The 113855-nt window shown below is 41.0% G+C and overlaps 3 protein-coding genes across 6 annotated transcripts; 1 reads left to right on the forward strand and 2 right to left on the reverse strand.

The window, feature by feature from the left end:
* Positions 1–19868: 19868 nt before the first annotated feature.
* tmc2a (transmembrane channel-like 2a) lies at positions 19869–45029 on the reverse strand. The gene is made up of 20 exons (XM_067439984.1): positions 44921–45029; positions 44743–44781; positions 43924–44293; positions 42799–42948; positions 37162–37252; positions 35752–35833; positions 35416–35522; positions 34671–34769; positions 34054–34196; positions 27765–27912; positions 27327–27515; positions 26498–26677; positions 26248–26406; positions 25956–26084; positions 25799–25866; positions 24597–24836; positions 23788–23913; positions 23620–23698; positions 23391–23508; positions 19869–20109 (listed from the first exon to the last, which is right to left on the reverse strand). Exons 1-20 carry the CDS (start codon positions 44958–44960, stop codon positions 19901–19903), a joined length of 2766 nt encoding a protein of 921 aa, XP_067296085.1. The 5' UTR covers positions 44961–45029; the 3' UTR covers positions 19869–19900.
* Positions 45030–61194: 16165 nt separating this feature from the next.
* Positions 61195–105291, forward strand: srek1 (splicing regulatory glutamine/lysine-rich protein 1). Of its 4 annotated transcripts, XM_067437896.1 has the most exons (13): positions 83304–83437; positions 87240–87638; positions 89300–89430; positions 89767–89882; positions 90327–90500; positions 90891–91069; positions 91184–91314; positions 91406–91517; positions 96266–96376; positions 96485–96616; positions 97611–97685; positions 97769–97877; positions 102815–105291. In XM_067437896.1, exons 3-13 carry the CDS (start codon positions 89400–89402, stop codon positions 102968–102970), a joined length of 1326 nt encoding a protein of 441 aa, XP_067293997.1. In that variant the 5' UTR covers positions 83304–83437; positions 87240–87638; positions 89300–89399; the 3' UTR covers positions 102971–105291. The 4 variants fall into 4 exon arrangements, with proteins under 4 accessions (XP_067293993.1, XP_067293994.1, XP_067293995.1 ...); XM_067437892.1 differs by lacking the exons at positions 87240–87638; positions 89300–89430 and adding an exon at positions 61195–61468; XM_067437893.1 differs by lacking the exons at positions 87240–87638; positions 89300–89430; positions 102815–105291 and adding exons at positions 61195–61468; positions 98023–98135.
* On the reverse strand, positions 65409–79069 carry LOC137072157 (uncharacterized). Its single transcript, XM_067440374.1, has 6 exons — positions 78971–79069; positions 73958–74050; positions 73786–73842; positions 70370–71206; positions 65793–66119; positions 65409–65414 (listed from the first exon to the last, which is right to left on the reverse strand). Exons 1-6 carry the CDS (start codon positions 79067–79069, stop codon positions 65409–65411), a joined length of 1419 nt encoding a protein of 472 aa, XP_067296475.1.
* Positions 105292–113855: the final 8564 nt, after the last annotated feature.

Below are 113855 nucleotides of genomic sequence, written 5' to 3' on the forward strand. Positions count from 1 at the left end.
TAGATTTTTCAAATCCTGTCCCCAGTTGTTTTGGGTGTTCATATACCAAGTCAAAGTCACCAAGTTTCGGACCATTCCGATGAAGCTTCGATTTGTAACTTTTTAAACTTTTTTTTAATTGTTTTAAACGCTTTGGGTCATTTTTGACCCGAAGTACCCCAGAGGGGTATATACGTGTTTATACTAAAAATGTTTAAGTGTAACAATAAAGTACACAACTAAGTTTCTTATTTGTATTGCACCTGTTCTACAACCATTTAAACATATAACTATACTATTTTAATACAAGTAGTACATTATTTTATGAAAGTACACTTTGAAGTGTACTCTCAGTAAAATACAAGTTTATACTGCAAGTATTCTTGTAAGATTTCTTTAAGTGAACATAAGATTATATTTAACGTTTGCTATTTATATATTAGCACTTTCAGTGTACTTGCTACTAATGTAGATATATATTTTTTATACTTTAAATATTCAATATTAACAATCATTCAATCAATCAACTTTGCAGTATTTATATAGCGCTTTTACAATGACGATTGTTTCAAAGCAGCTTCACAGTGTTAAACAGGACAATATTGCAAGAAAATTTGATTTGTCTGTACAGTCGTTCTGGAGAATTTATCATATAGCGACAATGTTGGCAGATGCGTTTTATAGTTTATAGAATTACATTATTTGTATATTTAGTTGAGTAAATTAGATCATAATTTTAGTGACCCCAACTGAACAAGCCAAGACAAAGGCGGCAGTGGCAAGGAACCAAAACTCCATCAGGGCATGATGGAGAAAAATAAACCTTGAGGATGGCGTGTCAGTTACACAAGAATATGAATATTTGAAAAGGGTAGTGCTGGAAACGGGTATATTGAGAATAACGTGCCGTTGAGACAAATTCAGAGGAGACACTAATTGACACGGGCTCAGCAAACACTCCAAGGATGCGCTGGTCATGTCCAGGCGCAGGTCCACCATCCGATCCGGAACCGGCTGACTGCAGTAAACCTCAGAATAAACAGAGAGACTAATATAAGCGTAGATGGCATTATTCTTTTGATGTAACGAGTACATCAGGTGTTATGGAAAGTGTTCCCGGTTCTGGCTGACCTAGTTAATGCAGCCTAACAATCAGTCAATTGATTTGAATAATGTAAATTAAAATGTTCTATGTGTGTGCCATAGTAAAGAGAAGCATTTTTAGTCTATATTTAAACTGACAGAGTGTGTCTGCTTTCCGAACAATGCTAGGACGACTGTTCCCAAGTTTAGGTACTAAATAGGAAAAGGATCGACCACCTGCGGTTGATTTTGATATTCTAGGTATTATCAACTGGCCAGAGTTTTGAGACTGCAATAGACGTGATGGAGTATAATGTGTTAAGAGCTCGCTGTCACAGACACGCCAGGCTCCCACATCACAGACACCCCACGATCACTCACAGAATACTAATCACGCACACCTGCAACCCATCATCACTCACAGTATAAGAAACACGCACACACACACAGTTGTCCGGTCTCGTTTGCACAAGGTACTAACCTGCTCTGCTTACCTTAAGGACTCCCTCGAAGTGTATCACCTGTCTCCAAGTCTGCTTCCTAGTCTCCAGCGATCTCCTGCGTCCAGCGTGTGTGTTCCGTGTTCTCCATCGTTCCCTCCTGAGTCTACCCAAGCCTATCCTTCATTCACTCAGTCACTGTTTCACTCTACTGGTGTCCAAAAATAAAACCCGCTAACCATCTCTTGTCTCCGTCTGTCTGTACCCGTAACAGAAGACCGGACCAGTACAGCGGGCACCAGTATCCACCAGAGTCACCCGGATCCCTTCTAAGAACTGGTGGATGCCGTGCGCCGTGAACTCACCTTCGACTCACCATCACCGGCACCGGCAGGCACTTCCGCATCCACCAGCACCACTTCCACGTCCCCTGTTTTCGCCAGTCCCATGGCCAAACCGGCGCCCTTCTCTGGATCGGCGGAGGACTGCAACGGATTCCTCCTGCAGTGCTCACTGGTCCTGGAGATGCAACCGCACTTATATCCAACGGATCGTGCCCGCGTGGCATTAATAATCTCCCAACTGAGCGGTAAGGCCCTGCGCTGGGCAGAAACATTGTATTCTCAAGATAATACCATCGTACAATCATTGAAGTTTCCTCTCTCACTTCAAAGATGTATTCGGAAAACCTGCCTGGGACACTTCTGTGGGTGAGAAGCTATATAATTTGACACAAAACGGCATGTCTGTTAATGAGTATGCTTTGCAGTTCTGAACCTTGGCCACCGCCAGCGGGTGGAACGAACAGGCGCTTCTTACCACCTATCGCCAAGGATTGGATCCACAGCGGACCCCAGCGGAACGGAGGAGACGGATCGGGCAGGGGCTATGTTTATATTGTGCATCATCTGATAACTTCATCACCAAATGTCCCACGCGTCCTCCTCGGCCTTTGGTGAGTGTGATCTACCCTTCCTCTTACAAGAGTCAACCATTAACCATAGTTGTGAACCTTATTACTGCCGATGTCTCCCTGCCAGTCTATGTCCTCCTCGACTCCGGTTCCGCTGGGAACTTCATCTCCAGCGCCCTCTGCCGTCAGCTCCACCTCCAGAGGACTCACACTCCGTCCACCTACCAGGTTGAATCCATAACCGGCAAACCACTCAGTCGACGGAAAGTCGATCTCCTCGCCGGGCCCCTACAGCTCCAAACGGGCATTCTTCATGTGGAAGAGATACATCTACTGGTTCTGGAGGATTCCACCGCTGACGTGATCTTAGGGCACCCATGGCTGGAACAGCATAACCCTGTAATCTCCTGGAAATCCGGTGAGATCCTAAAGTGGGGCGATCAATGCTTCTCCAGCTGTCTGTCTGCACTGCCTGTCCCTTCCATGTCTTCTTCCGGGAAGATTCCCGTCTGTGCTACTTCCGTCGAGAGCCCCATCGAGCAGCGATCAGTCAAGATTCCACCCTGCTACGCCCCCTGTAGTGACGTGTTCTGCCCTCACCGGGCTTCCAAGCTGCCTCCCAATCGGCCATGGGACTGCGCCATCGATCTGCTTCCAGATGAGCCAGTGCCCAAGGGGAAAATCTATCCCCTATCCCTGCCGGAGGAGAAGGCCATGGAAGACTACATCCGGGAGGCACTCGACCAGGGCTATATCCGACCATCGATGTCTCCTGCTGCATCTAGCTTCTTCTTTGTGGCCAAGAAGGACGGAGGCTTTCGGCCCTGCATAGACTACCGGGCACTCAATAAAATCACTGTTAAATTCCGTTATCCCCTTCCTCTCGTCCCAACAGCGCTGGAACATCTCCGTGGTGCCACTGTGTTCACCAAGTTGGACCTCCGCAGCGCTTATAACCTCATCCGGATACAGGAGGGGGATGAGTGGAAGACTGGGGACAGTGGCCCCTACTGGCCACTACGAGTACCTCGTCATGCCCTATGGACTCGCCAACGCCCACTCCGTATTCCAGGATTTCATCCACGAGGTGCTCCGGGAGTTCCTCCACAAGTCGGTTTTGGTTTATATTGATGACATCCTGATCTACTCCTGGAGCCTGGCCAACCATCGCCACCACGTTGCGGAGGTCCTGCAATGCCTGAGGGAATTCCATCTCTTCCTGAAAGCCGAGAAGTGTTCCTTCCACCAGCCCTCAGTGCAGTTCCTTGGCTATAACATCGACCGCAGTGGCATCAGGATGGACGAGGGGAAGGTGGAAGCCATCAGAACCTGGCCACTCCCCTCCACAATCAAGGAACTCCAACGCTTCCTGGGCTTTGTAAATTTCTATCGCTGTTTCATTCAGAACTACAGCATCATCTCCAGTCCACTTACCCACCTCCTGCGCAGCAAGCCCAAGTCTCTGTCCTGGACCCCTGCGGCCACACAAGCCCTTGAAGACCTCATGAATGCCTTCTGTACCGCTCCCCTCCTGGTGCATCCTGATCCCAATCTGCCCTTCGTCGTGGAAGTTGACGCCTCCACCACAGGAGCGGGAGCGGTCCTCTCCCAACAGCAGGGGACGCCCAGTCGCTTCCATCCATGTGCCTTCTTCTCCCAGAAGTTCAACCCGGCGGAGGTTAACTATGATATCGGCAACCGAGAATTGCTCGCTATCAAGCTCGCCCTGGAAGAGTGGAGGCATTGGTTGGAGGGAGCCAAACACACGTTCCTGGTTCTCACCGACCACAAAAACCTTGAGTACCTGAGAGAAGCCAAGAGATTAAACCCGCGCCAGGCCAGGTGGGCCCTCTTCTTCACGAGGTTCAACTTTCAGATCTCCTACCGCCCCGGGTCCAAAAATGTGAAGGCCGACGCCCTCTCCAGCCTTCATGCCCCTGAAGAGTCCCCTGAGAAATCTGAGCCAGTCCTATCAGACAAGATCTTCGTAAACCCCATCTCCTGGTCTAAAGAGACCCTTCCCTCCTCCAATGCCTCCGCCGCCGCTCCGCCGTGTTGCCCATCCGGTCATCAGTACATCCCACGGGCACAGCGCACACCCCTTATCCACTCCGCTTACTCATCACTGGGCACTGGCCACCAAGGGATCAATGAAACTCTCTCGCTGCTATGAGACCGCTTCTGGTGGCCCAACTTGGCAGAATATGTCAGAAGGTATGTGAGAGGGTGCCGGGAGTGTGCCATCAGTAAAACTCCCCGGCGTCTCCCTGCTGGTAAGCTACTTCCTCTGCCCATTCCCAATCGGCCATGGTCACTCCTAGGAGTAGATTTTGTCACGGATCTGCCTGCGTCTGACGGCTTCCCTTGCATCCTGGTGGTAGTGGATAGATTCTCCAAGTCCTGTTAGCTCATCCCCCTGAAGGGTCTGCCCACGGCCCTAGAAACGGCAGAGATAATGTTTAATGTGATTTTCAGATACTATGGGATACGAGAGGATATCGTATCAGACCGAGGACCACAGTTCATTTCCCGGGTATGGAAAGCATTCCTGTCACTCCTAGGTGTGACCGTAAGTCTCTCGTCTGGATACCACCCGCAGACGAACGGGCAGACGGAACGGAAGATCCAGGAGATTGGAAGATTCCTCCGTACCTTCTGTCACATCCACCAGAACTCCTGGAACCAGTTCCTAGGATGGGTTGAGTACGCCCAGAACTCCTTTCGTCAACCCACCACTGGACTCACGTCCTTTCAATGCATGCTGGGATACCAGCCCCCCTTGTTCCCATGGTCGGGGGAACCATTGGAGGTCCCAGCGGTCGACTACTGGTTCCGGGAGAGCGAGTGGGTCTGGGACTCCGCACATCACCATCTCCAACAAGCTCTCCGCAGACGTAAGATGACAGCGGACCTTCGCCAAGCAACCACTCCGATCTTCCAGCCGGGACAGAAGATCTGGCTGTCCACACGAGACATCCGCTTACGTCTGCCCTGCCAAAAGCTCAGTCCCAGGTTCATTGGTCCCTATTTCATTGTGAAGCAGATCAACCCTGTCACTTACCAGCTCCAGCTTCCACCCGAGTTCCGCATCCACCCCACATTCCACGTCTCTCTCATGAAACCTCACTACCCCTCTGTTTCTCCCTCCACAGAGCCTGGCGTTGCCGAAGAGACCCCCCTCCCACTCATCGTGGAGGAAGGAGCCACAAATGTGGTGAAGGACATCTTGGACTCCCGACGTCGTGGTGGCCACTAAGAGTACCTAGTGGACTGGGAGGGGTACGTCAACTGCCTGAGGGACATAAAACTCTGGCTGGACAGTAACCTTCTTAAACTCAATAAAGACAAAACAGAACTCTTAGTGTTTGCTCCACAGTCACTTCTTAAGAAAGTTGATGACTTCAGACTTGATGTGGATGGCTGTTCAATATCAGCATCTCCTCGAGTACGCAACCTAGGCGTCATCATGGATTCCACTCTGTCCTTCCAGCAACGCATTAAGCACACTACTAAAACAGCATTTTACCATCTCAAGAACATCTCTAGACTCCGGCAATGTCGGGTAATGTCACAGACACGCCAGGCTCCCACGTCACAGACACCCCACGATCACTCTCACCAGAATACTAATCATTCACACCTGCAAACCATCATCACCCCATCACTCACAGTATAAGAGTCACGCACACACACACACATTGTCCGGTCTCGTTTGCACAAGGTACTAACCTGCTCTGCTTACCTTAAGGACTCACTCGAAGTGTATCACCTGTCTCCAAGTCTGCTTCCTAGTCTCCAGCGATCTCCTGTGTCCAGCGTGTGTGTGTGTTCCGTGTTCTCCATCGTTCCCTCCTGAGTCTACCCAAGCGTATCCGAAGTTCACCTGAGAAGCCCAGTCACCGTCACTTCATTCACTCAGTCACTGTTTCACTCTATTGGTGTCCAAAAATAAAACCCGCTAACCATCTCTTGTCTCCGTCTGTCTGTACCCGTAACACTCGCTTAAGTACTGTGTGTTGACACAACTGAGCTAATATGATCATACTGGTTTTAGCAAAAACTCGAGCTGCTGCGTTTTGGACCATTTGGAGTTTGTTTATTAAGCGAGCAGGGCAACCACCCAGTAGAGCATTACAATAATATAGTCTTGAGCTCATGAACGCATGTACTAACTGTTCTGCATTTTGCATTGAAAGCAAGTGCAATAATTTAGATATATTTTTAAGATGTACAATGCATTTTCACAGATGCTAACAAACAGAAGCGTTATTTTACATTTGCGTGAGCAATCTTGTGTCACTTGTTTCAACTTCTTCCTCTTCTGTATTTTGATCCAGAGATTCCCTAGCATATAACAGTCAGTCAGTCAGTCACCTTCATTTATAAAGCACTTTTTACAATGCCAATTGTTTCAAAGCAGCTTCACAGTGTTAAACAGGAAAATAATGCAACAGAATTTGATTCAGCAGTACAGCCACTCTGGAGAAACCGGTGATGTTATCCAGCTAATTTCAATCATCATATAGTGTCCATTTGGGCAGATCAGTAATATAGCTGAAATTTAAGGTGTCCCCAATTCAACAAGCCAAAAGCGATAATGACAAGGAACAAAAACTCCTTTAGGGCCAGATGGAGAAAAAAACCTTGGGAGAAGCCAGGCTCAGTCAAGGTGCCAGTTAACCTCTGGTCGGCAAACAAATAGTGTATGATTATGATTCTGGCAACATTCCAGGTCAGAAGTCACATTAAATCAATAGATATTCAGTTATTAATATCTATTGATTATTATTATCAATTATTATTCAATTATTATTATTAAGATATATATTAGTGATGGGCCGTTACCGTGTTAACGTGTTAACGTGCTGCATTAACGTGAGACTCATTTCGGGCGGGAAAAAAAAATAACGCTGTTAATCTATTCTCAAAGTTGGGTTGGGAGCTGGGTCTATACCACCATTCTGATGTGAGCAGGGGTGCTGGCACGCAATTGCACCGCGGTTCTTCTCACATCTGATGACACATCTTTAATGGGTTGTAACTTGAAAATAATGCTTTATGTAGGCTATGTTTCTGTCGATGGATACACATGCTGGCTCCTCAGTGATACATTACAACAGCAATGATAAAAGAAAAATGTAGGCAAAACGGTCTTTCTGTGTAAACTGTTCATGCATGCGAGTGCTGCCGTACAAATATGAGCAGTCATTTCTCCGTCATCAGTCAGGTGTGTGTAGAGCGAGGAGACGTGAACGAGAACAGAGCGCGCTGTGAGAAAATCTGTTCCCGTTCATGGGAACTCGAGTTGCGTCACCGCTCTGGGAACGCCTCTGCGTGATTGTATCGTGAAGCACATATGTAATCAGTCCAATAGAGAGATGGAACGTCATAGGCGGGTGACGTCATTGACCCGGAAACTATAAAGCCTGCCGGCAAACGAGATGGGCCCCACCCTTTCTCAGCCTTCAACGGTTAGATCCATGGCTGTTTCTCCGGGTTCGGGAGCCTGCTCTGCGGTTTCTCCCGCCCGGGGTGCGGCCGCGGTGCTGCAGTTATCTTCCTCCGAGGAGGTTGATGTCTGCAGTATCGATGCGGGGGTTGAAGATTCGCCACTTCAAACCCCCGTGAGTGAGAAGTTAATGGAGGTTTTGAGCAGGGCTATGGCTAAGTTAAATATTGAGTGGCCAAATGAACAGCAGGAGCGCACCTCAGTATAAAGCAGGCTTGATGAGCACTTTCTGCCAGCCCTCCACGGCGGAGCTTGTCATTTTTCACACCGAGGTGTTGAGATCGTGGAAGCGGCCAATTTCATCCAGAGTTTTCAACCCCCACAGCAGTATACAGTAACATCATGGGGTTGAAAAGGCATGGTTATGGTTCGATGCAGAGGGTGGAAGAGATGCTCGTGAGCCATCTCTCTCCCGATTCGGCATCGGCCATTAAAGCTCCCGCTTTACCCACTAAGCCCTTAAAAAACCACATCCGCTTGAGTGGGTAAAACATACTCAGCATCAGGTCAGGCCATCGCATGTCTGCATACAATGGCTATTATGCAGGCATACCAGGCTGACCTGCTGAAGGACCTGGGGGAAAGTGATAAGATCGGAGCTGATATAGTTCATGAGCTCCGATCCTTGGCAGATTTAGCCCTCCGTGCCACCAAGAAGACGGCCAGATGTATAGGCCATTCAATGGCAGCCCTGGCATCCCACCACTCTCCTTTGGGTGGGGTGTCTTTGGGGTGACACACGCTGGTACCCCGTTTACTCCGTGGGATGTTGAGGTTAAGACCTGCAGTGCGCACCAGGGTGCCAGCCTGGAACTTGGCTGTTGTCCTGCAAGGAGCCCCCTTTGAGCCCCTCGACTCTGAGCGGTTCCTTACCCAAAAACGATTTTTCTTCAGGCTATTTCCTCCTTGAAGAGAATAGAAGATCTGCAAGCCCTCTCTGTGGCACCCTCGTGCTTGGAATTTGCACCCGGTATGGCTAAGGCCTTCCTCCTTCCGAGGCCAGGTTATATTCCTAAGGTTCCATCTAATCCTATGAGACCTATCATGCTCCAGGCCGTTTATCCTCGTCCATTTGTGATGTCAGACCAGGAAACACTTAATTTGCTTTGCCCAGTTCGGGCTCTTGATAAATATGTCCACAGAGCTGCCCTGTGTAGGAAGTCCAAACAACTGTTTGTGTGCTACGGGCCATCCTCGAGGGGGGGTCCGGTGTCAAAGCAGAGGATGAGCAAGTGGGTGGTCGAGGCCATCTCACTCGCTTATGTGGCGATCAGACAGCCTTCTCCTTTGGCTGTGCGGACCCACTCATATGGTGTGGCGGCCTCTCAGGCTCTCTTGGCAGGGGTCTCCCTGCAAGATGTATGTAATGTGGCAGGGTGGTCTTCGCCTCATACTTTTGTCAGGTTCTATGAACTGGACATAAATTCTACTCCTGGGGCTTGGGTGCTCGCTCCTTAGACAATTCAACAGGCGGGCACCCGGCTCGCATGGGGACGTGGGTATTCTCATTCCCAGAGTGGTGACGCAGATCGAGTTCCCATGAACGGGAACGTCTCGGTTACGTCTGTAACCTTAGTTCTCAGAAAAGGGAACGAGATGTTGCGTCACCCAGCCATACTCCCTGCATGCCCTCTTGCAGCTTGTTTCAGGCCTTTTCAGAACCTGGGGGCATGTGTTTGCCGGCAGACTTTATAGTTTCCAGGTCGATGACGTCACCAGTCTATGATGTTCCATCTCTCTATTGGACTGATTACATACGTGCTTCACGACGCAATCACGCAGAGGCGTTCCCAGAGCGGTGATGCAGCGTCTCGTTCCCTGTTCCGGGAACTAAGGTTACAGACGTAACCAAGACGTCTCTGTGCACTCGTCCCAAAGTGTGCACGCGTCTCACAGCACTCAAATATTGAGTTCTCTTTGAAATCTTGCACTTGAACGGACAAACTCACACAAAAAGTATGTCAACATGTCCATCTTGATGAGTAACCAAGCAGACAGTCTGTATATGCATTAAGTGAACTTTATACAGTCGAGAAAGACGATGCATATCCCTGCATTAGGTCTTAAAGGGGCAGTAGCCTTTACTGCTGTCTGTTAAATGTCAAAGAAAAGATAAGGACAAGGTAAGGACTGCTCTTGATTTTGTATAAGTTTAATAAGGATTACTCTTTAATTTAAACAGTGAAATATGCAATTGTTTTACATTTTATTACTTATTCAATTTCTCTACCTAAAAACTAATGTTAGACCTACCTGAAAAACCTGAAAAGCATTATTTATTTTATTAGTATCTTTGCTCAATAGTATTTATTTGTGCTGCTGCTTTTATTTAAACGTGCAGTATGCAACTTTTGGCCACTAGGGGTCACTCATTCAAACTAATAACAACAGACGTACTTTGATGACGTCGGGAAAGTGCGTGGGCTCATGGGAGTTGTTGTCATTGTCACTGTCAACCAGCGAATCTGGCATCTCCAGCAGAAAACATGTTCACTGACAAGGTAATGTATTGTTATATTACATCTCTTTTATTGTTACGTTTAGTTATGGCTTTTCACTTTATGTAAAGTCGAAATTTAATGAAATAATGAAAGCGAGCTACCGTTACTTAACAAACTTATCAGTAACATTAGCTAATGTGTGAGACAGAATGTTGTGCGGGCGCTATGTCAACATACCTATAAGTTGGTAGGCTATGTTGACATATTAACCGCGCATCATAATTTGAGTTACTCAAATTATAGACATGTTGACATGGCATCCGCGCTTGTCGAACATTCTGTCTATCAACTGTTCAATAAGGAAATAAATTTCAATTTAGTTTATCATTACCAACATAATACATAGTAAATGAGAGAACCAGCAATGCGTTGTTCATTGGAACACGCGCTGTGTCGCTCCCCACGTTCATCAATAATTTTAATAAACATTTATTTTGGAACTCAGATATATATGAATTAGTAGATCTTTATTAAATCAATATTATATGTAGCTAGTATTAACATATGATACAAGTAACGGTCACCTTATATTAATTGACCAAGATAGTGGCATATTATCATATGAAGCTAACGTTACTTTCTCCAGCTACGGATAGAAATATACTTTTGAATCAGTTTTTAAAAAATAGCTGTTTCAGTCTCCAAAAACACAGGATCCACCTGTTTGGAACACCGATACAATACAAAATGTATACGTATTCAGCTAAACGCGTCTCAATGTGGTCAAGATCGCTATGCAATATGCAAACATACAGCATGTTATGATCATATGATTATTATGTTAGCTGTATGGTTACTTAAATTACCTGTTTATTAAAACGCAAGCAAGATCAGCATCTCTCTGCGGTCCGAGCTTGTCACAAAGATTTCGCCATCTTTCAAAGGCTTCTCCAATGTTTACACGTCTGCTTCTTCTACTGTCCCAAAATCTTCTCGGGTCATTTTTTTCACCCGTACGTTTGTGCTTTGTTGAGCTGGCAAAACGTACAGGCAAAGAGTAGTCATGATCCATTATCATACAGACTTTTTTATACGGGTGTTCCCCTTATACTGTCAGTGTTCCTCTTTGAGTTTGGCGGTTCCGCCGAGTTCCACAGGAAGACGCAAACGCGGACATGACGTGATAGACGGGCGACATAACGGAAATAAAGACATGGTCCGTGTCTTCGAATTAAAATATTAATTTAGAAGTTAATTGGAACTGTCGGGATAATGTAAACACACAACTTTAAAAAATATATAACATAGATATAGTGATCTTTTATATTTTTAATGCTGAAACATTACATATTGTGCCTTTAAATGATTTGTTCCTATTTTCTTTATTTTTATTTGACAGTTAGTCCTAGTAAATACAGAACCGTGAACCTAAAACCTTGATACAAAAAGAACCGTGAGCAATTTGTACCATTACACCCCAGCGTAACGTATGTGAGAGGGTAGCACACACATTCTGAAAGCCTTCGGCAGAATTCAGATGAGCCATTTTAATTTTAATATATATATATATATATATATATATATATATATATATATATATATATATATATATATATATATATATATATATATAAATTACTGTTATGTAAGATATTCCTAAAGCTATAGCTGGAAATTGCAAAAAGCCAGGGAAAGAGTATGTAGGTATATTGCATAGGATACCCAATCAAAATATCCAATCGAAATATTAAACATTAAAGAAAACATTCTTATTTTTAGTTTACAGAAAGTATACTAACAGAGCACTTGAAAAACAAATTTTTCATAAGGCAACTTATGTGGAAAGCAAATGGAAAATAGCACAGTGAATATTCTTTAAAAAAAAGTTGTTCTTTGTGTCCTTCATTGAGTAAATGATGACATAAGTTTCACTTTTGCATGAACTCTTTAACTCTTTGCTTGTACACTTTAAGATCAAGTTACAATCCTGACCTGAGTTCTGTCATAGAGGCATTTTAGGTGACAAAGAGTTCATGAGGTTTAAAAAAGTAAAGTTGTATAACTCTATCATTTGTTCATTGGAAGAAAGTTGTTCATTTATCTTAGTGATAGTTAACCAAATCTTCTTCAAGTTTAACTCTCACTAAAGTAAAGAAATTATTGAAAACTTCTCAGATCATATACAATGAAAACCAGAAAAATAAGTTGATTGAAGTTGAGTAAAATCGTTCCCTCAAATCAATTAAGAAATGGAGTCTCCCAAAACTTGTATATTTAAGTTCACTTAACTTGGTGCTCACGTTCACTGTACTTAAATTGTTAAGTTCACCAAACTGGGTACACCAGAAGTTCAGTATAGAATGCTGGGTACAACCAATCAAAACTTCAGCATGCATTGCAGCATGAATAAATTATACATCTGCATTGTAACACATTTTCTTTGACTTCTTTGATTATTTGAAAAACTATTTGCTTTTACTTATGCTCTTTTGTTCTGATGTTATTGTAGTAGTTTTGTAATAATAATAATTGTCACCATTGTAGAGATTCATACACAGATTCTTCATGTCTGTGCCTGTCTATCTAATGCTGTAGATTTAAACATTTTGTGCACAAAAAATACAATAATAAATTGTTCAGTTACCACAAGAGTAAAGAATCTCATGGAAATTTGAATTAATATTTCATTAGACTCTGCATGAGATTAGGGATTCTGCCAACACATGATGATGTCATTTGTGGGATTACAAATTTATAAATTGTTATATCAAGGTTCCAATGTAATAGTATACTAACAGTTTGTTATGTACATAATGCTTTACAGTTTGGAGGTTCAGGTTGACTACATTCTAAGGAGATCAAGCTAATCAGTCTTTTGTCTTTATGCACTTCCTGATCTATAAGCAACATTGTCAGTGATCACATTTGCATCTATTCATCTGATTGGTACTGTTATGCTGATAGGATTTGGATTGGTGGTCTGATTGGCACTGTTATGCTGATAGGATTAGGACTGGTGACATGGAAATGTATGAGGTGTGTCCCTTTTTTACCTAAACAACATGTGCATTCCTTTGTTTAGATTGTCTCCTCCTCTACTGTGTAAATCCCTCCCCCTGAAATGTGGATAAATTACAATGTATACTGTTTAGAATTAGACTTGGACGACTGCAGCAACAGTGTGTTTCTCAATAAAGAGGAACGCCTGCCCGAAAGATATACCCAAGCTCTCCTGGTCTTCACTTCTGAGTTTCCAACAGTTTTGGTGCCGTGACCCGGATAGAGATCCTCACCTGAATCCAGCTCAACAAAGATTCTGACCACATTCCAGACTGAATCCAGCTCAGCAAAGATTCTGACCACGTTCCAGACTGAATCCAGCTCAGCAAAGATTCTGACCACGTTCCAGACTGAATCCAGCTCAGCAAAGATTCTGACTTCGTTCCACCTGAATCCAGCTCAACAAAGATTCTGACTTTGTTCCACCTGAATCCAGCTCAACAAAGATTCTGACCACATTCCAGACTGAATCCAGCTCAACAAAGATTCTGACCACGTTCCAGACTGAATCCAGCTCAGCAAAGATTCTGACTTTGTTCCAGACTGAATCCAGCTCAACAAAGATTCTGACTTCGTTCCAGACTGAATCCAGCTGAATTGTTCTGTACAACCAGGGTTGGTGAGTCACTCTATCCAAAAGAACCATTAAGACCAGTACAAATTTGTTATCCTCTGCACAGCCAGAGAAGAGTTATCAGACAGCTGTAGGGTTTGATTAACTAAGTTATCCTCTAAAAAATGTGTTTTAGAGATGAAAGTTATCCTCTGTTTTCCAGGCAGGGAAGGTTAGCATCACAAGCTAATAGTTTGTAAGCCTCTGTTTCGGCAGGGAAGAATTGTTTATAAGCCTCTGTTTCAGGCAGGGAAGAATTGTTTATAAGCCTCTGTTTCAAGCAGGGAAGAATTGTTTATAAGCCTCTGTTTCAGGCAGGGAAGAATTGTTTATAAGCCTCTGTTTCAAGCAGGGAAGAATTGTTTTGCCTCTGTTTCTCAGGCAGGGAAGAATTGGTTTGCCTCTGTTCCAGACAGGGAAGAATTAGCATCACCAGCTAATAGTTGTTCAGCCTCTGTTTTTCAGCAGGGAAGATTAGCATTGCAGGCTAATATTTGTGTTGTCCTCTGTTTTACCAAGGAAGGTTAACAGTAGTTGATCTATGTTAACAAGTATACCCTCTGTTAACTAGAGTTTTAGTGTTTTGATTGTGTGGTTACAAAGAAACATGTTTAGAAAGAATGCTAGACTGTTCTCCACAATTGAAAAAGGTGGTCTTGCGACGCCTTTGTGGTCAGATAGTGAATTTAAGTCATTGTTAGGAGAGCACATGGACTCAATTGTGACTGAGTCAGTCAGATTGTATTTGACAAAGAAATATGAGATCCATCCAGACAAGACTTGGTCAATTGATGAACGTAAAAAAGTTTTAGGAGCATGTATTCGCAAGAACAATGTGAAAGGCATTATTTGTTGTCATAGAGAATTTGGTTTAGCGCTAGCTAGACAACAGTCTCAGCGTATCTCAGAGCTAGAGAAACAGAACAAAGAGTTCAGTGCTAGGGTAGCATCTTTGACAAAGAAATTGAACCGCAACAAAGCTGCAGAGAAAACTGATGTGAATGAAGTTAGTCAGACTGATAACACTTATCCTGACTTACAAACTTTGTTTGAAACAGATGTAGCTACCCAAACAGTAACTGATGTGCCTGTCGATTCAGTGAAGGTATGTGGTGCAAGGAAAAGATCTGGGATTGAAAGTGTTCCTCATAACTCTGTTGAACAAGTACAAACTGTAGCTAAAGGACTAGCACCTAAAGACATAGAAAGATTATCCCAGAGCTTACCCTCAGCACGCACACATTTTTCTGAATTTAGAAGGACATTGTTATGCAAAATGCGTCTCTACGACATGTCGTTAACAGAAGTCACACAGCTGATGTCACAAATTCTAACTGAATCTGAATTCAACAGTTTTGAGTCTGCTGTTACTTCTGAACTACAACATGTCAGTAAAGGCGATATGAGAGAAGGTGTTTTGAAAATTCTAAAGAATATTATGGGACCCAAAGTAGACTGGTCCAAAATCACTAACTGTGTGCAAAGGAAAGAAGAAACTGTCAGCGAATACACTGAAAGATTTTGTCAGTCAGCTGTAACTTACAGTGGAATTGTTGATGATTCTGAATGTGTTTTAGATGACCAGGGAGCTTTTGTTCGCGTCTGGTCAGATGGTCTTTTAGCCGAGTACAGAAAAGCATTGCCATTCCTAGATCTAACTTGGTCTAACAATAATCTCAGAAGTAACCTAGAAAGGTTAGCTACATGGGAAAGAGATGCTGATGTTAAGGCAAAAGTAAGAGTAGCAGCAGCTACGTTTAGCACAAGAAATAAAGACAACAGATGGCCTAAGAGAGAAGGCAAATGTAACTACTGTGAAAAATCAGGTCACTGGGAGAAAGAGTGTAGGAAGAAGTGGCAAGAGAGTAAAAGAAATGCTATGCATAATTCTGTTCCTTCTCAGCCAGCCTACAATCCTGAAGTAGTTCCGCCAGGGTACACTGAAACTTTAGGACAGCTTGCTCAGGCTCTTCTAAAAGCACAAAAAGAACAGGCAAAAAACTAATTGTTGGGGCTGTGAGTAGCTACCGTTCCCCTGTAATCCGTCACAATGACAATAACATTTTTGTGAACGGTAGCAAACAAGAGAAAGAGTTTGACTTTTTGCTTGATACAGGTGCAGAATTTACAGTAATCCCTACAAAATTGGCTGAAGGTTTAAACAATGATCCAGCCCTTCAGGCTTCATCAGGAATGGTGTTAGGACAGACTGTAAACGTAAGATGCCCTCATGCAGTGTCCGCACTATTGAATCAAGCAAAAGTCACCTCTGTCACCTCTTCTCAATGGGGAAATTGGTTAACAACCCTCACAGCCCCGAACATTGTTTTACAGCGAGCACCTGTCACAAACCCATCCTTATGTATGATGTCTGCAATGACTGAAGTTTTGTTAGAGGATGAAGGAGAAATGACTCACGATTGTGTTACGCTTACATACGCAGCTACAAGTGAAATAGCAGAAACTCCCATTGAGAATGCAGATTTGGAGTTGTTTGTTGATGGTTCAATCATTGATAACCCCACAAAGGCAGTACAGAGTGCCAGAGAGAGAGTTGAGTCGTGTTGGCAGACGCCACCAGAAGGTGGACACACGATCATCCCAGGTCAGTGGGTGATGATAAAGTCATTCAGAAACAAGCCCTTAGAGCCTAAGTGGCATGGACCACATCAAGTAATGTTGATTACAGCAGCTGCAGTGTTGTGTCAGGGAAGGAAAGCTTTGACGCATGTGTCACACTGTAAAGTTGATCCTCCACCGACAGGGATAGGTTAGGACACACGGACCAGTGAGGAGCCCAGGAAAGAACCGAATGCAACAGGCATCGGGGGCCAATCCTGCGGTGAAGATTCCCTCATAGGCCTTCCCCTACCCACTAGTCCATCCTTACCTCACTGTTCTTTAGGTGTCACATGAATTAAGAAATAGGGAAAGAAGGAACAACAATAGCAGAATAGCAGACTCAGATTGAACAAAGGAAACAACCCCAATGTTTGCAGTCTTTTAGAACAAATACTGCTCTGCTGTCTTTTGTTTTCTTTCTTACTCTGTGCAGATACCACTTGATGGCTGTCCCCAGATCTATACGCACCGACTTCCTCACCTGCGTATGAAGCCACAACCTCTAGAGGACAACTAGACCCACTACCGAGCCAATTGTCATTAAAAAAAAAATACACAACGCAGAGAATCACCTACGGGAACTTCAGTCATCTGTCAACATGATCAAGATTGCCTTGCTACTAATCATCATGGACATCGCACAAAGTGTAGACTCCAGAAACAACATATTCTTAGAGCTTATGAATATGTCAAGAAATGCCATGTTTGCTGGAAAGATCTCTGCATGCCACACCCACCTTCCGGAGAAGCAAGAATCCCATGGCTGGCATATGATGGGAGGAACTTCTGGTCTACAACATCCTACCCAGTCAATTCAACGGCAGGTTCACCCTGGTTTCTACATAATTCAGCTCCAACCACAAACCAAACGATGGCTGCATTCAAGGACTCGCTTATGCACAAACATGGTGGTCAAGTACTCTTGAACAAAATCCAACAAGACATTCTTGATCTTTCAGCAAAATTACATCAGATGACTGAAGATAATTCTTCATGGTTCGGAAACCTGTAAGGTCAACAAATGACTCACGAGGACTATTCCAATCACAAAAGAACATTACCCGTAAGAACTATACGGACCCAAGTGGCATGTTTGTTTCTGTGTCAGCATGTCATTCGTCACTACAGACAATCAACACAGAGCAAGTGATATGTGCCTGTAACTTTTTCAAGTTACATGAATAGAAGATGGGGCTTATGCAAACAAACATAAGCTATAGAATGGACTTATAAAGGTTTAAATTTGTATTATGTGAGAGTTATTAGAACTCTCAAAGGGGGGACTGTGGGATTACAAATTTATAAATTGTTATATCAAGGTTCCAATGTAATAGTATACTAACAGTTTGTTATGTACATAATGCTTTACAGTTTGGAGGTTCAGGTTGACTACATTCTAAGGAGATCAAGCTAATCAGTCTTTTGTCTTTATGCACTTCCTGATCTATAAGCAACATTGTCAGTGATCACATTTGCATCTATTCATCTGATTGGTACTGTTATGCTGATAGGATTTGGATTGGTGGTCTGATTGGCACTGTTATGCTGATAGGATTAGGACTGGTGACATGGAAATGTATGAGGTGTGTCCCTTTTTTACCTAAACAACATGTGCATTCCTTTGTTTAGATTGTCTCCTCCTCTACTGTGTAAATCCCTCCCCCTGAAATGTGGATAAATTACAATGTATACTGTTTAGAATTAGACTTGGACGACTGCAGCAACAGTGTGTTTCTCAATAAAGAGGAACGCCTGCCCGAAAGATATACCCAAGCTCTCCTGGTCTTCACTTCTGAGTTTCCAACACATTCTCATTTCTCTGGCTGTTTTGTGTTTGTGAGACACATTTGGGAAGGAACACAATACAAGAGAAAATATCGAGTGATGTTGTTTAATCATACAACATCACTTGATATTTTCTCTTGACTTTCTTCCCAAATGTGTCTCACAAACACAAAACAGCCAGATAAACATTATATTATACAGTCAAGGGTCAAGAGCCCAACTAAAGCAAACACTTATCTCCATGATGGTGACTTCCAACAAAACTATTATTTTATTTAAAACAGAAATAAAGTCAGTCTGGTTAGTTATAGTTAGTTCACATATTATTATTATTATGTTTAGTAACTTACGATTTTTTACTTACCGATTTTAAGATTGCACGCAATGAAAAAGTCTCCATCTTAATTTGAATCAGCAACAGAAAAGGACCACCTTTTGTAAATGTCCTCCAATCAGTGAATTAGTTCTTGTTGCCAGACAGAACTCCTTGAATGGCCAATCACATCAAAGCAAGACCAGAGTGAGCTATTTTAATTAATTATGATTTTGAGTTCATTCAACTTGAAATCTTAAGTTTATGTATTTTGTAGGTAAATAAGTTATACTAACTTATATTTTTGAGTTTTTGGACTAAACTAGTAATATTTAGTCAAGATTACTTGATTTGTTTAAGTAAAGACAACATTAGGGTTTACAGTGTATTTATTATAAAACACAAAACAGAATAGGCAACAAATGACAACATTGTACCTGTAACTTTAGTATATGCAGTGGTATAATTTACATGCATAACATTTCACATACAGCAGCCCTAAATAGTATTTACACACTTAAGACACAATTAAACATGTATGGATGTCAATATAGACAAACATCGAAGCAAGCTTTATTTTAAAAGATAAATGCTAGAACACACTTCACAAGCAAAACATTTCACAATTCTTTTTGATGATAAAACAACCAATATATTGTTTAAAATTAAGAAAACAAAGTATTTAGACACTTTTGGATGTCAAATGTTAGTGGAATATGATTATAGTTAATATGATGAATGACACCCAATAAACTGACTTTATCTCAACTCAGTTGGTTAATAATAACTGCAAAAAATAAAATAAAAATAAAAATAATTATGTTAATGCAGGGAAGAAGTTTATTTTAAGAAAAGTTCTGGCATCTATTAGAAGATGCTAATTGCTAATTGCATTCTAACATTTTTAGATGTGACTGAGTGTCCAAATTCCTTCAGGGCCACTGTATGTATATGATACATGCAATTTACAAGGATATTTATCATTACAAATTTCTGCAGGAGTGTCCAGCAGCAGCAGCAAAAAAAAAAAAAAAAAAAAAAAAAAAAAATTAAATATCCTTTCTCTGGAAAAACAACCAATGCTTACATTAATTTTAGAGTGTGTAGACTGCGAGGACACACAATAATGAATAGATCACACATTAGCGCCTAGGGGGTGGCCCTTGACCTCTGCCTGCCCCTGGTTGGCCAGGTAGCGGTCCAGGTCCCCTGGGGCCTGGTGCTCGAGTCACAGGCCCCCGAGCATTAGGATTGGCCGAAGCGAGTGACACATCTTTCTGCAGACGCACATCACTTCCAGCTGTGCCTGGTTTCACTTTTGGAGATTTTCCACCCTGGTCTTTTTTTTTTTCTAAGACAGAAAAAAACAAATGGATTGAAGGGTGACAATTTTACTTAAATGTGCCATATTTTTAGATAATTTCTTTATAATTCTGTTTAATACTACTCAGATACATATGACTTACAAAGAATTATATGGCCGTGCAAAAGTTTGGCGTTGTTATGAATTTAAATTGTTTTTAAAAGAAGTCTTGTATGCCTACCATAGCTATATATACAGTATATTGACAAAAGTGTTGGTACGCCTGCCTTTCTTGCACCCGAAATTTAATGACATACCATTCTAAATCAGTAGGGTTTAATATGGAGTTGGCCCACCCTTTGCAGCTATAACAGCTTCAACTCTTCTGGAAAGGCTTTCCACGAGGTTTAAGAGTGTGTTTATGGGACATTTTTACCATTTTTCTATAAGCGCATTTGTGAGGTCAGGCAATGATGTTGGACAAGAAGGCCTGGCTCACAATCTCCGCTCTAATTTATCCCAAAGGTGTTCTATTGGATTGAGGTCAGGACTCTGTGCAGGGCAGTCAAGTTCATCCACACCAAACTCACTTGTCCATGTCTTTATGGACCTTGCTTTGTGCACTGATGCGTAGTCATAATGGAACAGGAAGGGGCCATCCCCAAACTGTTCCTACAAAGTTGGGAGCTTGAAATTATACAAAATGTCCTGGTATGAGGAAGCATTAAGAGTTCCTTTTACTGGAACTAAGGGGCCAAGTCCAACCTCTGAAAAACAACCCCACACCATAATCCCCCCTCCACCAAACTGTTCACTTGGCACAATGCAGTCAGGCAAGTACCATTCTCCTGGCAACCACCAATCTAGACTCGTCCTCCTGCCAGAGAGAGAAGCGTGAGTCGTCACTCCAGATAGCACGTCTCCGCTGCTCTAAAGTCCAGTGGCAGTGTACTTTACACCACTGCATCAGATGCTTTGCATTGGACATGGTGATATAAGGCTTGGATGCAGCTGTTTGGCCATGGAAACCAATTCCATGAAGCTCTATACACACTATTCTTGAGCTAATCTGAAGTTCACATGAAGTTTAGAGGTTTGTAGTTATTGACTTAACTGTAGTTAAGTTGCCGACTTCTGCGTACTGTTCGCCTCAGCATGCGCTGACCCCACTCTGTGATTTTATGTGGCCTACCACTTTGTGGCTGAGTTGCTGTCTGCATGCCTAGGTACTTGATTTTTTATACATTTGGCAATGGAAGTGATTGGAACAACTGAATTCAATGATTTCCAGGGGTGTCCGGCAATATAGTGTATTTGAAAATGTAATTTTTTCAGTTTTTTTGCCATTACTCCAATCTTCAGTGTCACATGATTCTAAAATGCTTAAGTAACATTTCTATTATTGCAAAAACAGCTGTGTTACATAATAAATTATTTTTTGTAATGGGATGAAGAATAAAAAGTATTAAAACTATTAATTTATTTCAAAAGTTCTTTCAAACAGTAGTAAATGAAACAGCAAGTTTTATCTAATAAAATATAACACTCTGGCATTGATGGTTCCATGAAGAACCTTTAATTTTCATAGAACAAAAGTTGATAATGGTGTCAGGGTTCTTCCCTGTCATTCTTGTCTTTTTTCAATGTTTCTATGTTTATCTTGTGCTTGACCACATGGCTGTGTCTATGTTTATGTTGGCCATGTGCTCCCCTGGGCCTGCATCTTTGTTTCATGTTTCCACGCCCCCTTGTTTTGCTTCTGTTTACTTCTCTTTTACCTGATTGTGCTCAACTGTTCCAGAGACTTCCCTGGTACTTCACCAGGGAAGTACACTAAAGTTAAGTCAGATTTGTTTTTGAACTTTCCTCGCTAACTTTCCTTCATCTCATTCACTTGGACATGCATAATTTCTTACAATTGCTTTTTACGTTTGTGTTACACACATGATTCTAAAGGCTTGTATGTATTCTTGAGCTTATCAAAAATATAATATAAACAAACATTAAATAAAAACCTATTAAAGGACAACTCCGGTGAAAAATGAACCTAGGGGTATTTACAGATGGTTATTCAGTAGATCGTTCTCTGGGATGCCTTTTCTTGAAAATCGAATGTAAAGAGTTTTATCTCTAAAAACAGATTAGCTTTTAATGCTTGTCTATGTGGCAAAGAGTAAGTAAAATTAAATCGCTAGTTAATACCACTAACAAGGCTCAAAATAGCCTCACACTAACACGGTAACATAATGAGGGTCCCTACATGCAAACCGAAGCATTGAGAACTTTGTAAGTGCACAGTTTAATAAGAAGACACTTTATAAAGACAGTACATTACACGTATACAAACAGCAGCCATCTTGGAAAAAAGTCTCGACAAGTCGAGCCACGAGTCAAGTTGCATACGACGAGTCGAGTTACATACGTAACAAAATGGTTTCTCTGTTTTTTGTCAGTTTTTTTCTTGTTGATTTTGTTACTCTCTATTTACAGTATATCTAGAATTGACTAGTTTCTTCCAGTTTTATTTATATCCTCTTCTTTTTCTTTTGTTATTCTAGTCATATATATATATATATATATATATATATATATATATATATATATATATATATATATATATATATATATATATTATTATTATTATTATTATTATTTTTTTTTTTTTTTTTTTTTTTTTTTTGTTGTTGTTGCTCTTGACACATATTGCTTTCTCTCTTTGTGTTGTCTTTTGTTATGGTGTTGAGTGTTGTTTTTTTCCAGTCCTGCAACCTGTTTCCCTAGCTGCTGGTTTCTCTTCCTGCAAGACCGGTTTCTGTGAAATCTTCAAATATCAAACCTCTGGTTGATTGTGCCCTTGCCTGTTCTACACCACTACCATCCATCTAGTGCTGCAGTTCTTCAGCCTGTTGTCATGTGGGGCTGGTTTTAGCTGTCATCCTCAGCTTGTCAACCTGTCTACGTGTTTTGTGTCCTGGCCTGTTGTTTGATCGTTTTATATCACACATTTCTTGTGCCTGTCTGCTGTTTATTTATAATTTCCGTTACTGTTCATTCTTTGTTCAGTTCTTTAGGTTATTAAAATGTTCTTCACACTACTAAAAATAGATCTTTTAAGAATGTTCATTTAAAGGTTATTTTAGGAACCAGAATGTTTATATTTATATATATATATATATATATATATATATATATATATATATATATATATATATATATATATATATATAATGGCATCACTGTGAAAAAACATTTTGGAACCTTCATCTTAAAAAGTGTACTACATGGTAGTGCATGATCATCAGTAACATAACATTCTATGCAATACCCACCTGCATTATTCTGGGCATGATGCACAGGAGAGTTTTTGGGAAGTAGATCCTCCAGGTCCTTCATTACTTGATTAGTGCTGTCTTTGTTGTTCCGTCTGTTCTTCTCCTCATCTCTTGCCTAAAAACAAATGTTAGAAACACACACTATATAAAAATTTTAACAAACTTGTGCCATCTAACACATCTTAGCATGGATTGTTGTATATCCCTGAGCATAAACACTACTAACCATCTGCATTTTCTTTTTTAGCTCCATATTGGCGTTCTGGTAGGCCTGTGACACTGAATTCAGGTAGTAAATGGCCAGACTGTGAAAAAAAAAAATCAATAACACAAATGTAAGGAATTTTCCTTGTATTATGTGCTCATGAGTTTTAAATATTTATAATTTCCTTACACCATGAGAAGCACTGCTGCTATAATGAGTCCAGGGTTTGCTAGGTAGCCAAAGATCGTCCCCATAAAAGCAGGTAGATCCAGATCAATGGTCTCCATTACAATGTCAATCATTTTAGCCTTGCCACTGTGGTAACAGGAAATGTCACAACAAGCATGAGTAAATTTGATAGTAAAAATGTATTATAGCATGTATGTGCTTGTGTGCATAGGAGTTGTTTTTGTGTGTCTGTGTCCTGGTAAACCCTACTTTATGGGGACAAAATGTCCCCACAAAGACGGCAATATCCAAAGTCTGTGTGGGGAAATTGTATGGTCCCCATGAGGAAAACAGCTTATATATGATACAGAATTGTTTTTTCTTCCTGTTATTGGTTAGGTTTAGGAATAGGGGGGGGGGGGGGGATGTGTTTTTTTACAGTATAAAAATGATTTTCTTATGAAATGTCCCTGAAAAACATGGAAACACAATGTTTGTGTGTTTATATTACATTGTGGGGACCAAATGCCCCCATAAGGATAGTAAAACCTGAGATCACCTACATTACCAGCTTTCAAAAGGCTTATAAATCATACAGGATGATGTTTTCTGAAAATCAAAAATGCAGAATGGTTCCTTTAATGGGTACGCTTAGGGGTAGGGGCAGTTTAGTGGGATAGAATACAGTTTGTACGGTAAAAACCATTACGTCTATGGGGAGTCCCCACAAAGATTTAGTGAACCAAACGTGTGTGTGTGTGTGTGTGTGTGTGTGTGTGTGTGTGTGTGTGTGTGTGTGTGTGTGTGTGTGTGTGTGTGTGTGTGTGTACCTGAAGGGTCCACAGTCAAAGGAGGGAGGCAAAGACATGATGGTGTAAACCACAGGCAGGAGACTCAGAAAGAGGATGAGCAGTAACAGACCCATGTAGAAGTTATTGGATTTAGAAGCTTTAAAGACTCTCTCATGTGGGACGTTACAGGCCATTACAGCCCAGCACTGGTAGTACATAGAGCTCAGGAGCCGCAGAACATTGATGCCCACCAGACCAGGAGCATAGAATGCCCCCATCCTGACAAACACAGACAAACAAATTTATATCTACACTTACAAAAGAGTATGTGGCTAAATCTTGTTTTGTAATTATGTCCAATGTAGTGTTGATGTAATTAAAATGTCTAAATTGTCTCTCTAAGATGAAAAGCTTCAAAGCATTTGATGCAGTCTACATCAGGCGTGTTCAATCCTGCTCATGTTACCCCACTGTCCTGCAGAGCTCCTACTAGCCTCAAAACAACTGCCTGGAACTTTCTAGTATGCCTAGTAAGACCTTGACTGGCTGGTTCAGGTGTGTTTCATTGGAGTGTAAGCTGAACTCTGCAGGACAGTGCCACAGTGACCCTCCACGAGCAGGATTGGACACCCTTGGGTTACATGGAACCTTGTAAATATCAAAACCAAAAATTTCCACTTACAGCAACTCTCTTTATGTTTATATCTTAATTTGATACACGAATTTGCCACACAAATAGTGTTATGGAAAGCACAAGCTTTCAGTTGATTCCAACATTCTGATGCTAACATAGCTAAGCTAACCCCTGTGAAAAAGTAGCCTACACTTCAGCATACATTTTCCTGTTAAATTAAACCAACAGTTTGAACTTAAACCACTGCATGTGTGTATGGGAGGCTTTTCAATTTGGGTAGTCTAAATCCAGGCGGAAATGGTACCAGAGTAATTTAGTGTAAATACTTTACTTTGTCTAAAAGAAATGTCAAAGTGATGCATATCTCCAGAAAGTGGAGACTCTAAGCTTTCAAATGTTACCACATATGCCATCATAGCTCCTCCACTGAAGTTTAAAATGGAATGTATATACATGACGATGTCATTCCGGACCCTGTACAGGCTCCGTGGAGTTTAAGTGGTTTTAAATAGGACTTAAGTATATCTTTTATTATGTAATTTCATAATTATATTGTCTTTGAAATATGGCAAAAATGTACTGTTGAATGACAAGCATTCATTCGTACCAAATCATTCCTTGATTAAATACCAATCCAAGCACATTGCCGCTTATGTCAAATTCACCATAGGAAGGCTGAAAAAAGAAAGAAAGAAAAAAGGCTGTTATCAAAACATTACATGACAGTTTAGGTTGCTGGTTATGAACCTATAACTTTGACTCACCCAGCCAGCCTCCAGATCCCAGCACCAGCAGTAGTTCAGGAAACGTACAATCAGCGCTCTCAGGAAGTCACCGATGAGGATGGTCAGATAAGTCACCTGTATATCTGATATGGTCAGCTTCACAAACTCCTAATGGTGGGGTGGAAATGGTTTGAGGTAAATGCTTTGATTTCAATTACAGATATAAAGCCACAAGAAATATGCAAACAACTATTTATATTAGAATGTCTTATATACAATATACAGTATTTTGTATATGATTTCTGCTAGAGGAATTAGATGGACACTTTACTAATCCCACTGCAGTTTCCCAGCATGGACCTCTGATGACATCGGCAGGGTCCATAGGAGGTGGAGTGCCTGTGTAGTTTGGGTTGTTGGCCGTGAAGTTGGCATAATACTCCTTAATGTACCAAAGGCTGGCATTTTTTATAGAATCCTCTTCTTCAAGCTTGAAGCAAAAAAATTACTTAAAAATCATTGATGTCTTACTAGAAATATTGAAAGAACAGGAAATAAAGTGTTATCATCAGAATACTTACTTTCGAATTGACCTCATCGAACAGAGCAAGCAAAAATGTGTAGAGGTTGCCAAGGAAGAGTGCAAATATACGCCCCAGCTGCCACTTGAGAGCGATACGTGGGTGGTATTCTTCAAGCTCGGCAATAGTCTCAAAGAGCATCGGACCCACCAGACCCAGTAGAGACATGATAATCTCCATCTGAGATACAAATTATATTGTTATTACATCATCTAAGGGGTTGGACAAAGAAACTGAAACACAGTTTTACTCCACAATAATTTGTTGGTATCATGTAATCTAACGTCTAATACACGTCTAATATATAATTATATATAATAATTATGCAAATGGAATACGAGTGATCAAAAATTTGGCCGCCCAACCATGAATTTTGATTCAACGCTCCCAACTAAATGCAACAACAGTTTTGGTGCAAAAAGGAGAATAAAGGTGCACATTTCATTTCACAATTGGGCAGCTGTGGTTTTATGTTTTTTTGGAAACAATCCAGGTTAGTACTTCAACATCCCTTAAAGACAGCTTCCTCCTGCAGGTACTCCTGTTGGATTTGGTTCACCCTACGTGGTGGTAAGCTGCCATTACCCTGGACACCATATCTTTCGAGACATCACAAAGACTTGCTTGTCTTGGTCACGGATGAGCCAGCGAGACGTGCACCAACAATTTGTCCTCTTTTGAACTCTGATATGTCTCCCATTATGTTGTGGATTGCAATATATTATTTACAACTGTGCTATTGCTCTGTTTCAGTTTCATTGACCAATCCCTGTATCTTGTTAGTGTACTTAAGAAAAGATATTAAATGTGGCCCTATGCTTATATTTACCTCATTCTTCTCGTACCATGAGAGGTTGTCCATGTTTGCAAACTCCTGGGATCGTTTGACCACAAAGTAGATGAGATAGCCACTTCCACCCAGTGTACAGGTGATGAGAAAGTTGGCTAGGACACGTAAGAATCTCCTCAGATGAATGTTCTCATCCTTTTGGTTCTCCTGTTCATCTACAATGGACTCCTGCAGAACACATCAGAGGTTCCAAACTGAGAAAATCTCATGAATGACCATTTTGGAGCTACAGACATTTATAGTAGGGACATTTATATATCACTTAATATGGCCAGACTATTTGGTTTAACATGGAGAGTTGACCTACTCAGATCTTTGAATGGACAACCAAATAGTAAAATGAAAAATGCAGTGGTCAGTAAATCAACACCTACCAAAGCACTTCCACATATACACAATATACACAAAAGCACATACTTTGAAGCTGGTGGTGATGGAGGCGTATTTATTGTCGGCTGTCTCAGCGTTCCCAATAAGATAATCCCAGCTGGTGAACATCTTCCAGGCAAAGGTGAACTCACTGTCTTCTCCGTCCCCTCCCCCCACATCTGCGTTTTTAGCCATCCTAACAGCGAGAGTGGACTTTATTCAATACTTGTAGAGAATCCAATCTCGCCGGCAGGATAACAGAAGCGCAATTTCCAATTGAAGTCAAAACAACAACTATCGTGTTGGTAACACTCATACAATTATACCGTGTGGTAAACTTTCTGTTAGGCTAACTGGAGATAATGTTTTGTATTTAAAAATATTACAATACACCACAGGATCAATAAAAATGATACCGGTTCTTAAATTGAGTGGAACGAAGGGAAGATTTGCATTCATTTCAGGCAGTTCATAAAAAGCTACCATGACATGTTTCTCAATTGCACCTTTTTGAACATTTTGCTCATAATTGCACCCTTAATTTGTGCAGCTGAATTTATATCTCACAATTACACCTTTATTTCTCAAAATTGCTACTATTCATACTTGCAACATGCTTGTATATTTCGTTGACAAAACTCAAGCATCTCCCTTTTATAGTAACGCTATACAATTTAAGTCTTTGCATCTGCAGAATGTGTGTTAAAAATGTACTACATTTGTGTAAAATGCAAATGTAAAGCAGATTTTAAATATGCATATTCAGAACATTTTTAAATTACAATAATTCAATCAAAATTCAAATGTTGTTTTGCAGCCATTTTCTGTGAATTGCAAGGCTTCAGATTCATTACTGTTATGGGTAAATAACTAAGAATGCATCATGTGCTACAGAACGTCTCAGGTTACGTATGTAACCCTAGTTCCCTGAGGGAACGAGATGCTGCGTCGAAACGCTGTGAGAACGCCTCTGCGTTAATGCGTCGTGAAGCGCCTGTAGAACCATTCCATCGGAAAAAAGATCGATCGTCGGCGTGATGACGTCATCGACCGGAAGCTATAAAACGTCCGTGAAAACAAACAGGAACTAACTTCTGATAAAGCCTGAAGTAAGTGATCACGGACACGCCGGGAGTATGGCAGAGCGACGCAGCGTCTCGTTCCCTCAGGGAACTAGGGTTACATACGTAACCTGAGACGTTCCCTTTCGGGGAACTCGAGCTGCGTCGAAACGCTGTGAGAACGCTTATACCCACATCGCCATAGGACCAAGTGTCTCGTATGTGTGAAGCCGAAGCGCACACGGTTACGAGAGTACCTGTGCCCCTACTGTAGATGCCAAGTCTAGTTCGTAGAACCTGACGAAGGTAGAAGGAGACGACCATCCGGCCGCGTTGCAGATATCGTGGAGGGAAGCCCCCGACAAGAGTGCTTTAGAAGCAGCCATACCCCTGGTTGAGTGCGCCCGGACAGCCAGTGGAGATGGCTGCCCGGTAGCTTCATAAGCAAGTGAGATGGCCTCGACCACCCACTTGCTCATCCTCTGCTTGGATACTGGGGCCCCCTTCTTAGGGGGTCCAAAGCAAACAAACAATTGTTCCGATTTCCTCCACAGGGCAGCTCTGTGGACATAAGTATCCAGTGCCCTCACAGGACACAGCAGATTTAACCTTTCCTGGTCTGACGTCATAAACGGAGGAGGACAGAAGGCTTGTAGAGTGATGGGGCCCCGTGGGCTCGTAGGAACCTTGGGGACATAACCCGGCCTGGGATGCAGAATTGCTTTCACCATCCCTGGCGCAAACTCTAGACATGAGGGCCCTACTGACAGGGACTGAATATCTCCTATCCTTTTAAGAGATGAAATGGCCAAAAGGAAGATAGTTTTTAAGGTGAGGAACTTATCCGAAACCTCCTCCAGAGGTTCGAACGGAGGTCCGGACAAGCCCCTCAAAACAATGGCCAAGTCCCATGCTGGGACCCTCGAGTGCATAACTGGCCTCAACCTTAATGTGCCACGAAGGAAGCGTGTAATTAGAGGGTGTCTTCCCAAAGACACTCCACTGCAAGGGACGTGGAAGGCACCCAAGGCCGCCACGTACACCTTAAGTGTGGAGGGGGTCAACCCTGCCGAGAACCTTGCCTGCAGGAACTCCAGCACTGTACCAACCGGGCAGTTAACTGGGTCCCACTGGCGTTCTCTGCACCATGCTGAGAAAAGTCTCCATTTCAAAGCGTACAGCTTCCTTGTGGACGGAGCTCTGGAGTGTAGGATGGTCTCCACGACCTCGGCCGAGAGACCTTCCTCTATGAGCCTAGCCCCCTCAGAGGCCAGGCCCACAGTTTCCACATCTCCGGGCGTGGGTGCAGGAATCTCCCGCCCGCCTGAGAGAGTAGATACCTCCTGATCGGAATCTCCATCGGAGAGCCTTCCAGGAGAGATATCAGGTCCGAAAACCATACTCGGGTCGGCCAGTTCGGAGCCACTAGAAGTACCTGGGCCCCGTCCCGGCGTACCCTCTCCAGAACTCCTGGAAGCAAGACAATCGGGGGGAAGGCGTACAGAGGCAGCCTCGGCCACTCCTGTACCATGGCATCCAGCCCCAGCGGGGCCGGATGGGTCAGAGAAAACCACTGCGGGCAGTGAGAATTCTCCGCCGAAGCGAACAGGTCTATCTCCGCTTTCCCATAAACCTTCCAAAGGAGCTCCACCACCTCCGGGTGGAGTCTCCAGTCCCCGGGCCTCGGCCCCTGTCTCGACAGGCTGTCTGCTTCCTGATTCAGGGCCCCCGGGATATATACTGCCCTGATTGACAGCAATTTCCCTTGGGCCCACAGGAGGATCCGATGTGCCAATTTGTCCAACGGACGAGACCTCAGACCCCCCTGGTGATTTATATAGGCCACCACGGACGTGTTGTCTGTTCTGACTAGTACATGGTGGCCCCTGAGGTCGGGCAGGAACTGTTTCAATGCAAGAAACACTGCGAGCATCTCTAGCCGATTTATGTGCCAGTGCCGCTGATGTTCCTGCCATAGACCCTGGGATGAGCGACCACTCATGGTCGCCCCCCAGCCCGTGAGAGAGGCGTCTGTCGTTAGCGTTACGCGACGAACATGAGCCCCCAACACGGGACCCTGAGATAAAAACCCCGGGTTTTTCCACATGACCAGAGCACGTAGGCATCGCCGCAGGACTTTGATCGTGCGGAGCGGATTTCCCCTCGGGGAGAACCCTTTTGTTTTGAGCCACCACTGCAGTGGCCTCATGTACAGTAGGCCAAAAGGTATCACGTTGGACGCTGCTGCCATGAGACCTAACAGTTTCTGGAACCGTTTCACAGTGACGGCTCGGCCTAGCTTCTGTTCTTTGGCGGCTGCCAGGATCGATGCTATGCGTGTTGGCGATAATTGCGCCCGCATAATTACCGAGTCCCAGTTCACACCTAGAAAAGTGGTTCTCTGAGCCGGAGAAAGCACACTCTTCTTGGCGTTCAGCCTCAACCCCAGCTTCGACATATGGGCGAGAACAGCATCTCGATGCTGAACCGCCATCTGCTCTGTATTCGCTAGAATCAGCCAGTCGTCGATATAGTTCAGTATGCGGATGCCCTGTAGACGCAGCGGCGCCAGAGCTGCATCCACACACTTGGTGAACGTGCGGGGTGACAGTGCTAGACCGAAGGGAAGTACACGATATTGGTATGCCTCTCCCCCGAAGGCAAACCTCAGGAACTTCCTGTGATGTGGAAGGATGGAGACATGAAAATACGCATCTTTGAGGTCTATGGTGACAAACCAATCCTCCGATTTGACCTGCGCTACAATCTGTCTGAGTGTAAGCATCTTGAATTTGAGCTTGGCCACCGAGCGATTCAATAGCCGCAGATCTAATATCGGGCGTAAGCCCCCATCCTTCTTCGGCACGATGAAGTAACGGCTGTAAAAGCCAGACTCCCTGCTGGGAGGGGGAACCCTCTCTATAGCCCCTTTTTGCAGGAGTGTCTCTACTTCCTGTGCCATTACCAGAGCCTGCTCCGGGCCCACCTCTGTAGGTAGGACACCGCAGAAAGGAGGTGGCCGACTTTTGAATTGAATGGCGTACCCCCTTTCTACTATCTGCAGGACCCAACGAGATATATTTGATAGACGTTTCCATTCGTCTAGAAAATCTACTAAGGGAACCAGCCTCTCGAGGCTGGCCTCTGGTGTATTTTGAGCAACAAATGCAGTGCCCTGAAGCGGCGGACCGGCAGGGAACGACTGACTTGACTGCTCGGGGACCCCCCGGAGGGGGTGCGGACCACCCTCGGGTGGCCCGCGGAGACCGACTGCGCCCCGGCATTGCGGCGGGGTTGGCAGTGCGGCCCCCCGAGGGTGCCGTAGGGAAGCGGGTACCGTTGGCAGGGGTAAACACCGCTTCCCTACGGGGGGAACCACCCTCAGCGTCCTGACGCTTCTGGCGTCAGGAACGCTTCGACGAGGCCTTCTTGGCGATCAGGACTGTCCGCAGATCAGCCCTGCCCCTCGAAGGCCTCGCCTGAGAGCGCCGCCCCTCGTCCCCGCGCTGAGGGGGAGCTCGAGCGGCGACGCTCTGCTTTTGTTGCGCCCTGTGAGCGGAGCTCGTACTCGGCTTAGGCTGCCTGATGTCAGCGGCAGCCCCAGGGACCTGGACCCGGAGAGGGAGAAACTGCTTTAGCGCCGCAGCTTGTTTCTTTGACTCCTGGAACCTCTCGGTGACAGTGTGTACTGCGTCACCGAAGAGGCCACCAGGAGACAGCGGCGCGTCGAGCAGGAAGCTTTTCTCCCTCTCCTTGATTTCAGTGGGGTTGAGCCATAAATGCCTCTCCGTAGCCACCAATGCTGCCATAGAGCGGCCAACACATCTGGCCGTCTCTTTGGTGGCCCGGAGAGTAAGATCAGCTGCTGTTCTTAGCTCATTTATGACATCACCCCCCACTTCATCACGTCCATCTAAGTCCCTGAGCAGGTCAGCCTGATAAGCCTGCATTATAGCCATGGTATGCAGGCATGCAGCAGCCTGACCTGCTGCCGAGTACGCTTTGCCCACCAGTGCCGACGTTGTTTTTAATGGTCTGGTGGGCAAAGTCGGGGCCTTCAGGGACGATGCCGAGGAAGGCGAGAGATGGCTCGCGAGCGTCTCTTCTACCTTTGGCATCGCCCCATAACCGTAGTGCTTCAGCCCCATGATGTTGCTGTAGACCGAAGTCTGAGGGCTGAACACACGGTATGATGCCGGTCTCCTCCATGATGTTGCCACCTTGGTGTGCAAATCATGGAAGAATGGCAGGCCCCGCCGCTGAGGTTCTGAAGCGCGAGCGGGCAGGAATCTTTCATCTAATTTGCTAGATCTCTTTCTTCCTGCCTCAGATCTTTCTACGGGCCAGTCAATATTTAATCTGGCCACAGCTCGCGTTAGAACCTCAGCGCATGCACATGCGGTAGGAGCGCATGCTGCGCTCCCAAGCAGGCAACACAAAGAGAGTGTGTATCCCCACTCGTGATGTAGCGTGGGCAGGGATGTACACACCTCTTGAACTGACTGCTTTCACTCGCCATTTCTCTATCTATTTATTTTCTCTTTTTTGTAAATATAAGGAATATTTAACAAAGGGTGGAAAAACTCTTTCAATAGACAGACAAAAACACCAAATAGACAGACAGGTTCACACAGATCGCTTCCTGAAGGCTCAGAAGCTAGTTCCTGTTTGTTTTCACGGACGTTTTATAGCTTCCGGTCGATGACGTCATCACGCCGATGATCGATCTTTTTTCCGATGGAATGGTTCTACAGGCGCTTCACGACGCATTAACGCAGAGGCGTTCTCACAGCGTTTCGACGCAGCTCGAGTTCCCCGAAAGGGAACAGTGTGTTTATGAATACTAATATAAATATGATAAACTGAAGTTTGCAGTATCAAGCAGCAAAACAGACGACACTGGAAGCATCACTTGAGTGTTTTGGGAACTAATTAGTAGAAAAGATAGTAGGAGTGTTAAATTTACAAAAAGCTTTTTTATTAACAGTTCCACTAGTGCTAAAATGAAACACTGCACCTATAAATTGGAGGGTTAATTGTTTTTTCTGCATTAGTGTCTATTCTGCAACCAAAATATGTGTAACCATTTTAGATAATAGACAATACACTAGATTCTGTATAACCTTTTGTCATCCACGAAGAACTAAAAAAAATTTAACCTTTCAATTTTTTTTTTTTTTTTTTTGCATAGGCATACACATTCAGTCATATGTACTTCTCAAGAACATTTCATGTCATTGCTACAACATCTAGCAATGAATGAAAGAGGGACTCACGTTCGGATCACAACCATGAGGCTATACCCGAAGGTCCCAATGCCCACCATGAGGTAGGACAGAGGGAGACGAAACTTCAGGAAGCCAATGGTTCTCTGGTTATTATAGTAGCCATAGAAAAGTACAGAGTACTTGCAGTAACCCTGTCAAAGAGAAGGCATCAAAAAACATTATTGACAATCATACATTTATATTAAGGTAATGAGAAATGTGAAAAATGCATAATTCCATGACAGAAAATATCTACAGGGGGTCAAAATTCTGAGGGTTTAAATTCTAATTTAAACCTGTAAATAAACGTGAATAAAATAAGTACGTTTTGTGGTATTAATCATGTGAACGGATTGGTACAGATGTTTTTGCTTCCATTGTAAAGCACAAAATATTAATTTTCAAATCATACTGGAGAGCATGAACATAAGGTTTTACATGAACTTGTGGAGTTCATGCTGCTGCTGTCAAAATAGCTACATAAAATACTAAGAGGTTCTGAATTCAGATTTATTTTTCAATTCAACTTTCACTCAAATTGTTGGCTGAAAATTGCTAAATAGACATGTTTTCACTAGTGTTCTCAAAATTTCGGACCCCATTGTATACGTGAATCATGATCTTACATTGAAATCCGTGAGAACAGAATAGTCCATTGCAGTGTCTTGCTCTGCTCTCGGCACAGTTTTCCGAGGAATGGATCCATATGGAAGTCCCATGAGAACCTTGTGGATAATAAATCCTTTGTGAAGGGCAGAAGCCATTTTAAATATGCGTTATTGATATCTTAAGCCAAAATTAAACCAAAAGAGTACACTCTAAAAAAAACGGTGCTATATCAAAGTGGTTATTTGGCTTGTAATCTTAGGGGAACCACTTTAGGTGTTGTACAGCACATAATCTTGGTGATTCATGGGTTCTTCAGCGGTTATTCACCTGTTCTTTGGGATGACTGAGGTGCTATATAGCACCATTACCATATACAGAATCTGTTACGCCCCTGTATGGTTCTTCAAGGGTTTTTCAGTGGTTCTTTGGGTTGCTATATAGCACAACTGCCATACAAAGAACCTTTCAAGGCCCTTTAAAGGTTCTTTACACACCAAAGAACTACTGTTGGTGCTGTTTAGCACCATTATTGAGGAAGAAACACAATGTGATATAGCACCTCTTATGGGTTCTATATGGCACCATTTGACAAAGGTGCTGAAGAGCACCTTTAAAGATATGGTGCTATTTGGCACCAAAAGTGATTCCCTTATGATTACAAGCCAAGAACCACTTTTGGTGGCAAATAGCAAAAAATTTTTTAGAGTGTATCATTTTATTTCTTATGTAGGTAAAGCACAACATAATTGATAAAACACTGACCTCTGGTATCACAACCAGGCCAAAAGTCAAGCCAAAGAGGACCAAGTTCATGCCGTACATCCAACGGAGGAAAATAAAGTAGGAAGCAACTGAGGAGCCAAAGTGACCTGCAAGTGGATTAAAAAATCACCAAGGCTCAGAATTAGGAACTTTCAGTTGAGTACCTTTGTTTGTTTTTTTTACTTGGAAAAAAAACATTCAAATACATGAATATGGCTCTATAATTTCTAATTCTGTACAGGTCAAAGAAAAACATTTCTATCATCAGTAAGAGAGCTTAAATGTTATGCACCATTTCTGTATGTAACATAATATATGGGAATAATTAATACTTACTCTCAACTTCCTTTATTTTCCGCTCCCATGGGATGCACGACGTCCTAAAATTTTCAAAATCTCTTTGAAACTTTATCCATTTCTGTATGAGGCACAAAGCAAATAGAGAATGTTTGGGAGGCTGCATGTAACTTTTTTTATGTTTTCCAAAAAAAGGTTATCAGTGTTAAACTATTGCCATCATAAAGCAAAGGTTTTGTAGTATGGTTGCCAAGGTATTCAAGTAGTATTTCAACCCATTGCTATGTTGTTGATAGGGAGTTCTGGGTGTTTACTACAGTCCCTGACAAAAGTCTTGTCGCTTATCTATTTTCTAGAAATACCTGATATTAACCTGACTTTTAGATGATGGGCTGAAAATGGGCTGGCCTTGGATTTTCAAGCCAACAAACGGTCCTCTCGAGCAGTTGTCTTGCGGTGTCTGCCTGACCTAGGCTTGTCAAAAATGTCTCCAGTCTCTTCAAATCTTTTTTTTATCCTCTGTACTTGACGCTGAGACACATTGAAGGTGTCTGCCACATCAGCAGTGGATCTGGTCTTCAGCCTCTTGATAATCAAAACTTTAGTCTCTGGGTGAATCTTAGGCATGTTTGCAGAGGTCTAGTTGCAGTTGATGTGAAGGTCTAGCGTACTGGGGTTCTTTTTATACACACTTGAGACCTAATTGATCCATTATTAGTCACAGGTGAAGCTCATATGACAAGGTGACAACCTTTTGACTTAATGGGCTTTACCAAGCTGTGAATATTAGAATACTTTTTGAAAGTTTAGTTTTTCACTGAAACGTTATCACAAAAGCTGCACTGTAAAAAATTATTGTTGTTTTTTGTTGGTTTAACTTAAAAAAGTAAATAACCTGGTTGCCTTAAAATTTTGAGTTTATTGAAATAAAAAATTTGAGTTGATACAATGAAGGAAATTTGTTTAATAAATAAGAAACTCAAAATATTTTTGTATCTGAACCACATAACATTTTTGATAAATCACTTGTTTCACTGCGTCATCAGAAATAAAACACACAATTCCCCAATATGCTTACAAAATCTTTTAATAATATTTTAATAAAGGTTGTCGGATCTCAGAAAATATTCATTGTATTAACTCAAAATTTTAAGGCAACCAGGTAACTTTTTTTTTCTAAATAATTTTTTACAGTGTGGTGGGAGCCACACTGTAAAAATGAGCCATTTCTTGTAAAAAAAAATCTTGATTAGAAATATATTTCAGCGGCACTTTAGGTCAATTTGTACACAAGCGACAAGACTTTTGTCAGGGACTGTAGGGCATTGCTAGGTGGTTGCTTAAAAAGTGTACACCAAAGTCTCTATAAAACATTCTAATCTGATCTCTCTTAAAATAGGAATGTTTAATTTTCAGTGATGCATAACGTGAAGATTTTCATATTCCTACCTTCATCATCATCACTTTGTAGGCATATAGTTTCCTGCCTTTCCCTTTGCCCAAAGCACCTTCAAATTTATCCACAAACTGCTGAGCCTCTCTACAGACACAAGGAGAAAAGGGTAGGTGGAGATTACAAACTTTACTTATTACTGAAAATGGCCACAGTAAGACTTAATGTTGGTTATCAGAAATCACACAACGAAAGAGTTCCACAGATAGGCTAAAGTCTTTAATTAGAATATCAAACACTCAGGAGATATGTAGGAGATTTATACACAGGATTAACAAGGGAACACAGAAATCAGTAATCAAGGCAACAAACAAGGCGTGTGTCTGAAATCGCCCCCTACACCATTAAATAGAACACTATTTGAGGAGACAGCCATTTGGTATCTGAAACCAATGTGGATTGTTATTAAGTGTACTCATGTAATCCCATAATGTCTGCAGTAATGAGTGCACTCAACGTCCAAAGAATACCCATAATGTACTGTCATAATGTGACAGTCGTACCAAATGAATTCCCGGAGAACTTCGGGGGCACTCTGTGTCTGAAGTCAGGGTATAGGGGCCGCTCTCGGACACAGATAAGGATAACTTAATAACTAATATTGCAGAGAAAACACAGAAACATAAAAAAAACCATAATGAAACACATAACTCTTAACTGGATTAATCAATCAGCTTCAAGAACTAGAACTATCTTTTTTCAGTTAGTGTATGCGTTCATGAGCTCAAGGCTAGATTATTGTAATGCTCTACTGGGTGGTTGCCCTGCTCGCTTAATAAACAAACTCTACCTGGTCCGAAGCAGCACCTTGAGTTCTTACTAGAACCAGGAAGTATGTTCATATTAGTCCAGTTCTGTCAACACTGCACTGGCTCCCTATTAAACATTGCATACCTTTTAAAATCTTGCTTATTACTTACCAACCACTAAATGGTTTAGCTCCCCAGCGAGCGCTTAACACATTATACTCCATCACGTCTATTGCGGTCACAAAATTCAGTTGATAATATCTAAAATATCAGAATCAACTGCAGGCAGTTGATCCTTTTCCTATTTAGCACCTAAAATCTGGAACAGTCTTCCTAGCATTGTTTGGGAAAAAGCACTATATAAATAAAGGTGACTTGATTAGACTTTTAAAGGTCCAATTCTTCGCGTGTTTTCGAAGCTTTGATTATGTTTACAGTGTGCAATATAATATGACTTTATGTTTCGCGTGTAAAAAAACACAGTATTTTTCACACAATTTACTTATCTGTATACCGGTGTTTCCTCTGTCCTAAAAATGGCCTGATGATTTCCTTGTTCTATGAAGTCCCTCCTTCAAAAATACGTAAAAAGTTCTGATTAGGCCAGCGCTTCCCGCGCTGTGATTGGACAGCAGCTTAGCGCACGTACCAAAAAGGTCCCGCCTCTTATCATAACGGGTAGATACGCGCGCTCAATGTTATTGCAAAAATGTCTGTATTGCCTTATCAATTTGAGCCAGAATCAGACCCGGAGAATATCGAAGAGGATCGATTACAACCTGCTCAGGAAAAACTTTTGCTGGATGTTTCAGAATGGTAAGCTGTCTATTCAGTAGTTTAAACTGATCATTACAAACACCAAGAATCAATGGTGTCTGAATGAATTACTACACTTTTATATGCTAAGTTTTTCGGATTAGTTTCAATTACCATCTAACATTAGTTAACAAAGCTAAACAGGTGTTACATGCACATGGGGCACCTGGCCGGACACGAGTGTCTGGGCTAAGGGCAGACTTACTGGCGTCGGCGTCATCAGTGCTGGAGGAGCTCAGGGCTCTCGGGGAGCTCACCTGAGAAGAATATCGCACGTATCCAGTCCGTGGAGTGGAATGGCGAGCAAGTGAAGACACCTGAGCCAATCCATTACCGGCCACTTGTAGAGGCGAGTACATAGTCGGATACAGGCTCCACTCGGAGATTGTAGAATCTGGCGAATGTGTTTGGTGTCACCCAGCCTGCAGCTCTGCAGATGTCTGTCAGCGGAGCGCCATGTGCTAAAGCCCAAGAGGAGGCCACACTCCGAGTGGAGTGTGCCCTGACCCCAAGGGGGCATGGGCACCCCTGCTGCTGAGAAGCCAAAACAATGGTGTCCACTATCCAGTAAGACAACCTTTGCTTTGAGAGAGCCTTCCCTTCCAGCTTCCCACCATACCAGACAAAGAGCTGGTCTGAGGTCCTGAAACACTGCATCCTGTCTACGTAAGCGTGGAGGGCGCGTACTGGACAGAGCAGTGCCTGGGTCTGCCTCCTCCAAAGGAAGCGCTTGCAGGTTCACCACCTGGTCTCTGAATGAAGTGGTGGGAACCTTGAGCACAAATCCAGGCCGGGGTCTCAGGATCACGTGAGAGTCAACCGGCCCGAATTCCAGGCACGCTTTGTCAACCGAAAATGCCTGCAGGTCCCCTACCCTCTTAATGGAGGCCAATGCGGTCAGGAGCGCTGTCTTCATAGACAAGAACTTAACATCTACAGACCACAAAGGCTCAAATGGGGCCCTCTGCAGAGCACTTAGAACTACTGAGAGGTCCCAAGAGGGTACGAGAAGAGCGCGAGGAGGATGTAGTCTCCTCGCACCTCTTAGGAACTTGATGACCAGGTCGTGCTTACTTACCGGTTTACCGTCCCAGAGGTCATGATAGACATATAAATCTTCAGGGTGGACGGAGATAGCCTTCGATCCAACCCTTCTTGGAGAAATGAGAGCACAGACTCGATCAGCATTTCCAGGGGTCTTCTTGGCGGGAAGAACACCAACTGACGAAGAGGTTCCACTTCAACGCATAGGCCTGTCTCGTGGACTCACCTACCCACTGTAGGTGGTAGGGTACTCAAACCTCCCGTGTCCCTCCCAGGAGCCACACGTGGAGGTTCCAAAGATCAGGAGGAGATTTCCTGTGGGTGAGGAGGGTGCCCCGTCTCTGAGAGAGGAGATCCTGTCTCAGAGGAATCAGCCAGGGAGGGGCTGTCGCAAGGAGTACTAGTTCTGGGAACCAGGTCCGGCCGTGCCAGTACGGGGAGACCAAAAGGACCTGCTTCTTGTCCACCCTGACCTTGCACAAAACACGTGCAAGAAGGCTCACTGGGGGAAACGCATACTTGCGTAGGCCCTGCGGCCAGCTGTGTGCCAGAGCATCCGTGCCGAGCGAGCCCTCAGTCAGGGAATAGTATAGGCTGCAATGGGAGTCGTGGGAGGCAAACAGATCTACCTGTGCGTCCCCGAACTGATCCCAGATCAGCTGGACCGACTGGGGATGGAGTCTCCACTCCCCAGGGATTGGCTGAATCCGTGAGAGCTCGTCGGCTGCATGGTTCAGGATCCCCGGGATATGGACAGCACGAAGGGACCTCAGGCGCTTCTGACTCCATAATACGAGATGGCGGGCGAGTTGGGACATGCGGCGGGAGCGTAGACCGCCCTGGTGGTTGATGTACGCTACAACGGCCTTGTTGTCCGACCTGACTAGAACGTGTTGTCCCTTCAGCAACGCTAGGAAGCGGTGCAGGGCGAACCGTACTGCCAGCAACTCGAGGCAATTGATATGCAGCCGGCGCTGGCTCTCTGACCAGAAGCCGCAGTTACATGTCCATTGCACATGGCACCCCAACCCATGGTGGACGCATCTGTTGATACAACAACATGCCTGGAAACTCGTTCTAAGGGCACACCTGCCCGTAGAAAGCTAAGGTTCGACCACTGGGTGAGCGTCTGTCTGCAGGCCCGTTTCACTGGGACCCGGAGCGTGCCAGACTGCCATGCCCATCTCGGGACTCGATCGCGAAACCAGTGCTGAAACGGTCTCATATGAAGCAATCCGAGCGGCGTCACCACGGCTGCAGATGCCATATGCCCCAGGAGCCTCTGAAACAGTTTCAGTGGAACCGCACTCTTGCTCTCTAACTGACGGAGGCAAGTCAGCAGTGACTGCGTGCGCTCGCCGGTAAGCTGCGCACATGGCGACCGAGTCAATCTCCATACTGAGAAAAGAGATCCTCTGTACGGGGCAGAGTTTGCTCTTCTCCCAGTTGACCCGAAGGCCCATACGAGCTAAGTGGTGGAGAACCAGGTCTCTGTGTTCGCACATCCGGTCCCGAGAGTGGCCCAGTATGAGCCGAGATAAGATAGGATATCTTAAGATAAGATAAGATATCGTCAAGATAGTTCAGGATGCGAACCCCTTGCTGCCTGAGTGGCCTGAGGGCTGCCTCGACAATCTTCGTGAAGACGTGAGGGGACAGAGCTAGCCCGAATAGGAGTACGGCATACTGATATGCCCGCCCTTCGAATGCAAACCGTAGGAACGGTCTGTGTTGCGGAAGGATGGACACATGGAAGTACGCGTCCTTCAGGTCGATCGCTGCAAACCAATCACATGGACGAACGCATTCGAAAAGGTGTTTCGCAGTCAACATCCTGAACGTAACCCTGTCAAGGGATCGGTTTAGGACGCGAAGGTCCAGGATTGGCCGAAACCCACCGGATTTCTTTGGTACAATGAAGTAGGGGCTGTAGAAGCCGGACTTCATCTCGGCTGGAGGGACGAGCTCGATCGCGCCCTTCGCCAGTAGGGTAGCGATCTCCGCACGCATGACAGGGGCATTGGGCCCCACCATGGTGAACCGGACACCCCGGAAGCGGGGAGGAGCTCGCGCAAACTGAAATCGCATAGCCGAGCCTGATGGGCCACGCGACCCAGCGGGACAGTCCCGGCAGCTGTATCCACGCTCCCAGGGAGTGTACCAACGGGGTCATACGGAGCACCGGCGTACCCTCGGTGGAGCAGCGAGGCAGTGTTACCGGCCGGTTAGTAATAATTATAAAATATTCTTATAATTTTTCTTAAGTTAGATAATAATAATTCTATTCTTAAGAATGTTTTGTGAATTAGGCCCCAGGTCAGCCATTTTTTACCAAAAAATATTAAGTTTTGGATTTTTTCCTTTATCTGAATGGAACGAAACTGAGTAAAGGTTTTGGTATTTGCTATGTAAACACACAAAAATCATGTATATGATTTTAAAACGTTAAATGGTCCTGAAAAAACACTTATTACGAGGAGTACTCCTCATTGTCAAAAATAATTGGAAATGAATGGGAGATGAATTTCATCTAGTGGAAATGTTTGGTACTGCACCCCCAACAAAATTGTACTAATTTCTTGAGATATCAACCTCAAATTTGGAGCACAGCTTGTTTAAATTTATGGCTTTGATTTTCTCATAGTTTTAATTTTAGAGTGGCATGTTTTGGAAAAAAATATTTTTCAGGTCTATTCTCAAAAAGTGGTCAACGGGTAATACATGGATCATAAGTGTTCCATAAATATAATTTAGTATCATAAAATCCACTGAAAATACAAAATATTTAATTATCAAATTGTATAAAAATATAATAAATTAATTTCGTTAAAATAAAAAAATCAGCAAGCAGCACCTGAGGGTAATCTCCTTAATACTTTTATTTTATATTAATTGTTTTATTAAAAATAATAATGCACATAAGTCCTTGCTGTACTTTGAATTTAGTCATGGCCTAATGGGGTGTCTTGAAGCTTATTGATTCATTTTAACATTTTTTGCATTACATTTAAGATTTCTCAGTACTTGAGGACTTTAAGTCGTCTTTTCATTCGCCAGGGCTTGTTTCTGATGTTTGCTATCAGTTTCTTCTTCTCCTCCACCTCCTCCATCAGTTTGGCCATTTCTCCTTCAGACATGGACTCCTCCTCTTCGTCTGATTTGGAATCATCACCACTAAGACATAGAGAACATACATAACAATTATGTTTTCAACACTGGTCGTTTGTTGTGCTGAAAGTCTGGAAGTGTGGGATTCAGTTGTTTAGTGTATGATGCAGTTTTTCCATCTGTAGTCAGCAAATGTGTGATGCCTAGTGTTTATAAAGGTTGTGTAGTGTATTTAAAGGTTGTGTAGACAGGAAAACCTTTTATTTATGTTTTTTTTTTTTTACAATAATAATAATAACATAGAATGATGTTTAAGTACAAGCAATTAACACTAAACCAACCCCTAAGCTTAAAGTAATACTGACAGTACATGTAATTACTATAGAAATAACATTAAATTATGCATAATTACATGCAACCAACCCTAAACCAAACCCTTACCCTAATTATATAGTAAGTACATTATTACTGCATACTTAATTGTATAATTATACAACAAGCTCAAATTAAAATAAAGTGTAACCATAAGGACATTTTTAAGTACTTATTTGTATAATTACACTGTTAAGGACACATTAAACTAAAGTTTTGCTTAATTTTGTACCCATAAGACTAATATCAAGCATATATAGATAGAATTTCCAAGCTTTTAAAATGGAGATTAATGCATGAGCTCTAACCAGTACAAGTGTGTGTCTAGAGCGTATGGGGAGACATAGTATTAAAAATGCAATGGCTTTAAATAGTTAAAATGATACTGTCACTGTTATAGGGAGAGGCTCTGATAGCTGACCATATATTTTCTAACAAAACTAACCACTTACGATAATATGGCATGTTATTACACCTTAAAAACGTTTCAATAAATATTTGGGGATGGACTGTAAAATAGAGAGAGAAAAAAAACATAGTTAGCTTATTTATTTACAGTTCCAGGAGAGCTGTGTCTTATATTCAGTGTTCTCTTGCTATAGGTGTCGTGAGCAGTTAATTAATTATCACTTCATTATCCAGTTCTCGTTACCACTTTTGTCTGCATACCTACTGTTCTTTTTCTTCTTTTCATCTTTGTCGCTGTCTTTGTCGTTGTCCTTGTCTTTCCCTTTCCCCTTAGCATCTTTCTGTTTTTTGTTCCCACCTCTTTTGCTTTTTCTGCCGGACTTCTCATTCCCTCCATCTCCCCCGCTCTCTCGCACTTTTCCTCTTCTCCTGTTCCCGGCACATCTCCTCTGAGGAATATCATCATCGCTGTCTTCCTCAGCCTGTGCAGCTTTCTTTTTATTGGCCGCTCGACGACTTCTGGGGGGTTCATCGTCCTCATCTTCATCCTCACCATCCTCACTGGCGGCTGCTTTGCCCCGTTTGCCTGCTGCGGATTTTTTAGCACCCTTGCCTTTTGCTCTTTTGTCCTCTGAGAAAAACAGAGCACAATTGTATTGTTATGGAAATGCATAAAAACAAGACACTCTCGCTCAGTAAGAAAGATAAACTTTTTTCAGTAAGAAAGAGGAAAAAAGGGTGAGGTTTCATTTTCAAAAACATGCTGTCACTATGTAGATATTTAGTTTCTAGTTTCTAGGTTATAAGCATCAGAAATAGGTAACACTTTATTTTAACGTGTCCCTTTTACACCTTACATGTATTTACTATAGTAATAACTATAAATTAGGCATAATCCTAACCCAAACCCTAATCCCATCCTAACCTGTGAGTACATGTAATTAATTAATATCACTCTATGTTTAATTACACTATAACAGGGACACATTAAAAAGTGTAACCCAGAAATACTGATGTTTTCCTTCTACACCACCACTAATAATAAAAAAGAAACCAATTCAGTGTAATCTTTTTTCTTACCTTCTGCACTCTCCACTTCTCCATCAATGTCTATTCCCACTACCAAAATGGGAAAAATTGCATGAGTAGCTCCCTAAGCACTAAATATCAAAGGATGACACCTTATAACTAAAATAATGGTTTTTAGGTTAATGCAACTATTAAAATATGCTACATTTAAACAATAAGTACAACTCACCATCTTCCAGTTGTCTCGCTGAGTCACTTTTCTTTGGCATTTTGATGCCCCTCTGATCCTCTATTGGTCTCTGAATTATTTCCCTTGCATCTGTGGTCTAACAAATTACTGCACAGGTGTGCAGCTGCTCTCGAGTAACTGACTCCCTATTGCCATAGCAACGCCACATGACCTCACCTGTGCGATTGATGTTAAATGAGATGGAAAAATTGTCTGGTTGATTTGAATTCGGTTTAAATCTTTTAGAGAGAGAAAAAAAATCTATTTAAGACAAAGGAAATACACAAAGCACAAAACAGCTCAAAGAAAATTAAGATGATCTGAGAACTAACATGAAGTCAAACAAATCTAGCCTCTCAGAAGAGCAGATTTAAATTCCATCAATGTTTAAAAGAACAATCAAAAAGCATTCCGGAATGACCCGCCGGACGGTACGCCACATCCATTTAAAGTGTTTGATGCACTCTCACTCATTGGGACACATGACACCTAACGCTGCTGTCACAAGAAGAGCCTCCTTAAAGATTTAATGAAGGTTTAGGTTTTCCTTCAAAGACAATTAAACGCATTTCACACTTTATTAAGCTTTGCACTTTCATTTAACATCCACTTTTTTCAAAATTGCTATGGTTGTGGGAGAATCTGCAACAAGAATGATTCCAAATGATCATTTGCTGTATATAACTGTCAGCAGTTTTCACAGTATAGAGGAATTCTTACTAATGCCATTTTAAATTATAGCCTGCAAAGATTTTGATAGCAGAAGGTTTCTTGACCAGTGTATGGTATGGTATGGTAAACATATTTAAATATACAGACACTCAAGCACACAGTGAAACTCTAAGCAGACAAACAGATGTATGTGATCTCCTGTCTCGTCTGCACCATGACACCTGGTAGATGACACTGCTTCTCAGTTTTCACGTGCAAGTCATTACATGTTCATTAGTGTGAAACTGCAAAAACATACAATGTGTGCACATATGCGTAGCATATTCCTGCGCATCTGTGTGTATACTCTATTAATTTTATTCCTCAATGACAACAATTCCTTTTTCATTTACATTTATAAAGTTTATAGTTTGGATATAAACATTGATACGGGAATAGCTGACAAAATAGAGTAGCTAAAACCTTTTGAAAGTCGCATTTGGCTTCAACAACTGTATCGATTGCCACCGGATATTTCAACTGTTAAAAAAATCTAGGGCTGTTTGTCATTGAATCATTAATTCAAGAGAATTGTAAAAAAAAAAAAAAAAAAAAAAAAAAAAACACCTCTTTCATCCAGCAATGAAACAAGTAAAGTATTTATGAGAGAAACATTAAAGCATTCATTGAAACATTTTGTTGTTGTTGTTGTTTTTGTTGTTTTTTAAAATGTTAAACATTTTAAATGTACATTTTCACCTGTGCTACAATCATTTATTTGGAATTCCAAGAAAGAAACAAAGTCAGTTCTAAATGATGGCACCCTAAAAAAAAAAAAGGTTGATGTTCATCCATCCATCCATCCATCATCTTCCGCTTATCCGGGGCCGGGTCGCGGGGGCAACAGTCTAAGCAGAGACGCCCAGACTTCCTTCTCTCTGGCCACTTCCTCCAGCTCCTCCGGGGGTACCCCGAGGCGTTCCCAGGCCAGCCTGGAGACATAATCCCTCCAGCGTGTCCTGGGTCTTCCCCGGGGCCTCCTCCCGGTGGGATGTGCCCGGAACACCTCCCTGGGAAGGCGTCCAGGAGGCATCCGAAATAGATGCCCGAGCCACCTCAGCTGGCTCCTCTCGATGTGAAGGGGCAACGGCTATACTCTGAGCTCCTCCCGAGTGACCGAGCTTCTCACCCTATCTCTAAGGGAGCGCCCAGCCACCCTGCGGAGAAAGCTCATTTCAGCCCCCTGTATCCGGGATCTTGTCCTTTCGGTCATGACCCACAGCTCATGACCATAGGTGAGAGTAGGAACGTAGATTGACCGGTAAATCGAGAGCTTTGCCTTACGGCTCAGCTCCTTCTTCACCACAACAGACCGGTACATCGCCCGCATTACTGCAGATGATGCACCGATCCGTCTGTCAGTCTCCCGTTCCATCCTTCATTCACTCGTGAACAAGACCCCAAGATACTTAAACTACTCCACTTGAGGCAAGAACTCTCCACCAACCTGACACTTCAGGTTGGTGGAGAGTTCTTGCCTCAAGTGGAGTAGCTAGGAGTAGCAAGCAAGGGTAGCTTGCTCAAGTGGAGCAAGCTACCCTTTTCCGACTATATGTACATTCCGTTCAGATGTAGGGAAAAAAAAATCTGGAAATGTATTTATTTTAAAATATGTTTACTTTTTCTAGCTGTGATTTCATAATTAATCCAATAGAGCATTTAATAGGCCACTATTTGAGAGGACATCATTTGTAGAGGTGTCCGAGAACATAGTGGACATTATTGAATGTGTTCACTCAATTACATAAAGAGTGTACAGCTTTTTACGATTTTAATTGTCTCAAATTCAAGAGCACATCTGAAGATACACAAAACTCACAAAGAGGATCATGAGCAGAAATATAAACATAGAAGAAGTGGAAAGAGCAGCGAAAGGTAACATTGGTTGGGTGACAGTGTCGAATGATGGAGGCAGAACCAGTGTGAGTGGAGGAACCGATGGACCAGTGTGACTCCGATGGCTAGAAGTCTAGGCCGTAGGGGTGGATGGTGTAGGCACCGCCGGAATCCCAGAAGTCTGTGGCAGAAGCTGGGCATCATGAGTCTTAGGGCAGACAGTCCACAGAAGCTAAGAGGGAGCAGTGAATCAAGGCGAGGTAGTAAGTAAGTAAGGCAAGTTTATTTATATAGCACCTTTCATAGACATGGACGGGTCACAAAGTGCTTTAAAATTAAAATTAAATTAAAACAAATAAAATAAAATAAAATAAAATAACTACAAACCCGTTTCCAAAAATGTTGAGACATTGTACAAATTGTGAATAAAAGAAGAATGTAATAAGTTACAAATCTCATAAACTTATATTTTATTCACAATAGAATATAGATAACATATCAAATGTTGAAAGTGAAACATTTTGAAATGCCATGCCAAATATTGGTTCATTTTGGATTTCAAGAGAGCTACACATAAAAAAAAAAAAAAAACAGGCAGCAATAAGAGGCAGGAAAAGTACCCGGATCATTATTCTACGCAGCCATGATGTTGTAATTGATGCTGAAAGGTATTTCCAAGTTCTAGAACAACATATGATCCCATCCCGATGTCATCTCTTTCAGTGAAGACCTTGCATTTTCCAACATGATTCCAACAATGGCAGACATACAGCATCAATTACAACATCATGGCTACGTAGAAGAAGGATCCGGGTACTGAAATGGCCAGCCTTCAGTCCAGATCTTTCACCCATAGAAAAAATTTGGTGCATCATAAAGAGGAAGATGTGACAAAGAAGACAAGACAACTAGAGCAACTAGAAGCCTGTATTAGACAAGAATGGGACAACATTCCTATTCCTAAACTTTGGCAACTTGTCTCCTCAGTCCCCAGATGTTTGCAGACTGTTATAAAAAGAAGAGGGGATGCCACACAGTGGTAAACAGGGCCTTGTCCCAACCTTTTTTTAGATGTGCTGATGCCATTAAATTTAAAATCAACTTATTTTTCTCTTAAAATTATACATTTTCTCAGTTTAAACATTTGATGTGTCATCTATGTTTTATTCTGAATAAAATATTGAAATTTGAAACTTATACAACATTGCATTCTGTAATCACATTTAATCACAATTTGTACAGTTTCCAACTTTTTGGGAATCTGGTTTGTATATAAATAACAACAGATACCATACAAAAGCGAGTGTGTTGTGGCCATGAGATCTTCTGAGGGGAACGACATCTTTTTGTTCACGTCTATGAGCTTAAAGCGATGGTTAACCCAAAAATTAATATTCTGTTATTTACTCGCCCTCATGTTGTTCCTAAGGATTTATTGAATGGGTGTTATATATATGTTTTTTTTTTGTTTTTTTTTGGAGCAAAAAAATAATTAATAAATCAATAAATTCAAATCTTAACCTGGCTAGTGATGCATTACATTGATTTAAAAAAAAAAAAAAAGTGACAATAAATGATGACCGAATTATATTTTTGGTTGAACTACCCCTTTAGTTTAACATTTATTTTAATCATAATTAAGCAGACCTAGTTTCCAGGATGTATTGCTGTTAACATTATTTAACTTTTTATTGCAGGTGCAGTCGGTTGAAACAACGTGAGTCCCAGCAACACACTTCCAACACTACCAACATTGTGAAGTGTCACAATTCATCAGTGTGAGTGCCCGTGCTCACCACCAGTGGGCACTCCAATCCGGACTGTCATTCTGTCATAAACTACATTACCCATTATCCTTTGCCCGGACTCATTAGCACTCACTGTTTACACCTGTGTCTTATTATTCTGTTTTCTTCACCCTGGTTATCTCTGTCATTCACTGCAATGTCTTGTTTTGTGTACACTGCATTTCTGAGCATTTTCCTCGGTTTCATGTCTCTTGGTTTGTTGGATTTCTTGCCTGTTTCCTGGATTACCCGTTTGCCTGTCTCTCCTGTCTTGTTTGCCTTTTTGGACTGTTTGCTTGTGTATGACATTTTGCCTGTTTTTGACTACGATTGTGGATTACCCTCTTAATAAATACTGCATTTAGATCTCCTACCTTCTGTCTCAGAGTGGTTCTTTACAATTAGAGACTTTATTTACTTGTGAAGTTATTTGTTATCTTTAGCAAGTTACTGTTATTCCCTCCTCCCTTCTACTTTAACTCTCATTGCTAGTTGAGCATAATACACACTTAAAAATTGGGGTAAAATTAAGTCTAGACTCTATATTAATATAAATGGTTTCTGAGTGACTGTAAACATTTCTCAAAAGTAAATTATTGAATACATTTTTGTTGTTGAGTGTTTTATTTACCATGGAGTTAAGACTTTTACATAATGCTCAAAGTTGCATGTGGGCCACATAAGGGCCATTAGATTTGAACAAAACTCAGCCATACTAAAATTCCATATAAGGGCCACATAAAATTGTATTGTTTGGCTCACGTTTGGTGGAGTTATGGCACTGCTTTGGCTGTGCTGTGGTAAAGAAGAAGTGGGCCAGATCTGGGCCGGCAAACACAAACTAATCTGGGCCACATCTAAGCTGTTTATCTGGGCCAGATCTGGGCCAAAGGAAATTTGCTGACTGGTACCCCTTTTCCACCAGAATGAACCGGGTGCTAGTTCGGAGCCAGTGCTAGTGTCAGTTCTAAGTTGGTTCGACTTGAGAGCCTTCTAAGAACCGTTTGCTTTTCCACATGCTAAGAGCCACAACAGAGCCAGGTCTTACGTCATACCAGAGTCCTGCACGGGTCCATCCCAGACCCGTTAATATTTGCACGTTACCCGATCCGTGCCCGCAATAAATCACACACACTAAAATCATTCCAATTAAAATGCTTTATTTTTTTTATATTGCACTTCTCTCAACATCAACAGCATCATGAATGGGCTAAAGAAACAGGCTAAAGTGCCTTTATACACTCGTTGTCAACAATTTTATATACTTCACTCACCAACTTTACTTTTACTTCATCCATTGCTAATCCTGCAACGCTCGCTCCATCTGGGCTACGAGTGGCATCAACAAAAGTCACAGTGGTGGTGACATGATGGATCAAATGGCATATCGTTGTTGCGTGTATGTGTAATGGTAAATTGGACATAGAAATTGTAATACAGTATGTTTGGGGGGGAAGAAGGACGACCGGATCGCTTTGATCGTTTTTGAGAACCGGCGAACATTTAAAAGACTTAACCAAACAAAGCGAAAGTAACGCGGCCCCTCACGGACATCTGCCACGCACACACATAATAAAACAAGCACAACTCAACGTAAAATCCAGGTCTGGTGATCTCTCGTCCTTATATGGCGCCGAGCTCCCTCGTGAGAGGATTTGAGACCGGTGTGGCTCACAGGTGACACTCATTCGCCATCACGCCCCGGTCTCGCTCGCTCCTCCGCCTCGCCACAGCACAGAAAAATATTGCACATATTTTTCATCCGCGCTTCTACCCGCTCGCACGGAATTAATTATCCGCCCGCACCCCGCCCGTGTATTTTATAATTTATGTCACAATCCACCTGTTTAAGCCACTTTTATGCCCGCGGGTACCCGACCCGTTGCAGGACTCTACTGCTAGCGAGGCAGTGGGAAACACACACACACACACACACAATTTCCAGGCGTGTTCTATCTAATGCATTGACGCTGCGCAGACCAACCCACATATGATCCAAATACTGCGCGAGCGATTCAAAAGCATAAGGAGTCGTTGGCGCTCGCTGTACTTTGATGTCATACGCAATCAGTCTGCACAGCGCGCGCCAATGCATCTCGAACAAGCCTTCCCTCAGTGGCTCATGGCTTTATGATCCTACATCAGCATTAAAACGCCGCAAATCCAACGCATTTGTGCAGCTCTCCATGATTTGTATAGACGGAGATTACAATCCAGCAGCTGTTAGCTTGATTAGCTGCTATTGAAAAAATGGCGGTCACAGGTTTGTGTTCATCTTGTTGATCACGGTAACGCCGCCCCCAGCCGGTGACGCAAGCGGTTCTTACTTCTAGCCCAGCAATGTTTTGGTGTTACTTAAGAACCACTTTTCCTGGCTCAGAGCTGGTGCTTTGGCTGTGGAAACACAAAGAACCGATTTGAAACTAGGCTCTGGCTCCGATTTAGCACCAGCACTGCCTTGGTGGAAAAGGGGTATGGGTGGCAACTGCATTCTGTACAATTTCCAGTCGATCCATGGAATATTTATTAAGAGTTGCATAGGCAGATGAGCCACGTGGAGTTAGTGGCGGGGGCAGAGCCGAGGAGCTTGATTACACCAGAATGGCTGATGGATCCAGGGGAATTGTAACCATCGGATGAGATGAGACCAGGAAATCTGGCAGGAACCTTGGCAGAAGAAGCTCATCTCTGAATGGGACCAGCGAGTATAAGACGAAGACTCAATGGTGGGGACTTGGGTAGGAACTGGATCTGCAGACCACAGATCCCACAGGTGTATGTCTGCTCCTGGCTCTGTGATGGACTGGTCCGCATGCGTCGACTCTGGGGCTTTGATGTCATCTGACTCCAGATCTGAAATGACCTCGGTGGGTGCCTCGGGCTCACTGGTGAGTTCATGGTTGTCATTTACTATTTTTTTTGAGGATAGGTTATTCTGTCACAAGATGAAGGAAGATTCAAAATAAGATTTAATCCAACAAGAAGTTGATAACGCATACCCGTGTGTAAACACAAACAATAACTGAGGACTGAACAGAAGAGGGAGTACACGTAGCAAGGACACTAAACAGGAGCAGCTTGACAGCAAATAACTAATCAGGCACTGTAGCAACTAATGAGATCTAGGGGAGAGCGGGGCACAACTTAACACGGGGCTAGTTGTAACACACATGGTTTAAAACTTTCCACACATGCCAGGATGAAAAAGTTTGTTATTTACTAGCTGCGATTATCAACATTATTTAGAGAGAAAATTGTGTCAACATTAGAAAATCTTCACTGAACTGAACATTTATTTTACCATGGCAAAAGTAAATTTTTTAATTAAGTTAATTTTGCACCTATGTTTTTTGTAAGACAACTTTTGATATTATTTGAATTCTATATCAGTTATTTAAAGTTCTTTCAAGCTGATCTAATCAGCAGAAGACCTGTGTCAGACATAGACGAGGATTAGTGCAAGTGCAAGGTTTATTAACAGAGGTTTCAGACACAGGTAATACTTAAAGGGATGGTGACACTCAGACAAAGGACGATGATGGTGAAGACGATGAAGGTGAAGATGAAGAGGACGATGATGGTGAAGACAAAGAGGACGATGATGAAGACAAAGAGGATGAAGACAAAGACGAGTAAGAGTACGAGTACGAGTATGAGTACGAGTACGAGTACAGGTGAAGGCTTCTAGGCAGGACAGGTACTCAATGATGGGATCGGTGCGAGACCAGACAAAGGAGTGAAGGTGAGCCGGGTTGATATAGTGCTGGCTGGTGATGGTGCCCTGGTGTTCAGAATCACGGTGATGGGGAACAAGTGGGCGTGGCAGTGACAGATGATTGTGAGGGCGTGACAACGTGAGCCCTAGCTGCACAAGTTGTGCATGTTGTAACACTGCGTTACAATGAGCACTTATTAGAAATATGCGATATATATATATATATATATATATATATATATATATATATATATATATATATATTTATATTTATACATTTCTTCCCTTTCCCATTTCTTCCCTCACTTATAAAGGGAAGAAATCAAGAGGGAACAGGTGGGAGAAATCAAACACTAATCAGATAACAAGGGGGGAGGGATCAGACAATTACATGAGCTCATGCTCAGAATGACAAAACCCACATGTGCACACAAGACAGGACAGGCATGTGACACTACCCCCTCCTTAAGGAGCGGCTACCAGACGCTCCACTAGGGACGGGCGGGACAGACCAGGGGGGCACGAGAGGGGCAGACTAGGGAGCACGGGGGGAACAGGGGAAACAGACAAGGAATGAACAGACAAGGGAGGGGTCAACAAGGGAAACATGAGGAAAACAAAAAGTTCAGGCGACCATGGTAGCCCACAAAGTTCAGGCACCCAGGGTGGCGCGGTCAGAGCAGGGTGCCGGTTCTGCGCATGCAGGGCAGGGCGCCGGGGCAGCGCGGTCAGAGCAGGGCGCCGCGGGCAGAGCAGGGCCCACCGGCATAGGGACCACCGGAACACGATCCACCGGAATAGGGACCACCGGAACACAGTCCACGGGCTCAGGGACCACTGGCATAGGGACCACCGGAACACGATCCACCTGAATAGGGACCACCAGAACACAGTCCACCGGCTCTCCGACCCCCAAAGCTGAATCCTCTCCAATGGAGTTATCTGAAAAGGTAGGCCTGCTCCTCCTCCAACTTCTCCGTTTCCGGGTCATCGGAAGGCTGGGGCCTCCACTGACAGTAGATGGAAGGGAACCGTCAGTGGGCTGGGATTCTGCTAGCCGAGGATGTTCAGGCTCTCCAAGATGGTAAATATGATGAACAAAGTCCCAGAATCCCAGATGCCCCAGCTTTTCCATCTCCCCCGGGTTGAGAGGCATGTCCAAACAGATGTTCAATACTTTCTTAATCTCTGCCTCAGTGTAAGTCATGTGATCAACTTTAATGAGGAGACTGCAGGCGAAGTCCCTCACGTCAGCCCCTGCTGATGGATGTAATTAAAGCTCACATATCTTGCAAGTTGCAGATAGTTGGAGGGAGATGAAAAAAGGAAGCTACCCATCTTCTGCTGAGTCCTCAAAGGTTTTATCCTTATGTCACGTTCACACATAAGAAAACTAAGGTGAAGACTCAGATGTGCAAAAATGTGATTTATTATGAAAATAAACATAAATACAAAATAAAAACCCACGAGGGGGAAAAAACACATAATCAGAACTGTAACATAACTCAAAAACATACCAACAGAGAAATCACAGGGAACCGGAAGAAGCAGACATAACATACAAGGAGACCACTCAGACTGACAAACACAAGGAGCTTATAAAGGGAAGAAATCAAGAGGGAACAGGTGGGAGAAATCAAACACTAATCAGATAACAAGGGGGTAGGGATGGCTCGATACCACAATTTTGGCTTCGGTACGATACCACAATTTAATACCGAAGTACCGATATTAAATCGATACCACACGGTCTGATATTAGCGCGAGTATATTGCAAAGTTTTAGTTCAAAGTTTTGAGTTTATAAAGTGGAAAATCACCACAAATGTTTATTAGTAAATTAATTAGCAAAGCTTATCACATCACATCACATCATTTGAAAACTTTCTTGTGAGAAATAATTGCAGCAAAAATCTCTCAAAATTAGCAAATTGCTTCTGGGTTCAAAAGACATCGCACTACACTAAAGCAATCTGTATAATCCGATTCAACATTTCACGCTCGTCTCGGGATGGATAACGAAATTCATTTGAACATGCAAGCAATTACAGGAGACATGAGCTCATAACAAAGACACACACACACACACGCCTGAAACTTAGAGCTTGCACATTACAAATAAAGTTTCCTTAAACAGTCAAAGACACATAATTATGTAAAAATGTCCGTCTTTAGTGAGTGTTCACATAAACACACTCGGTTGTGTCTAACGCGAATGTAAATAGTGCAATAGTACGCATGCAAATATTATGGGATCTAAATGTCATTGGTTGAAACGAAAGCTGGAGATTTTGTGATATTCGATCTTATGTTAGGCTATGTATGTGCGTTGATCAGTGTAAAAAGAAAATAAATGTCTAAATGAGATGGTCTGAATGATTCACTGACCTGTCGATCTCTTCAGAAGTCTTAAAGTCAGGATAGGGACAGATGCTTCTTGGCTAGGTTTGATGGTTCTTCATCAGTTTTATAAGCAAAGTATTTACAAATTCCACTTCTACTCCTCTCTTTATTAATTCGTTTTGGGCAACTTGAGTGAGATTCAACTGCTTTATCCATTTTGTTCTTCTATGTTGTCGTCACATTTGCCAGTTGTTTCGGGTCAGTTTGGACAGCGCGCTGCCATCTAGTGGTGAACTTCGGAAAAGCAGCATATACCAAAATGTGCAAAATCATGATATCGTACCGTTTGAAATAAAATATATACCGGTATTTTTCCAGTACCGGTATACCGCGCATCCCTACAAGGGGGGAGGGATCAGACAATTACATATATATATATATATATATATATATATATGCTATTCCATATTTTTAAGAATTTAATTTAGAAACCATTAGAAAAAGGCGAATAATGGCAGATAAATTAATTATTATTATGTTTTGAACTATACTGTATAGTATAGCTGTGTTTTGTAATGCTTACTGTCAAACTCAAAAATTGGTTTATTTTTATTTATTAAAAAATGCCGTTATTTTATTTGAAATAGCCTAGTTTGTATTTTAATGACAAAATATTTTTGTTTGTCTTGGAGATGTTTTTGATTGTATCATGTAACACGTTCAGCTGTCATAGCTCACATGTTAATGTGTCTTAATGTAGCTACCCCACCTGTGGGGCATGTTGTCAATTGCACTTCCATTCTATCGGGGTAAAAATATACATTGTATTAATGAAACAAAAACATATAATTGTACATGACGTGTACAAGACGTGTGAAATTAATGTGTGAAAAAATAAATACTCCGAACCCCAAGTGGATTTACGCATGGTTGTGCCCAGCTCTCCCCTAATACAGCCACGACAGAAACAACTAAACAGAATATAATTGTGACAGACGTGTCGAGTTGTGGTGCAGTTGACAAATAATAATAGCCTAATAGGCAACCGCAGAGTCTAGTCGCGAGCAGCTCGAATCAAATGCACCCCTGTTTTAATAAACTATTTTTGTGTAACTGGTGGTTTGAGTTACCCTGGGTTAAATTGTTAACTTAAATTATTTTTGGTGGATAATGTTCTGCCTTAAAGAGTTCATTTTAAATTAAAGTCCATTAGAGTGAGCACTGTGAAAATAGTGCTGCATTAATACCGCGTATCGCCAGAAGATGGCACTCGCAGCTGAATAATCTATAGCCATCCATTTTCCAAACTGAGCATGTAGGGAATAGCGATTAAGGGCCAATTTCTAACATAACTAATATCTCCAGGATTACTAGGGGATTAAGAGTTAGATGACATAAAGAGACCAGGAGTCAGAGTTGAAGTTCAACAAGTTGACAGACAGTTGAAGGCAAAGTTATCCACACTTAGGCTGCCTTATATAGACTAGGATCCAGCCTCAGACTAACTTAGGATATAAAAACACCACTTATAGTCAAATGGATAATCAGTTTACTTAATTTCTACAGGTTCTGAAATTTGTAGTTAAAACTGTTTGGAAAAATATATCAAAGCAATAGAAAAACTGTAAGTTACATGTTTAAATATACAGACAATAGAATGGAACAACATACTGTGAAAACTAAAACGCCCTGCTGTGAAGTACAGCTCCTAAAAGCCTTTCTTGTGAGGTTGTGCAGGTGGCTAGCCAGGATGCCAGCCGAACTTAGCCCCGCCCACAACATTTTTCACAGTTCATATTCTGACAGGCTAGCATGGCAGGGTTAGAGTCTTTTCCCCAGATCAACAGTTACCTTTCCAAAAACCAAATGTGTATTGATAAAGAAAGGGAGAAGTGCATCAACACATTCTCCTCAATTAATGTTTCAGCAATTGTATATAGTGTACATTAGAGTACTTTAATTTACTGTTTTTTACTATTTTACTACAGTTAATTACTGTTTTTGATGATCGCAATGATTATGTATTTTTTTAACAATTTTCCCAAAGTAGGCCTACTTTAATATCTCTATTATGGTTTTTGATGATCGCTATGATTTTGTCTTTTTTAGCAATTTTCCTAAACACAATACACTATGTCTTCCAAAACCCTAACACATGTTCTCTCCCAAAAGGAAAGTTTAGTCAATTATAGCACAATGTCATAAAAACACTAACATCAGATTGAATTACAGAAACTGCATTGTTTTATATGTCAGGTCTGCCCTTATACAATAGACAGTATATATTTTATTGATCATAGATTGTGTTTTTTGAAGCCTCGCCACATTTTAGTTGGTTTTAGTAAATGCATGCATTTTGTTTCTTTTGCTGCAGAAATTCAATACAAAAACAAAGAATGACCCATCTCAGAGCAGCTTTTTAAAGAATGCCCTTCAGTTTTATTTCATTATCAGCAATCACAATGTTGACTATAGCAAGTTTCTGTTCTTCTTTCAGGAGCTTTCCTCTGCCCCCTGAGGGAGGTAGACGTTGAATCCTTAAATAGACATAATACAGTTACATATTAGAGACCAGAGGCATACAGTCACTGCAATATGTGGTACAATTATTTACACTTTGCAGTAGGAGAAGCCCTTATACAATATCCTACCTGTGAGTTTCTTGAAAAATCTAGATAATGGATGCCACTGTGTCACGGCTGAGATTTGGCTCTCCATCACCAGCCTCACTGAATGATAGCCTGTGGTTTATGACATGGACTAATAGCTCTTATATCATCAGTTAGGCCTAATCGAATATGGCCCTTCTTCAACTCCTCAACCTCTACCTTGTCCAGGCATTCCTCTCTCTTGCCCTTGTCTCAATCCTCTCCCTTATCCTGATACTCATCTTCCTGCAGGCATTTTTCTTACTTTATTTGTGTTGCTTTATATTGTTCTTTTTTCACATAAGATCAGCCCAAAGAGGCCTTCGATACCTTATGATCATGTGATTGAAATATCATCAAAACCTGAACAATTGCTTGATGGGAAAGCATTGTAATTTATATATTTGCATAACTTCAATCAGCTGTTTCTCAGTAGCAATGGAATAAAATGGAGGATATATTTTCAATTCACAATATGAACAGCTGTTGACTTTAGCCTGTAAGTTTCAGATTCAGATTTCAGATTTATACTTTATTGTCCTCAGCAGAGGAAATATGCTTCCACAGACTGTACCAGGTGCAACATCCAGCACACATAACAAACACATACTTCACCCAATACACAAAGTTATGTTTAGAACATGATTTTATCTGAAAAAGCACTAGTAAATTTGTCAGTAAAAATACATTGCTTTGCGAGTGTGTATATTTGTGTTAACTAGGCCTATGCATTTTGTGTAAAAGCAACAATAAATATGTTGTATAGCAATACAAGGAAAGATGTTGTGCTAACTGTGTTAAGAGTTTAGTAAAATTGTTAAGTTCAATTGTTAAGTTGTTTTGTTCAATCAAAACACAAGTAGACAAAGGAGACACATTCCCTTTTACACCTGGTGTTTAAATCCGTCTAATTAATTATCCGATCGAATAATAAGCTTGTATAATTTACAAATGAACACGAAAGGAGGTGACGAAAAACATACAGAGAACATCAGCTTTCGATTCTGCTCTGACAGCCGCAAGACCACGCTGAACGTGATTGAGTGCGTTACGTCAGTTACGATTAGTTGAAGTCGGTCCGGCGTAAGTAAGATAACATGTTAAAAATTTATATTTTTCTTACACAAATGGATCCCTTTGTTTCAAAAGACCTTTTCTAGCAGAGCTGTGTGGAGTACATTTATGATGGGTGGATGGTTGGATGGATGCATTACATTTTTTGAGCTTCAAACTCATGGGCCCCATTCATTCCCATTTCTAAAGTTTGGAAGCATAAGATACAGTATTTGTTAAGCAGAAAGTCATATACAGCATTTGAGGGTGAGTAAATCATGGGGTAATTTCATTTTAAAGTTACCTAATCCTTTAATACCTGTAAACAGGGCCTTATACACAGTCTTTAAGTCTCATGCAGCTATCAAGAGCAGAATAAAATGAATAAGAATAAAGTTCAAACTGACAATTCTCTTTTTTTTTTTTTTTTTGGTTGTATCCACTAATTAATTAATTACAAAACCAGTACATATTTATTATTTGAAAGCCAGGCTAAATGAGTAAACACTGTTACTGCATTCCTGACCAAAAACTCATCTTACAGATACCAAATCCAGACATTGCCTGTAACAGAAATACCAGAATAGATACACTGTTTAAAGAAAACTATGACTTCCAAATTTCCAAAAGATTTCCAAAGAATCCAAATCATTATTCCAAAGAATCCAAATCATTATTCCAAATTATTACAAGAAGAGGGATTCTAAATCCATCCACTTCACTTGAAGGCTACAGGCAGATGAGTTTTTATCAGTGTTGGAGCTTGATACCGTAAGATCCAGTCAGACAGAGAAGTGATGGATAATTTCTTTTTATAAAATGTAATATAATGTAAAATGTAAAAGTAATAAAATGATTAATAAAAATGAGGTCCAACTTTATATATGCTATATTTAATAGCATATATAAAAGATAGCATATATAATAAATGGATGAAGGGGGGTCATCCATTCAGACCCATTTGAATAAATCTTACATACAACATGACACAGACAAACTTCTTTTTCCCACTATTTTCTGTAAGTTTTCTTTAGTGGAAATAGCCCAAACTGTCTGCAGGTTCCTAGAGTACACAGGGCCTGAGTTACACACTTTCAAAAATGAAGTTATGGGGGGAAAAAATCAAAAAGCGCCTACTTTTTTTTTTTGGGGGGGGGGGGGGGGAGGATTACAGCTTACACAACATATACATGTTTATGCCTTCTATGCATAAACATGCATGTATGGGAAGCTTTTCAATTTGGGTAGGCCAAATCCAGGTGGGAATAGCTATTACCAGGCAGTTACAACATATAAATAAACATGTTATTATTCATATAAATGTTAATATTCATGTAGATATTCTTAGCCAAATATCTAGGCTAATGTAAAATAATCAGGAAAGTAAAGGAAGATAAGGGCCTCACGAGTGAGATTCAATAGCCAGAGACAGCGATATATAACTATGCAAACATTTTAGTTTCATATAATTTCAAAGAATCAGCTGGTCTCACATTCTGCAAAGATAGCTAGGCCTAAGCATTGTGGTTTTAACACTATAAAGGCAGAAAGAGCCAAATTAACATTTGCATCATGTCTAGAGAGACCGTATGCAAATACAGTCTTGATTCCTAAGTAAAATAACCAACTCATGCTAAATATGATAGCCTATTAAAGATCCCACGCATATCAACAAAACCACAGAGTGCTTTTTCGTGTTCAATCCACACAGCCAGGCCAATCAACGTGTGGATGGAGGACGTCATGAGAAATTAATGACATAATGTTTACCTTTTTGGGTAAACTATCCCTATAAAGCACATGCTATACTTTGGGTGACTAACAAAACCACAGAGTGCTTTTTCGTGTTCAATCCACACAGCCAGGCCAATCAACGTGTGGATGGAGGACGTCATGAGAAATTAATGACATAATGTTTACCTTTTTGGGTAAACTATCCCTATAAAGCACATGCTATAGCCTACTTTGGGTGACTATAGTAGGCCTATCGTACACTATAACAATAAATGAATGAATAAATCAATTATGTTTAGTATAGTTATTAGCCTAAATATATGAATTTATTTATTATTATATTTTATATCGAAATTGTCATAATTTGGGCATCTTTGTTACGCGTTCACCGGTTGCATTGCTGTAGTTCGTTTTGTAGTTTGAACCTCCCAACCAGCGGGCGGCGCTGTTGTGTAAGCAGAGCTCACTCCCTAGCTGCTGTCCGCAGCAGCGCTCCCTGCTAACGAGTTTTCCCGCAGGTCAGCGCCTGTCCGAGTGCTGACCACTTTGGTGCATCATTGTATTTCAGAGTATTGAACCTCAGTCTGTTGTGAAATGAACGGGATGCCTGGAACGAACGTGATTCAAATCACTAATCTGTCGTCGGCCGTGAGCAGTGATCAGATGAGAACTCTGTTCGGCTTCCTGGGGGACATCGAGGAGCTGCGACTCTACCCGCCTGAGTGAGTCACAACAACAACAACAACAACACACACACACACACGCACGCACATTTTGACCACTTCGTAGTGATGATAACACACACGCACATACTACACACATATCACATTCGTACACACGCCATCGTACATACATTTTAAAAGCACCTGCACAACCATCACTGTTAACACACTATAACACACACTTCTAACGCAGCCAATAACACATGCACACCAAACACCATGCATCCACACACTGTTAGGTATGACATCATACAAACGTCTCAAACACAACAGTTAACATGCAAATTACTGTCGTGTGAACAACCATAAACCCTTAGACATTGGTCACATACTCAACTACACTTTACACATTTTGTAGACACACAGTTTTGTGACATATAGTCATAGTGATTTCATTATTTGCATCTTTATTCTAAGAGAGTTCAAAAGTCTGGTTCAGGAAGTACAAATCCCATAGATTTTCTTAGGGGAATTGATTTGTTAACTTGGAATATGGCGTATAGTTTTTGAAGCCATCAGCCCACATTATTTAAACTATTTCAATAGTAGAATTCATGGTGAAAATGTACACACTTTAAAAAAAATGTTTACAGTGGCAGATTGGTTTTTAATAGCAGATAAATAGGTTGGACCATGTGGGCTGATAACCGATTAACGTTAACGGATATTGAATGAAACACAAATAGTGCGTAACTTTATTACAAAAATGTATAAACAGTACTGAACCATGAAAATGTACTGTAATTAATTATACCTTGATCATTCATGTTAGTTCATAGTGTTAAAGGAACACTGAAACGTTTTGGGACTTTAGCTTATTCAAACATGTTGGCCCATATTGATAGGATAGCATCTTGTAGTTGATGGAGATTTGTGGGATGCTCATCCAGGGCACGAAGCTCCCGTTCCACCACATCCCTAAAGATGCTCTACGTGTCCCCCGCACTTTTAATAAAGTGTATTTTCATCCCCTGCACGTTTACTGGGTCTCCCCGATCCTAGTCGACCCGCTCCGAGCAGGATTCGAACCGAGGTTACCTGCTCGAGGGCGGGCAAGTTAACACGGGCGCTAAAGACAGCTTTCTCTACCTCGGTTGATTGCGCGCTTCTTGAGGTCACGGGCAAGTGTATTCATACATAGAATAGAAACCAATGTGAATACATCAACATTTAAATTCAGAGAAAAAAAATAATCTATGCATGACCTGTCATTTTATTCGTATTTAAATATGAGGATGGCGCGCTCACAGAAAGTCCAAAAGCGGATTCGTAGAAACTTACTGTCGCGCTGGAGCTGCAGCTGAAGGAAAACAATCGTTATGAGCTGTAACTTGACGACGACAATCAGACGATTGCGACAATATGCTTTATCTGGGTTTTTCAAGCCATCTCAATGTAGGCTATTTATTGACAATAAAGTAGGCCTATATCATACGAATAATGCAGTGCCACCTGACAGCTTTTTAAATGTTTATCTTCTGCTCACCAAAGCTGCATTTATTTAATCAAAAATACAGTTAAAACAGTAATATTGTGAAATGACATTACAAATTAAATGAATTTATTCCTGTGATCAAAGCTGAATTTATCATCATTACTCTTCTTCAGTGTCACATGATCCTTCACTAATCATTCTCATATGAGGATTTTATAATCAAGAAACATTTATGATTATTATCTGTGTTGAAAACAGTTGTGCTGCTTAAAAATGTTGTGGAAACCATGATACATTTTATTTTTCAGGATTCTTTGATGAGAGTTCAATGGACAGCATTTATTAAATAAATTATTATCTTTTGTAATATTAAAAATATCACTTGTGATCAATTTAATGTAGCCTATGTCTGATCAACAAAAGTTTTTTTAAAATTTTACCACAAATGTTTGAATGGTATGGTGGTTTCCGCAAAAATGAAGCAGCACCATGAGCAGCAAAACTGTTTTCAACACTGATAATTAATGATAAATGTTTGTTGAGCATCAAATCTTCATGAGAAGGATTAGTGACACTGAAGACTGGAGAAATGATGATAAAATTAGCTTTGATCACATAAATAAATGACAATTTACTATATATTCATGTAGCGAACAGATGATGTACATCAGAATAATATTTCACTGTATTACATTTTACTGCATTTTTAATTAAATAAATGCAGAACATATATATAATTATATATATGTATATATATATGTATATGTATATGTAAGCACCACAACATCGCTCCCTCCGCTGCACGCATGCTCAGTATATCTCTGTGCTCATTATCATCATAAGTTCTATCTAGTCAGTGTACTATTAACTGAATAACTTCGGGATGTTGGTTTATTTCGAGTCGAGAGAGAGAGAGAGAGAGAGAGAGAGAGAGAGAGAGAGAGAGAGAGAGAGAGAGAGAGAGAGAGAGAGAGAGAGAGAGAGAGAGAGACTCACTCACTCACTCACTCACTCACTCACTCACTCACTCACACTCTCTCTCTCTCTCTCTCTCTCTCTCTCTCTCTCTCTCTCTCTCTCTCTCTCTCTCTCTCTCTCTCTCTCTCTCTCTCTCTCTCTCTCATAAATAGTAAGTGTATTTTTCTTCATTGCTCCAGTCCCGGCAGCAGAACCGATAGCCTCAGAGCTTATCCATACTGCGGAAATTATCCATACCAATTTGAAATTATTTAAGTGGCTTTGTGACATGGTGCATTATCCTGCTGGAAGTAGCCATCAGAGTATGGGTACATGGTGGTCAACAAGGCATTTTCCTTGTTGTTTTTCCCTTTTCACTCCTTTCTTTGTAAACCCTAGAAATGGTTGTGCCTGAAAATCCCAGTAACTGAGCAGATTGTAAAATACTCAGACCGGCCCGTCTGGCACCAATACCATGCCACGCCTTAAAATTGCTTAAATCACCTTTCTTTCCCATTCTGACATTCACTTTGGATTTCCGGAGATTGTCTTGACCAGGACCACACCCCTAAATACATTGAAGCAACTGCCATGTGATTGGTTGATTAGATAATTGCATTAATGAGAAATTGAACAGGTGTTCCTAATAATCCTTTAGGTGAGTGTACTAGGGGTGTCCCCAACTAAGGATTTACACAATCGAATCAGAATTTTCAAATCTCTCTATGGTCGACTAAAAGTCGAATCATCTATGTGTGTGTAATCCATAGACTGGAAAAAATAAAATAAACGGTATAAACGGGTTGGAAAAGGCAGGACACTCGTCAGTAGGAGGCTAAGACTATTTTTATTTTACTTTACACACGGCACACAGCCACCACTTTTAATAAAGTGATCAAAACTAGGCTACACTACATTCGTAAACCGTTCTCTCATAACATTTAAAAGCCGCGATCGAAACACAGAACATCACACAAATATATAAAAGAACATTTTGATAAATAAACCTAAAAAAATACCTGCCTAGAGAGGAAAAGAACACTTTGAGTGCATTTATATGCACGTTCTTAAGCCGATTGTGCCTGAAGGGGGTCTCAAATCGGACTGAAGCTCAGCGCCGTGTCTCAGGTAACGTTATCTCACTTAGACGTGAACATTATATAGGCTACACGCGAGCTCAATTTTGAATCGACTTCTGACAGAAGAGCTGCACGATGAGTGTATCTTGTAGCACAGGGTGAAATCAGCACATACATTCACGATTTGAGGGAAATATACATTTAATAGCCGCGGACAGGCGTCGAATGCCGCCGTCGGTGTATGTGTTCGAATTTTAAAGGCGCGGCACGTCTTTATAACACTAATATTGAGTACCCCCATATTGCCAAAATGGTATGATCCTCGTTTCATAACACCCGCGAAGATTCGACCATGAGATCAGTGGTCGAATCCGGTCCTGCATATCGATGCATCGATGTAACAAAGTTCGATAATGGAAGGAAGGAAGAGGACACGGGGGTCGGCTGGACGGTTGATGCTTCTTTTTTTTCAACTCTAAACACAGCAACACACTCAATGGTGTGACTTTTCATAAACTCAAGGATCACTTCCGGGTCGGCACTTCCGGCTTCCGGCAACTCAGTCTCTGGGTTTCGCAACAACCGTCCGATCTCCCTCTCTTCTCGATCTCCGGTTCCACCGATGTTTTGTACCCTCTCCGCGCTCATTACTGGAACGAGAGACAGGTGTTATCAATCTGCTTCCAACCCACTCACTTACCGCTCGTCCCGCGGCTCTCTCTCCCGCTGCAGACCTCGCTGAACCACGCCCCCCTTGCCACATACCCCCACCGCCCGACTCAGGCCGGGGAGCCGTCCGGCCTGCAGCCCCCCATCCCCCCCCCCCCCCCCCATTTCTGGAGAGGAAGTCGGCCACAGCCATCTGAGCACCCGGCCTGTGGACCACCTGGAACTTAAAAGGCTGAAGAGCTAGATACCAACGGGTGATCCGCGCGTTGGTATCCTTCATGCGGTGGAGCCATTGGAGAGGAGCGTGGTCCGAACAGAGGGTGAACTCCCGCCCCAGAAGGTAGTAGCGGAGGGTGAGAACGGCCCACCTGATGGCAAGGCACTCCTTTTCGATGGTGCTGTACTTAGCCTCTCTCTTTGAGAGCTTACGGCTAATGTACAGCACCGGCCGCTCTCCCCCCTCCACCTCCTGGGCCAGGACTGCGCCCAGCCCCCTGTCCGACGCGTCAGTCTGCAACAGAAAAGGGAGAGAAAAGTCAGGGGAGTGTAAAAGCGGCCCGCCACATAGAGCAGCCTTAACTCGGGTGAAGGCCTGCTGGCACGGCTCCGTCCATTGGACCTTATCTGGTAGCCCCTTTCTAGTAAGGTCAGTCAGAGGGCTGGTGAGGTCCGAATAATTTGGTATAAACCGTCTATAATATCCCGCCAGCCCCAAGAACTGCCTTACCTCCTTTTTGGTCTTGGGTCTCGGACAGGTTGCAATTGCGGCGGTCTTATCAATTTGGGGACGCACCTGTCCATGACCCAAGTGGAAGCCCAGATACCTTACCTCCACCCGCCCAATTGCACACTTCTTCGGATTGGCCGTGAGCCCCGCTCCCCTCAGCGACCTCAAGACCGCCCTGACATGCTGCATATGCCGCTGCCAATCGTGACTGTAAATCACGATATCGTCCAGGTAGGCAGCAGCATATGCGGCATGGGGACGCAAAATCCTGTCCATGAGGCGCTGAAAGGTAGCGGGTGCCCCGAACAAGCCGAAGGGAAGCGTGACGAATTGGTGCAATCCAAACGGCGTGGTGAAAGCTGTCTTTTCTTTGGACAATGGAGACAAGGGGATCTGCCAATAGCCCTTCGTTAAGTCCAATGTCGAATAAAATCGAGCCGTGCCCAGCCGATCAAGCAACTCGTCAACCCGCGGCATTGGATACGCGTCGAATTTCGACACTGCGTTCACCTTGCGGTAGTCCACACAGAACCTGACCGAGCCGTCGGTCTTAGGGACCAAAACGATCGGGCTCGCCCAGTCACTGTTGGACTCCTCTATTACTCCCATATCGAGCATTGCCCCTAATTCTTCCTGAACTACTTTTTTCTTGTGTTCAGGTAAGCGATACGGCCGGCTGCGAACTACCACGCCCGACTCGGTCTCGATATGGTGCTGAATTAAGTTGGTACGTCCCGGTAGGGGCGAAAACACGTCTGCGAACTCCGCCTGTAGTTTTGATAGATCAGTGAGTTGGGACGGTGAGAGGTGATCTCCCCCAGGGGCCAGCGCGACCGATTGTGCTTTGATGCTCGCCTCTGGCCCGAGATCATCCTCTCCCCCGATCACCGTCGCCAACAACACTGATTCCACCTCATTCCATTTCTTAAGGAGATTGAGGTGGTATATTTGACGTGCCCCGTTCCTATCGGACCGTATCACTTCATAATCGAGGTCTCCAACCTGTCGTGCGACCTCAAACGGCCCCTGCCACTTTGACATTAATTTAGAGCTCGATGTAGGGAGTAATACGAGCACTTTCTCTCCCGGTGTGAATTTGCGTAGTCTCGTACCCCTGTTATACGACCGGCTTTGGCGGTCCTGGGCTTGCAACAAATTCTCCCTAGATAGCCGCCCCAAGGTGTGGAGTTTTGTTCGCAAGTCCAGCACATATTGAATTTCGTTCTTGGCCAAAGAAGGCCCCTCCTCCCAAGTTTCTCGTAGGACGTCCAGCACCCCCCGGGGCTGCCGTCCGTAGAGAAGCTCGAAGGGGGAAAACCCCGTGGAGGCTTGCGGGACCTCCCGCACAGCAAATAAGAGGGGTTCTAACCACCGATCCCAATTTTTGGCGTCTTCCTGTACGAATTTACGGATCATGGATTTAAGAGTGCGATTAAATCGTTCGACCAAGCCGTCTGTTTGTGGGTGATAGACGCTTGTTCGAATGGATTTAATGCCCAATAATCCGTACAATTCGCTTAACGTGCGTGACATAAACGCCGTGCCTTGATCAGTGAGGATTTCCTTCGGAATCCCCACTCGGGAGATTAACCGAAACAGTGCGTCCGCAACACTCTTCGCAGAGATGTTGCGGAGAACCACTGCTTCCAGATATCGTGTTGCGTAGTCCACGATAACTAGCGCAAAACGATGTCCGCGTGCGGATCGCTCTAATGGCCCGATGAGGTCCATCGCAATTCTCTCGAAGGGGACCTGCATTAATGGTAGGGGGCGCAATGGCGCTTTTGGGGCGGCCAGTGGATTCACCAACTGACATTCAGGACAAGACGCGCACCACCTGCGCACATTGTCATGAATGCCTGGCCAAAAAAATCGGGTCATTAAACGATTCAGCGTGGCCGCCTGTCCCAGGTGGCCCGCCATCGGGTTAGAGTGAGCCGCCTGGAAAAGCATTTCCCGGCGGCTCTTTGGTACTAACAACTGGGTTGTATCCACTTTTGTCTGAGCGTCTTGGGTCACTCGATACAACCTATCCTTAATTATGGCAAAATAAGGATACGTGACGGTAGGGCTGGGCGATATGGCCAAAATTTCATATCCCGATATAGCTCATTTGATATCCCGATAACGATATAGCAATTTTTCTGTTAATTCAGTTTATGAATAGTCTATACAAAATTGCAATGTGGAAATGCAGTTTGAAATGATATAAAACAAATAAAGGTAGTATGGACTACATTTTTATTTTATTTAGAACCTTTTTTTTAAAGCAAGACTGTTGGTAAAGTTAACACCTGCCTAGGGATGTTAACCGATGACCGTTTGACCGATGGCTGACCGTATCAACGTTAACCGATCAAAGTTGTCGGTTAAAATAAATAAAAAAGTGATCTCTAAATTAGGCTATTATACAGTGGACTAAACGCTACTACAGGTGGCCGTCTCATTCCAAAATCATTTTGTGTGATTGAACATCCCTCGCACTCAATTTTTCATAACTCGCCTGTTTGTACTTAATAAACCAATAAAAACATTCTGCACGAGGTCACAGCGTTTGAGTTTGCGCGCTCACAAGGTTTGCAGACAGTAAACACTCGAGGTTAGAGCCGGGGCAGACGACAGTATGAAGCGTGCATTTCGCTTAAGATGGGCTTACATTTGGAAATATATTACATCTTCATTTCAGTGGTAACACATAAGGTGTTGATCGTCTTTCTTTATTATTGTTAGCACTACCTCGAACTAAAGCGGCGTCTCTTCGGAGCTGTCATTTTCTTAAATGAGCCGCGGCAATGATTCAAATGAGCTCATAACGCTAGACAAACGCCTTTATTTGCAACGCGATCACCTTGTACCCAAACCATTTCGAAGGAGCCATTTGTCCTTTGATTACAAACAAGCTCCTCTGCGGCGCGTTTGCGGGACTCGTGTTTCGCGCTGTGGGGGATTTTAAAAAAGTGACGTGAGTGGAAGGGAGACGGCAGCGCTTGGACAGCGTGTGTGTGTGTGTGTGTGTGTGTGTGAGTGAGAGAGTGAGAGAGAGAGACAGAGGGAGCGCAGCTCGCGGCTGTTATTTCAAATAGCGCAGCATATTTTAAACTAATCGGTTAACCGGTTTCAACCGGCTAATGAGGCTCGGTGGTCGGTCAAGAAAATGTTTAGTTTTCGCCATCCCTACACCTGCCATTAAAATATTTCAATATATGGCTATATGGTGTGCCACGCGTAAAAGCCCGTTGCAGCGTCTGTGTCTGAAGTTTGCTTTGAGCGCTAATGCCCCCACTCTGGCATCATTACTCTGAGAATTACCCTGGTCTGAACCGCGTCTACTACCGTCTTCCTCCATGTTTGTTTATGTATTGCAGCGTGCATGGGCATGCCGTGGCGTGAGGTGCATCTTGACGTAAAATTCTGCCGTAAACGCCTTATCGTGGCGTAAGCGATAGAGCCTTATATAAAACGATAGACATTTTCTATCGTCCAGACGATATATTTCGTCATATCGCCCAGCCCTACGTGACGGGCAATGCGGGTTGGAGGGACTGACCGTCGATAGTGCGGACCTGCTGGAAAGCATGTTTTAGGGTCTCATCTTGAGACTGCTCCAGAGGGAAGTCATCGCGGTCCGGGAGAATCAGTCTCTCGACCCCGCTCGGTTCCTCTGAAGCGGTTCCCAAGGGCCCCGTATCAGTCTCGCCAACCTGCACTCGCACCGCCCCGTTCCTAGCCTTGTTCTCCCAAGCGGCATCCGCGCATAACGACCCCAATAACGCCGGAAAGGCGGGCCAATTCGCCCCCAGAATTAGCGGATGCCGGAGGTGGGGACTAACCGCCACCTCAACACTATGATTTTCTCCCCTAAACTGTATCGTGACTGGGACAACCGGATATTCCACCACATCCCCGTGCACACACCACACCTTAACCATGCGGCTTGTATCCAATGCCCCAGGCTGCATCAGGCTTTGATGGATCGAGGTTTGGTTACATCCTGAATCCACCAAGGCCTGATATGTACCCCCCTTGATACTCACAGGAATTTGGTACTCTCCTGCTTGATCAGGGGTGGTCCGCTGGAAGTCCGGGACCCGGATCATTGTCCCGATGTCCATCATCGGACATCGGTCCACAAAATGGTCCGGGTCGCCGCACCGCCAGCAGGCCAGCCCAGGCCTGCCCGCCGCCCCTGCGGCGGGGAGTGGGTTGGAAAATGAGCGCGGAGGGGGGGTGGAACCGGAACCGTTATCCCCGCCCGACCCCAGCAGCCCCGCCCCCCTGGGCGGGGCCCTCGAACTCCCGTACTGCCCTGGGCCCATTCCACCCCGGCCTCTGGGGGGAATGCGAGGGGGCCCTGGAGGGCGGGACCTAGGGAGAGGGACAGGGCGAGAAGGAGAGACAGAGGGCGGAGAGAGAGAGGGAGAGGTTAGTAGGGGCTCGCCGACCCCCGGGCACGCCACCAGATGGTCCTCCGCCAGGTTGATGGCCGTCGTCAGCGACGTGGGCCGGTGGCACTGGACCCACTCGGCGGTCTTCTTGGGTAGCCGAGCGATAAACTGCTCCAGTACCACCAGATCGACGATGTGGTCCACGTCGCTTCCACCGGCCAATAGCCATTTGCGGCACGCGTCCCGGAGCTGTTGGGCCATCGCGAAGGGTCGGCCGGCCTCGCCCCACTCCAGCGAGCGGAATCTCTGGCGGTGCTGCTCTGGGGTCCGGCCGACCCGCTGGATGATGGCCCTCTTCAGGTCTTCATATTCCAGGAGGTTCGCCACCGGCAGTTGTTGGGCGGCCGCCTGGGCTTCTCCGGTCAGCAGAGGTATGAGGCGCACCGGCCACTGTGCCCGGGGCCACCCGCAGGCCTCCGCGGCCTTCTGAAAGAGGTCTATGAAGGCCTCGGGATCGTCCTGTGGACCCATCTTGTGTAGGGGCACGTGGACCGGTGCGCTGGCGAGCCCGGCGGCTTCGGTGCGAACCTCCCGGTCGATCCAGCTCCGGAACCTCTCACGAAAAATGAAAAGTTGCGCTTTTCTAGACCGATAGGGCTAGGGTCTACAGTCCCAATCCTGCATAATAATCAATAAACTTTGCTGCTGTACCATAGGTGATGGGTAATAATATTACGTAGCGCCTGATAATAGGCTAACTTCTGTCAACATAACCAGCGTGACAACCTGCTTGCACAGGGGGTGTGCTGGGGACTATTTTCAGGCGCTGCGTAATATCATTGCTGATTGGTGTAACAATCGGTTATCGGCAAAAAACCACACCTATAGTTTTTCTGTGATGCGTCCATTGCTGGAGTGGCTGAGAAGGGTGCACTGTCATTACACAGTACGAGAGCTCTGTGAAGGAACGAGATTATATAGCACGAGAGCAGATTATATAGCACCAATAGCAGAGACATTTGAAGCAGTTTTACTCACTAGCTGCTTCCAAAGCAGGACCGAACCTTTATCGCTGGGACCGCTCCGTCAAAAACACACTTCTTTGGTATGATTTGGTGAAGTCCTGTGACAGCAGTGGCGTGGAAATCCACTTTGCGATGCGGCTGAAGCGATGTTGTGAAGCTTCCCGTCATTTCAGCGTTCAAATCGGTTCAAATGCAGCGCTGCCTTCCCGGAATGCTGTGCTGAAGCGTTGAAGTCGCTCGACGTCAACCATAGGAATAAAGTGGAGCGCGGCGCGGACTATAACCGACATAAGTGTTCACGGACGAGTGGATCTGCACCTGAGAGAGTGTTTACTCTCTCGCTCTAGTCACGCGCGCGCGCACCCTACCGGGAGAAGAGCCCATACGGCCCATACAAGGACCTTCCGCTCTGTTAACGTCAAGTCGACCCATACTCGAAAAAAACTCTCCGAAACGTGTGAGAAACCGGAAGGAGCACTCAAAAAAAAAATATCTTTAAAATTACTTAATATAATTATGGACAGTGGTTCCACACAAGCTAATTATGTTTTATTAACATTAATAGATTTTTTTGAATCTATGCAAGCTCCTTGTGTTGTGACAACACAATTGAATGAGAGAGAATCTAAGTGAAATTGTACTGTCCAACCAAATCAATGGTATTGCTTCCATGTAACTTAAACCTTTTAAGTTCAGTGAACTTGCTTTAGTTCATTTAAAACTGGCTAAATATGTTTCACTCAACCAACACAAGGAGATTTGTCTCAAATAACTCATTTAAATTATGGACAGTGGTTCCATCCAATTAGTTTTTGTTACTTTAACTCAATGTTTTCAATTTAAAGTTATGCCATTCAAATCAGCATTTTGTTTGTGTGTGTTTGTCTTCTAGAGTCATAAAAAAGTCAAGATGCGAAACAAAGAATCAAACTGTATTTGTTAAAGGGTTGCAATTACATTCAAGACACCTGTGCAAATGCATTAACATTAGCTAAATGACTTTTACAACGTCATACTGTTAAGAGTCGAGTCATTCTTCAGCAAAGTCACCGAAAGTAAAAAAATAAAATAATAAATAACCTCTATAAAACTTGGTAAAGGATAAATACAATTAAATTAAAGGGTTAGTTCACCCAAATATGAAAATAATGTAATTTATTACTCACCCTGATGCCGTTCCAGACCTCTAAGAACTTTGTTCCTCTTCAGACACAAATGAAGATCTTTTTGTTGAAATCTGATGGCTCAGAAAGGCCTCCATTGGCCACAATGTCATTTCCTCTCTCAAGACCCATAAAAGGCACTAAAGATGTCTTTACAACGCCGATATCACTACAGTGGCTCTACAATAATTTTATGAAGCAACGAGAAGAGTTTTTGTGCGCAAAAAACCCCTAAATAACTATGTGATGGCCGAAAACATTTCTTCCTGAAGCTTCGGAGTGTTATGAATTAGCGGATCGATTCAGCGGTTCGGATCGCGGGGTTTTAAAATCGCTGACGTCTTTAGTAACTTTTATGGGTTTTGAGAGAGGAAATGTCATTGCTGCCAGTGGAAGCCTTTCTGAGCCATTGGATTTCAACAAAAATATCTTCATTTGTGTTCAATGATGAACAAAGGTCTTATGGATCTGGAACATCATAAGGGTAAGTAATTAAATTACATTATTTCCATTTTTGGGTGAACTAACCCTTTAAATGATTTTTACAAAATTTAGACAGTTACATTAACATTTTGGCATTCCAGGAAGTCCTTACGCAAACATATCAGAGAAGAGCTTGGTCTTCAGTGTTTAACAGCTTGGTCTTCAGTGTTGCACTTTATTGGATAACTTGTTGACATCCAGCTCCAGAACTAACTTTTGCAGTACATTGAATGTGTACCTGAGTTCAGGAGGGTAGCTCAAGTTCAGTCCATATATCAGTCATGGCTGTTGCATATGGGACACTGCTAAGATCCTGAAGAAATGTTGACCCTCTAACACCACTCCGACATCTGCTGGGCTGTCTTCTATGTATTGGACCTTCAATTCTTATTACATAAATTCCCATCACTGTCTTCTGGATCGCCTCCTCAGTGCTGGCAATGTCTGCATCCTAGAGGAGACATTTAAAAAGAATACAATACTCTTAAATTCTTGTGTATTAACTTTAACAAAGCATTTAGCATCCTGAAAAATGCAGAAAACATTTAAAAAGCACATATACTCACAATATACTCCCAAATCAGACTGCTAGGGTCTTCATTCAGGTAGACACTGAGAGATTCGATTATGCATTCTCTCTTCACTTCAATGTCATCAGTCTAAAGATACAAATAAGAACATTAACAAAATATAGCCTTTACATTCAGCTCTCTACCACATGTAATTGTGTAAAACATTCGAACGTACCCAATTATGTAATTTACGAAAACTGATGAAACTGCATTTTGCACCAAATTTTACACACACACACACACACACACACACACACACACACACACACACACACACACACACACACACACACACACACACACACACACACACACACACACACATTAACCCATTTACTGTCAAGTATCGCTGATGACCCCAGATGGTTAATCAACATTCACTGCTCGTTAAAACGCACTCTCATTAGACAGATTAAAGTAATATTTGACCACAGTTTGATAAAACTTGGTTGTAGTGAAATTAATTTCCTAATTTATGTAAGGAGTACAAAATAATTGATCTGTAATTAACAATTTTTCTAATGCACTAATTGATACGGTCTGCTCACAGCTAATACTATATCTGTAGCTAATACTATATGTGTGCAATACGTACTGTAGCAGAATTCATAAAACTTTAGCCTAAATACTATCATTGTGCCAAACCATGGATTGTAACAAAAGTCAGCAAAAATATTTCTACTTTTTAAAAATCTTAAAAAGCAATAGAGTGCTTCACTTACCTTAGCCAAAAAAAACGTAGCTCTCTATCAATGAAGTAGTGACATTTCTTAATTTCACCATAGGTACGGATGAACTGGAAAAGGCATGATGAAAAACATACTGTCATTCATTCATATATATATATATATATATATATATATATATATATATATATATATATATATATATATATATATATATATATATATATAAAATGTGTAATTTCTAAGAATTATCCTCCCATAAATGCTTAAGGTGGCTAATAATACTGAGAGGGTAATATTACAAGATCAAATTCTTATTAATAAACCACAGGCTGTGCGCAGATAAACAGACTAATCAGAAAATGAACTCTTAACATGATGCGTAACGTTAATGTTAAGTAAACTGAATGTGTTGCAATGCATTCATATGCTGGCAGGCTTAATCTGCTTATCTGCATGTAGTACGGTTTATTAATAAGGTGTACACTAACTTCATGGTTAAAAACTTCACTTTTTGAAGTTTTTCACTTCAAGCGTTTTTGAATGCCTGATAACTTAACTGCTCGTTTCATTAACTTAAAACTAGGTTAACTGAAAACTATTTAGAATTTGTTGCCCAAATTTTTTTTCTACGTCCATACATAACATTTCATGTATAAGTGTTATACACTAACGTTAATATACGTTACAGAGAATCACATGCACATTAAACTCACCTTTCAATCGCATGAATGAACTCCCAAAAATGGCACAACATTTCCCACAATACTTGATAGTTAAACAACAGACATCCCAGAACAGACTTAACGAAATATTAACAGAAATGAAAGACTTTGCCTTTAGATAAACTTTATATTTTCTTACCTTGCCACCTTCGTGCTGCGCGTCGTCTTCAAGTTCATCCAATACGTTGGAAATCGTCACATCCGTTTTTTTTTTTTTTTTTTTGAATTGCGAAATGAATCCGTTTACATTACTTTAACGATTGATAATTAAGTATAGTGGAAAGTGATGCAGGTTAAGTTAATTTAACGCAATACAATAGTGTTTTGGTGGCAATATATATATATATATATATATATATATATATATATATATATATATATATATATATATATATATATATATATATATATATATATATATATGTGTTATTTTAACAAAAAAATATTTGGGTAAAAAGAACAGTGCCACAAAGTCATTTTTTTGACACAGAAATACTCTATCAAACGTCCAACATTAGTTTTTGAAACTTTGTCTATGTTTAGGATGGGAATCCAAGTCTTTAACAGTGTAAAAAGCTCAGTATGCATGAAACAGCATTTCATTAGTGATGCATCATGCACCGTTCCGATACTCAGGATCGGTATCGGCTCCGATCCGCCATTATTTGCCGGATCGGGTGTCGGACAGACAGGACAGATCCAAATTCGATACGTGCGCATAATATTCTGTGTTATATTCCCAGTGGCCCACAAAAGGCACAGCAACATTATAAAGCATCATCAACGATTTGTGCACTATATTATGAGTGTTCTGAAGCAATTCCATAGTTAAATGCGAGTACAGATGAACATTTAAGTCATTAAATTCAAGTTCACATCAATGCATGCTCCCTCCGCTGAGGCTGTCTGTCTCTCTCCATTCAGCTTTAAACTGTGTCGTGTTCAGTTACGACAGTCAATGATGAAATTCACGATGAAATTTCACAATGAAACTCTCCAAGATTATTTATTGTTTCTGTTATTATGCTTGATCTGTAGATAACGCTCTATGGTTTCTCATAGAATGACTTAATCCCACTGGCATTTATTGCTGTAAATCATGTTACTTTCTACCAGGTGTCTGTTAGATCACAACACTGGACTAGTTATTATACTGTTCTTCACACACAGTAACTGAAATGTTAAACTGTTAAAATGAACGGCTTATAAGAATACTGCACTAAGCGTCGATATATCTTGTTTTGAACTTCTCAATGTGGACGGAGCGCAGCACGCTGTGAGCATGTGAATCCGTGTTGCTTTAAACGCATCATCCTGCGCACGGGATGTGCATACGCGCTTCGTGCCATTCTATATTATAATACTTTTGCGCTATGAAAGCCTTATTAATAGCCTTTCTTGTTCTGTCCTATCTATATGTTGCTGCCTTATTAAAAAGATGCATTATACATTTAAAATAAATGTAATTTCTTAGTATATAGGGTATAGGCCCTATTTCTATAAATATATTTACTTGTTTTTCATTAATATATTTTTTGTAACATTTTACCAGATTTACAGCTACACTTACTCACTTTTGTGGTTTCCTTCATTTCCCCCCCACTAAATGTTTAGATTTTATACAATTATTGTGCACTCGTGGTTTTGTAACTTTTGCTGCTGAATTATTCACTAATCTAATTTATTCACCATCTATAGTAGTAGGCTATTTTTGTCATAGATTGTGATTTTTTTATTTGTTGTTTTTCTTTATAATAAAGTCTGTATTTAGTTGATTGTGTTTAACTCACAAAAGAGTGATTTTCAATTCAACACACTAAGGTTTAGAAATTCAACATAGAATTTTTAAACAAAACTGCATAGGTATCGGATCGGTTTAGTATTGGTATCGACCGATACTCAGAATTTTTAAAGAGCATATTGCAGGTTAATTTTTTTTTGAGATAAACATATAACCTTGTATGAAAATGCCATATGAAAAGGTAATGCAGGATTTAAAATGTTTTTAAAAGACATAAGAGCACAAATTTAGCAGATAAAGTGGCCGTTTCGTTGGCTGTTTGTAAAACCGCAGTTTTTTTCAACATCGCGTCATATTACGTCACGAGAGGGAGTCGTCTGCCAAGCTCTGCATTGGCTCAGTGCAGAATAGGTTGGTATTCTGTAGTAATCAGTGTATTTTCGGTAGTTTTTCTATTTAAATTTATCATTGTCATGGAAAATGATAGTGTCCAGCCTGTCAGGACATTGAGTCCACAGGTTTCCTAAAAAAAAAAGAGTTAGAAACGCTGCATTGTGGCGTTTTGTGCAGGTGAAGAGACGGTACTTCACTTCTGCATCTGCTTTGACACACGCGGTGGTGTGTGTGTGTGTGTTCACTTTACACCGCGGATTATCAGCGATATGATGAAGTTTAACATTGCAATACTCATGTAGTTAAAGGATAATATTAAATTATTAAATACTCACACGCAATGCTTCTTGGCTATTGTTTTTACATTAATCAATTTCAACATTGATTAATACAAAGTATGTAGGCTACATAAACACACATGCATAGTCTCACACTTTAAAAAAAAAGTCAGGAATTATGTGCTGATAATATTTTATTCAAGCGTATACATCGTTCACTCAAATAAATACACAAAACGTCATGCATCCCCACACTATCGACGGTGAATCGGCACAAAATAAACCCATAACACAGAATGAGTGAATAAAGGATCACAATAACACGTTATACTGTCTGTGGCTCGGCCGCGGCGGAGTGTGACGGCCGGTCGCGGATCCGTCAGACGATCAGCTCGGAGAAACCGCGTGAACTGAGCACCGTAACTGAGGCGATCCGGGCGAACACACACACATACACGAGCGTTCGCGTTAAACAGAGACTGAAGACTCAAACCAGAGACTCAATGTTGCTGCTATCTTTAGATAGAAAACATTACTTGTGCAAATGATTTGTTGAAAAGCATAGAACAGCAGCCTTTTCAACAGAAACAACCAGAGAGGGAGTGAGGGCGCACGTGCGTATGTATGTGTGTGTGTCATGGTGTGTGTGTGTGTGTGTGTAAAAAGGCACTGTAATGGTTGCAGCAACTGAGCTATAGCATAATAATACTCATACATCTAGCCTGTGACATTGTTGTGCATGATTTGGCAATAGGGGCCAGCCATGCTGAAAATCAAGCCGACTCCCGATTTTTATTTTTATTTTGTATGTTTAAAAAATATCGTGAGAGAGGGAGGTGCGAGAAACGTGCTCGGCTCGTCATGTTTTCCTCACATGCTGCGAGCCACGACCATACGAGCACCCACAATGTCCATGCGAGGGAAAAGCATCGTCTGCGAGCTCATATGTCAGCAAAAACAGCACCAGGTAGACTACGTTACGCCCCGCGCCCGGCTTTAACATCTAATGTGGACGGCGAGTGTGACTTAAGCCAGATGGTCTGAACTTATTATTAGTTTCTGTTATTGGTATCAATACTCCTAGATGACAAATAGCAGCTTTGCGATTGCCTGATACATAAATATCTGTAAGTATTGTAATCTGAGCAGTGTTAGCGTATAATGTTATGAGCCGACTCTCTCACCTGCTCTGTTTTCCACTGTTTCTCCTCACACAACAACTCAAATCCTCTCCTCTGATCGTTGTTCTGTCTAATCCTGGCCTGTCCCTTATTGTGTGTCATAATTGCATGGCTGTGGTCTGCCATATGAGTATTAATAAACATTTATAATTTCCTCAGCGTCCGAACTGCCATTGCGATCCATTGTTTTCCTATGGTTGAAAGTGACGGCACTCCCTCTCGTTATGTCACTTCCGGTTTGCGCATTTTTAGATGCGGAAGTAAAATTTTGTCACAAAAACGACTCAAAAAGCCTTATTAGCGTATTTACAAGTATATTTTAAAGAAATTCTAGGTCCTACATTATTTTTCTATACACTGACTCACTGGAGTCTCTAACCTGCAATATGCTCTTCAATATCGGATCAGATCGGTTCTGAAAAAATGGTATCGTTGCATCCCTACAATTCAAATGAATCCAAACCTAAAAATGGCCATCTTTAAAGATCTACACAAAGGCTCATCATAGCAAATAGATACATAGATATAATTTATATATACTACTTTGATTCTGTTTTAGAACACTTGATCATGATCTAAATAAAATAACTATGTATTACAGTGATGATAAAAAAACCCTGATTGGTTTATGTTTCTGTCCTCTGCATGATGATCTTACATCACTAGCTTTAAATATGTAACTTCGCTGCATAACGATTCAAACGAATGCTATAAACTTTTGCAAATCGATGGTAACAATCGTGACATTAAACATTTGAGTCTGACTTGCATGTGTTTTTGTCACTTGTTTTAACCGCTTGAGGTACTACTAATGTACTACATCCTCTCAGCCTCGATGGTAAACATACTACTGTTCTTTCTCCACTAATGCAGCATCTAGTCAACTAATTACTTTATAATGATATCAAAACACGTATGGTAGTGTATTGTATAACATAGTGTTGTCAAAAGTACCGTTAGCACATGCAGAAAAACATATTTTTTTTCAAAAATACATTTATTTTGTTAAGGAAAAATTACTAAAAAGGTGTAAGGAATTAAAAAATGTGAAGAGTTTGTCATGTTCTTACAATAAAAAGTAGTTAAAACCACAATTAACAGTCTGGTTTCTACAACTTTAAATTAGGAGAAAAATCTTAAAATTGAAATAAATAAATACTTGATATTTATCTTGATAATTATTGATATCGACTGATATGAAAAATTTTTATCGAGATCATTTATTGCCCATATCGCCCAGCCCTAATCCAATGGAAACATATCAATCTCGCGAAACTCCCATGTATCGGATTTTTTTTTTTACACTCAAATGAGGTGGTTTGTCAGCCAATTTGAAAAAGGAATATTCCGCAAATTCGAAATGGAAACAGTTTATTCACATTTACAGGCCACCTGGTGCAAGTAAAAGTTGATCATTCTTTAAAGATGATGTGGTATGTTTGGACAGAAGATGACAGAAGACTGTTCTTTATTAAAAGACAAAGTAGTTTACAGCAGGGCTATTCAAATCTTTCCCTGGAGGGCCAATGCGGTTCAGAGTTTAGCTCCAACCCTGATCAAACACACCTGAACATGCTAATCAATGTCTTTAGGATCATTAGAAAATCACAGGTGGGTGTGTTTGATCAGGGTTGGAGCTAAAGTCTGCAGTGCATTGGCCCTCCAGGGTAAGATTTGAATAGCCCTGGTTTACAGGAATACTGAATGCTAAACAAAGAAATGCCACAATTTATCAAGACAATGAAACGGATAGGAGGGAAAAACACCCAGAAACACCTCATTCCATGATTTTTTAAATGACTTATCGCGAGAGGAGTACATTATGTTTTAGTCCCATAACATTGATTATTGGATACGCTGTAATTTTGCAATAGTTTTTTAAACCACATTTATAAAACACCGCAAAAGTTATACGCAAGGCTGGAATGGAAAGGTGGTTGGTGATAGTTTTTATTTGTTCTCTAGAGGTTGCTCTCATACTTTATATTGACAGTGGGCCCTTCTCAGCCTCTTCAGCAATGAATGCAAACCCGATCAATCTGCATATAAATAGAGCAGTGATTCCCCTAAATTATCATCCTGTGTGTGATCCAGAACATGACTCACTCCCAATGACTGACACAGTGGTAATGCTTCGGTGTACCGCAAGTTTGTTATCCACTATTTTTGACCAAAGTAATACATGACAGTAACCAAAGACTCATAGTGTTTGACAATTTTAACCAAATTACCGTCAACAGATGTGTCATCTTTTCTTAATTCTTGCAAATCTACAAACAGAGCACATTCTTTCAGTGTTGCCATGTCCACTTTGGGCTTGGCTCATAAAGTGATCAAGTAGGGCTGTAATCAACCAAAGAAAATCTTGGTCGACTGAAGTCCTGAAATTTTCGACTAAAAATTACTTAAGTACTTGGTAGCCTTGTTTTCTTTCTAAATGAATTATAAATAAACATACAAAACTAGTAGGCTATTTTCAGCATATTCAATAGCTTTTGACCTGATTTTTTTTGCTCTGAAATGAATCTGACACGAGTCTGTCGGCTCTGACAGCATTGCATTACGGGCACCTGTGCAATATCATAGTACTATATTTTTGGAAATCATAGCCTATGTTGTCACCTAGTGATATCATCACAAGAACTTTTGAGGAATATGCGACATAATTTAGACAATTGTTTTTGTCATACGTATTATAATAACTGCCAGACACTAATTTCAGGGCTCTTTGCAGCTTGAATATAGAAATAGACTATTAACTTAAAGCTTTTACTTTTAAACACAAAAGGCATGTCCAGGTGTCCACGTTAATAAAAAAGTAATATTTGTTAAACAAGCCAGATCCTTATTACATTAAAACACTGAATTATAGCAATACTGATATGTTTATATAGCCTACTCAAGACAGACGGGACAACGTAACGCAGACTAGGGGTGGGCGATATAGCCTAAAAATTTATGCTTTTTCAAGTGTAAATCTATTGTCATAAGGTGGCAGCAGCAGCTTTATAGTCACACACAGCACGAGTCAAATGAAAGCAAAGTAGCCTTAGTGCAAGTGTTTTCACTTGAAATCTAAAGTAAAACTGTAACATATCATTTTAGTTTAACAAACTAAAGCAATGTATGCCATAATCTGTCTGAATATTCAATTCTGATTGGCTGGAAGGTGTGCAATAAAATCATTTAATGCACAGGTAGTTCCAAGTCAGATCTCTCATTCATCATTCTATATTAATGAGCTGTTTTTATTATGAAGTGCATGCGCGCACACACACACAAAAATATCGCCATTTTTTCTGGACAAGCTACTTTTTTACTTGCACAAGTGAATGAACAATTTACGTGTCCGAAGAGGACAAGCACATGAACATGCTTAATGTCAAGCCCTGTAATGCATTACTAGTATCTAATTTTGAAGAATATTACAGAATATAAAAATGCAGTAACCAATAATATTAACTTTTCCATTATTGTTCAGTCGTTGTAAAAGTAGAATCAGTAGGTCAGTGTAGTATTTGTCCTTGTGACAGTCACAAGCGTTGCCTATTAAAAAAAGACAGGGCAAATCAACTTGTGAAATATTATTATGGTACGTAGTGCTTTAAAATGCGATGTCATCAGTTTGCCTAAATTAGAACATAGACTGTTTAAATGTTTTACGCACCATTTTCACGTGATGGGGAGCCGGTTCGTGAATCCGAAAATGTACGTCAGAATGGCTTTACAAACGATTTACACACAAATTCCTTCTCCTGTTTGATGAATGAGGCCCATTGTTTATAGCATTAATCGCACAGTTGATTCATTTAAAAACACTCTCACAATCATGTTCTGAATATCTGCACGTGCTGTTATTCAGAACTACAGCACTCATGTGATACTGCATAAATATACTAATATGTAAACTGAAACTAGAAAAAAACAGTCATAGAGTAAATAAAAACTTAATTGAAAGTAAAATAAAAATGACGTAACTAAATAAAATAAACCAGAAATAACTGCATTTAAGAGGATTTCACTGCTTAAGCACGTTTATGCATTTGCAAAAAATGAATTAGTTTGAGCTTCATTAAGAACCATGTAGTTGCTTTAGACGGCAGCTGAACCACAGAGAAACCCCTCTATGTTAAGTTATTACATACAGCACCTTTTTGGAAAGCATTTTAGCTCCACTTAATATCAACCTCAAAAACACAGTGCTGCTGACATTCAAAATGTTATATCTTCCTTTTCATAATTGACCATAAAAAACAACAATGATTTGCAACATATACATTATCAACATCAACAAAAAAACTGGAAATAAAATCATCTTGTTTTTCTTCTTTTTCAGCAATGCACCTCTTTCCTTTTCATCCAAAGTTTGTTACATAAAGTATCGAGAGCCTTCCAGTGTTGGTGTGGCACAACATTTAACCAACACTGTTTTTATTGACAGAGCTTTGATTGTTGTGCCCTGCGCTGAAGGTTAGTACGTTTGCATGCGTGTTACATTAGTGTGCCTGATTGTACAATAACACTGGCTATCTGACTGCAGATCAAACTTTTGAGAAGAACAAAGCATAATTGGCTTCCTGACATTATTTTGTGTGTTTTTGTGTCCCAGATGTGTATGATAACCATAAGTCTGTGTGCTGAGGTATCACTACTATCAGCTCTGTTTTATTTTGTGAGTTCAGTGGAGGTGGGTGGAGTGACACTAGCGTTCTTGTTTATCAGTTGAGCTGAAGGATGTGGATATGATGGAGGTGATTAAGATCATACACTGTGTTATGTAACAGCATCAGGACTTTGCGAACAACACACTTTCAGTGTTTTGCTAAATGTTTTTTCCCTTTTAAATAGGGGTTTAACATACCCATAAACATAACATAAAATAGGGGTTTGCCAGCATAGCACAAAGACACAGTCGTACTATATATATATATATATATATATATATATATATATATATATATATATATATATATATAATATATATATATATATATATATATATATATATATATAGACATACATCAATAGTATGTATGTGTGTTGAAAAATCTTGACTGTCACTGTCAATTTAATGCAGATCAGTTTTTCTTTCAGGGAAACCTTACAGACCCCAAACTTTTCAATGTAAATATTACAATAAATCAATTAATAAATAAAATCAGTTGAAAGTATGACTTTCCATGAAATGTCTGGAGAGAACAAACTGTTTAAAATGTGTTGTTTGTTTTATTGCATTCTACCAAATCTTGTTGGCAAAGATTTTTTAATTGTCATGATTTTGTTTATTCTATATCTAAAAAAATACTATATATATATATATATATATATATATTAGGCATGCCACAATACTCACGGTTCAACAATAGGCATGCCACAATACTCACGTTTTTGTCGGTTTTGCATTTAATTAATTATTTCAATTTCTCTCCGTTTGAAATATTTCTCTCTGGTTATTTCGGCTCTGTTTGAGTGTGCCTGTGAGTCTACGCGCAAATATCCAATCATATGCACTGAAGTTAGGGGGTGTTTAGCCGCATTTTAAAGCCTTGCTGGTTAAACATTTCATTCGCGTGCATATGTTTAACCGGCAAGTCACGGACTATTCAATGCATGCACTGTTTTGCATTGAGCGCGCAAACTAAATGTCTGTCAAACACACACATTACTGGACAGTCTTACTGCGCTAATACTGTAAAATACACACAAGGTTAACATATAAACACAGTCGGATATGTCTAAAGTGAAAGTAAAATCGCGTGCGTCTAGATATATGAGATGTGTGAGCAGGTCCTTAAAGGGACAGTTCACCTCTAAAATGATTTTAATAAAAAACAAAAGACCTTTAATACAGTAGCTTTTAATCAATGTTGTATACTGAAGACTATGTAGTTTTAATTTTAGCCTACATTAATTTCTTCAAATTCATACTTAAATGCTACTGTACGTCTCTGAGCTGCCACTGTAAATCTTTATAAATATTTATTTTATAATATACAATACACTGGGAATGTGTACAAGGGTTTTTTTAAAGTAGAGTTTCGTTTTAAGTTTAAGTAAGGGTTTTCAAGTCTTTAAAGTAAAATAAAGAAAGAGTATTGCAATAAAAACATTTTCTCTTTAACCTTTTTCTGTTCCTATCACCTAAGAATAGAATAGCAAAAAAAATGAACCTAACCGAACCGAAAAACCGTGGTTAAAAAATGAGGTATGTATTGAACCGTGAACTAACTGTATTGTTGCATCTCTAAAATATATATAAAATCAATGGTCAACTAAAAGATTTCAGGTTCTGTTAAGAGTGAATTGTTACACCCCATTATTTTAGTGGTCCTTGGTTTAGCAGTATGCATTCAGGAAAATAATTATATTTAACTGCATAATTGCTTGATGCTATTATTAATTGTAGAGGCTTGCTTGCCATATTTGTGAATATAGCTTTGAATTTTGAATCTGAGTTGCTTGCTATATGTGAATTGTGAGAGGTTTCGTTTGCTATAACAGATTTAACTCAATGTTTCTCAACTCCAGTACTAGGGACCCACCTACCAGAATGTTTTAGATGTCTCGCTAATTAAAACTGGATTCAACTCGTCAGATTCAGCTTCTTAGTGTGTTGAATAGGGCAACATTTAAAGCATTCTGGGAGGTGGATTCCCTGTGATTTACCTCACAGGAACTCTGGCACTTATTTATAAGGGTACAGAGTAGTGTCCCTTGAACACTATAATGGCACAAATCCCTTATTCTTTTGAGTGAGATAAAAAAAAAATGGCATAAAACATAGCTAGTGTCCAGCACATCAAATGTCTGTACACAAGTTTTTAGTCAAATTGTTGCCTTCATTAATTAAGATTAAATGTTCAGTCTTGTTTCTAATGTTAATGTAATAAACAATGCATATAATTTATAGGAAGTATAAGTTGTACATGTATTTATATTTGTATTAATAGTAAAATAACTACTAGGGATGTAACGATACATTGTATATCGAGATCACAAAATGTGACTACTATATATTATCGTTGATGTATCCGATATGATTCGTGATATAGAGTTAGTTTTATCTAATGCTCAGCTTAATGTATTTATAAGGTATAACTTTCAAAAATGTAAGTTTTGGCATCATGTACTCACCCTCATGTCATTTAAAAAAAAAAGATTTTCATTTAACTTCAAAACACAAATGAAGATATTTTTCAAGAAATCTGAGAAAGATTTCTGTACCTACATTTAAAGTCCATTCCTCTCAATCTTAAAAGATCCAAAAATTGTCATAAGGGCATCGTAAAAATAACTTATAGAGTGGTCTTATCCAAATTCAAGACTTCTGAAGAGACACAGTGGCTTTATATGATGAACAGATTTACAACGACGTGCATACTGTAGTAAATATGGACGTACAAATGCTTGCCTGATGCATGAAAACAACATGAGTGAGTAAATGCAGAAGTGACCGTTTATAGTTTTAGTGGTCCTTTTGACACGTTTTCTTGAGATTAGAACTGTGAATGATAGCACTGATCATGTGAAGCGTGTGCCGGAATGACCCTAGTTAAAGCGCAAACATCGTTTAAAGCGGCACTGCTCAACTACAACCTACATTACTACATTAAACTACTATATATAATGTTAAATATATTGTATAGTAATACAATGGGGGAATATTTGTGTGTCCTGATAATAATATAATAACTGTTATTATTTCAATAATAATAAAAAGACGTCTCTTTATTTTGGCTTAAAATACTGCAATAAATACCGTATCGTGAGATTAGTATCGTGATAGCATCGAATCGTGACACGAGTGTATCGTTACACCCCTAATAACTTCAAAGTAATTTTGTCATTTACCATAAAATTACAGCTTTGTTACTAATTCGGGTTTAAAATTGTTGTATTCGTTTTATTTGCCTGTTTTTGGGGGGCTAATGACAGACATGTGCCACGGTTTTCTGAAGGTTAGGCTTAGTAGTTTCCTATTTTTTGTACCCTTTCCATGCAGTGTAGATTATGAAACAAGCATTCGTAAGCTTAGTTAGGCTACTGGGTATAAGGTGAAAGGGTGAGGTCTTCTCAAGTCTACTGTGCAACCACTGGCTAACCACTTGTTTGTTTCACTGTAAACGTCCGTATTCATGAAAAACATGGTATCTAAGAAAGCTTCCCTCTTGCCTGAAATGCTTGTCCTCGTGACTTGGTTCTGGATGGCTTACTACGTTGATTAATTTGGTTTCTGTATGTTTTTTCTGTGTTGATTATGTGTGCATATCAGATGACTAGAGTGACCCAGGCTACACTACTACACTAGCCTGACTCAAGGCTTTGTTTTCCAAGCCACTATACCCGCCGGGGCCCACGCTGCCTTCAAGGGGGGAATGTGACCAGGAGCATAGCCGCTGAACCTTCCGAGATGGACACCTTGTCTCTTTTTATTTGATTTTATTTGATTTTCATTTTTCTTTGTTTTTCTTTTTTTATTTCTCTCTCATGTTGTCCCTTTTTTGCCTCTTAGAAGAGTTGCATATTCATTGTGTTGTTTTTCTTTTTTCTTTTTTTTTTCTTTTCCTGTCCCCTTGTCCCTCGCCCCCAATCCCACAGTTGCACCCCTTTGCCTGTCTTTGAAAGCTGTCCAGGTTGACTTGACGCCCAGTATTGGAGGGAAGTTTGAACGGTACAAGGGCAGCTGTTACTGATTTCTAATGCATTAAGATCTCCTCCTCTCTCTCTTTCTCTCGCTCCTCTCCACTGATCTGCTCAGGGTTTTACTTTTGGAAAACCAAATAATATAACCACACAGTGCCTCACAAAATTAATTTTCTGTTTTTACTAAATTATATATTCTTTGTATTTCAAAGCATTGAATTAATTAAATAAGTTAGAAAATATTTTTTAATGTATTTTTCTTATTATTCCTAAAATACTTGCAATGACTGTTAAATTTTGTCTTTAGTTGATCAATGCTTAAATATAGCGAAATATAGCTTTTTAGTATTGAGATCAGGACTTTAACTGTTCTTCAGCCACTAAAATGTTACTTTGACCTTATTTTTGGCATTGCTGTCCAGTCAAAAGAAAAGCAATCTTCAGGTTTTAAGCTTAAACTTAAGCTTAAAAACTGAAGCTGTATTTTTTCTTCAATGTATATTTTCTAGGGCTGCAGAATATATTGAAATAAAATTGACTTCACAATGTGCAAATTTCAAATGGCGAAAGTTGTGATGTAATTAAATCAAATAATTAGCTTTGAGTTTCAGAGTGAAACACAAAACTGTGTTTATTTACACATTCCAGTCGTGTAAAAAGTAACTAAAACACAGTTACTTAAAAATATTTAATAAATATTTTACAGTATAATAACATTTTTGTTATACATTTCTTATTTTAAGATGTTTAACCATCACTAAAATCATTATTTTTTATTACTTAGTAGTTAAATTTAAAGGATAAAAAGCAGGGATATGTCCCGTGAAAACCCAAGGGAAGATATTTTAAACTTGCGTAAGCTTAAAGGATATTCTTGAATTTTAAGATTGTAAACTTTATTGTTACTAAAAGAGGGTTGAGTTAATTCTTGTAAAGACTGTACCCAAGGTATCCATTTTTCTCCTCAAATCAATCAGCCCCAAAAGCATGGTTTGCATTTGAAAATATAAATATTTTCAGCTTATTACAATAATTTTTTAATTTTCTATGCTATTTTGAAACTCTCCTTCAGTCATTGTACAATTATTTTTTTTAATTGAGCTATTCAAGTCACCTGGTGAAAATACCTGCATTTTTCATATTGCAATAAAAAACATCACAATGTCAGTTTTTTCCAATATCGTGCAGCCCTGAAATTTTCTAAGAGTGCCAGTATAGGATCTGTAATTCAGTAAAATAACAGAACTGCTAGTAGTGATTGTTTAGAAGTCCTTATTTTTTCAAGGCACTGTTATGCAGGTTACTGTAATGACAAGGAATAGAACAATTCTTATTAAAAAGCTCATACCATTGCACATGTTTAACTCCATTGCATGGTTTTGGGGAACATTGACTTTAGAGTAATTCTAAAGTGGCTGAACATCATATTTGAGGTTTTAATTTAGTTCTTTACTCATTTTAAAGCACAGGTATACAAATAGTCAGTTTACCCGTGAGTTCTATAATCACTGTGAGCACAAAGCATGCATATATAACCAACACTGGCTGAAACGTATTTGGAAAAATGACATTTGTTGTTAACTTTATTGTGAAGGCAGCACTTTTCAGGGGTGACAGTTTGAGGGGGGATTTCTCAAAGACACTTAAAATGTTCTTCTTTTCTGTATCTGATGTTCTATGTGCTATTAGTGTGATGCAGCCTACATGAACGGTTGTCTTGTGTTGCACACCCTTTCCAACACTGCGACACGATCGCCCCAGGGAGAAAAGCGCCCATGCTTGATATCGTATGGTTCATGACCAATATGTTTCCAGTACAGGTGACCCATACCATAAAGTGTTAACTCATTCTCTACATGTTCTGTTCTGATCTTTTTTTAAAAGAGAGAAAAGGACAAATCACAATGTTCTTTTCTCTGTTTTTTTTTTTGTGCAACAGTCATCCTGTTTACAGTATGTCTTTTGTTGATAGTAAAAGGAGAGTAGCTATGCTAGTTCAGTTCAGTTTTATTGTTCATGGTCGGGGTTGGAGATGCTCAGGGTGGGTGTTAGAGCACTAGGCTGTTGGAGGACTCTCCTCTGAATCTTGGGTCGTAGGAGAAGCAGCTGGAGACGTCTCCATTGGCCACCCTAATGCCAGTGTTCTTGTTCTTCAGGAAAAATCCCTGAAGAGGCAAAGGCGCTCTCGCTTTTGGCCCCTGCTGCACCCGTTGCCAGCCTGATGAGCGGAGGAGGTCTTCTGCCCATTCCCAGCCCTGCTACGCTACAGAACGTAAAAACACTCTCACAAATTAAGGCTGGAATACACTACACAACTTTTGCGTAGAGTTTGATTGTCTAATTTTCTTGTTTGGATGAGTTGAAACTAGTTACCAAAAGTCATAGCAAGTCTGCATATTTTGAGCAGTCAATGTTTTTTTCCACCAACTGATTCCATCTAGTCGGAAGATTTCAAACATGTTGGATATTTTGAGCTTTTTGGAATGACTTGAAAGTCGTTTAGTTTATGAAGCCCAGTTATTCTCTATAACCGTTTACAAAGTCGACGAGTGTGTGATGCCTAGTGTTTTGAAATCCGTTCAGATTAAAAAAATCGTGTAGTGTATTCCGGCCTTTGTTCACCTTCTTGCTCATCAACTGCATGCCACAGATGTACTATTTTTAATTCTAAATTGTCAATTGTCAAGACACTAATGTGTGTCATATTTGGGGGCAGCGAGGTCTTCCTTTAGCTAATCTGGGAGTCCTGAAGTCTAGTCCAGTCTGTTTGGACACGTCTGTGGCGGCTCTGAGTGCAATTGCTTCGCAACCTCCGCTCATGGGTAATGTTGATCCCTCTAAAATTGACGAGATCAGGAGGACGGTGTATGTCGGCAATTTGAATTCACAGGTATGTGATAATGAATTCGAATTCATGGCAGAGGCAAATAGCTCTTTACCCCAAGTGCAAATAGCAAAAAGAAAGATTTTTATTAGCACTAAGCTTAGCCGTGGTTACATGGTAACAATATGAGCTGCATGCATCAAAATGGTGTGCCAGTCATTCCAATCAACGCGAAAACACCACATTCAATTTCAATTGAACTACCTGTTCGTCACTTTATTTGCACTATAAAATACTTGTTAAGCTCTTTATTTCCAGTTTTGGTTTATTTACTTACATGTTTATTTACATTTACTTGTATGCAGTGAACTTGATTCAATTGGATATCAAAACTAACACATTATTCTCTTTTGTCTTTCAAGCACATGTTGTACTTGTTTTGTCCTTCTTCTGTAGAGCACCACAGCAGAGCAGCTCCTCGAGTTCTTCAAGCAGGTGGGAGATGTGAAGTTTGTTAGAATGGCAGGAGATGAAACACAACCCACACGTTTCGCTTTTGTGGAGTTTTCTGATCAGGAATCAGTGACACGAGCACTTACATTTAATGGAGTCATGTTTGGCGATAGGCCACTCAAGTGAGTGTTCTCACAAAGACAACTACTTTCAGTGCATCCAATTTAATTCATGTACTAGCATTCAGGGATATGCATTTAAATAGTAATTCATCAACATAATTTCATCTTTTTCAGAATTAACCACTCCAATAATGCTATAGTGAAACCTCCAGAGCTCACGCCTCAAGCTGCGGCCAAAGAGCTGGAGGACGTCATGAAGAAAGTTCGAGAGGCTCAGTCAACTATTGCTGCTGCCATTGAGCCAGGTCTGTCCTCTTAAACATCACTCACACACAGTAATACTTTCTCAATTTTTTTTTATTTTTAACTGATAAGAGTTTTCAATGTTTCTTCCAGACAATAAAAATCGCTCATCCAGTAGATCCAGACATTCCAGAAGGTCAAGAACTCGCTCTCGTTCTCGCTCCCCGTCACACTCACGAAAAAAACGATCCAGGTCGAGGCACAGGTAGATTACATGCATCCTTAAAAAGTGCCCTAGAATGAAAAATTTAATTAAACTTGCCATAGTGAAATAATGAGAGTTCAGAACATGGACATCACATACAGTGAGTCTCAAAGACTATTGCCTCCTCCTTCACATGTAAATCTCGTGAATCAAAAACACAACAGAAAAATAAGTGCTTCTCAACATAAGGCCAACCATGACGCAAGCATTGGGATCATTTATGTGTATTTATGTATCAACTTCTATCCGTTCAGTCAGATTTTGTGCTGAAAACATACATTAAAATTTTTTTTTTTACTTATCCATGCTGACAAATAATCATGGCCGCTTGACATGAATTATGGAATAATTTTAGTAGGGCCATTCCCATGAGGGCCAACCATATCACACAGTAAAGCGATCACCAACAGAATCATTTTGGGCAGGGATTAATGTAAGCACAAATATCAGATACCAGTAGTGAATGTAAATGAGGTGGGATAAAAAGTCAGATATGGTCAACATATCAGATCTGTGCTTCAGAGGGATAGTTCACCCAAAAATTTAAATTCTGTCATTAATTACTCACCCTCATGTTGTTTCAAACCTGTAAGACTTACATTCATCTTCGAAATACAATTGAATATCTTTTTGATGAACTCTAAGAGCTTTATGTCCCTCCATTGACAGCTACACAACTACCACTTTGATGCTTCAAAAAGTTCATAAAGAGATCCAAAACCAATCCATATGAATTGAGCGGTTCAGTTTTTAGACTAGACAATTTTTCTGAAGTAGACACAATCGTTTTATATGAAGAACAGATTTAAAGGAATACTCCACTTTTTTTGAAAATAGGCTCATTTTCCAAGTCCCTTAAAGTTAAACAGTTGAGTTTTACCCTTTTTGAATCCATTCAGCCGATCTCTGTATCTGGCGAAGACTTTATTTTTTCAAAGATAATATTTTTCCAAATTAAAACTTGACTAATCTGTAGTTACATCGTGTACTAAGACCAACGGAAAATTAAAAGTTAGATTTTTATACCGATTTAGATAGGACCTATTTTTTCATTCCTGCGTAAGAATTATGGAACTTTACGGTCGTACCATGGGTTCAGCGGCGCAATTATATTACGCACCGCCTGAAAGTAGTCCTCAGATAGGTAACTTCCGACTGGCACTAAGTTTGTGTCGTTTCAGCTGGCAAATTATGTAGTGGATTTACTGTGTGATTAACCATATGGTTCTGTGTGTCGTAAAGAGCTGTGATGGGAGTCGAAGAGTCGAAGTTGTATACTACTACCATCATTTTTCACAGACCAATGAAAATCAAATAATGTTGGAGGATCAGTGGTTGACTGCTCTTAACCATAGATTTTAAAACACCGGTAGATTCAAACAAGAAACTGCGTGTTTGCTCAAAGCATTTGAGACCAGATGACTATTTGGAAAACATGGACAGTGTTACCACGGTATGGCCTCTAAAGAATATTGCCAGACAGGGCGAAGTGTATCTTCCCCCATGGCTGTAAGTGTTACATTATTATATTTTAGTTAGCTTGAGCAACCGGATTGAAAAGCACTGCTGTTGTCTTTTGCTAACCTATGAATGAAATCACTAAATGTGGGGGTTTTGCGCGGCCATTTGGTTTATACAGTATATAATGTAAGTAGTTTTATTTTTAGCATTCTGGTGAGGTAGTGTATAGTTTTGATTAATAGAATGTTTAATTGCCGGTATTGTTTATCTACAGTTTCTATGGGACAAAATACTACGTTAGTGATGTTACGTTCTGTTCCAAGGCTTTGGAGCGTGTCATGCATTGAAAATTACTTGGCGGCCACCAAAAAAATGTTTGTCCCGTCAAAGCCTTATTTGATCAGTTTTTTATTTACAATTTTTTTTATTTACGATTTACAGTTTATTTATGAGTGAGATGACTGGGCGCATGTTAACTGAGTGACAGAGAGAAATAACGGAGAGCGCACTCTCTCTGTCTTCATAATAAGCAGTCTTAGCATATTTCATTCACATATCACGTAGGGCTGTAACGATATGCGATATGAAATCGAAATCGCAATACGCAGGTCCACGAACCTGTATCGCGATGTGAGAAGGCAGAATCGCGACACACCTCTTCCAACTCCCAGAATTATCCTTCCTGTCCAGGACCAACTTTTAAGTCAGCAGTATGGCAACATTTCAGCTACCCGGTGGAGAACAAGGATGGCAATCGTGTAGTAGACAAGACCCACACAATTTGCCGTAAGTGTTTCAAGAAGCTTCCCCAACCGGCTGGCAACGTGGTGTGAGCGTGGCGTTTCTGCTGCGTGTCATCCGCGGGGCGGCTGCGTGGCGTTTTCTCTTTCTTTGCACACCAGAAGCGTGTCTGATGCGGGGCGCTTCTGTTGGTATTGATGTACAGGAGGCCCTATACTTCATGTTAAATATATATTGCCTATTGGTACCGCAAAGAAAACGTCGGCAGTAGCCTATTGACCATACAGATATATGGTATTGACGGCAAAATAGGCTACAGAATACTGTACAGAATAAAACTGTTTTGTCCCCCCCATATCGAGGTTTGTATCGTACCGTGGGTCAAAAATCGTGATACGAACCGAATCGTGGGTTTGGTGTATCGTTACAGCCCTAATATCACGTTAGTCAAAATCAAAAGGTCGGCAGACCGAATCCATGTCAGACCATTTTTCCTTGAATTTTGACTCTTCTCTGACTCACCAGTTTGGATCTGCTCTCCTCGTACCTTCTGCCACAGTCTGTTCAGCCAGACTTTCTCTTTCACATTTCAAAAGCTCGTCTTCAGTGTAACTGTTATTCCGGTTCAAATAGATATGGTTCGGGATCTGCACCAAAGTAAATATCTTCTGAATCGTCTCTCACAAACGTCTCCATGGTTACAACGCTCTCTGAGCAAGCAGATCGTCATGCTGTTTATGTTGACAGAAGACACCCATGACAGTCGCAAAGTTCCCACGCCGGCATGAGAAAGTAGTTTTTAGCTATAACGGTCTAAAAAAATAGAAACTTTTCATCTTTCGTTGGTCTTAGTACACAATGTAACTATAGAAGATTCAAGTTTTAAATAGGAAAAATACTGAAAGTCTTTGGTCATTTTTTAGATCACTGATGCTAATGGACCTATATGATTCAATGATGTATGCTAAGCTATGCTAAAAGTGCTACCGCCAGATACAGAGATCGGCTGAATGGATTCAAAAAGGGTAAAACTCAACTGTTTAAATCTAAGGGACTTGGAAAATGAGCCTATTTTCAAAAAACGTGGAGTGGGCTTTTATTCACATTTAAACATTGATCAGCGAACATAAACAGAAGATCAACCGAACCTGCTTGAAACACAAGAACAAACCTCTTACTGAAGCTCAAACATGCTGCATAACACAAGAAAGAACCTCACTGGTTCTTGAGGAAGCTCAAACGTGCTGCATATCACACAAGAACGAACCTCATTGATTCTGTAGGAAGCTCAAATGTGCTGCGGAACACAAGAAAGAACCTCATTGGTTCTTGAGGAAGCTCAAATGTGCTGCGGAACACAAGAAAGAACTCATTGGTTCTTGAGGAAGCTCAAACATGCTGCATATCACACAAGAATGAACCTCATTGGTTCTTGTGGAAGCTCAAACATGCTGCATATCACACAAGAATGAACCTCATTGGTTCTTGTGGAAGCTTAAATGTGCTGTGTAACACAAAGATGAACCTCATTGGTTCTTGCACGTTCTTGCAAGTTGATTAATATTTATATGTGAATAAAAGCCTAAATTCAATCTGTTCATCATATCGTGTCTCTTCAAAAAACTTTGACTGAACTGTTTTTCACTTGCATAGCTCTCTATGGAAGTATAGAGAATGCTCAGTTGTTATTCAGTAATACTGGGTTTACTTGGTTTACGCAATTTTTTCGTAGTGTGGTTTTGGTAAAGTTTATTAAAGTAAACATCGTCACGTTGTGTACCTTACTTCTCATCTCTGTTTAAAAAATAGCACAACGGCGTATAAACACTTCCTGAAACGGACGTGGTGTGTGCGCAGTCTGACGAAAGGCTTTAAAGTGGTAAAACAAGTTTGTGGTATTACTAGTATTGGTTGGGATGACGGTCTTGCATAATTTGCAGACAACATTGGTTTGACTATGGTCAGACTTATAAAATCCCCCCCAAAACTGCCGTACTGGTGAGCTGACACTCATCACTCCACACAGGTTCTGTTACTAAACCAAACTTGATAGTGTTACATGATTGGCTGTTAGCGGGTCACTCCTGCAAAAGGTGTTGTTCGGTTACCTAGAGAGTAAGTGCCTTTGTTCATGCAACTGAACTTGCTTCGCAAACTCTTGGTTTCTTCCAATACTTTTTATATTTGTATAATTGGACATAGGGGTGTGAGGAGACACTTATCTCATGAGACAAGACGAGACACAAGATTGGGTTCACAAGAACAAGATGAGAGCAGATTTTTACACAGTATTTTTAAGATCTCCTCAATGATGAAATACAAAACTAGTAAATTGTTTGCAGTTGCCTTTGAAATGTTTCAATTCATCATCTTGTAATGAATGTCACAGTTTAGTCTTGAGATCTAGTGGCACAAGATCTCATCACACCCCTAATTGGACAAAAATTTTACTTCATTTTTGGTGTTAATATTTTTTTTTTTTTTCTCATTGCTACAGCAATAACTTTTAATTATTTAACAATAAATTTTATCAATGGTGTTTAAAGGGGACGCCCATCCCAGAGGTCACGGCAGAGGGTGAACGCCTCACGTGGGTCCCATAAGAGACGCTCACGATCCCGAGAAAGGAAACACAGCCGAAGTCGATCTCATTCCAGGTTAACCTGCACCACCACACTGGCCACTTTATTCTCAGATTTTGCTCTTTATTCTCTAATTCTCAGAAAAAAAGAACATTTTAAACCAATGTTGTCTCCTAAACACAGGGACCGAAGGAAGGAAAAGGACAGTAAAGTTAGGAAGAGCGATGAATGGGATGAAAAGAGGCCACGGGACAAAAAGGGAAGGATGCCTTCCAAAGGCTACGTTGGTTCCAGACGTTCTCGCAGTACAAGCAGGTCAGAAGAAAGTGTCTTTTGGTAAACCTGCAAAAAAATATGCTATGAGAAAAAAATATATTTATAGGGCTCAAAATGAACTTTTTTTATTTGGTAGCATTGGTGTTCCTAACTTCAAACGCTTATGCGTGCCAGCAAAAATGCAGGAACACTATAGCTGTGGGTGGGTCATGGGTGGATGAGAGAGAAATTATGTCAAGTCAAGTCACCTTTATTCATTGTTCTATAGATTGGCCAGTCTTACAAAGAGTGAATAAATCACAATCCAAATGCACAAGTTTTAGGTTTTATTACTGAGGTGGCGTGCACATTTATTTTTATGGGTTTTCACGTGAGAAACAGGCGAAGGGCGAATGACATACGGCACGACCAAATAGTTTTAAACTTCAACAGACAACCTGCCTTCATGGAAGTAAATGCTTGTCAATGGAGAGTGGCCAGACTCTCTGTACAAATGAAATGTACAAGAGTCTGGTAAAACCAGGCTATAATTTCGAGAGCATATGCAAGCTAAAAATGGTAAGCCTTGATTTACAGCACCAGTAAAAAGAAGCACCTGCTCATTCTCAAATTGTTCAGATTTTTGAAAGAAAAAAAAAACCCTCTTCATTTAATTATATAGTGTCCAAAAATGGTAAACATTATAGAGCTGTCTTATATTTGAGCTTCTTCAAAGCGGCCCTTAGGCCGTGTTTGCATTTTTAGCCAGCTGAATGCTTTGGTTGCTATGATACATAATGCAACATCGGCACCTCCCTCCTAATGACTGTATTACTGCGCCCCTTTCTGCCCCTTACTGCCCCTTACTGCTAATTGGCAAAAAATTTCCGGACTTCTTTCAACACCGGTCCACTTCTCAGAAAGTAGCTTACTGCAACTTTAATAAACAATTTCTATAAATGTATAATTTTTTTAGGAAAAATGTTCAGATATAATTACTGGAAAACAAGACAAAGTTTTTAACAATATTACCAATGTCTTTTTTATCTTACAGAGGACATAAGAAAAGAAGTAGATCTCGATCCAGGTCACCAAAGCGGAGAGCCAGGTCACCATCACCATCTAAAAGGTTGCTTGACAATTTGGCTCTGACACTATTGCATTATCATGTTTATTATTATTAAAATCTTAATTTCTCCTGTCCATTTTCAGAGGCAAGAAAGATAAAAAGAGGGATAAAGGAAGGGGCAGTAGCAGGGAAAGGCTGGAGAACTCAACGTCCAGGAGGAAAAGCAGGGATTCTAAATCTAAACCCTCACTGGTATGTCTGATTTTTATTTTAAAACCACATTGACCTTCATTTATGTAACACGAGCAGAATACATTAGTAATACTAACGTCAAATTAATACTAACACATTTTGCCGAGCTATTCCTAGAAAATCTTTGTGACTTATATTGTTATAGCACCATGGAAGTAAAGTCACCTTATTGATGTTGTCTTCACGTCATTACCAGTTGAAACCAACTTACCAACTAATATCTGGAGGCTGATGAACTAACGGTTAAACAGTGCGATGGTAATCAACAGATAGTGGTGGGTTTGGTCGTGGGAGAATAGCAAATGTCAAATATGTGATCTTTACACCACTGTCAATTTTTTCTGGATTCAACTCACTAGATCAATACCCAGTTTGCATTGATGCGTTTGCAATTACAATAGTAATGTTTTGAAAACTCTAATGCTCATAATGCAGGGCTCCTTGTTCCCTACGCACCTCAAAGAGCTCACTGTGCATGTTCAGATGAAATAATTTGCACAACATGTAGCTCAGCTGTATCACAGTGTGCTGCTCTAGTTTTCATAGATAAGAAACAGGATCACAGGTGATCCTTTCAAAGATTGACTTTTAAACACGTTTTCATGCCTGTCTGCCTCTGATAGCTATCAATATGACTGTGTTTACTTACCGTAACACTTTTGTTTCCTCTAAATGTGAAAAGTGTGAACCGTTCTTACAAGATTAATATTTTTTATGTTGTAACTTATGTTGTATTTTTGTAATACCAAGCAGATTTACTGTTTTAATAATAATTTCTTGATGCATTGATGTATATACATTATGTAATTTTAATAAATATTTAGGCTAATAGTTAATTTAAAAAATGGAAAATATGGTAGTCGTATTGTGAATATTATAACAATTTAAAATAACTCTTTTATTTTAATATACCGTATGTGCAATGTACATCGGAGATTCATTCATCATACAGTGGTTGTGATTTTGTTCTATTTCAGCAGCGAAAATAGTTTCAAACAAAGATCACAGCCGAACAACAGCGCATCTAATGTGACTGGCATAAAAATGGCAGACGTTGGACATTCAATATTCACACATTTAGGAACTGTCTCTAAAGTTACATACGACATTGGTATACACATTTCTAACTTCAATATAGGGGTGTCCATGGTTAACCGATTGACCGATTAACCGTTAAAAATTGCGTAACCGAGTGAAACATTTTGCTCGGTTAAGTGGCGTCAATGACGTGCCTTGAATTTAGTTGTAATATATGTTTGCACCCCTAGAGACCGCCAGAGCGTTCCCAGACATTTGTAATATCCACAAGAAGAAGTCATGACCAGCTTTCTAAGCGGGCAGTGAAGCGGGCAAAGAAAGCGTGGGAGCACTTTAAAAATGAGAGTAACGGGGCAAAATGCAAGTATTGCAATGCAGTGCTTACCGCATCTTTCAGGCTATAAGTTGCTCCGGAGTATGAGTCGCATCAGTCAAAATATGCGTCATGAAGAGGAAAATAACATACGTCGGACTGGACTAAAAGTCGCATTAGGGCAGAAGCAGAGCGGGAGCCGCGCGCGATGTGCATAACGGAGCAGAAGAAAGAAAGTTTGAAGTGAGAAACTTGTGAATGACTAGAGAAAAGCAGACGTTACTTTAACTGTAATGAAGAAAACAAAAAAGCTAATCGCGGACTGAAAGCAAGATGGCCAGAGCTGAAGGGACGAGTCCACAGATGCTTGAACTCTCTGCCGGGAGAGGCTCAGCCGCGCGAGTCAAACGCTGTGTCTGTGTGAATCATTCTCGGCTGCATATTTTACTAACGTTACATGCTCTAATCGTGCAGGAGCCCTCGCGGCCGCTTGCATTGCTCGTGAACTGGAGCGCATCTCATCCTAATTTAACGAAACTCAGCGTACGCCTCGCAGACATGAAATAGATCTTAAGAAACTTGAAATGTCTTTTAACAATTTAAAACGAAAAGAAATAGGCTACTCTCTGATTAGGTAATCCATGATGTGCATTTCTCTATATAGGCGCGTTCACTACGGAGATGGTGGTCGTCAAATTAATAAACTAAAAATAATAACCCTGACGCACACCATGGTTAACCGAGTATTAACCGCTAAGGGCCTCGGTTAACGGTTAATGAAAAACTTGAAAACGTGCAGCCCTACTTCAATAGTATTTGAAGAGAATGACTTACTGTAATAAAAGCAACTAAGATTTTTTAGATTTTAGATTTTCTAATAGATCTTCTTTCTAATAGATTTTCTTTTAGATCTTAGATTTTAGACTTTATAAAGATTTTAGACACCTTTTAGATTTTTAGATATTTAATAAAATAAACTGTCAAATCAAATGGAAATATGTACTTCACTAGGTATGTATGTATTTCACTAGGCTACTGAATGGGCTCATACTCAAAAAATGCTGGATTTAAGTACTCTCAACTAAAGGATTATTAGGAACACCTGTTAAATTTCTCATTAATGCGATTATCTAATCAACCAATTACATGGCAGTTGCTTCAATGTATTTAGGGGTGTGGTCCTGGTCAAGACAATCTCCTGAACTCCAAATTGAATGTCAGAATGGGAAAGAAAGGTGATTTAAGCAATTTTAAGCGTGAAAACATCCAGTATGCGGCAGTCCTGTGGGCGAAAATGCCTTGTTGGTGCTAGAGGCCATAGGAGAATGGGCCGACTGATTCAAGCTGAAAGAAGAGCAACTTTGACTGAAATAACCCCTCGTTACAACCAAGGTATGCAGCAAAGCATTTGTGAAGCCATAACACACACAACCTTGAGGCGGATGGGCTACAACAGCTAAAGACCCCACCGGGTACCACTCATCTCTACTAAAAATAGGAAAAAGAGGCTACAATTTGCACAAGCTCAACAAAATTGGACAGTTGAAGACTGGAAAAATGTTGCCTGGTCTGATGAGTCTTGATTTCTGTTGAGACATTCAGATGGTAGAGTCAGAACTTGGCGTAAACAGAATGAGAGCATGGATCCATCATGCCTTGTTACCACTGTGCAGGCTGGTGGTGGTGTAATGGTATGGGGGATGTTTTCTTGGCACACTTTAGGTCCCTAAGTGCCAATTGGGCATCGTTTATATGCCACAGCCTACCTGAGCATTGTTTCTGACCATGTCCATCCCTTTATGACCACCATGTACCCATCCTCTGATGGCTACTTCCAGCATGATAATGCACCATGTCACAAAGCTCGAATCATTTCAAATTGGTTTCTTGAACTTGACAATGAGTTCACTGTACTAAAATGGCCCCCACAGTCACCAGATCTCAACCCAATAGAGCATCTTTGTGATGTGGTGGAACGGGAGCTTCGTGCCCTGGATGTGTATCTCACAAATCTTCATCAACTGCAAGATGCTATCTTATCAATATGGGCCAACATTTCTAAAGAATGCTTTCAGCACCTTGTTGAATCAATGCCACGTAGAATTAAGACAGTTCTGAGGGCGAAACGGGGTCAACACAGTATTGGTATGGTGTTCCTAATAATCCTTTAGGTGAGTGTACATCTCTGCTTTGTTGTTTATGATGAGTGTGCAGATTGCAGTGAGTAAGAGTGTGTGATTGATTATAATGTGCAACGCGATTATTTTTATTATTATTATACCTTTATTTAACCAGAAAAGACATATGGCATCTACATATAACAGTTTGTACAAGTAATAAATAATTATAAAGTCATAAGAAGTCAGAATTTCACATATTATCGCAAGCGATAAACAACAGCAAGGATCGTCCTTCATAATTGAGTCAGTCATAACATCTACAGCCAGTATGTGTAGCATCCATGTTTTTTAAAAGTAATTTAAAAGCAACCAATGACACTGGTTCTTTAAGATTCAGCACATTTTGCAGGTGATTCCAAGCGCAGGGCGCCGCATACTTGAAAACGCCTTTTCCCAGTTCTGTCCGGACTTGAGGGACAGATAATAAAAATAAGTCCTCAGAACGAAGACAATATCTTCCTGTACCTTTCTTTTCGATGTAAGATTGGAGGCATGGGGGTATTACAGGTGCATTTTGAGGAGAATACAATAAAATATATAAACCAAGCCCTGGTTATTTAAAGGGTTACTTCAGCGATTAGCATATGGCTTTGTTTCAGTAGAAACCCTGGAGTATATTCAAATGATTGTGATTTCCCCCCTCATATGCCCATGAGATAAGAGATTATTGCATTTTATTTCTGGAAAAATTCCTCCTATGACGCAAATTGACGATATTTGCATCATAGGAGGAATGTTTGGCCAAAGGCTAAAGACAACAGCCAGCAGAGGGAGCCATTTCCGCATGTTTTGAACTCGCGCTTGGGGGATGGTGATCACACTCACAGCTCAGCTCGCAGCTGCAGGCACTCATTTAAATGGAGCTATAGTGAGCAATGAAAGTCTTTTAATTTCTCAAATTAATTTCTATAAAGGATGGTAAGCTTGCAAAGGCATGAACTGAAACGCGCCAGACTGAACTCGCGTTGTGAATGTATGCTGTGAGAGTAGTCGCGATTACCTCAGCTCTCATCACGAGAGCTCATCAGCTCATTTATCTCACTCGTGCAGTTAGTGCTCAGTGCTTTGATACTCGCGCAGTGACTCACTCATTATATTGAACAGACACGTTCAGTTTTTAATTGTAGTGTCTTCTCCAACTCAGTCACAGTAATCCAGTAGGTGGCTTTGGGAATGGCCTCACAGGGCAGCGAAGCATTCTGGGAATTGTAGTCTTTCATCCCCATGAGACAAAAATACATTTTCTGTCTTTTCTCAGTCTATAAGGCACCAAATTCAATAATTTCACATTTCTACTACATTGATGACCCAGTTTAAAGCCCTGAAGTACCCCTTTAAACGAAGCATTACGCCTTTCTGGTTTCAGTCCAATTTACTGAATGGATGTTTATGGTTTGATTTTGCAGATGGAAAGGAGCTACGAGCAGGTGGACCAGGAGTATGACAGTGACATGGACGGGTCAGGCTCTTTGGGTAGTGATGACAGATCTCCTCAAGCTCATCTCAACGGCAGCTACATGAGCGCTTACGCTGAGGAGGAGGATCTCTCTGCAGCTGAGTGATCCACATGTACCCATAATGCCAAGTACAGCGATGCTGTGTCTGGAGAGCACAGCATCGTGTATCATACTGTAACAACTGTCTCGCTTTTTAAAGTGCTTTCTCTTGTGTCCATTGCTGTGTGATTGTAGGCTTTTGAAAACATTTTCTACTGCTGTGAATATGCTACCTGTCATATGATATTCATATGGATGAAAATGTAAAGTTTTGGATAGCTCTAGACTTTGCGGAGAGATGCGGTATAGAACGGAGGTGCTTGTATTCAGGTCACTTTTTTTAATCCGTTTGGCATTGTTGTTGTTTTTTTTTGCATGTCTCTTTGTGTTTACGCTCTTGTGGAAAGATATACATTTATGCTAATTTTTGATCCATCTTACTAAAAAAAGCCATTATTATTACTGCGCATTTAAAAAAGTCATGTTTTACTTTAAAATCTAAATAATGTATTTTGCATAAAGACAATGAAGCCTATTTCTAGGATGTTTACTTGTGATTATTTTCATGACATTTAAGCACAATTTCCCCACAATTATAATTCATTGCTATAATGTTCAAAAAAATGTGTTTAATAGAATAAAAAACACATATATTTATAATATATTTACCTATATTATAGATGTATATAGTACTGGTCTAAGTTCAGAAACAACACTATTTTTAATATTTTTGAAACAAGTCTCTTATGCTCATCAAGCCTGCATTTATTTGATCAAAAATACAGGAGAATTGTGAAATATTAAAATTTAAAATAATGGTTTTCTATTTTAATATACTTTAAAATATAATTTATTTGTGATGCAAAGCTGAATTTTCATCAGCCATGACGCCAGTCTTCTGTCACATGACCCTCCAGAGGTCATTCTAATATGCTGATTTATTATTAATGTTGCAAACAGTTGTGCTGCTTAATATATTTTTTTATAACACGATTTTTTTTTTCAAGATTCTTTAATTAATAAAGTTTAAAAAAGAACAGCATTTATTTAAAATAGAAATGTTTTGTAACAATATAAATGTTTTTTTTTTTTGTTTGTTTTTGTTGTCCTATTGTTACTGTACTATAAGAAAAGGTTCTATCGGCGCAACGTATTTGGAACCCTTAAAAGGTTATATTATAGAAGTATAGCTGAGTATACTCCAAAGACCCTTTTATGCTAAAAGGGTTCTATAAGGACAAGAAAGAACCCTTTTCTATATAGAACACTGCAAAAAATGCATATCTTATCAAAGTAAAAATGCATTTCTTATCTTAGCAAAAACTCTCTTAATTAGAGTTATTTTCCCTCAAAATAAGACAATTACTTTTGCTTGTCTAGTAAATGCTTCTTGTTTTAAGAATGTTTAGATGTTTGGACTAGAAACAAGACAAAAATACTAAGTAAGAAAAGCATTTTTTGCAGTGAACTTTTTAGGAGTTCCAACTATACGTAGCACCGATAGAACCTTTTAAGGTTTATATAGAACCTTTTCTTCTAAGAGAGTAGCATCTTGTATTATCTAGACATTTTTTTTGTGATAAATTCATAGTAAAGATTTATCTTCTTACAAAAGATTTCTATTTTGAATAAATGCTGTTCTTTTTAACTTATTTATCAATTAAATGGAAAAGAAGTATTACAGATTTTATATATCTGTAGAAAGGGGGTTGTTTAATTGTCATGAAAATAATGTCAGAAGTTGATTTCGGGGTACCTGAAGATTCACCCTCTCTACCTGGTCTTTCCTATCATTTCTATTTACTAAAGTAAAAAATGCGATTAGTACATGTGTAGAATAACACTCCCGGTGAACTGTGTAGAAGCACAGTGCATGTTAAAAGTGCCTAGACAGAAACTGTGTGGCAACAGAATATTTCAAGTCAAAAGGGGTTATTTATCTAGCAAAGCTCATGTAAAATGCATAGTTTTATCTTTATTTTTAACAGTATTTTGTTTGAACCAGTGTATACAGAGACCTTGAGATATCTCTTCATACAAGTATTGTTGTGTGGCATATTTTAATAGGTTTTCTAAGAAGCCTTCACCTATTGATGAGCACAGTAAAATTATTAGCAGGGACTGCTGTCTCATTGACTACAGTTTAAAGCTTCTGAATATTATTTATTTTTTATATTAAGTCTTTTTGTTAAGTCTAATTTTGTACGTGGGTATGTAGAATTAAATACAGTACTTGTTAGCAGCAGAACTAATTATGAATAAGAACAAAGTGACTTCTCAATTATATTGATTTGTGAGCGGTGTGTTTCTGTGTTTAGATATACATGTATAAAAGATTTTCCCTAACATAACATTGACATTAAAGAGGTTATACTTCAAGATATCTATATTACTGAAGTATGTTTTGTTTTTAAGCGTGCAACTCTTTACATTGTGTGAAGAACATGTGAGTGGTGCTTGTGCATGTAAAACTCCTCATATTTGCATATGATGAGTAACATTCCAAATTATTAGTTTTAAGTATAATAATAATAATACATTTTATTTATAATGCACTTTATATTAAACAAAATCTCAAAGTGCTACAGAATTAAAACAATCAACAACAATAAATAAGTAAATAAAATAAAATAAATAAAACTGAAAAATTAAGAAGTAACAAATCAATTAAAAGCTCTGCTATTAAAAAAAAGCGGGTTTTAAGACCACGCTGAAAAGCATTTACAGTCTGTCGGTCAGGGAGAGCATTCCACAGACTAGGGGCTGCAGAAGGCCCGATCTTCCATAGTACGGATTATAACGTGTAAGTATGTGTAACAGTAATGGTTTTAAATGATAAAACATAAAAAAATTTGAAAATTATATATTGTAAAAAATATGTTTATTATACAGTGAAAATAAATGAGATGGAGTTTTACGCTCTAAAAGGTACCACTAAAGTGGTCCATGTGACTTGTATACTAAATTGCAAGTCATGCAATAGCTTTGCGTGAGAAACAGAAACCCTAAAGGCACAATTTTGACACCTTTTTTTTCTGTGTGGAACTGTCACCGCTTCCTTTACATTGCAAATTGAATCGCTGAAAATACACAATGCTGATGTTTAAAGGGATAGTTTACTTTAAAATGAAAATTCTGTCAGCCTTTACTCACCCTCAAGTTGTTTCAACCCTGTATAAATTTCTTTCTTCAGCTGAACACAAGGGAATGTATTTTGAAGAATGTCAGTAAGCGAACAGTTAACTGGAGCCATTGACTTCCATAGTATTTTTTTTCCTACTATGGAAATCAATGGCTCCAGTTAACTGTTCGCTTACTGACATTCTTTAAAAGATCTTAGACTACTGCTAATCAGGCTGGTGTACACCTCTCTGAAATATTTTACTGACAGAGAAGCAGCAGGAAATTAAGCCGCTACATTTCTGCAGCGGCTTCATAAGAAGTTAGACTGGGTAAACCCAGCCTGATCTGCCTGCGATTTGATTTTGCCCTGAAACTCAGTCAGGAAACCTCTACATTCATTTCTACTGCTTCTGTTACAATTTTGCGGGAACCAATTACAGACAGGCTTATCCACCTGGCGTGCTATTGGTGGGTTTAATACGACAGATAGAGAAATGATGGGTTGTTGCCTATTGATCATGCCTCTTGTGGTCTGATTGGTTGAAGGACTATCCAATTGGATACAGAGTCATTGAAATTATGCCGGTCGATCACGCCTCCCGTGCAGTAGAATATACAGAGCAGACTCCCCAGACCAATTATCAATTTTAAATTGAGCTTGGTCTGGTGATAGCCAGACACATAAGTAGTAATTTAGCACTCCGGCTAGACGTTGGCTGCATCAGAAAACTTGTTGCAACTGACTTGTGTCTTCGTTGCCCTATCAGGCAATGAAGAAACGAAGGCAGGACATTGATGCCTGCAATGTCCACATTGGAATTGTTTGCACACAAAGGTTACCCGTGCAACACTTGATTTCAGATAGGGGCCTGGGGGAGTTTTTGTTTGGGCCCTAACTACGCTACAAAAGACCACAAGAACATTATTATGGACTAGCACAAAATGCACAGACATTTGAATATGTTTTGATGTTCCTAGAACAATTAATATGCCAAGCCTTGCCTAGTAAGATTTTAGCAGTAATAAATAGTTATTATAATACAATAAAATGCAGGATGTACTCTCTCAGGTGAGAGAAGATCCAGACCCTGAAATAACACTGAGCAATAAATCCAGAGATGAACAGTATTTTTAAATGTATTGTCATACCTGCAGGCAGTCGATCATTTTCCTATTTAGCATCTAAAATCTGAAACAGTCTTCCTAGCATTGTTGGGAAATCAGAATGACGAGTTTATCACACAATTCCGACGTCATAACTCATAATTGCGAGCTTGTATCATGCAAATAACTTTATTCCCCAGTTTCACAGATAAGGCTTAAAGGTGCCCTAGAATGACTTGAAATAATGTTTAATTGTTCTCTGATATCTACATAGAGGGTATGTGGCTTATTTAAGGGCAAACATTGTCCAGATACATTCTTACAGGTCCATTTACAACCCTAGAAATTGTCCCTAGGATGTAACCAGGGTTCTAAATTAACTCTCGCCAACCCGCAAGGTTAAAATTCATTTTGGCGGACCCGTGTTAATAAAAACTTACTAGCCAGTTTGGCCAGTGATGCATGAGGCATACATACAACATGATACATAAGGCTCTGTTCTCTGTCAGTTATCCCCCTTGCAGCACTTCCTACTTTTCCCATGAATGTGGTGCAGTAACGCTGCATTCACACGGGTGTAGGCGTTAACGCTTCCCATTTACTTTGAATGGGTGACATCATCCGTTGCCAAACTGAATTGTGGGTTCCCGTCGCGGCGCTTCACTCGCGTTGCAAGCGGCAGAAGTTGAAGATTTCTCAACTTTTCAAGCGCCAGCGCAGGCGTCATCCAATCAGATCGCCGTATGCAACTATCCTAGCCTGACAAGCCAGACCCACATCAAGATGTTTGGTCTGGAAACTCACCATAGACAGGGCTCAGTCCGAGGGGCGGGATAAACGGTTGTCTTTCAAACTCCCTCTGCATGCGATAGGATAGCGGTACACCAACCGGAGCAACGACGGTGAAGGGGAGCTCGCTGACTGATTAAACATTCGCCGTATCCGGTCGGCTAAACTCCGAACACATCTTCCCTTTTTAAGAATGACTTCAGTGCCGCTCTTTGTTCTTTTCTCAGAGGAAAGCTTAACTCCAAGTCTTCCGGAGGCGCGGGCAGAGCTGATTCGAAAGACCGCCGCCGTTCGCCAGTTTCTGTGTTTACTAGAAGACTGTGTTACTAGAAGCACACAAACGCAACTCGGCCGTCGTCATTATGGCCCCGCCCGACGACTCTATAGCCTACCTACACGATGTGATTGGGCCGTCCAGATTCTGAGGAATACAGCTCAGATAGGAATTGAGAGTTGCTAGACCACACTTGTGGGCAAATTAAATTTGCTGCCGCTAGGGTGCGTCTAGATTTCTAGGCTACAACTATCCTACAGCAGACCCTAGCCAATTGCATTCAATACTGCTCCGTGAACCATCCAGACGCAGCTCCCGGACCACTATGTGATATTCTTCCCGCTGTCAGCGCTTTTTCAGGATTTAAAGTACTTAACAGCTTCGTGCACCTGTGCAGTGCACTGACAACAACTACACGGGCAATCGCACTCACACATACAACCAAATCGGCATCCATTTCGTCTCACAGACTAGCTGTCATAAAAAGGCGCTTTTTTTGTGTTGTTTTTTGGTCCAAGCGGCAAGTCAATGTGATTGGCTGTTGTCACTATGACGATCGCGTCAGCACCCAGCTTCAGCCACGCCCTCCGTCAAGTGTAAACGCCTACGCCCCGTGTGAATGCGCCATAATGCTACACGATTGCATATTATACGGCCATTGGCTGCACACAGTTTGCAGTGAAATCTTGTCCAGGACAAGTGGATTTTTTGAAGGGGGAAGTGAAAGAGTAATTTACTTGCCCGACCATATCCTGATAATAAACGTCAAAAAATAACTAGGGAATTACCAAAATGCAAGAATGATTCTACATTAATTTAGTCAGTGTAAGTGGCAATTGATAGTGGATAATAGTGTAATGAATAATGAACTGAAGGTAACAAGGTACGCTGTTGATGCTCACACAGCCTCCCGTGGAGAAATCAGAACAAATGAGTGCCGCTCATCATACACGGTTAAAATTCGTTAGAAATTGTTGAGTTTTTATATTTATAACAGCATGTGATCGCCTACAGTTAAGTTACATGGCAGAACCAAGAAGGCTGTTTTCCTAAATACCATCACGAGTCACGACTGAAAATGACACTGATTTCATATGACACTTCTATAAAAAAGTCACTTATGTTTTAGATGCTGACTGTTTTTTTAGATTTTAGCTGCAAAAATAGTTCCAAACAAAGATCCCTGCAGAACCATAACGCATCTCACAGCAACACTGAACAATTCAGTGAAGCATTGAAAATGCATTTTGGTTTTACTTGGTGTGACTTTATTCAGCATTGTCTTCTCTTCGCTTGTTTTCAATCCTCAAATATAGATTCAAACTGTCATGAATCAGCAGATTGGTTCATGATTCGGATCGCCAGTGTCACGTGATTTCAGCAGTTTGGAAGTTTGGCACGCAATTCGAATCATGAATCAATACACTGATTCATAACCGTTTGAATCTTTATTTGAGGATTGAAAATAACACGGAAAAGAAGACAATGCTGAATAAAGTTGTAGTTTTTGTTATTTTTGGACCAAAATGTATTTCCGATTCTTCAAGAGATTCTAATTAACTAACTGGTGTTATAAGTTCAGGGAGTGCAGAATTATTAGGCAAATTAGTATTTTGACCACATCATCCTCGTTATGCATGTTGTCTTACTCCAAGCTGTATAGGCTGGAAAGCCTACTACCAATTAAGCATATTAGGTGATGTGCATCTCTGTAATGAGAAGGGGTGTTGTCTAATGACATCAACACCCTATATCAGGTGTGCATAATTATTAGGCAACTTCCTTTCCGTTGGCAAAATGGGTCAAAAGAAGGACTTGACAGGCTCAGAAAAGTCAAAAATAGTGAGAGTGCAGAGGGATGCAGCAGTCTTAAAATAGCCAAGCTTCTGAAGCGTGATCATCGAACAATCAAGCGTTTCATTCAAAATAGTCAACAGGGTCGCAAGAAGCGTGTGGAAAAAACAAGGCGCAAAATAACTGCCCGTGAACTGAGAAAAGTCAAGCGTGCAGCTGCCAAGATGCCACTTGCCACCAGTTTGGCCATATTTCAGAGCTGCAACATCACTGGAGTGCCCAAAAGCACAAGGTGTGCAATACTCAGAGACATGGCCAAGGTAAGAAAGGCAGAAAGTCGACCACCACTGAACAAGACACACAAGCTGAAACGTCAAGACTGGGCCAAGAAATATCTCAAGACTGATTTTTCTAAGGTTTTATGGACTGATGAAATGAGAGTGAGTCTTGATGGGCCAGATGGATGGGCCCGTGGGTGGATTGGTAAAGGGCAGAGAGCTCCAGTCCGACTCAGACGCCAGCAAGGTGGAGGTGGAGTACTGGTTTGGGCTGGTATCATCAAAGGCTTGTGGGGCCTTTTCGGGATGGAGGATGGAGTCAAGCTCAACTCCCAGTCCTACTGCCAGTTTCTGGAAGACACCTTCTTCAAGCAGTGGTACAGGAAGAAGTCTGCATCCTTCAAGAAAAACATGATTTTCATGCAGGACAATGCTCCATTACACGCGTCCAAGTACTCCACAGCGTGGCTGGCAAGAAAGGGTATAAAAGAAGAAAATCTAATGATATGGCCTCCTTGTTCACCTGATCTGAACCCCATTGAGAACCTGTGGTCCATCATCAAATGTGCGATTTACAAGGAGGGAAAACAGTACACCTCTCTGAACAGTGTCTGGGAGGCTGTGGTTGCTGCTGCACGCAATGTTGATGGTGAACAGATCAAAACACTGACAGAATCCATGGATGGCAGGCTTTTGAGTGTCCTTGCAAAGAAAGGTGGCTATATTGGTCACTGATTTGTTTTTGTTTGGTTTTTGAATGTCATAAATGTATATTTGTGAATGTTGAGATGTTATATTGGTTTCACTGGTAAAAATAAATAATTTAAATGGGTATAAATTTGTTTTTTGTTAAGTTGCCTAATAATTATGCACAGTAATAGTCACCTGCACACACAGATATCTCCCTAACATAGCTAAAATTCAGCTTTGATATTAATGAGTTTTTTGTGTTCATTGAGAACATGGTTGTTGTTCAATAATAAAATTAATCCTCAAAAATACAACTTGCCTAATAATTCTGCACTCCCTGTAGTTTGGGACACTAGTCAAGGTATTTTACCTTGGCTGTATGAGAACACTCAAGACAGGAGGCTGTCCAGTCATTTAGAATAAATTCAAAGGAGGAAGTTAGTCAGCTGATTTATCTGAAAGATTGCTGAGATTTCTAACTTGTAGAGCCTCTTTTGAATTATCAGCACAAGTAAGACACAATAAACAAAACTATTAACAAACACACAAAAAAACGTAACAAAAGATGAACAGAACAACTAACAAAAGTACTAAATGAATACAATGAATGCTAAAGGAATAAAGTGCATATATACATAAAATACATGTGATTAAGTTGAGTGTGGCTGTGGAAGAGTTGTTATCTTATGGAAAGAAACTGTTGTTTCTTTGAAACTAAGGTGATAAACCTTTATGCATCAAACAAACAACAACAACAAAAGATTATTTGTTATTAACTAGCATCAGTTATATTACCTCTAATGTAAATTAGAAAGTTATATGCTGATAATATACACCAATGCCAAGGTCTCTAGAAAGAGGTTTGGTTAAGTGATATTTACGTTCCACGTGGTTGAGTAAGCAGTCCGATGGTGATGACTTCTTCCACTGGTCTTGCTGGGAGACAATGCAGTGGGGAAAGGACCTGGAATCCGTTTCAACAGCTTTGAACACGAAGATCTGTGGGATGCTGATCTCCTGGGGCAGCAAAGGGTCCTAAAATCTGGAACACGCAGATGAGGCCCTGAAGTAGGTGCAGAAGGTCCTTAATCTGGAACACGCAGATGAGGCCCTGAAGTAGGTGCAGAAGGTCCTTAATCTGGAACACGCAGATGAGGCCCTGAAGTAGGTGCAGAAGGTCCTAAATCTGGAACACGCAGATGAGGCCCTGAAGTAGGTGCAGAAGGTCCTTAATCTGGAACACGCAGATGAGGCCCTGAAGTAGGTGCAGAAGGTCCTTAATCTGGAACACGCATGGAACCGTTAAGTGAAGGTTTGCTCTCCTGAGCTTTACCTTGTTGCAAATGTCTCTGTGTATCTTCTACCTTTTTGGGTCAGACACTCAGAAGTTGGTCAAGCCGCTCTGGTCTCTCTAGCACGGAGACTCTGGACGTGCTCTCTGAACTCTGAACGTAGTGTTGGTTAATGTCTCTTTCCTCACAGACTGGAGGCTCACAACATTGTCGTATCTGTTGCTGCCTCACAAGCTGTAGACTCTTGATAAACCAGATGTTCAGAACTTGGTATCTGTCACAGTCTAACCCTGCCGGACAGACTCAGAACTTGGTGAACTATTTGTCTCTCTTGAGGGGAGACTCAGATCTTGATTGCTCTGTCACAGTCTCATCCTCGCCAGACAGACTCAGAACAAGGAGTGTCTGTTGAAAGGGTACCTTTATCCCTTTCCGATGAGGAGGAGATTGCAATTCGGCGCTTCTCCATTCCACTGTTGTGATTGGCTGCTGGCATCAGATGGGGCGCACAGTGTGGCCCACCCTTCTTTCCCCTGTGGAACTCATTTGCATACGGTACACAGTTAGAAGTCTTTAAAGTGTCTTTAAAGTTTACCAATGCATTTCTCACTTTCCAAACCACCATCAGAATACCCTTGGCAATATACTAACCAAATAGACACCAAACATGATGGAAAAATATTGAACTATGCGTTATTTCATTTGTTCATTAACAGCTGATTCTGTGTAAGATCTTGCATTAAAAAAAGCTGTCACTGAGAATACTTATTTCTCTGAATAAGTATGAGATGGATGTGTGTAGTTGTAAATGGATTTGGATGAATCATTTTGGGCCAAATGAGGCCAATCAGAGGCACTCACTTCCTGATGGCTGAGCGAACTGCACCGGCTCAGACTGAGCTTGACGACGTAGATGTGACGTGAGCCTCCTGTCTGACAGCTGTAGGTCTTCTAGTAGTTGTGGAAAGTGAAATCTGAATCACGTTGTTTAAATATTTTCTCCCGTTGCTTTTGGCTCACTATCGGCTTCTCCCCATTCTTCTCCCTTGACTTTATCGGACTTTATGTCTCCACGTCCCCCCGGCTGCCTCATAGACAGTAAAAGATTGCCTGCGAGCGTCTCCTCAGGTCTATACGGTAATTTCTCAACTGTGCAACAGAGTCGCGTTGGTTATGACGCAATCGTTAGCATATTTTTACAAAAACAGCTTCTGCGGGGCGATAGTGTAAGATACAAGGTAATGAAGCCTTTTATGCATTGTCGTGTTTCTTTAGAAATAAACAATGGACAAATGGAGTCTTTAAACGTCTCAGATGTAAAGGTATTCACTGTCAAAGTGACTCAAAAATGAATGGGAGTCAATGGGATGCTAACAGCAGGTGATGGCTTGGTTAGCAATGGCAGCCCCTGGAACGCTTTCAGAGCGCTAGATTACCCCCTTGGTAATTTCTCAACTGTGCGACAGAGTCGCGTTGGTTATGACGCAAACGTTAGCCTATTTTTACAAAAACAGCCTGTTATGCATTGTTGTGTTTCTTTAGAAATAAACAATGGACAAATGGAGTCTTTAAACGCCTCAGATGTAAAGTTATTCACTGTCAAAGTG

Source organism: Pseudorasbora parva, chromosome 3 (genome assembly GCF_024679245.1).
Source record: "Pseudorasbora parva isolate DD20220531a chromosome 3, ASM2467924v1, whole genome shotgun sequence".
Classification (NCBI taxonomy): Eukaryota; Metazoa; Chordata; class Actinopteri; order Cypriniformes; family Gobionidae; genus Pseudorasbora; species Pseudorasbora parva.

Bases quoted from the DNA above. Each gene is read 5' to 3' on its own strand.
- tmc2a (XM_067439984.1), bottom strand. From the start codon at position 44,960: ATGCCAAAGAAAAGTGACTCAGCGAGACAACTGGAAGATG. The intron at 24,837-25,798 runs GTACGAATGAAT...TGTGTTTGTCAG, and splicing joins TTTAATCAAGGAATGATTTG to GATGGGGGCATTCTATGCTC. The intron at 23,914-24,596 runs GTACACACACAC...CTGTTACCACAG, and splicing joins TTTGACTGTGGACCCTTCAG to TGGCAAGGCTAAAATGATTG.
- srek1 (XM_067437892.1), top strand. From the start codon at position 61,341: ATGAACGGGATGCCTGGAACGAACGTGATTCAAATCACTAATCTGTCG. The intron at 96,377-96,484 runs GTTAACCTGCAC...TCCTAAACACAG, and splicing joins CGAAGTCGATCTCATTCCAG to GGACCGAAGGAAGGAAAAGG. The intron at 96,617-97,610 runs GTCAGAAGAAAG...TTTATCTTACAG, and splicing joins CGTTCTCGCAGTACAAGCAG to AGGACATAAGAAAAGAAGTA.
- LOC137072157 (XM_067440374.1), bottom strand. From the start codon at position 79,069: ATGACACACAATAAGGGACAGGCCAGGATTAGACAGAACAACGATCAG. The intron at 74,051-78,970 runs GTGAGAGAGTCG...TTGTATCTTTAG, and splicing joins AACAGTGGAAAACAGAGCAG to ACTGATGACATTGAAGTGAA. The intron at 66,120-70,369 runs GTGAGTATCAAG...TTTCTGTTGCAG, and splicing joins CAGGAGAGTACCAAATTCCT to ACTGACGCGTCGGACAGGGG.